Source organism: Camellia sinensis, chromosome 7 (assembly GCF_055761805.1).
Source record: "Camellia sinensis isolate YWXY chromosome 7, ASM5576180v1, whole genome shotgun sequence".
Lineage (NCBI taxonomy): Eukaryota > Viridiplantae > Streptophyta > Magnoliopsida > Ericales > Theaceae > Camellia > Camellia sinensis.
The window spans coordinates 169,150,761-169,259,003 of NC_138967.1; the positions used below are offsets into that span (position 1 = coordinate 169,150,761).

A 108,243-nucleotide genomic window follows, 5' to 3' on the forward strand; every position below is an offset into this window, starting at 1 on the left:
ATCTAAGGATGGCATGTGAAATGCAACAACTCAATACACGTATTCAACTTGGAATTTGAAATACTATGTACTTAGTATGATGCGCCGAGCCCGGTGCATGCAATACAAATGAATGATGCAAACATGCATAGCATAAGGATGCTAATTGAAACGTGCCCTAGAACTAACCATCATAAGCAGTTAAGTAAAAGGGAGAAAGAAATGGTGGTTGGAAGGCATACATCACACGCACGCACGCTTATTACACAATTGCCCTCTCTCGGACGGTACGAATGAATAATACAAATTAATTAACTAACAAGCTAATTAAATATTACAGACCCTTAATTAATTAAACGAATTAATTAAATTACTGAAAGCAGTAAAACAGCCTCGGGAAGAGGGATGAATGCAAGCACGCTCGGCCCCGCTCGGAAATCCACCGCCATGTCACATGTTGCCTCTGTTTACACTGCTTTGCACCTCTGAGGACTGCACAAGTCTCAAGGTTACTTCTGGACTACTCCCTGAGCACTGTGGGAAGTCACCGACCAAGGGGAAACACCACCGGCCATGGAGAACTGGTCATCGACCAAAAATTATGCCACCAGCTGGGTTTTGATAGTCGGCCAGCACTGAAAATTGCTGGCCGGCCATTTCTTCCTGCAGAAGATTGGTTTGCTGTAACAGAGGACAGACAAGACATGTCAATGCATTTTCAAAGCAATTTATGCACCACCACCCTCCTCAGCATGTTTGAGACTTAGAGGAGCATGGTTCTCGACCCTCGGGCCACCAATCGCGCATTTCAATGCAGCCAAATGAGTCAAGTATGCAACTTTAATATTAAATGCACAAAACACAAAACATACCAAGGGACCCCCAACCTCAATCATGGTTGATCAAGAAGCAAGGGATGCATGCTCAATGCTATGCAATCCTAAACATGCAATCACACTAGTGCAACATGGGCATGCCAACAAGCAATGCATAATAAACATGCCAAATGTAATGCAACCTAAACTAATATGCAAACATGCAAGGCATGTGACAATATTCATGGTTAGGCAAGCATGTAACAACATGTGAGGGACAAACTCATGAAAATATGCAAAGAAATTTAACACAAGATGCATGCCAAATGCAACACCACTTAAACATGCAACGACATGTCAATGGGCTAAGTATGCAACAACATACGAGGCAAGCATGCAACAACATGCGGGATCGGTCTTAAACCAATTTGGGTAGCTCTCAAATAAGCCCAAATCAGCAACCAAGATGCTATGGAGATGAGAACAAAAGTACATACAAACATGCATGCCAATTGGCCTAACACTTAAACATCGAAGGGGCAACTTTTAAGCACACTTAAAAGGGAAGATAAGCATGCAAATGTGACAACATTACATGCCCTGAAATGATACTAAAGGTGATGCCAAATCACATAAATAAGCCAAGCATGCATGATTAAGGCTTAAGGCTTAAAACTAGGCAAGGGACTTGGACCAAAGCTACACAAAACAAAGAGCATATGGCAAGTATGACCCAAAACAGTCCTAAATCATGGCAAAGTAAGCCTAAAACATGCAATGAACCAAGCCAAAACAAGCCAAAACAAAGAGGGCAAGGCATGAGGCATACAAGACCACAAAAGATGCATTACTCTACACCTAATACAACCAAACATGGCATGATTTAGGCGATCAAAAACAGAGGTATGACATGTCAAAAGGAGCCCAAAAACCCACTTAGATGGCATCCCAAATACCCAAGCATGTTGGCACACACAATGTCACATCCATGAGGCATACAACCCTAACTCTTTAAAGCATTAAAGGAGTTATAAATGCAAGCATGTGAGCATGAAACAAGGACTGAAATATCATAACTAATGGTGCCAAACCATTGAAATGATGCAAATAAAGCATGGTAGAGGAGCCAACACTCAAAGCATACAAGCTAGGTTGCATGGTAGCTATACAAAGCAAGTCATGGATGACCCAAGCAACCAAAATCAGACCTTAAGCATGTTAAAACAAGTCTAGAAGCTTCATGAGGCTAAGCCAAAATCATGTTAAAAAGGCATGTTACAACATGATGCATGTTAAGGGCAAAACATGGGATTATAAGACAAGTGTATGAAGCACACACGGCATGCCTAAACCAACTTAAAACAGAGGTATATCATGGCAAAACAACCACAAATACCAGCTAAGACATGGCCAACATGGACTTAAACAAGGTGCTCACACATGAGGCAAATATGACAAGTATTGAAGACAACAAGGAGAGAGGATGGCCCTCTCCTTCTTAGGACCTAAAAACACCATCCCCATCACTGAAATCCCTCTGGATTTTAGTGGTGAGAAGGCCAATACAAGGTGGTTTCGGAGCTCACAAAAAATGCACAAAAATGAGGCCAAACAAGGCTTAAGAGGGGGTAAACAACCCCAAACACCAAAGTGATCTTAAACAACTATTTTAAGTACTTAAAAACAGAACTTTTATCAGTTATAACTTAAGCTTAAAAACAGATGCAAGATAGATCAAAAGCTTGTGCAAAAATGGGGAATAAAAGTGTAAGTTTCTCACCCTTGTAGACTTTCTTCAAGAACACCACTCCAGCACTTTTTCTGAGTTTAAATCAACTCAAGAACCCCAAGATCAGCCTCAAGGGACCTCAGCTCCAAGGTATAGTGCAACACTAGGTGTCTTAGTGCAAAACTAAGAACAAAAACACCTTTAGGACACTATTACACACACACAAATGCAAAGAGAGAGAACTATAGAGATATATAGATACAAAGTCTCTAACCCTAATTCTCTGAACCTCTGGAACCCTTGAGAAGGGAGGAGAAGCTCCCTCTTTATAGAATTCCAATCTTGCAAAGCTTCTAAAACAAGCTAAGCAAGAGACAAATCCCTCCATACACGTATATGGAGGGGGTGAATTGTGCGTGCCAGCTGGCACTAAATATCTGCATAAAGCAGATGAATAGGGGTCGGCTGGAAAATATGGCCGATTGACCAACAAAAATAACCGGCCGACCAAAAATGCTGCCGACCGACCAAAATATTTGGCCAGTAACAAGAAAAATAGGCCGGTGACCTCAAGCCAAGGCCGGTGAGGTGTGGGGATGACCAACAAGCCATTCCCTGCCCTCAGAAGCAAAAACACAAGTGTTTGGTCCATGACCAAGCACAAAACAGCCAAGTTGAGAGATCTTGAGGCAAGGCGCGTAGCCGAGACATCTGAGAACTCAAAACGAACACGAACATGGATGATCACCGAGTGTTCAAACGGCGACATCCAAGTCTTGAGGACGGTCAAAAATGGGGTGTCTACACCTTACTGTTTTGGTGTCGACCTTTGCAGCCAGATTGCATTCTGAAATTTAGTGCCGACCCTTGTTGTCTTGGTGTCAACCATTGCAACTGGAACACTTAGGTATTGTGATCTTTATTCTGGTGTCGACCCATGCTATCTTGGTGTAGCTCGACTTTTTGTGCTCCTTTCGGAAGGCGAATAGCCTTACCGTTCAAACTCACATGGTTCAGAATCTGATTTCATGTGAACTAGTGAAAATACAAAAAGAGTCTAAATCCGGCAATTCTTTTCAGAGTCGCTACCTAAATGTTTTTGGAAAATTTAAGAAACCCAAGACTCGTGCCAAAGGCCATTAGTCCATCATCACCAAAGTGTCTCGGCTCAGGAACTTAGGTATGAGAAAGAAAGGTCATGAATTGAGCACCCTATTCGCCCGATCAAAGATCAGCCTCTACTAATCATGATGCGATTTTTATTTACATTATATGCTCTTGTTCCGATTATTAGCTATTTTTATTATGTGACGCACATAAGAATAGACTAATTTGTAAAAGTTGGAACACTTTGATTTTATATTTGTTTTGAAAATTGTTTTTAATACGCGTCACTTGAAAATATAAGTTTGTATGCACATTAATCAATTTGTCCTAATTTAAGCCTTCATCCACAACATTCAAACAGTTATATCATTTAAGCAATTAGCCTCATGGGAATATGCTTGGTATGTCAACACAAACATTCAATGCAAGATGCTAAAACTCAAAATTGCTCACCTAGTACTCCGAGCCAAAACAAAGCAAATTTATTAAGAAAAAAAAAACATGCATGTTCCTAATTAATGCAATATGGCTAATGCAACGCACACATTATGTATTTTATAGAATATGATTCCATTCAAGACATGCGAGAGAGCATATAGTTAAGTAATGAATTCAAACATTTGATATCGGATTAGCATGATGAGCCGAGTCTTGGATGCATGCAAGACAATGGATGTAAAGCATAAGAATACTAATTTGAAAAATGACGTTCTATACTAATCATTGTAAGCAAGTAAGTAAAAGGGAGAAATACGTGGGTTTGGAAGACATACAACTTATTACATAATTTGCCCTTGTGCAAGAGGGTACGAATCAAAATCCGAAAGTCTGAAAGTCCGAATTAAACTACTTATTACAAAACTGAATGAATAAATTAAAGAAGTAATTAGCTAACTATGTTATTACAACAAGGATAACCATGACAAGTAATCTAACTATTTAAGTTTAATTAACTATAACAATTACAAATAAACAATAATAAATTAATTAATTACAACACTACTAATTAACAATACTAATTGTAACAATAAAAATAAATAGATTAATTAACTACAACAATGATAATGATGCAAGCAAGGATTGCAAGAGTTGCATGCACATGTACAATGTCCAAGAACGACTCTGTTTACCCTGGCTTGCTCTGTTTCACCTTCAGCCACCTCTCTCTATTTTCTGTAAAAATACACTGCTAACCAAACATTGATGATTGGCCGGCCCTCAATGAAGCCTGGCCGGGCCTAAAGAAGGCCGGTCATGCCTCAATTTCATGTAAAATTCTATTTTGTGCTCTGAAGTAAAAACAGTGCAGACAGAGTGTTCTGAACTCTGTTTGTCCCTCTTACACTTCTCTATCATGGGAAAGTCTCAAGAGAATGTTAGAATTGTTTCCAAAACCATTAATGAGCAAATTGATTGCTTAATGATTTCGATACACAATTTGGACAAAAATCAATAAATGAAAGGAACCATAACCATCACTCCCTCCTATCATGGAGTGAACTCAAAAAGGAAGGTAGAGACGCTTCAAGATCCATCAAAACATCATGAATGAATGTAAGATAACTCTTGGCACAATGGATTTGGCATAACGTCCGGCTGAATCCCAAGTAATATAACTCATTTTCTTTATGTGAGTTGGTTCATTTTAAGCCAAATTCATTAGTCTTTGCCATCCTTTAATCCATTAAGCCCAAGATGATTGTTATGTCCATTAAAGATTACGTCCACTAAGTGAGAAATATGTCAAACGGGAGGTGATTCTCAACATGAAAAAGAGACTACACCGTTGGCAATGAACCTCCGTAGAGATTAAGCCATTAAGCGTAAATCGCTAGTTCACGTTTTGAATAATCGTCAACCGATTGAAACAACTCTCAAATGAAAGAGATGGATGTTAAGTTGATTATTAAATTGAGGTCTTTAAACATGGAAATGAATTGAAGAAGAGCCAAGAACAATGGACAACAAGCTATGGAGGCAAACTTATGAGACAACAACTAAACTAATCAAAGCATGAACTATTTAAATAACTTAGAACAACCCTAAAATAGCCCTCAAAAGATTAAAAAAAACAATGGCTAAAAATGCATGAAAAATGCCTAAAAAGCTAATCAACAAAGAGAGAAAACAAGACTAGTAAGCAAGAATAAGGGGAGATGGCTTACCCCTTCACTTTTGAAACCTCAAAGCATGATTTTTAGCCCTTTTTTTAACTCTGAAAATCAGTGTAGAAAACAAAAAAAAAAAGTGTAAAAGTAAGGGTTTGAGCTATAGGTAAAGGTGTAAAAAGAGAGTAAACTCTCTTTATCCTTTTGGTAGCTCTCCAAACCCAAACTTAAACACTTAGAATAGAATCAAAGCAACATGAAACTACAAGAACTATATAGCAAATGAAAGAAATGAAAGCAAGAGGGAAGATAGCAAACTTATACCTCTCAAAGAAGTTAGCTTTTGCTTGTGATTCAAACTAAGTCTCAGCATACCCTCAAGCTTGAATTATAGTGTTCAAGGCTCAACCAAGGTTCCTATGCTAAGGTGTGAAGGTTTATATGATGTATAGATATAGGTTCAAGGTGGTAGGTTAGCTTAAAGTGTTGCTTGTACAAGAAAAAAGAGAAGAGGGAGCTCTCAAGGTGGTATAGAGGCTTTCTTGAAATTCTTCAACCCTCAAAACAGAGATATATAATCGTTTTTATAGAATTTGAGCCAAAAATATCATAAATATCTTCAAAAATGGACAGCTGGTGGCCTCCCACCTAGAACAGTGTTTCTTGCTACCAAGGCACGGCCACCCCTCAATAGCCATGGCCAGCCCTTAATGAGGCACAACTGTGCCTCAATGTATTCCCCTGTTTTTCTGTTTCAGCCTCAGCATAGGGTGGCACAATGTGTAAAAATGGATTTCTTGGGTATAATCAATGGGAATATGCAAGGTTTGGTATTGTTTCGGAGCTTTAAACATGGCCCCTTCATTGAGACCTCGAACTACGCACAACATCACTTTCATCATTGAGTGTACTGGACAAAGCACTCGAGCCTTGCGGGCGGTCAAAAATGGGATGTCCACACTTGGTGTCAACCCTTGGACCTGTTTTAAGCATGGATAGAATTTTGCAACCAAGTGCTAATCTCATGTTTTTGAAGGGTCAAAAGACATTGAAAAACAACACTCTAGAATCATATAACTTCTAAAACCATTGAAGCACAATTTGTATACTATTATTTTGAAAACTTTGAATAACAAAATGAATTCATAATATTTGTTAATAATCAAAATCAATAAGAATTGAAATTTGAATAACCTTGGGGCTAACAACACCAATCACACTAAGATATGGTACTTCAAGACCAAAGAGTTCTTCATTATCTTCTCGAGGTCAAAAAAGATCATTTTTCACATCAAGAGATCGAACAACCATAGGAGTATTCAAAGAATTAGCTTTATACATATAAAAGTTCTTCAAGACTTTTTCTGTATATGTTGATTGATGTACAAAAATTCCATTTGGCAAATGTTCAATCTGCAAGCCGAGACAAAATTTTATTTTGCCAAGATCTTCATTTTAAATTCCTTCTTTAAATATTCTACAATATTTGTAAGCTCTTCTGAAATTTCTACAAGATTCAAATCATCAATATATACTGCAACAATTGCAAATTTAGATTGTGATTTCTTAATAAAAATTCATGGATAAATCGAATCATTTACATATCCCAAACTCCAAAACTATTTTCAAAATATACAACCAAACAATTTTTAAAATTTTCTATACTCTCTAGAAAATTATTTTTGAAATAATATCTCAAAAACACAAACCAAAGACGACATAATTTATTTTTATTTTTTTTAGGGCAAATTACGTACACCTCCCTTGAGATTTAGCTAAATTACAGATTTCTCCCAAGATTTCAGAAATTACATCCCACCCCCTGAGGTTTATATTCACATAACAATTTAACCCCTCCCGTTAACTAAACATTAAGAATAGTTAACTGATATCACCAAAATATAAATTGATGGGCGATATTGCCTCTGCTAGAATCCCTTTGATAAATCAATAAAATTTACAAAAGAATTACGTTAGATGAAAAAAAAAATTAAGTTTTTGGAACCATGTTTGATTTGTTGTTTAGAAAAAAAAAATTAGAATTTAAAAAATAAAAATAAAAAATAATTTAATAAAAATAAATATGAAAAAATATATTTAATTTGTAAAAATTATTTATGACCACTCAAAAGATAAAATTATATAAAAATAATAATAATTTTTTATTTTTTATTTCTTAACCAAATTAATTTTTAATTTTTTTTAAATTTAAAAATAAATTTCTAAAAATCAAACCAAACATATTCTAAGAATTTTTTGAAAGCCATTTATTGTGTTTTTAACTTATTTAATTATTTGTTAATTTTATGATATTTTTACCATCTGACACTACAATATATAAGAGTTTAGAGATCAATTTTTTTTATCTCTAAAAATAAAAATTTTGTTGTAAAAGACATATAGGAACTAATTTCTATCGTCGTGAGAATAGTCGTTAAAAGTTTGTCTTAAAAAGTCAATAATAAGGCTTTTAACGATAAAATTTCGAAAATGTCAATAATAAATAAACTTTTAGGAACACAATAATTTGATCTCAAAATGGTTTATTTTTTCAGACAAAAAATTTGATATCAAAAATATAATAATTAATCACTAATGTTCAATTTTCGTTGCTAAAAATATAATGACGACACTTTTCACAATAAAAATATTTGGTTCCCTAAAAGTAATTTTGGTCTCTAAAACCTTAATTTGTTGTGTGATAAGTGTTTTTGCATTTCATAACTTATTTAAAAATGATAATTTAGCTAAATCTCAAGGGGAATCTGTAATTTAGTTAAACCTTAAGGGGAATCTGTAATTTAGTTAAACCTCAAGGAAGTGTAGATAATTTGCCCTTATTTGTCAGAAGGGCATTTTAGTCAATTTATGATATCCGTTAACGGCGTTAATTGGGATAATTCTATTTCCACACGCTACTTCCTCTCTTTCCACACACTTAATGATTTATTTTAATTACATTTTTGTCTTAAAATAAAATTACCAAAGCATCCCTTTCTTAAAACTCTAACTCTAACTCTAACTCTTTCAAACCATCGGTTTCCACTATCACCCTCCATGGCCGTTGTCTCTCTTATCCACCACTTTTCCCGTCGCCTCTTCCTCACCACTGCGACCCTCATTTGCCTGAGAAAAAGATCGGCGCACTACTGTAATCTCCCTCCACCTTCATTGCCCACCACTGCGATCTTCCTTCGTCTTTGTCTCTCTCCACCACCAAGCAAATCACCGTCGCCTCCACTCTCTACCCCCTTCGCGACTGTGAGAAAGAAAAAGAGAGAGAGGGATTAATCTCAATGGGAGAGCGTTGAGGTTGCGATGGTGGCATCGGTAACAGCCCTACTTTGTGATTGAAAGAGAGAGAGAGAGAGATGGGGGAAATTAGTGATTGATTTCGGCAATGGAGGTCGCGGAAGTGGCGCCGGTGGGTGGAGAGAGATGTGGGGGTAACGATTGGAAGTGAAAGGGAGGGGAAGAGGTGCCGCTGGCGACGACAACAGCGGTGGTGGCTTGTTAGGGTTAGAGTTTGGAGGATGAAGATGGTGAGGGTATTTTTGATAAGGTAGGATGTGTATTGAGTGAAACTTGATAATTTAAATTTATTTAGTGTGTGTATTGAAAAAAGATGTGGAAAAAAATGAAGTGTGTGGAAGCAAATTTTTCCTTTTATTGCAATGGAACAAGATGTAATTTTTGAAACCTCAGAGGGAATCCTTAATAGGTAATTTTTTAAACCAAAGCATCCCTTTCTTAAAACTCTAACTCTAACTCTTTCAAACCATCAATTTCCACTATCACCCTCCATAGCCGTTGTCTCTCTCATCCACCACTTTTCCCGTCGCCTCTTCCTCACCACTGCGACCCCCATTTGCCTGAGAAAAAGATCGGCACACTACTGCAATCTCCCTCCGCCTTCATTGCCCACCACTGCGATCTTCCTTCGTCTTCGTCTCTTTTCACCGCCAAGCAAATCACCGTCGCCTCCACTCTCTACCCCATTCGCGACTGTGAGAAAGAAAAAGAGAGAGAGGGATTGATCTCAATGGGAGAGCCTTGAGGTTGCGATGGTAGCGTCGATAACAGCCCTACTTTGTGATTGAAAGAGACAGAGATGGGGAAATTGGTGATTGATTTCGGCAACGGAGGTCGCGAAAGTGGCGTCGGTGGGTGGAGAGAGATGTGGGGGTAACGATTGGAAGTGAAAGGGAAGGGAAGAGGTGCCGCCGGCGACGACAACAACAGTGGTGGCTTGTTAGGGTTAGAGTTTGGAGGATGAAGATGGTGAGGTATTTTTGATAAGGTAGGATGTGTATTGAGTGAAACTTGATAATTTAAATTTATTTAGTGTGTGTATTGAGAAAAGATGTGGAAAAAAATGAAGTGTGTGGAAATAAAATTTCCCCTTTTATTGCAATGGAACAAGATGTAATTTTTAAAACCTCAGAGGAAATCTTTAATAGGTATTCTCCCCCCTCCCCCCTCTTCTTTTTTTTTTTTTTTTTCTTTTTAAGGTTCTAAAATTGGGACTGGTGGGCGCAACGACGTCGTTTACCAACTTCCTATTTCTCAGTTTCCTCTATCGAACGTTTGAATCCTTGAACTGGAGAGAGATCGGTTGGAAAACTCGAAACCTACGAAGATCGAAAGTCCAAAAGCTAAGGTACTAATAATGAATCGTCGATCTCATACATTTTACTTTTATATGTATATGTTCTGATTCATTGTGTGTATATACGAATTCATGAATGTGCAGATGACAATTTGGTCCCTGAGATATGTAATTATTGTAACATTATCGATTTTGTGGAACATAGAAGGGACAATTGGGATTAGGTTTGTGATTGACAGAGAAGAGTGTTTCTCTCACCATGTTCAGTACGAGGGTGACAGTGCTCATGTTTCTTTCGTTGTCATTAAGACCGACACCGCGTGGCGTGAAGGCGACCAGGGTGTTGATCTAGTGGTAACAAATTTTAATTTTTTTTTTTTTTTTAACAGTTTCTCCTGATAGTTTTTTAAGAATTTATAGTGTTTATTTTTTGTTGTTAAATTACTATATTGATTTTTGAATTGTATGCTTTTCCATGTTGGGACATGGTTTTGTGAAGAATTTTAGTATTAATTCTCGGGCGAGAATTTCCCGCCTAATCCTGTGTTTGGTTGGGGATCTAAAGAGAGATTTGGAAAGAGAAAGGGAAGGGGAAAATGAAAAGGTGTTTGAAACTAGGTAAAATGTAAGTATATTTTATTTATATTTTGCTTACCTTTTCTCTTTTCCCTTTTCCTTTCCAAATTCCTCTTCAAATCCCCAACCAAACAGAACGTAAATGATATGATGAAGTCATGAAAAAGAGAAGGAGAATTGATATCTAGAATTGGTCTTAAACCGTTGCTAATTCTTTCGAGTAGATGGCATTCTCGAGATTGCGTTGGTTGTTGATGGAAAACTTTATGATAAAATTGTCAAATGCTTCCGCTAGTCTTATGCCTTACTATTAAAAAATACGCAGGGTTGAAGGACCGGTGGTGATAGCTTTTACTTTTGAATTGGATAGTGTTCATCGTTTTATAATTATACATTTTTTAGTATCCTTGCAAGATTGTAGGCAAGGAGGCTTTGAAAAAAAATGTGCTTTTAAAGATGATTTCCTATCACAATTTGTCTTCTTCTTCTTCTTCACCGGAAAGAATAAAACAGAAGAACAATTTATTGAGTTATATTGGGTTCCTCTGCAAAACACTATTGTAGTTGAATGGTGTATGGTGTGGAGGACATAAATTTGGAATTTAGAGAACATGTGAACTTGTGTGAATATAATAAATATATTAGTACAACATTTCCAATAGGTGGTTATATTATAGGGCATGCTATAATGTTTCTTATATATATATATATGTATATATTAACATAATCTCGATGTGCTATTCATCAACTTAAGTTCCAAGATTTTTATGATATGATCAATTGGGGTAGAACTTGTTCATGTTCTAAAGTTGTGTTTGGATTATGGATTTGGGTAGAGATTTGGAAGGGGCTCATCCTACTTCTAGGGTTGCCAGAGTTCATGTCTAAGTTGAGATATGTAACTTTATGCTTATACCTCTTGTGCTCGTGTTAAACTCTCGAATCACTTTCACATTGGAGTTTGTATTTAGACAACTTGCATTGTTTACACCTAGAACTTAGTGAAATTTGATAATAGTTATAAAAACACGTCTGGGCTTAGATTTCCTAGTTGATTCTCTACTTCTAATGCTTCTTCCTTTTCTGAATCATTTACCATTTATCCTACTACAATTGTCCTTTGAATTATCAGATTAAGGGGCCTCATGGTGAGCATATTCACGATTTCAGTGACAAGATCAGTGGGAAGTACGAGTTTTTGGTTCAAAAAAGGGGCCTCTACCGCTTCTGCTTTACAAACAAATCTCCTTATCATGAAACCATAGACTTCGACTTATATGTTGGCCATTTCGCATACTTTGATCAGCACGCAAAGGATGGTAAGCAATGAACTGGCTGTTTTTGTTTCGTGTTTTCTATCCTTCTTATTTTATTTTGTATAATGATAATTATCTATTTTGTTTTGTATTTATCTGTTGAATCAAAGCATGAACACAGATTTGTATGAATGTCTGCAGAGCATTTCAACCCCTTGTTGGAACAGATCTCAAAGTTAGAGGATGCTCTTTACAACATCCAGTTTGAACAGCATTGGTTAGAAGCTCAAACTGATCGGCAAGTAATAGGTACCCTACAAACTATGGCCACTTTCTTTTCTTTTATCCTTTTTGAAAAAATGACAAATAAGAAGGGGTAAAAAAGGAAAATGGTATTCATGTTTGAAGTGTAAGGAGGGGAGCTTCTACTTACACACCACACATTCTCTCAGTACACATCATTTTCTAATTTTTTTTTTTTAATTCATCTCTTAAACAAAATACTCTTTTGGACAAAACCCTGGAAGTGTTAATCTCTCAGTACATACCACTAGCCGCCACCTCCGCTAGAGTTGGAGCTAACGCAGCCCAACAACCTTCCCTTCTTCTTCTTCTTCTTGTTTTTCCTTGGTTTCAAGGTTTGCGGAGTTAGGAGGGGGGCTCTTCTTCTTCTTCTTCTTCTTCTAAGGGCCAAGTTGTGTTGCAGAGTTGGGCAGCGAAGTTAGGAGGGGGGCTGCGGGCATGGTGATGATGGGAGGGGAGGGGAGGGGAGGGGAGGGGAGGGGCAACAAGAGGGGAGGCTGTGACGAGGATGGGAAACAGCTGGGGGAGGGGGGTTGGCAGCCGATGGTGCTTAGGGTTAGGGTTTGAAAGTTGGAGAAGATGAAGGTTTTTTGGTATTATTTGAAATGTGGTGTGATTGAGAAAAACAAAAAATTCAAATTGAATGTGGTGCGAACTTAGTGTGCATTGAGACAATGTGTTGTGCATAAGCAAGGCACATGCTTGGCTGGACGTTGCTTTTTCCAATGAGGTTAGGGCAATCTTTTGAGATAATTTATTGCCTTTTTGCCATAGAATATCATATGGTTAAATTTTTTTGGTTGTTCATAGCAAAACAAGTACCTCTCTCTCTCTCTCTCTCTCTCTCTCTCTCTCTCTGTGTGTGTTTTCCTTCTTGTTGGCAATTGGCAAGATCTCATTTTAATTCGTAGTTGGACTTATTTTCTGAGAATGCTAAAGCTACCATGTTATATGAAATCCCTCTTTTTGGAGATAGGGTACCTAGAGTTACATGAATTCTTCAGGGTCCCGGAATTAGTCAATGTATGCGTAAAGTAGTCCGAATACCCAATTATCAAAAAAAAAAAAAAAAGTTACATGAATTCTTGGGTAGTGGCTCACCAAACTGACTATACCAGAATTACTTCTCTAATAACTGCCTAGTATGTATAGACATATCGATGGATATTTCAGTGAGAATTAGTGAACCCTTTGTGCAAGATAGATCATAGGACCCTTGTTGATCATACTGTTATCTTCCTTTCTCTGGTAGGTCATACAGAGCTTTAGTAGCATTTGGTGATGAAAATGCTATTCGTCTATGGAACTCTGTGCTTTCTCGATTTTATGTTTTTGAATGGGAAAAGGTTCATTCGTTAACCTTGGAATCTCTTCTTTTTTCCCACTGGAATGCAGTGAATGAAGGAATGAGTCGAAGGGCACTCCACAAGGCAATGATTGAATCAGTAGCACTGGTTGGGGCCAGTGTCCTCCAGGTATATCTCATGCAACGCTTGTTTGAACGAAAGCTTAGCACATCCAGAGTGTAAGACTTTCGGCTTCGTGGGGGGTATTTTTTGGTTTACAAACTGATTTCTAACCTCATGAATTTGTTTTCTTCCTTGACGGCTTTGTTGTTGCCCAGCATATGCTGAGTCCAATTTTGTTCACACGCCTAACAAGTTGCGTGAACAAAACACTTTGTGATTGGTTCTATTTTGAATGGGTCATTAAACTTTCAAATGGGGTTCACCACTCTTTTTGAACCAATCAAGTGTGTTTTGCTGTGTGTGAGTGTGAATAAAACAATTTTCAGCATATGCTTACAGATTTATATCATGTATGCAATCAAGCTGGGTGAAAGTTGTTAGTGCACGAAATTATTCTTTTTCTTTTTTTTTTTTAACATTTTCTTTCTCTCTTGAATGAAATTAGATTATTTTTTGAACCTCTCACTCTCTAGGGTAATTCAATTGATTGTTCTGCTTTTACTTGGTCTTTATAAAATATTTGGTTCCCTTACAATGGGCAGTCTTTGAGACACGAATGTAGCCAGCCGATCTCAGGTAGTATGGAAAGAAGAGATACGTACACACAGATAATATACATGCACACAGATAACATAACACAATAACCAAACAGATTTCATCAAAATGTGGAAGCCAAAAAAATCACAAACATAAGTTGCAGATTATATAATAAAAGAATGAACAAAGGAATGAAGCAGCCAAATGATTTTAACACAACACAATCATTTTAACATAACTTGCAGCTTATATAATAAAAGAATGAACTAGCCAAATGATGATTCTCAAAATCAAGCAAGAAAACAAAACGCTATCATTTTAACATAATAATTGTCTCAACTAAGCTCTCAATGGCATTGAGTTTAAATCGCATCAAAACATATTCCAGCATGACCCATCACAGCTTGACTACAGCTCCAGTCTACTGGAATATAGGGTGGGGTGGGGAGAGATGAATAATGCTTTTCTGTTAAAGCCCTCACTGGCTCAAGAAGACTCAAGATTCTGCATAGGCAGACTGCATGCAGCAAAACCATTTTTTCTGCAAAATGAATGCATTTGTAACATCAAAAGAGGGCAAATATATATCCATCAAAATCATTGAAATTTCAACATTGAGGAGTTCCCAATCAAACTTGAGGGAATTTGGGAATGACGAAATGTTTTAACATAAATGATGTCTAAAAATGAATGTAAAGGTGACAAAGGCTATTAGGATCCGTTTGAATAGATTTGGGTTTCAAATTTAATCATTCAAGGACAATAACTCAAATTTAGATATAATAATTTACTCGTGAGTTTTGAGATGGAGATGAATAACTTAATCATGATGGATTTGAAATAACTATATAAAACTAGTTATTTGAAATCATGCTAGGAATTCTCTTTTTACTAGCTACTAAAATGCTTATATCTTCTATCTCAACTTATCTTCTTGTTTGGCAACCTATTAGAATAGCATACTTATTGGCGGTGTTTGGGAAGATGAATTTTTTATTAAATTTTTTTTTTTTTGTTTTTTTCCACTAAAAGACAAATTGGTTACAAAACCAAAAAAAACAAATCCAAACAAAATATCACATCAAACCCCATAATCATTTCACTTTTTCTCTCACAAACATCACATCCAACCACAAAAAAACCCAACTATCTTCCCAAACACAAAAAAAAATTTCTCCAATAATATCCTACAACTAAAAAAACCTACAAAAAACCCACTTTCCAAACACCCACATTGTTTTTTATCTTAATTGGGTCACATCACCTCTTATTTAGGTCACATCACCTCTTTACCACATTGCACATCTTTTCATAAAACGCAAAAAATTACTAAAATAGTCTATTCCCAACCCCTTGATTTGAAAACTATCCAAATGAAACCTTAATGTTCAATAAAAAAGACGATGTGCTGTTGTTATAGAATTATTATGAATCTTGAAAGAATTTCACTAATAAGAGGACTATTCACTCTACGGATGATACTCATGGACAACCACAAACTAGAAATCCTATGAAGTCAATTTGGTGTTTTATATGCATAATGTGCCAATCGAAGGATCAGAGGTCAACTAGATGATAGTAACCATGATTGATATGTTCTCATATAACAGCACCATTAATCAGACTGAAATATGGAACTCAACTCCACAATATGTCATTCTAACTATCAGAGGTCAACTTTAGGAATTCCCTAAACCTTTCTTGAGGCATAAAGGCATGCAAACAGATGCTAAAAATAGGAAAACAAAACCAAAGTATGGATGACAAATCGAACCAAAGTGGAAAGTTGACTAAGAAAGAAGTAAAACCAGTTGCAACTTACAGACTGAGGTTTTCCAAGAGCTGCTCCATGCTTAAATGCAGATTCCTCCTTCGTTGGTGAGTCAGGCTTGCCTCCTGCCTTTTTCTCATTCCTAGCCTTGTTGAAAATTACTGTGAATCCCTCAGCTGATGCCGGGTCATTGACATCCCATTCACCAAACTTGGGCAATGGTCGACCTTTTTCCTGTGAAATTTGACATTTCATGATTTCTTGTAGTTTACATAGCGTCAAAATGCATAATCCCTTAACTAAGACAACAATGTAGAGCTTGTGTAGCATTTCTATATGCTTGTGAATGGAAAAGCACGTATTTCAGATCAAGAATTAACTTACATAAGGGTGTTAAATAACAAAAGAGAGGGGGCATCATGTCTAAGTTAATCGTGTTGAGACGTAGTAGCACTTCAAAAACGAAGATTAATACACCAACAACAAACTCACAGAAAAGTTGGTGTGACAAACATTATTTGTGGGTGAGCGGCTCATTGGCATGAACAGTACTCTACATACCAGGACCCCCAACTGTGGCAAAATAGTTCAAACAACCTTAAATTCAGACTGCAATGAAAATGTCAAAAACATGTTTATGCATGGTGAAACTGTGGGGAATGGTCCAAAGATAAAGTTGTTGCGGATCTTGGGCACACCAGAGGACACTCACAAGCAAAAAACACAAGACTTTTAACGTGGTTCGGCAAACCGGCCTACGTCCACGGGAGCGATGTTGTTATATATCAACAAATGGAGGAGATTACACACTCTCAACTCACTGTCTCTCTATATAACACACTCTCTCACACTCTCTGATACACAAACAGAATATAGCTCTCACTAGCTCTCTCGGATCTTGGGCACACCAGGGGACACTCACAAGCAAAAAACACAAGACTTTTAACGTGGTTCGGCAAACCGGCCTACGTCCACGGGAGCGATGTTGTTATATATCAACAAATGGAGGAGATTACACTCTCAACTCACTGTCTCTCTATATAACACACTCTCTCACACTCTCTGATACACAAACAGAATATAGCTCTCACTAGCTCTCTCTGTTTTGTGCCTCTCTCTCAGCAGTGTGTTTCTCTCTTGCTTGCTATGTTTGCCGTGTATTCAACTCACCATCACCATTCCATTTTATACACCAAAACAGAAGGTGGAGGAGGCCTCATGGGTGTGTTGGCTGCCAGCCCAATATTCTCCTTTGAGCTGCTGTCCAGTTGAAAGCTTTGTCCCACCATGTGAAGACTTCACATGGCCAACTCCATGCTTTCTCCTTTGTTGCTGGCGCATGGCAAGCCTCATGGCTGCCAACTCAAGCCTCATGACTTGCCAACTCATGCCAACCTCTTTTGCCTTCCTTTTACCATGTGGGTTGGCCACCCTTCCATGTGGCTGCCAACTCAATTTGGGTTGATCTCCTACAAATCACCCCCTCAACCCATATGAGGTGATCCATAATAGCACCCCCTGCCTGGAGTGCCCGGCACCCCCTCACTGGGGTGCCATGCAAAGCTTACTTTGCAACTCTTTGAGATGGCATCTCTCCCTTCCATCCAGTCTTGGAGAGATCCCAATATGTCTCTAATTCAGGAGCAAAAGAAACTTTCTTCCCTGGGACATGCTTTGCTGTCTTGGTCTCTTTGCTCTGAGCTGTCTTTAAAATTGGCCGCAATGGCTCCGTCTTGTGCACCTCCGAACTGCCTCCATGCGTTCTTGTACACTTTGGTTGCCATGTCTGTTGGGCCCTATGTCTCTTCTGTGCATGTCTTGTACGTCTTGCCCGGTAAGTGACAGTAGCTCCGTCTGTCACAACCTTCTCCACAAGCCTGTACAGATTCCCCTCCAGTCGTCCATGTAGCATCACCGTATCTCCATGGATGACTTTGAGATTTCCTTTGCTAGATGTGAAGCTATAACCCTTCATGTCTAGCATACTTAAGGAAATTAGATTCTTCTTCAGTCTTGGCACGTGTCGGACTCCATCCAACGTGAAAATTTTTCCATCTTCCATTCTCAGCCGTACTGTTCCCATGCCAACAATCTTACTCACAGTGTTGTTAGCCACTCGAACAATACCTCCATCCTTGGCTTGGTTGGTAGAAAAAAGTTTCTTATCCATGCATATATGATATGTGCTTGCGGAATCTAAGATCCAGTCAGGTTTCGTCATACTCGACGAAACTGTAAATGCATACTCATCCTTAGCATTTACTGCAGCAGCGACATTTGATGAGCTCGCATGTTCCTTGTGTGCCTTGTCCTCCTTGAGCTTTGCACAGTCTTTTATGAGGTGATCCTCCTGATCACAGTAATAACACTTTCTCCTGAAGCCTGACCTTGATTGCGAACGTCCTCTTGATTTGGATCTACCCCGTCTATCATTGGACCTACCTCTGCCTTGCTCATTTTCTGAGGCAACCATGGCATTTCCTTCTGGGTGTTTGCTACTGCTACCTTCCTGTTTCTTCATCGACTCATGAGAAATGAGCGTAGCAATCACCTCATCCAGTCCAAGAGCATCCTTCCCGTACAATAGAGTTGTCCTGAGATGCTCATATGATGCAGGTAGAGAGACCAGCAAGATCATAGCCCTATCTTCCTCCTGGGTCTTGTCTCCAATGGTGTCCAATTCCATTGTGATCCTATTGAACTCGTCCAGATGTTCTGTGAGGTTCGCACCTTCTGGCATTCTAAGTGTATATAGCTGCTTCTTCAGAGATAACCGGTTTGTCAAAGACTTTGACTTGTACCTCATCTCTAACTTTGCCCATAGCTCCGCCGGATCTACTTCACTGATGACTTCCCGGAGTGTGTTGTTCCCGAGATACAACTGAATTGTACTGTTTGCCAATTCCCTCAACTCCTCCCACTTGTCATCCTTCATGTCTTCCGGTTTGTTGGACTTTTTGAGAAGAGCTTTCATCAGACCTTCTCGTGTTAAAATGTTTTTCACCCTTTGCTGCCACAGGGTAAAGTCATTACTGCCATTAAAAGGCTCAATCATGAAACTTGCGCCTTTTCCTGCCATTGTAAATTTCTTCCCTTTTTAAAGAAATTCCAATTTAAGAATCTGACCGTACGGATGGGTCCGGAATATTCCAAATAGTTGGAACGCACTATTGGATCGCCAAAAAACGGACTCCGAATGGCCTAGATCTAGCCAAAAGAGTTTGAATGCCTCCGATTCAAAAACTAACCGTACAGATGTGTCCGGAATACTCCAAATAGTTGGAACTCACTATTGGATCGCCAAAAACGGACTCCGAATGGCCTAGATCTAGCCAAAACAGTTTCAACGGTTCAGATCTGCTGAATCTGGTGCGCCTGAGAAGCACCAGATAATTCCTCCGGATCGGCTGGTCAACGGCGCAGTCAGCGGCTCGGTCAACGGCGCAGGGGCGCGGTCAACGGCGGCTCAGCGGCGCGGCTTGGCTGGCGGCGCGGCTCCGGCGCGGCTCGGCCTGGTCAGCGGCACGGTCAACGGCTCGACGGCTGGGCTCGGCTCAGGATGACGTCAGCCTGACGTCAGCTTCACGCGCACCCCCACTCGTCTTCTTCCTTCGTCGGCGCGTGGGGCGCGTGGGTGCGAGTGGCCTTCACTCTCGATCTTCAGGTGGCGCGTGGCGGCGCGTTAGAGCTCCGATTGGCCTGTGGTTTGAAGTTTTGGACTCCTCTCCTCCTGACCTTCCTCCTGGTATGCTCAAAAGTGGATTTCGACCACTTCGAAATCTGGACACTTTCGGAAAAAACTCGATTTTTCTCCACCCGGGCTCTGATACCAATTGTTGCGGATCTTGAGGACACCAGGGGACACTCACAAGCAAAAAATACAAGACTTTTAACGTGGTTCGGCAAACCGGCCTACGTCCACGGGAGCGATGTTGTTATATATCAACAAATGGAGGAGATTACACTCTCAACTCACTGTCTCTCTATATAACACACTCTCTCACACTCTCTGATACACAAACAGAATATAGCTCTCACTAGCTCTCTCTGTTTTGTGCCTCTCTCTCAGCAGTGTGTTTCTCTCTTGCTTGCTATGTTTGCCGTGTATTCAACTCACCATCACCATTCCATTTTATACACCAACACAGAAGGTGGAGGAGGCCTCATGGGTGTGTTGGCTACCAGCCCAATATTCTCCTTTGAGCTGCTGTCCAGTTGAAAGCTTTGTCCCACCATGTGAAGACTTCACATGGCCAACTCCATGCTTTCTCCTTTGTTGCTGGCGCATGGCAAGCCTCATGGCTGCCAACTCAAGCCTCATGACTTGCCAACTCATGCCAACCTCTTTTACCTTCCTTTTACCATGTGGGTTGGCCACCCTTCCATGCAGCAGCAGTTGACAAAAAGCTCCAAACCAATTCCCACCCATTCATCACAAAGCATCCATTTAAGAGCAGCACCCAAGTATCATAGCATCCATTCAACACATTACATGTAGCTAAATTGCAGCAGCAGTTTATTTGAGGCCTTCACAACACTAGGCTCCAACCACCTCCTGTAGGAGATCAACCCAAATTGAGTTGGCAGCCACATGGAAGGGTGGCCAACCCACATGGTAAAAGGAAGGCAAAAGAGGTTGGCATGAGTTGGCAAGTCATGAGGCTTGAGTTGGCAGCCATGAGGCTTGCCATGCGCCAGCAACAAAGGAGAAAGCATGGAGTTGGCCATGTGAAGTCTTCACATGGTGGGACAAAGCTTTCAACTGGACAGCAGCTCAAAGGAGAATATTGGGCTGGCAGCCAACACACCCATGAGGCCTCCTCCACCTTCTGTTTTGGTGTATAAAATGGAATGGTGATGGTGAGTTGAATACACGGCAAACATAGCAAGCAAGAGAGAAACACACTGCTGAGAGAGAGGCACAAAACAGAGAGAGCTAGTAAGAGCTATATTCTGTTTGTGTATCAGAGAGTGTGAGAGAGTGTGTTATATAGAGAGACAGTGAGTTGAGAGTGTGTAATCTCCTCCATTTGTTGATATATAACATCGCTCCCGTGGACGTAGGCCGGTTTGCCGAACCACGTTAAAAGTCTTGTTTTTTTTTTGCTTGTGAGTGTCCCCTGGTGTGCCCAAGATCCGCAACAATTGGTATCAGAGCCCGGGTGGAGAAAAATCGAGTTTTTTCCGAAAGTGTCCAGATTTCGAAGTGGTCGAAATCCACTTTTGAGCATACCAGGAGGAAGGTCAGGAGGAGAGGAGTCCAAAACTTCAAACCACAGGCCAATCGGAGCTCTAACGCGCCGCCACGCGCCACCTGAAGATCGAGAGTGAAGGCCACTCGCACCCACGCGCCCCACGCGCCGACGAAGGAAGAAGACGAGTGGGGGCGCGCGTGAAGCTGACGTCAGGCTGGCGTCATCCTGAGCCGAGCCGTCGAGCCGCTGACCAGGCCGAGCCGCGCCGCCAGCCAAGTCGCGCAGCTGAGCCGCCGTTGACCGCGCCCCTGCGCCGTTGACCAGCCGATCCGGAGGAATTATCTGGTGCTTCTCAGGCGCACCAGATTCAGCAGATCTGAACCGTTGAAACTGTTTTGGCTAGATCTAGGCCATTCGGAGTCCGTTTTTTGGCGATCCAATAGTGCGTTCCAACTATTTGGAATATTCCGGACCCATCCGTACGGTCAGATTCTTAAATCGGAATTTCTTTAAAAAGGGAAGAAATTTACAATGGCAGGAAAAGGCGCAAGTTTCATGATTGAGCCTTTTAATGGCAGTAATGACTTTACCCTGTGGCAGCAAAGGGTGAAAAACATTTTAACACGAGAAGGTCTGGTGAAAGCTCTTCTCAAAAAGTCCAACAAACCTGAAGACATGAAGGATGACAAGTGGGAGGAGTTGAGGGAATTGGCAAACAGTACAATTCAGTTGTATCTCGGGAACCACACACTCCGGGAAGTCATCAGTGAAGTAGATCCGGCGGAGCTATGGGCAAAGTTAGAGATGAGGTACAAGTCAAAGTCTTTGATAAACCGGTTATCTCTGAAGAGGCAGCTATATACACTTAGAATGCCAGAAGGTGCGAACCTCACAGAACATCTGGACGAGTTCAATAGGATCACAATGGAATTGGACACCATTGGAGACAAGACCCAGGAGGAAGATAGGGCTATGATCTTGCTGGTCTCTCTACCTGCATCATATGAGCATCTCAGGACAACTCTATTGTACGGGAAGGATGCTCTTGGACTGGATGAGGTGATTGCTACGCTCATTTCTCATGAGTCGATGAAGAAACAGGAAGGTAGCAGTAGCAAACACCCAGAAGGAAATGCCATGGTTGCCTCAGAAAATGAGCAAGGCAGAGGTAGGTCCAATGATAGACGGGATAGATCCAAATCAAGAGGACGTTCGCAATCAAGGTCAGGCTTCAGGAGAAAGTGTTATTACTGTGATCAGGAGGATCACCTCATAAAAGACTGTGCAAAGCTCAAGGAGGACAAGGCACACAAGGAACAGGCGAGCTCATCAAATGTCGCTGCTGCAGTAAATGCTAAGGATGAGTATGCATTTACAGTTTCGTCGAGTATGACGAAACCTGACTAGATCTTAGATTCCGGAAGCACATATCATATATGCATGGATAAGAAACTTTTTTCTACCTACCAAGCCAAGGATGGAGGTATTGTTCGAGTGGCTAACAACACTGTGAGTAATATTGTTGGCATGGGAACAGTACGGTTGAGAATGGAAGATGGAAAAATTTTCACGTTGGATGGAGTCCGACACGTGCCAAGACTGAAGAAGAATCTAATTTCCTTAAGTATGCTAGACATGAAGGGTTATAGCTTCACATCTAGCAAAGGAAATCTCAAAGTCATCCATGGAGATACGGTGATGCTACATGGACGACTGGAGGGGAATCTGTACAGGCTTGTGGAGAAGGTTGTGACAGACGGAGCTACTGTCACTTACCGGGCAAGACGTACAAGACATGCACAGAAGAGACATAGGGCCCAGCAGACATGGCAACCAAAGTGTACAAGAACGCATGGAGGCAGTTCGGAGGTGCACAAGACGGAGCCATTGCGGCCAATTTTAAAGACAGCTCAGAGCAAAGAGACCAAGACAGCAAAGCATGTCCCAGGGAAGAAAGTTTCTTTTGCTCCTGAATTAGAGACATATTGGGATCTCTCCAAGACTGGATGGAAGGGAGAGATGCCATCTCAAAGAGTTGCAAAGTAAGCTTTGCATGGCACCCCAGTGAGGGGGTGCCGGGCACTCCAGGCAGGGGGTGCTATTATGGATCACCTCATATGGGTTGAGGGGGTGATTTGTAGGAGATCAACCCAAATTGAGTTGGCAGCCACATGGAAGGGTGGCCAACCCACATGGTAAAAGGAAGGCAAAAGAGGTTGGCATGAGTTGGCAAGTCATGAGGCTTGAGTTGGCAGCCATGAGGCTTGCCATGCGCCAGCAACAAAGGAGAAAGCATGGAGTTGGCCATGTGAAGTCTTCACATGGTGGGACAAAGCTTTCAACTGGACAGCAGCTCAAAGGAGAATATTGGGCTGGCAGCCAACACACCCATGAGGCCTCCTCCACCTTCTGTTTTGGTGTATAAAATGGAATGGTGATGGTGAGTTGAATACACGGCAAACATAGCAAGCAAGAGAGAAACACACTGCTGAGAGAGAGGCACAAAACAGAGAGAGCTAGTGAGAGCTATATTCTATTTGTGTATCAGAGAGTGTGAGAGAGTGTATTATATAGAGAGACAGTGAGTTGAGAGTGTGTAATTTCCTCTATTTGTTGATATATAACAACATCGCTCCCGTGGACGTAGGCCGGTTTGCCGAACCACGTTAAAAGTCTTGTTTTTTTTTTGCTTGTGAGTGCCCCCTGGTGTGCCCAAGATCCGCAACAAAGTCTAAACAAAATGTTAAGTGCACGAATTGAACTCAAAGAAAAGAGAGAGACGTTCATAACATCAATCAGAGTAAAGGCCGATGCAAATTGAAAAACTTGTATATACACATGCATGCATTCAAAAACCATATAGTTTACAATGTGCCATTTGTGATCCAATACATCCAAAATTCAAAGAGGATAAAATTTAAGGTTAAGGAGAAAGTGAGAAACCAAGTACTACTTATATTTAGTTATCAATTATTTCGACATCAACAGAATAGCAATAGCCCTGCCCAAAATCCGCAGAAAACTTGTTTGGCCACCCGTCTCAGAAACTGTTTTCTGGAAAATAATCTGAAAACACCCACTTTTAAAGAAATACCAAAAAATTGTTTTCAAATTTTTGATTTTGGCACAAAAATGAAAAGGACAAGAGTGTTTCAAACTTTTCATTATTTTTGTTTCAAAAAACACAAAGAAAAAAGAAAAAATTAATGAAAACACAACCAATGTCTGGTTTAGTTTTCAGAATCTGTTTCTGATTTCTTTTCAAAAACTAGTTCGATGAAAAAAAATGAAGAACTCGATAATTTCGTATTGTTTTCTCTGTTTTGGGGAAAAAGTAATCTAAAAATTTTCAAAAATAAATTTTTTGTATCTTCAATGAATATCAGCAGAAGCAGGAACCAAAAAAAGCATTCTAAGGAACACACGAAATGTACAACTAGTATTGGCAAATTGTATATAATACACGAAATAAGTTGCCTTTTTTTTATTTATTATGAAAAGATATATAAAAAAATAAAAATATTAATGTGACTCAAACAAGCCAAAAAAAAACTTATTTAAACCTAAGCAATCCCTCACTGAAATTGGTGCACTGGAATCAAAGTTGAACTAAAAATAAAAATTACAATGCAAATAGATGCTAAAAATTGATCATTCTATTTCATCTCACATTATAAGCTAAAACCAAACACAACCGAAGACCTCATTTGGCAAGGGAATTGGGTTTAAGTTGAAATAAAAAAACAGAAAAAGACAAAATAGATTAAATAATCATTTTATTTTTCCCAAAAAAGACAAAAAATTAATATTAAAATCCTCACAAAAATCAAAAAATTAAAATTAAAAATTCTTTCTAAACTAAAAAAAAAAAAGAAAAAAAAAAGAAAAGAAAAGAAAGAGCGAGAGTCAGGAAAATAGGTTAAAAACTTTTTTTTTTTTTGATTTCTTTTGAAAAAATTAAAAAAAGTAAAGGGATTATGCGATAAAAAACCCAAAAAGTCAGGTTTTTGACTTTTAATCCAATTGCTAAAATATGCCAAAGTTCTTCCCTAAACGAACCCTAAACATTACTGGCGAAAACTGATCGAATTGGAGATTATTTATCAAAAAAAAAAAAAAACTGATCGAATTGGAGAAATCAACAGTCTCAAAATCAAAGGATGAAGAAAAAGAAAAAAAGAAGAAGAAGAAGATATGAATAGAGATATATACATATACATATACATATACATATTCAACTAACAATATATGTATACATACATTTACAACTGGTTCTTGTGAGCGAGAGCGAGAGAGAGAGAGAGAGAGAGAGCTTTATACCGCCATGTTATCGCAGAGAGAGAAAGAAGTTAAACAACTAAAATTGCAGCCTCTTCTTTTGCTCCTCCCTCAACAGATTCCCCAGAGAGTTTTTCAAAACGAGGAAGGCTCTGTTTGGAAGGCCTATGTGATGAGTTAAAATAGCCTCCAACGCCTATAAATGGAAGCTTTTTTCAGTCCCTATTTTAGCTTGGTATAATAGGTTAAAATATTGGGGGAGTACATTTTTCAAAAACACTTTTCAAAAAATTTTATTCTCTTATTTTTTATATTTTTTTATTTTTACTGAATTTTTCTAATATTTTGAGCAATTTTTTTAATTTTTAGATATACTTAACATAAATATATTTAAAAACCAAAAAAAATTGAAAAAAAACTTTTTAAAAATTCACTAAATACCAAAAATACAAAAAAAAAGATAATTAAGTACATTTTTTATATTTTTATGTATTTATTAATTTTTAAAAATATTTTTTCACAAATTTTTTACTTTTTAGATACATCTAAATAAGGTGCATCTAAAAATGAAAAAAAAATGTTTAAGATTTTAAAATTTGTCACTAAAAACAAAAAAATACGAAAACCAAAAAACTTAGTTTTCAAAAAATTTAATTCAAAAAACTCAAACCAAACACACTGAGGGTTGGTTTGGAAAGTGGGTTGGCTTTTTGACTTTTTAGATTTTTTGGCTATTTTAGCTTGGGCTAAAAAGCTTAGTTTGGGAATGATTTTTTTAGCTTTTTTACTTTTTTGACTTTTTTTGTGAGAGAAAAAGTGTAATGATTATGAATTGGACGTGATGTTTTGTTTGTTGTGGGTAAAATAGCTTATTTTGTCTTTTGTGACTATTTTAGCCACAAACCATCTTGCCCAACGAATCCTGAATAAGTCTTAAAATATGATATTGTGAATTGTTTAGTCCTTCATTTTTTTTTCTTATGAATTCAAAGGTCTCATTAAAGTGGAAATAGCATAAAAAGGTAGTCACTTACATGTTTGGGTTTAATTTTTTAGGAATAAAAGTGAGTTTCTCAAAATGTAAAATTACATATTTAGACAATTTGCGTTGTAGAAGTTTTAGATTTTTTTCTTATTCTAGAATAAATCCCACATTACGAACAAAAATCTAACACTCTAATGTAACACTCCAATTAGGGGTATGCGCGGTGCGGTTCAGGCGGTTTGAGAGTAAATTTACAAATCGAATGGCGGGTTGGCGGATTAACAGATTGACAAATTGCGGTTTGGACGGTTTTTGACGGATTGGCGAATTGAAGAATATTCTAGCTAATTATCATACATTTGCATAATATATAACACTAATTTGTATAATACTTTTTAATTATATAACACAAAGTAATTTTACATAATATGTTTCATATATATAACCACTAATTTGTAATAAATTTCTTATCTTAAATCTCTCTCACATTCATTTTTACATTGATATTTCATTGGAGATTAAAAAATATATATGTATTAACTATAGTGGAGCGGAGCGGTTCGGTTGGCGGATTATAAATTTTAAAGTTTAAACCACGGTTAGCGGTTAAAGCGGTGCGGATAGATATGGATCGGTGCCGTTTTAGCGGATTGGGCGGTATTTTGCGCAGCCCTAACTCCAATAACGTAACACTTCAATGTAACACATTAAAAAACTTATTGGTGTACTTTTTCCAAACGTAACAATGTAATATTAAAATATATATATATATATATATATATCTTTTATGTACTTTTCCCAAACGGAATGCTCTAATGTAAAATAAAAATAAAAAATAAAAAATAAAACTTAGTGTATTTTTCGCAAATATAACACTCTAATCAATGTAATCCCAAACGTAACACTTCAATGTAACATACTCCAATATAATACACAAAAATACTAAAAAAAACTTATTAGTGTACTTTTTTCAAACATAACACTCATAGTTTGAAATTATACATTTGCCTAAAACTTACTAAGAAATATTTGTATTCATTTTAGAATGATTTGAAAAATCTCACATCCTTTCTTTTTTAATGTTACATTGGAATGTTATGTTTAGGAAAAGTACACTAAGATTTTTTTTTTTTGGGGGGGGGAGGTGTTTTACATTGGAGCGTTACGTTTGGGGAAAGTATACCAAAGTGTATTTTTGTGTGTGTTATATTAAAATGTTACATTAAGAAATTTTTTTGGAATGTTATATTGAAGTGTTATGTTTGAAAAAAGTACACTAAGAAGTTTTTTGTGTGTTACATTAGAATATTACACTAAGGAGTTTTTTTAGAATATTATATTAGAGTGTTACATTTAGAAAAATTACACTAAGGAGTTTTTTTGTGTGTTACATTAGAATGTTACACTAAGGAGGTTTTTTGAAATGTTATATTAGAGTATTACGTTTGGAAAAAGTACACTAAGGGTTGGTTTGGAAAGTGGGTTGACTTTTTGGCTTTTTTGACTATTTTAGGCTGGGCTAAAAGCTTAGTTTGGGAAGAGCTTTTGGCTTTTTAGCTTTTTTAAATTTTTTTGTAAGAGAAGAGTATAATGATTATGGGTTGGATATGATATTTTATTTTTTGTGGCTAAGATAGCCTATTTTGTCTTTTGTGGCTAAAACAGCCAAAAAAACCCTACTTTAGCTCTTCACAAACGGTGTGTAAGGAGTTTTTTTAGTGTGTTACACTAAGGAGTTCTTTGGAGTGCTATGCTAAGAAGTTTTTTTAGAATGTTATATTGGAGTACTACGTTTGAGAAACTTACAGTAATGAATTTTTTTATGTGTTACATTGGGTTATTGCACTAAGATATATTTTTTTTTTAGTGTTATATTGGAGTGTTACAATGAAATATTATACTTTTTAGTGGGTGAATACGCTTTGTGGAAATGTTAGCATTAACAAGTAGGTTACATCAATAATCCCCACAATCATTTCATGAAATCCCATAAAAAATGGAAATGTTAAACTATATCTTAGGCCAAATTTGGGAAGACTAAAGAAGTGTACTTTTTGACTTTTTATTAAATATAGATTGGATTTGGGTTGGGTTTAAAGTGATGGGTTAGAGAGGTGATGTGACTTAAATAAGATGATGTGACTTAAATAGGATAGTGACTTTTTGACTTTTTGAATTTTTTTGAGGATGCCAAACTTGGCCTTACTCACATACACCCAAATCCCAAAAAAACATCAAAATCAAATCTCAAAAAAAAAGCAAACAAGTAAACTATAATATTACTAAATCAAATCAATAATACATACTACAAATAAAAAGGATTAAATGGTTTATAAAAAAAATATGTAGGACTAAATGGACTAACATTTTTCCAAATAGGATTTATGAGTAATTTTTCTTAAAATATTTAAAAAGATAAAATATTATATTTAATTTATAATTATTATATATATTTTTTTATAATTATTAAATCAATTAAAAAATAAATCAGTGTATTTGGTTTTAATTTAAATTTGAATTTTTTAGTTTTCGTATTTTTTTATTTTTAGTGAATATTTTTAAAATTTTAAACATTTTTTTTTAAAAAAATTAAATGTATTTTATTTAAATTTATTTAAAAAGTAAAATATTTATAAAAAAGTTTTAAAAAATCAATAAATATATAAAAATATGAAAATGTTATGAATTTTCATTTTTTTTTGTATTTTTGATATTTAGTGAATTTTAAAAAAAATTACAAATATTATATTTTTAAGTGTATTTATGTTAAGTATATCTAAAAATTAAAAAATACTTAAAATATTAAAAAAATTCAGTAAAATAAAAAAATACGAAAAATAAATTAATTTTCTAAAAAATAAATCCTAAAAAGTTAAACAAATAAGTTGAATAAACTTTCCGAACACAATTTTTTTAATCAAATTAAAATAATTTTAAAAAATCAAAAAAACTAATTAAAATAATCAAGTCCCATACAAAGCCAGATGAGAGAGAGAGAGAGGGGACAGCTGGGTCGACTCGAGAGGTGGGCCGCAGAGGACAGCCAGGTAAGCCATGTGAGAGAGAGGTCTATGTGGGGTCCACAGTCCAACGGCGTTTAACGGCGTTACGTTATAGGGTTATTTTGGGAAGATGGTAAAAAGTGACTTTTTGACTTTTAACCAAGCTTTTGACTTTTTTAGACAAATGATTTTTTTAGACAAATGATTTGGGAAGTTGGTAAAAAGTGAGTTTTGACTTTTTTTATTAATGTTTGTTGATGATGTCAAATCATAATAAAATGACCAAACTACTCATATTTATTTAAAATATTTACAACTTCACCTATGTAACACATTTTGACCTATGAGGGTAAAATTGTAATTTCACCATTGGCTAAAAACCAACTTCCCAAATGAAAAAAAAAAAGACAAAAAAGCCAACTTTTGGCTTTTGCTACAAACCAAAAAAAGTGACTAAAATCCAACTTCCCTGAATTAAGTTTTTTGAAAACAGATTTTTTTATTGTTCGTATTTTTTTTGTTTTTAGTGAATATTTTTAAAATTTTAAACATTTTTTTTAGTTTTTTAGATGCACCTTACTTAGATGTATCTAAAAAGTAAAAAATTTGTGAAAAAATATTTTAAAAAATTAATAAATACATAAAAATACAAAAAATGTATTGAATTCTCTTTTTTTGTATTTTTGATATTTAGTGAATTTTTAAAATGTTTTTTTCACAAATTTTTTACTTTTTAAGTATATTTATGTTAGGTATATCTAAAAATTAAAAAAAATTGTTTAAAATATTAAAAAAATTCATTAAAAATAAAAAAATACGAAAAATAAGAAAGTAGAATTTTTTGAAAATAGTTTTTAGAAAAACGAAACCAAACAAGCTTAATTTATTCATTTTTTTAAAAAATGTTTTAAAAAAATAAAAAAGATGATAAAACTCAAATAAGTTGTAGTAATAAATTGACTTTTTTTCTTAATTATCAAAACGAAGTAGAGATCTCATGCACTCAGCAAGGGGGCCAAAGTTCACTAAAATAGCTTATGGGGCCAAATGATAATTATTTTGAGTTCTTAACTTGTATACAATTCTTTTCATTAAAATAAAGAAAAAAGATCAAATCAGTGTAATTTTTAAAAAATAATTACAAATAAATGATAAATTATATAAATATTAATAATTATAATTATAATTATAACTTTTTTTTATGAATGTGTAATTTTTTTTAAAAAAATTCCACTGGGGGTGCAATTACCTATAAAATAAATGTTTTTTAATTATTATAACTTTTTTCGAACATGTAATTTAAAAAAAAAAATTCCCCTGGGGGTGCAATTACCTATAACATAAATGTTTTGTAAGCACCAATTTCAAGAAATATTTTTTGAGAAGTTACTCTAAGAGATTCCTCTCAGCACAATTTCAATAAATAAATAAATAAGAACTTTATTTGGTTTTGAAATTTTCAAAATAATTTGTGAATTTTGAATTTGAATTTTTTTTTTAATGAAATTTTTAAATATTTTAGAGTTGCCCTAAAAGTAAGTTTTTTTTCATTACTGATATCCAAACCTCTTTTATTCACACTCTTTTTTTTATTTATTTTTATCTCTAAATTTGTCCTTATGTACTCTTTAAAAAATACCAAGACAATGTGTAGCCTTCGGGCTTCGTTTGAAAAGTGAGTTAACTTTACAATTTTTTAATTTTTTTGACTATTTTAGTTTGGATTAAAAAACTTAATTTAGAAAAGGTTTTTTAACTTTTTTTATTAAAAAAGAATATAATGATTATAAATTGAATGTAATGTTTTGTTTGTTGTGACTAAAATAACATATTTTGCCTTTTGTAGGTAAAATAACCAAAAAAGCCACAAACTCATCTTCCCAAACGGTGCCTCAATGTCTCTCACTCTCCTTCCAATTTAGTTTTGTAGACTTATGTTTATAAACCAAACTATCGAATTTGTTTGTATTTGTGTTATTTTAAATTGTGTTTTCATTTTATTATCACTTAAAAAAATTTCTTACCTTTACAATTTTCAATTAAGAAAAAATTTCATACATAGTTCTAAGCTTCTAGTAGATAAGATTTTTGTAAGTAATTTTTTTTCTCTCACTATATGGAGGGTACTAATTCCTCAACAAAAATATGAAGGGTACTATTATACATCATTACTACGTGATACCCTCTCGACACTCGATAATTATTCCATTCATCAAAGTAACATGTTCAAGTTAACTCAATCAAAGCAACATAAAGGTCAGTCAATTTTTTTTTTCTCACATATGATAAGAACTTCATGTGGGTTCGAATATTTATATGCAAAAATTCTATTTATATAACATTATCCTATCTTATTTTCATATATCTAATGATAAAATCCAATTGTAAAGCTAACACAGCACAGTTCATGCAATAGAGATCACAAATCTCATCTCTTCTATCAAGCAAACATAACATGGTAGATCAAGTCCCCAGAGGAGAAGAAGATTGAATCCACCCTTTTTTTCCTAAATAAAACAATACAATTCATTGATGCTCATATTGGAAATGATAAATGGAAAAGATTGAACATTGATCTTAACATGAGAAAGAGAGAGAGAGAGAGCAATGGAGGATTCATCTTTGCAAAGCTCCACACTCATAATTTGGCCTGGCAAGAAAAACAACAACTATCAGTTGCACTATAGTTAATTGATTCTATGATTTTCCAAGGAATGATTTCTTGCACCACAAACAGAGCCTAAGGATAAAAAAGAAGTGATGAGGATATATTAGTTGAATATGTTATTAATGAGACTTACCAAACACCATAAAAAAATTACACAAGTTCTACAACGAGGGCTGATGCACCTCCTCCACCATTGCAAACACCGCCAACTCCATATTTTCCTTTCTTCTGCTTCAATACCTAAAAATTACACTTCGAATTAACAACCATGTGAAACAATTAGAGAGATGAGATCAACAAAACAACTCTTAATGCAGCCCTAAGAAAACTAGAGAGAGAGAGAGAGAGAGAGAGATGCCTATCTAACCTCAGAACCAAGAATTGCTATGAAGTAAATATTGCATAATATAAAACAGCAGTTCAGTAGAAATATACCCCCAAAAGTGTGACCAAGATACGGGCTCCACTGCAACCGAGAGGATGGCCCAAAGATACAGCTCCACCATGCACATTAACTTTTCCCTACAAGCAAAGTTAGTAAGGTGATTAACAAGCAGGACAAGGCCAACCAGCAAACCAATGACATTCTAGAAGGCAAAGAGAAGCAATAATGAAATGAAGAGGCACATGGAACCCATTCTCAGAATTCGCACAAGATCATTGATCGAAGAATCCACAAGCACACACACATAATTGTGGTTTGGAAGAAGAACTCACTGGATTAAGTCCCAGCAATTTCATATTTGCAAGAGACACAACCTGCACAGATCACGTGACAACAAAAAAGATTCATAAAATGATACTTGGGTAATGAGTTGCTAGTTCCACAATACTAATTAGGCATGGAATCTTACTGCAAAGGCTTCATTTATTTCATAGTAATCAACCTGAGAAGCCTCCAAACCAGCATTTGAAATAGCTTTTGGTATTGCAAGGGCTGGAGCAGTCGTAAATAATTCTGGTGCCTGCACAGCATATCTCATTTCAGCCCAAGAACATGAAACCCAAACAATGATAGAAATTTAGAAGTGGAAATGAGCAATGTAAAAATAAATAATAAATAAAATTCTCTTGCTGATATTGATAGTAGCCTCCAGCATTTTATTCAGATTGCCATATATTTGTGAAGTACCTGTGCAGCATCAGCATATCCTGTGATCTTTGCAATCACTTGCAACCCAAGCTTAAGTGCCTTCTCTCCACTCACTAAGACTAATGCAGCAGCACCATCACTGTCAATGTAAACAATTTTACTGTTCAGTAAAATGTTGCAGATAATTTCTAACCTTACCACTTCAATGGAACCAAGAAACAGAACAACAATATCCATCCCAAAATATGCAATAATTTATATTCAGAATTTTAACTAATAATAGAGGAAAAACCAATAAGCATGTCTGAGCGAAAAAAATAGGTAATAAAATGATTGAGAGTACCCCATAATTCCGAATATGATAATGTACGAGAATTAAGTTCTTACATAAATCATAGCAATGTTTTGGAAAGAGAATTAAATTTGGATTTACCACAGTGACATTAAGCACTATTACTGACAAGAACCCCCTTGCTTACTCAAGTAAAACAATAACAAATATAATTAAATTTAAAGGATTAAAGGGAGAAAGAAAGAGAAGTAATAAACCTTATGCTAGAAGCATTGCCAGCAGTGACAGAACCTCCATTCTCCTTGAAACTCGGTCGGAGCTTCCTCAACTTAGCAGCGTCAAACTGGCAACACAAAAAAGGCAACAAATGTAAATATTATCAACCCACTGAGGCAGACGATGCAGACTGATACCACATATTATTCTTTTTCTTTCTCTCTATATATATAAATATTACATATACGATATATCTTCTATTTTTAGACATAATTGTAATATGAATCACCTTTCCTAGACCTTCATCCTTATCAACAATTGTTGATGGTTTTCCTCTTCCTCCAGAAACCTCAACCTGCACAGCATCAGGTTACGGTTTACATGGTGATTTACAAGAAATATCATGGGTTCCTCAAGTTACTATACACTAGTTATCTGACCGGAACTATTTCCCATGCAAAGGCACCACCATTTTGAGCCGCAATACCACGCTCAAAGCTCTGAACAGCATAATCATCCTGCAAAAATCACCCAGATATTATTAATAGAAATTCTATGTATGAAAAATGATGAAAACTATTTGTGCAACAATGCTTCATGTGAGGGGGAATCCAAAAGAATGAATAATTGTGAATGGAGAATTTCATAATCAGAAAAATAAGTGAGTATAAATTAGCATAATTGAACATAAAAATGAACGAAATGGCTACAAAAATAAGTGTTACACATTAGTATGTGAAAATAAAATAAAGAACGTCTGCCAGGTAAATTTTTCTAAAAATCAATAAGTGGGTTTATAACCAACCTGCTCTTCTCTTGTTACTGTATGTTGTTCTGCACATAATTCAGCACAAACCCCCATTCCATAATCATTATAAACATCCCACAATCCATCTTTGAGCATACCATCAACAACAGAATCGTGTCCAAGTCGGGATCCCTTCCTGCAATTAGGTTGTAAATTCAGCAGAGTTTGCAACACTAGGTTTTTTTAACAACATGCGCTAACGAGACTTTATGCCTTGTAGAAGCAACAACTGTAAGTAGCTTAAATGCTCATTCATCACTAGTTTTTGACATCTTCACTTTCTTCTTTTCCTTCACTTTCTTCTTTTCCTTCGAATAGAAGGAAGGTCCTCTGTGGAAGAACCACGTTGGAGTCTTCATCAGCAAGAGAACCATGCCAAAATGCTTTCTCATTTGTCAAGTAGCTTAAATGGAAAGACAAAAGAACTATTAATTTAACCATCTAGGTGACAATCAGACTTAAAAGTATTGCCAATTTAGCATTCATCTCTTTCCTTAAAATTTCTAAAACATTATAATGCATCCCATCATTAGTTTTGAAAATGAAAGAATTGACGAGTACAAAGTTCAACTTGAGTTTGATGAGAAGTAATGCAGTGAATGAGAGGGGAACGTTAACCTCACTTCAGCTAGGTATTTTGGGACATTAGACATGCTTTCCATGCCACCAGCCACAACAACATCATTGATGCCCAACTGGATACTCTGTGCTGCAAGCATAGTTGCTGCAATCACAAAAATAAAACATTGATATTACACTTTGATATAGCTCTACTGGAAAAGAAAATGCTGGTTCAAGATTCAGCGCACACCTTTCATCCCAGATGCACAAACTTTATTAACGGTGGTACAGATTACTGTATTAGGTATCCCTGCACCTAATGCTGCTTGCCTAGCAGGAGCCTGCCCCAAATTTGCACTGAGAACATTGCCAAAGAAAACTTCTTGTACAAGTGATGGATCAACATTAGCCCTTTTAAGAGCACCTACAAGTTGGTAAGAACAATTGAAATAACGAAAAAGAAAATATAAATTTTGAAATAACAGAGAACCATCTAGGAAGATAGAAGAAAAGGTTGTAATCTTACTTTCAATAGCTACAGATCCAAGCTTAGTGGCTGGTAAAGATGAAAGAGTGCCAAGAAATCCACCCATAGGGGTACGTGCAACACCAACAACACAAACATCTGCAATGCAAATATAATCCAGTTTTTATTTTTATTATTATTATTATTATTATTATTATTATTATTTATTTTAAAAACTAAACAGCAAGAAATTGTTCTACCAGATTGAAAACTTAAAACACTCAAATATCTCTTAATTGTAACATGTAAATGACAGGTAAACTTAATACCTCTTAAGCACATAACCAACCTAGCAACATGAAAATATATCATGACAGAGACAAGAACACTACTGAATTTCATTTTTTGAGTAATTTCAGTAGTCAACATAATATAAATACCAAAACATTGAATCACAACATCAAAGACTTCAAGTCCTAAGATATTTTCTTAAAAATATAAGTGTATGCGCATGTGCATGTGCATATGCATGCACACATAATGAAGTGAACCATCCTAGGTGAGCCCAAAAAGCATATCAAACTCCACTGTAGACTGATTTTAAGCAACATACATCTAAAGACTAACAAGCAGTTTCCAGTAGAACATCCTTTTGCAAACAATTTTCTTAACGAGTGCCCAGCTTGAAATAATTAAACATTCTCTGTGAAAGTGCACAATGTAAAGAATGTACACTGATATAATCATTTTAAGCTTTGTTAAACAATGACCTTAGAACACTCATTCACAAGACTCATTTTCAAAATAAATTACACCTCAAGCATAATTACAGTACAATGATGAACAATCATTAATGCTTCAAGCATAGTCAATTAGTGATGAACCAGTGAAAACAGAAAACTATGAATATTATATAAGAGAAGCACATATTAATACACCATCAACAGATTAGAGCTAACTAATGAATTTTTCAAATAATATCAATGGAGCTTATATGTCACCTCTAGGCTTTATTGAATCTGCTGCCGCTGCTGGAGCCATGATGATATATGTGAATCAATATCTGTATGAGTCAAATAAACACTCATATATCAGTTTTTGAAAAACAAGAGCACAAGATTGCTAACATCTGAGCTCAAACTTGTGTGACCCATGAAAATAGCGAGACTCGCAGCATTGCAAAAGCATGAGGTACTTTGACTTTAATAAAACAAAAAATGGCAAATTACACAGGTAGTCCCTACATTGCTTGTGTCATTTTGGTCCCTAGAGTTTCAATTGGCTCAATTTTAGGCTATGTTACGAGAAGCTCTCCAAACACATTTCCACCCCATGTTTTGAGTGTTTTGTTTGTTTAGAGTTTTCAAAAATTAATTCCACACCCATTTTTGAAAACTCTTTCCAAGACGGAAAAATTTGGGCTAACTGGATGTCCGTCCAGTTGACCGGAACCTTTTTTTTTTTTTTTTTTTATAGCAATTGGCACCTGTTGTTTTTTATATTTTAAATAAAAAAAAAATTCGGAATGTTTTTAAAAATTTTATGACTTTTGAATAGAATTTTGAGTTGTGTGTTTAGTTATGAGTTGTAAGTTTTGCATCAAATATCATATGTCACATCAAAAATTCCCCACTCAATTCAAAACTCATTCACCAAACAAATTTTCCACACTCAAATCATAATTCCAAAACTCATATACTCAAAATACAACTCTATTCTCAAATCATATTTAGAAAACTCTACCAAGCGCTGCCTTAGATTTTACCTCAATTTGGTCCAATCGATAATGTCATTTGGGTTTTTTGACGGAAAATAATCACCGAGTTAGTTGAGATTAAGTCACTTAATTGATCAAGTTTACAATTTTGCTCCCAAAGCATGATGCATGCTATTTATGTGCATAATTTCTATATATATATATATATATATAAATACTGACAATTAAAATCAATTGGACCAATTTAAGGCAAAATAAAAAGTTTAGATCAAAATTGAGCTCATTGAAATTACAGGACTACAATGACATAGGGTCAAAGTACAGGGACTAGTGGTATTCTTTGCCCCCATAAAACATAGCTAGCAAAAATCCTCTCACATGATTTCATTATTCTTGGTTTTAGAAAAATAAAATAAAAATTTGAGGAAAAAGAGGGGGAAAACCTTTCTATGCATTTTCTTCTCTTTTCTCTCTGATTTTTCCCAGAAACAAACAGAATATGAAGAAAATTTTATTATATATATATATATATATATATTAAAAACACCTACAAATTACAATATATAGTAAAAATAAGAATCAAATTTAGAGTGAGACAAAGGAATATATAGAGAGAATTAGATCTAAGTTGACCAAGTAATCAGGAAAACTGCAAATTCTAAAATTTCTGTATCGATGTTGATCAATAGGAAAGATCTAATTTAGTAACTGGAATAGAATATATATATATATATATATCGATCTCAAAGCAAATAAGTTAAGTACATGAACCAAAGCTTCGGTAAATTACTCAGACCGGTGAAAATGCCGAGAAACAGGAAGAAAATGAACGGATAGTGGGAAAATCGGAGAGAAAATTAAGCTTGAGATTCGCAATTTAGTTGAGTAATGTGGGTTTACCTCTCTAATTGGGGGTTCACCTCTCTGATTGCGATACGTCAGAATCAACAACAGTTAAGAGTGTACAGAGAGAGAGAGAGAGAGAGAGAGAGAGAGAGGGAGCTGGTCAGCAAGAAATCGAGCTGAGGTTCAATATATAGAGAGTTTTCGTGATTGAGAAGGCAAAACTGTAGCCGAGACTTTTTTAACATATAGGAACTATAGGCTAAGGCGCCGTTTGTTTCCAGAGATGGAATGGAGGGGATTGACAGTGAGGGGATTAATAGTGAGGGGATTGTTAGTGAGAGTCGTTTGTTTTCAGAGATAGAATGGAGGGGATTGATAGTGAGGGGATTAATAATGAGGGGATTAGTAGTGAGGGGATTGATAGTGAGGGGATTAGTAGTGAGGAATTGTTAAATTATTTTTATATAAAATAATAAAACAAATAAAAAAATATAAAAAATTAAAAATTATATTTAAAAAAAAAATTCCAATATATAAAAAATAAAAAAATTTCTAATCCCCTCACTATTTTTCTAATACCATCTCTACCTCCTCACTATGAATCCCCTCCCCAAGGGTATTAGTAATACCAAGGTATTAGTAATACCCTCCCTATCTCTCAAAACAAACAAGGTATTAGTAATACCAAGGTATTAGTTAGTCCCAAGGTATTAATAGTCCCAAGGCTATCTCTCAAAACAAACACCCCATATACTAATCCCAAGGTACTAGTAATCCTAATCCTCTTGCTATAACCCAAAACAAACGGGGCATAAGAGTGGATAAGAAGGTGACTTAACATATTTTACAAATATTTTGGGTTATTATGAATCATTTTATATAATTTATATTTTGTGATAGTATTAATATTTTAATTATATGGATTATTTTTTGAATTCTATTTATTTAAATTGAAATTCATAGATATGTTTGTTTAAATTTTTAAAAATATTTGATAATAATTTTATAAATATTTGTTTTGAATAAGTATCACCACAGAGTTCTCATGTTTTAGGGAATTTAAATAATTACTTGCCCTCTGAATTATCACTTTAGTGACCTTCTAACAGTCTCATGTCTTGGGGAACTTAAACAACCCTTGGTCCTCTAATTAGTCACTTCGTGACCATCTGATCGTCATGGATCCATTGACCCTCTGTTCTGTTCTATACCGTAGCTATAATTATTTTATTCATATGATTTTGTATTATATGTCTATTATTAAAAATAATTTATTCGAACCAAACTATTAATCGTTTAGCCTAAATAATTATCCATGGTGATTTTATACTCTCATGCTCTCAGTATAATATTTCTCACTCTGTCATGTGCTTATAGCTGTTAAAACCCCTTTCAGGTGAAGAAATTTAAAGAATGATGGTTTTACCCTGTGGATCAGAACCTCAAATTTGATATGAATATCATTTTTTTATTTTTTATTTTTTTTCTTGTAATCATTATCTGACTGATGTTGCATCGTTACATAAATAATAATTTCTATGTACGCTTTAGATATTTTTCTACATCTTTTATTTTAATCCGCTACATTATTTAATTTAATTTAATTACTTGGAATTAATGTAAGAAATTTAAAATTAGCTAGTTGCGAATCCAATCCTGGTTCCTGAGATGGGTCATGACAAAAGTGGTATCAAGGCAATGGTTAAAAAAAAATAAAAATCTTACCTTAGTCCTTATAGTAATAAGTCTTTTTCTATAGCTAAGTTGGATATCCTATGGTGCAAGCAATGTCGGAACTTAACTTTGGCAACTTATTTTGGTAGAGGCCTGATCCCCCGGACATTGAAGGAATTTTTGAAAATAACAATTACGTTCCAAACTTACTAAAGGAAATAGGTGATTCAGAAGCAATAGTTAGGCAGGCAGACCCGACCTTCAACCGACTTATGGGCCGACCAGTATACTTAAGGGCCGTCCCCACAGAAGTAGACACACAGTGGTGGAGGGTTGACGCTATGAGTACCTCAGACAGGTTTTTGGGACCTATACGGGTAGTAAGCATGGCCATGAGTCGGGGACATCCTTGTTATTTAGTGGCACCTTTACCTTTAAAGTTTATGGCTCGATAAGGAAATGTCTTCTTAAGTGATCACATTCAAGCAAGAGTCCCTCCTCCTCAAAACCTAATTGATACTTAGACAATTGACATTGGTGACATTATGACGTATGTAGAGGTACCTGTGCATATCACAGGACGACATTTGTGGGGTTACGAGGCAGGCATCCCCATATACCGAGTGGAGGTGGTATGGCGATGCTTTGGCATCAAGCAAAGTGATTGGGAGTTTGAGCATCACATGTAACTACAGTACCTATGGCTATTTTCAACCTAAGATCCTGATAACAAAATCCTTTCTTTTGTTGTTTTTGTGTTTTTCTTTTTCCTTGTGTTTGGTGTCCAAGTGAGCTGACCATGACCTAGTTCTAACCCATTTTGTCATGGAGGGTTAGGCACTAAATTGACATAACTACAAGTGATGTACCAACACCATTATACATGAATAAAATCGGTGTTTTGTGAATAATGTATACATTGTCTATGTTTTGTAGATTATGTGAATATGTTTTGATTTAGGTAATTAATAGAAATCATGCACCACATTTATTAAAATTGTTTTATAGCTATGGCTAACGATGGAAATGGTACCAAGTCATCATCCAATGGAGCTGATCTAATGGAAACGATTGTGGAAAGAGCTATTACCAGTTTCTTGCAAGCCTTGCAGAACAATGGGTTAACAGAACATCGAGAAGGGACAACTACGATTAAACTGTTCCAAGACCTAAACCCTTCACGTTCACAGGTGGTTCAAACCCGTTGATAGCTGAAGCTTAGGTTAAAAAAATGGAGAAAATTTTTCGTGCCCTATCCTACACAGAAGAACATAAAGTATCCTTCGCCACTTTCACCTTCAAGGAAGATGCGCAAGAATTGTGGCTTCTCACCTTAGAAAAAGAAAAGATCATGACTTGGGCGAGATTCTTAGAGGTGTTCTATGAAAAGTATTTTCCAGAATCACTACGGGAGTAGAAGGCCTCCGAGTTCCTACATTTGAGGTGTAACGCCCTCAAAATAAACCCATAAATCATATATTCGAGACATCGATAAACTTAAGAGAATAAAGCATAGTCCTATTTATCAGAGTGTTCAATACAACAGTGTTACATGTTGACAACAAAAGTAAGTGCCCTACGGGCTTACAACTTTCCAAGTCAACACTTGGGTTCAACAAAAGAGAGTTCTAACTCTAACATATTAAGCCCTTGGCTTGAATTACATGTAACATACAAAATAATAACAAAATAAGCCTTCAGCTTCTACAACCTCCCAAGCTACGTCCTTGGAGGCGGCATATCACCTGTACCTGAAAATGATGTCCCATATGGGGTGAGCCAACGCCCAGTAGAGATATGCTAAACATAATATGAGCAATGACTAAAACATTAGCATTTGATAAATGTTTAACCAAAATAAACCAACATACAACAGTACCCAATTTCATAACAGGAATGTCCATATTTCATTCCATTTTTCCTTTTACTTAACAATTTCAATTTATAAACCTGGCTCAGAACCTGGCCAAACAATTCCCATGAGACTACAGCTCATGTTAAAAACCTTTCCAATATCAACAATTTAAATGAGATTATAACTCATAATAAAAACACTTCCATAATTCACAATAGATACACATATTTGTTGTATCAATGTCATATCAAAACACTTCCATACTTCATGAATGATACACAGATTTGCTGTATCAATGGAGTCCATCCCCTATCTCCTCCCAAATAACATCTAGTTTAGAAGTCCATCCCTTATCTCCTCCCAAACCGTGGAGTACATCTCTTATCTCCTCCCACACAATACAATGTATATAAACAATTATCATATACATGATCAATCAGTACACATATTTGATGTATTATTCCAATCGCCATATTCAATGACATATTCAATCGATTAGTTTTAATTCACCTAATCATCATGCAGTATCTACAACAATCAAGACTATCCTCCATCGATAGCCCAAAGCAATTATTTCTAAACAGATAATAAATGCATCAATAGATAATTTATTAACAATTTTTAAAAGTGAGCGATTAATAAATCCGACTCCATCATTCCATCTCATATTAAGCTAATTTCATATTCCCATAACTTTCCCAAATTAATTATATAAATTAATTCATAACAAAAATTAGGGCTTTTTCTCCATCTTTTCTCAACATTAACCCAAAGGCTCAAATACCAACAATTAACAACAATAACCCCATTTGATACCCAAAATACACACGTATTGGCCCAAAAAACAAAACCCCTCTTTATACAATTTGAAACCCTAACACCCAAATTACCCAACTTCAACATTAAATCAAAATGACTAAAAGTTTATGTCAAAAATCATAGAAATGAGTAATTTTCCCTACCTCAAGAGATGAGACCAGGTGGAGAAGATGAAGAAATTCGAAATGCTCCAAACCCAAAGATTTTCAAATTGATAGGTAGCCCACACCAAGCTCTATACTTTTTACTAAGGGACAAGGGTGGAAGATCACTCAAACTAGATCAAACCTTAGAGAGAAGTTGTATTCTAGAGAGAGGAGCTCTTTAATGGAGGTTTTGAAAAGTTAGAGAGAGAAAGAATGTTGAAAAGTGATCCAAAAAGTGAAATCCCGAACTAATATAAAAGTCGCCCCGCTCGAGCGTCAGACACAGACTCACGCTCGAGCGTCAAAAGCGCTGCTCAAGCGTCGGATGCACACTTCCAGAATTTTTACAGACCATGGTCCCCGCTCGAGCGTCAGAATCCCGTTCGAGGGGAGGAACAAAATCAAAAGGGCCCGCTCGAGCGTCAAAATCCCCCCTCGAGCGTCCGATGACCTGCAGAGAAAAATACTGAGAGATGACAAATCACGCTCGAGCGTCAAAACGCCTGCTCGAGTGGAGAAGCAAAAATAAAGGGCCCACTTGAGCGTCAAAAGCCCCGCTCTAGCGTGAAGGCCAAAATCTGGGCAACAACCTTGGGTTTTTAAGCACAACCAACCTGTTTCAAACCAGCCCAACACAACCCAAGACTCAAATATAAAGAGTAAAGGATAGAAATGAGAATAAGATGACAACACATCCACGGAACCGAGTCCGGAATACAATACACAAAAGAAGGGAAAACCGAGATCGCTATATGAGGCAAGGAACAATGTCAGTGGCGGAATACGAAAGTAAGTTCATGCGACTAGCCCTATTTGCACCGTATGTTATTATGACAGATGCCCAAAAAGCAAGGAAATTCGAAACAAGATTAGATACGAAAATCAAAGATAGGCTTGAGGTTCTGAAACTACTAACCTATGCAGAGGTGGTGGATTGAGCATACATCGTCGAAAAAGGAATTAAAACCGCATGTTCAAGTGGAATGGGTCAAAAGAAGTGGTTTCAAGAACCAATCAGAGGATCAAAGGCAGCCCCACCAAAGAAAGTAAATCTCGGATCTACTAGCTCAACTGGTTCAGCCAACCAAAGTTTTATTATTCCCAAGGATAGCACCATTTCGAATTGTCCGAGTTGCGGAAAAGCTCATAGGGGACAGTGTTATCGGGCAATAGGAGCATGTTATAGATGTGGCCAAGTTGGCCATGTGATGAAAGACTGCCCAAAATTCACCAACTCTGTGATGGGTACCTTTAAACTAGCTCAGAAACCAGAAACTGCCACAGGAGGGAAGAAGGAACAGAGGTGCCAAGGGAGAGCTTTTGCGTTAGTACCTGGAAATTTCAATGCTACAGAGAACGTTGTGACAGGTACACTTTCTGTCTGTGGTCACTTAGCTCATGTTCTCTTTGACTCTGGTTCTATTCATTCGTTTGTTGCACCACACTTTGTTTCGAAGTTAACATTAACACCTGAACCATTGGGATATGCATTATATGTGGCTTTTCCATCTGGTGTCTCTACGCTTAAAACAAAGATATACAAGTCCTGTGTTATATCCCTAAAAGGTAAAACTTTGTATGTCGATCTAATTTCACTCCACATTAGTAGCTTCAATATAATCTTAGGAATGGATTAGCTTGCTGCTAACCATGCCTCTATTGATTATACAACCAAAAAGGTCTTTCTTCGATTACCCGACCAACGCGAGCTGGTCTTCGGAGGAACTAGAGTTTCTATCCCTCCGTATTTGATATCCTCCGTGATAGCCAGCGACTTTTGAGAAAAGCTTGTGGTGGTTGTATTTGTTATGTGGTCGATGCTCAACAAATAGACCTAACAATTGATTCAATACCGGTCGTTCGAGAATTTCCTGATGTTTTCCCTGAAGACTTACCAGGTACCTTAGTTGATTAAGAAATCGAATTCACCATCGACACTCAACCCAATACACAACCGATCTCCAAAACCCTTTACCGCATGTCGTTAGCGGAATTAAAGGAACTAAAAACCCAACTCCAGGAACTTTTGGACAAAGGTTTCATTTGACCAAGTACCTCACCATGGGGAGCTCCAGTACTATTCGTAAAGAAAAAGGATGGCACAATGAGGTTATGCATTGATTACCGGGAGCTGAACAAAATCACCATCAAGAATCGATACCCCTTGCCAAGAATCGACGATTTGTTTGATCAACTTCAAGGCGCCCAAGTATTCTCCAAAATCGACTTGCGTTTCAGCTATCATCAACTAAAAGTTAAAACGGAAAGCATTGAGAAGACGACCTTCAAAACACGTTACGGGCACTACGAGTTTCTTGTCATGCCATTTGGCATCACAAATGCTCCAGTGGCCTTCATGGACCTCATGAACCGAGTGTTCAAACCATATCCTGATGAGTTCGTCACCGTCTTTATTGACGATATTCTCGTATACTCCAAGTCACCAGAGGATCATGAGCGACACTTACGAACAGTGCTGCAAACATTACGTGATCACAAACTTTAAGCCAAGTTGAAGAAATGCGAATTTTGGATCACTAGTGCACACTTCCTTGGTCATGTCATCAACAAAGATGGCATCTCGGTTGACCCCCAAAAAGTTACAGCAATCGTGGATTGGCTATGACCTACTAACGTGTCCAAGATTTGAAGCTTCTTGGGTCTAGCCAGCTATTACCAACGCTTCGTTCAAGATTTCTCGAAGATAGCATCACCCTTGACCTAGTTAACTTAGAAGAACACACCCTTTGAATGGACTGACAAGTAGGAACGTTGGTTCCAGGAGTTGAAAAATAGGTTTGTGACAGCTCCTATATTGGCACTCCCCACAGGAGCTGATGGGCTTGTAATTTATAGCGATGTCTCATACAATGGTTTGGGTTGTGTTCTTATGCGGAATGGGAAAGTCATTGCATATGCCTCGCGACAACTAAAGACTCACGAGAAAAACTACCCAACTCACGATCTAGAATTGGCTGCAGTAATCTTCGCCCTCAAGATCTGGCGTCATCATCTCTACGGTGTAACCTGCGAGATTTACACAGATCACAAGAGTCTTAAATATCTGTTTATGCAGAAGGAACTGAATATACGGCAACGTCGATGGCTAGAATTTATGAAGGACTATGATATAGAGATTTATCACCATTCGGGCAAAGCTAACGTAGTAGCAAACACATTGGCTCGAAAGACTAACAGAAGTTTGGCATGTATCATCGTCCTCCGCAAGATCAAATGACTGCTCGCTAACGTAATCATGGAACCCACATTGATTGAAGAAATTAAAGCACGCCAATGTGAAGACAAACTTTTGAAGAAAAAGTACGAGGAGCAGAAAACTACTCCTAATCCTGACTTCACTATAAGCAATGGGATGCTAAAATTTTGAAATCAAATTTGCATACCTGACATACCAGAGCTTAAGAAGAAGATATTGGTGGAGCCTCATAGCTCAAAGTTTGCAGTCCACCCTGGCAACACCAAGATGTATCACAATCTGAGAGAACACTACTGGTGGACAAGAATGAAAAAAGACATAGCAAGCCACGTCTCCAAATGCTTACAATGTCAACGTGTTAAAGCAGAACATCAAAGACCTACAGGAATGCTACAACTACTCTCTATTCCTGAGTAGAAATTGGAGCACATTACTATGGACTTCGTAGTCGGGCTACCACGATCAGTTTCAAAGAATGATGCGATATGGGTTATAGTAGACCGATTAACGAAGTCGACATATTTCCTACCAATTAGAATCACATACTCCCTTACTAAGTTCGCCACTCTATACATTAAATAAATCATTCGATTGCATGGTACCCCAATTTCAATCGTATTTGACCGAGACCCCCGCATCGTATCTCACTTCTTGAACAAATTGCAAGAAGCTTTGGGAACAATACTGAAGTTTAACATTGCTTATCACCCGTAAATTAATGGGCAATCCGAAAGAACAATCCAGACTTTGGAAGACATGCTACGGATGTGCATATTGGACCTTAAGGGTAATTGGGATAAACATCTGTCTTTAGTGGAGTTTACCTATAATAACCTACCAAGCAAGCATTGGTATGGCACCATTCGAAGCATTGTATGGAAGGAGATGTCGGTCACCTCTATGTTGGGCAGAAGTCGGAGACAGGAAACTATTAGGCCCTGAAATCGTGCAAATAACGAGTGATAAGATTCAACTCATCTAACAGCGAATTCGCACAGCTCAAAGTCGCCAGAAAAGGTATGTGGATACACGGAGACGAGATTTGGAATTTCAGGTAGGAGAACACGTTTTCTTAAAGGTTTCAACAACAAGGGGAGTCATTTGATTTGGAAAACGAGAAAAGTTGAATTTGCGTTACATCGGACCATTTGAAATACTGGAGAGAATTGGCCCTGTTGCATACCGTCTTGCTTTTCCACCAGAACTGCCCAATGTTCACAAAGTGTTCCACGTTTCAATGCTTTGACGATATCTTTGAGATCCAAAACATATTGTCAATTATAAGAGCCTCGAAGTCCAAGAAAATCTCTCTTATAAAGAACAACCAATGCAGATTTTCGATTGTCGTGATCAAATTCTCCGAAACAAGACTATACCTCTTGTTAAGGTTTTATGGCAAAATCATCGTGTCAAAGAAGCTACATAGGAAACAGAAAGTCAAATGCAAACCAAATACCCACACCTTTTTGAAAACCAAGGTATGTCAAGTTTGATGACAAACTACTCTTAGGAGGGGAGAAATGTGACACCCTAAATAAATATCACACACACACACACACACACACACACATATATATATATATATATATTTGGAGTGTATATTGAATGGTTGATAAAGTGAAATGTTAATAATAAAAATTTAAATAAATAAATAAATAAAAATGGATATACACGGCCTGTCACCACCCTAACACCTCGGGTGGTGAATATATCTATTTAGATAAACACCTAGATAAGTCATAATTGGGAAGAAGCTGTTATCCCAGGTAGGCAACCCAAGAGGGGGCGAATTGAGTTATTAAAAATTTTACAATATTAAAATTAACACAATATTCAGAATTTTAATAAAAAAAAAATAATAATTATCAATATAAAAGTAAGAGAGATAGGGAGAGAAAATCAAACACTGAGATTTATAGTGATTCGGCACGCCAGGCCTACGTCCATTCCCCAAGGAACCTCCTTGAGAATTTCTTTACTATCAATTGAATAAATACACTACCAAACTTGTGGATTTGGCACAGGACTTACTCTTATCTATTGAGCCTCACTCAACAATAAATGCCCCACCCTTACAAAATCTCTCACAAAAATAATAAATAAAAATAAGTGGTACTTGAACCCTCTTTTACAATAATTCTCTCACAAAGAGTAAATATGAAAGTGTAAGATCAAAGGCTACACTTAGAACTGAAAGTGAAAGAACAGAATACAATATACTCAGAAATTTTGGAGCACACAGAAATTTTTCTCTTCAAGTTCTTGATTTTTCTCCACACACAACACTTCTATTTATACCAAAAAATATACCCGTTGGATGCTCCTTGCTGACGTCATGGTTTACATAAGCACGCTCCTTGATTTTAATTAGTCAGCAAATGTTAATAATGAAAAAGATGATAATAATTAGTAAGACTAACTTTTTCTTTTCCTTTTCCTTTTTTGTTTAGTCAAAACAGCAGCCTCCGCTTTGTAGAAAATTTTGATAAAAAACACAACTTTCAACCAAGCAAATAATTTGCTTCATCGTTTCTTCTTGTTTCATTAATATATATATATATATATATGTGTGTGTGTGTGTGTGTGTGTGTGTATGTGCGCATGAGCGCGCGCATGTGTATGTGTGACATAATACAAAATTCAAATATGAGCCACTGATTTGTAGGCAATTTGAAAAATATTATCACATCTTTGAATTCAAATAGGGAATTGATTTTGCTCCATCATTTATGGACTCCTTGAAGACAAAAACCACATGATTTTGTGTCTATTCTCTTTTGCAAGAAAATTCAAAGCAAAGATTGGTTTACAATGAAAAATTACATAAGTCTTCTCCTTTAATCATTACATTAGACATGGACACCTTTTCTTTTGTCAAATTATAAATTTTCTTTGTTCACTTTTTCTTTTTCAAACTTTACAGACAAATCACCAAGGTTTGAATATATAATCTAATCGACACTTTTGAATATAATATCATGGATATATATGCATATATATAAGATGCAATAATTTTGTCAAACTTTTTCACTAACCTTTTTCTATTTATTATAGTAATATATATGTCCATGATGCAAAACCCACCGTCAAATGATTTGATCATTTTTTTTCTTTTTACAATATAATATATATAAAGATATGATTTGTTTTCAAACATCGCTTGAGTAAGTTTCACTTTGCATGCAAAATATAAATTAAATAATTTTGCTATATACCATGCACCCCTTGTGAGCATATCAAAAGGAAACAAATTATCAATATCATTTTTGTCAAAATAGTACAACCAATCAGTCAATTTTGTCAAAATAATACAATTAATCGATTTTAAATTTTGTCAAAATATGAATAGTGATCAGTCTAATGTTTTCAAAAAGTGACTGGTAGTGTTTTCAAAAATATTTTTATTTAAATAATCTTTAACAAATATATATTTTAAACAGATAATATTTTGTGTCAAATAATATAAAATATGTATATTATTTACAAATTTTCAATTAATATTTTAGACATCATCAAAATTAAACAACATGATTAACAAAAGCAAATGGCAAGTGATTTGAGTGACACATGGTGGTAAATTTACCACATGACTGTGCACATTACCCTCTATAAATAGTGAGTCGCCGAGCTTCGGAAAGAAACAAGAAAGAGAAACATAGATTTAAAACAAGTACAGCATACTAGTAAGCAAATAGGGAACTAAAGGCTAAGGGTCGATAATAAGGTGAGTAATATTATACCTTGAGTTACCATAACATATTTTACGAACGTTTTGATTTACCATGAATCATTTTATATAATTTATATTTTAAGGTTATATTAATGTTTCAATTACGTGGATTATTTTCTGAACTCTATTTGCTTAAATTGAAACCCATGGATATGTTTGTTTAAATTTTATGACAATGATTTTATAAACATTTGTTTTGAATAAGTACCATCACGGATGTCCCATGCCTTAGAGGACTTAAATAATTACTTGTCCTTTGAATTGTCACTTTAGTGACCTTCTGACAGTCTCATGCCTTAGAGGATTTAAATAACCTTTGGCCCTTTGATTAGTCACTCTGTGACCCTCTGTCCGTCATGGATCCATTGACCCTCTATTCTATTCTATACCGTGATTATAATTATTTTATTCATATGATTTTGTGTTATATGTCTGTTATTAAAAATAATTTATTCGAACCAAAGTATTCATTGTTTAGCCTAAATAATTATCCATGGTGATTTTATACCCTCATGCTCTCAGTATAATATTTCTCACTCTGTCATGTGCTTATAGCTGTTAAAACCCCTTTCAGGTGAAAAAATTTAAAGAATGATGGTTTTACCCTGTGGATCAGAACCTCAAATTTGATACGAATATCATTTTTTTTTCTTGTAATCATTATTTGACTGATGTTACGTTGTTACATAAATAATAATTTCTATGTACGCTTTAGATATTTATCTACATCTTTTATTTTGATACATAAATAATAATTTTTATATATACTTTAGATATTTATCTACATCTTTTATTTTAATCCGCTGCATTATTTAATTTAATTACTTGGAATTAATCTAAGAAATTTTAGAATTAGCTAATTGCGAATCCAGCCCTGGTTCTTGGGATGGGTCGTGACAGATAGGACCTAAAAAGGGATAAACTAGCAATATTTATGAATAGAGTAGATAAGGAAGGTACTTGAGACTTGGAAGATGATGCTAACACTATGTGGAACTCGATGACCAATTGTATGAAGAGAATCTCAAGGGAAGTGCTTGGAGAGTCGAAAGGAATAGGACCTAGCTCTAGGGAAACTTGGTGGTGAAGAGAAGAGGTTCAAGCCGTAGTTAAGGCAAAAAAATAGTGCTTTAAAAAGTGATAGTAGGATATAACTGAAGAAAACCTTAAGAGCTATAGATTGGCTAATAAAGAGGTTAAGAAAGTTGTGAGAGAGACTAAGTTAAAAGTTTATGATGACCTATACACTAGACTAAATAGTAAGGAGAGAGAGAATAGGGTATACAAACTTGCTAAGATACGGGAGAGGAAAACAAGAGATTTTAATCAAGTTAAGTGCATTAAGAGTGAGGATTCTAAGGTATTGGTAAAGGATGAAGAGATTAAGGAAAGATAAAAGAACTATTTTAAGAAACTATTAAATGAGGAATATGGAGGTACGCCAATAGGGGAAGAAATAGCCAGTAATACAATAAACCAAGATTATAAGTTATATCGCAGGATTAGGAACTTTGGAGTAGAGATTGCATTTAAGAAGATGAAATCAAATAAGGACCCGATGATATCCCTATTGAAGCTTGGAAATGTTTGGGTAGAAAGGGGGTTTCTTGGTTGACTAGGTTGCTTAGTAAAATTTTGTTGACTAGGGACATGCCAGATGAGTAGAGGAAGAGTATTTTAGTGTCAATCTATAAGAATAAATGAGATATCCAAAATTGCAACAATTATAGAGAAATCAAGCTAATGTGACATATAATGAAAGTGTGGAAGAGGGTGATAGAACGCTGATTGTGAGATATAACAATGGTGTCAGAGAATCAATTTGGGTTTTTGTCTAATAGGTCAACAATGGAAGCAATCTATCTTTTGAGGAGAGTAATAGAAAAGTATAGAGAAAAGAAAAGAGACATTTATATGATGTTTATCGATCTTGAGAAAGCATATGATAGAGTGTTTCAGGATATAATATAGTGGGTATTAGAGAAGAAGAGGGTGACAAAAGGTTACATTGATGTGCTTAAGGACATGTTTAAAGGGGTGATGACTACTATTAGATCACCTGTTAGAGAGACAAATGAATTTTCTATCATTGTAGGGTTACACTAAGGATTTACCTTGAGTCCTTACCTTTTTGCTTTAGTTATGGACTAGTTGATAGGAAATATTCAAGATGACGTGCCATGGTGTATGCTTTTTGCAGACGATATCGTGCGAGTGGATGAGACTAAAGAAGGAGTTAACACAAAGTTAGAGATTTGGAAAAAAACACTCGAATCTAAATGATTCTGGATAAGCAGAACTAAGACAGAGTATATGGAGTGTAAATTTACTAACAATAACAATAAAAGCAAAGGAGAAGTGAAGATTGAGAACTAATAACTACCTAAAAGTGAACATTTTTGTAATTTAGGGTCGATTATCACAACAACGGGAGAGATTGATGCTGATGTAATCCATATGATTAAGGTTGGATGGTGTAAGTGGAGAAGTGCGTCTTGGGTAATATGCAATAAACGAATACCCATTAGACTAAAAGGTAAGTTCTATAGAATGACTATTAGGCCAGTGATGTTGTATGGGATGGAGTGTTGGGCAGCCAAGAAACAGTATGTAGATAAGATGAGTGTGGCTGAGATGAGGATGCTAAGGTGGATGTGTGGTAAGACTAGATAAGACAGAATTAGGAATGGGTGTATTCGAGAATGGGTAAGAGTAGCACCGATAGAAGATAAGTTGAGAGAGAATCAATTGAGATGGTTTGGTTATATTCAACAGAGACCAACAAAGGCAGTAGTAAAGAGATGCGAGGCAGTGACGGTAGATGGAAGTGTTAGGGGACCAAGTAGGCCTAGATTAACGTTGGCTAGCGTTGTAAATAGATATATGAATATACTTAATTTGACTAACGAAATGACCTTTAATAGAGCCGTGTAGAGAAAAAGGATTCATGTAGCCGACCCCATTTCATGGGACTTAAGGCTTGGTTTGGTTTGGTTTGGTTTGGTTTACTAAAGACATTGAGGTAACGTTTGGTTGAATTTTATAATTATAATTTGAGTATATATGATTTGAAAAGAAAAAATTTGTTTGGTTATGAGTTTTGAAAAGAATTTTCAAAAGAGTTTTGAAATAAGAAAAGTTGTTTAATTATGACTTTTGAAAAGTTTTGAAAAGAATTTTTAAAATTTAATTGAAAAACTTAGAACTTCTAACAAAATACACAATTTAAAACTCTATTAAAAATTCTATTTAAAACTCATAATCAAGCTCTTTTTAAAATTTAATTCAAAAAAATAATTATTGAAAAAAATAATTTTTTTAAATAATTAAAAAAATTCCAAAAATATTTATTTATTCAAAATATTAAAAAAATATTTAGCTAGTGTTTTAAAATTACTTTTGATTGTATATTTTGTTCAATTTTTTTAATTGTTTTCTTTGAAAATGATCTAAAAAAAATAATTTGTATATTTAAAAAAATATCATTAACAAATTGTTGTAATTTCCAAAAAAAAAAAAATACTATTCCGATCAACCAACCGGACAACCCAATACGCAAATTCAAAATTCAAAAAAGCATGCATTGGAATGTGTATTCAAATGTGACATTGGAATTGATTTTTGAAAACTAAAACCAAACATAGCATTCAAATATAAGGGTGGAAAATTGATTAGAAACTCACACCAAACACAGCCTAGATTTTTTTTAACGACTTTATTTAAAAAAAAAAAAAATTCATTGCTATGGAGCTCTTATTCACCACCTCCGCTTTAGACTTGGGACTTAGGAGTTTACTCTTTCTAAGTCTCAAGTTTGATTCTCCAATCAACATAAAACTCTTGAGGTCACGAACTGCACAGAAATTTGTTTTGAAATGTTTGTTAGAACTATAATGATTTTGTCTAATACGCGAAAGCTAATCCAAAATACTCTACATAATTCAAAATAAAAAAAAAAGCTCTCAATTCACCACTAAATTTTGGATAAATTATAAATACACTCCTGAGATTTGCTTAAAATATGAATTGCTCATGCGGTTTGAAAAATTACAAATACCTCCATGTCAGAATTTTTTATTTAACAAAATTAATTGAAAAAGTGAAATTTCTAACTGTTCATCTATAAAATAATAAAATTATCTGCTTTATTAATTGAAATAAAATTTTAACATTGTTAAAAACTGTTAATTAACTTGATAATTTATTAATAAAATAACCTATTTGTTATGAAATTAAAAATCTTACGGGCATCATGTAATTTCTAAAACTACAGGGATAATTTGTAATTTAATTAAATCTCAGGGGAGTGTTTGTAATTTATCCTTTTCTTTACACTTGTTTTTTGATGAACCTTGTAATATTGTATTATTTTTTTTTTTTTTTTGTTAGTTTCACTTAATCTATAAATTTGAAAAGTAAAATATTTACAAAGAAATCTTTATTTTTATTTTTTTTTACAATTTTTATTATTTTTGTAAATATTGTAATTTTTAAATGTATCTAAATTAAATGAATATAAAAACAAATAAATAATTGATTAGAATATTAAAACGTTTCACTTAAATCAAAAGAAGATGAATTCAAAAATTAAAAGTTTATTTTTAACAATTTAAAATCGAATAGAGTGTCTCACAGTTTAATTATAATTACAAGCATTCTTAAAATTTTAATTTACATAACACTTAAGTCATTTTTTATCTGTAATTTATTAGTCATATAAATAAATAAAAAAGATACTTTTATCTCTTTTACAGTAAAATATATTTTATATTATTTACCTTTGTTTATTTATACCATTTACATTAGTTTTAATCTCTTTAATCTTACTAAAAAAGAGTTAATATAATTATGTAAAACTATGAAATTTGCTGTATTATCTCCAAATCACAGAGAAAGTCAACATAATTCATCTACGAAAAAATTAATGAATACATTTAGAAACTTCTATTGTATACATCAACTTAAATTTAGGGGAAATTAGTCAAAGGTCCCTCTCCCATTTTTAGTAATGGAAAAGCACAATATCAATTTTTGATGTCTAAGGTCCCTAAACCCCATACCCATCTACCATAGAGAAATTTGATATATCTCACCCTTTCAATCTCTCTCTCCCGCAACCGAAATTATACACAAGTAACAGAACAAACAAAAACAATTTTAAAGCACTTAGAGAGAGAGAGAGAGAGTACAAGAAGAGAGATGAGATCAAAGACGGTGTCAAAATAGTCCGAAATTAAGGCATCGACAACAATCTTCATTCTATGACAAGCATTGACACGAAGCTGCTTCTCGACGGAGGCCACCGTAACATTAGCGCCGCCGCGCCACAGTATATTGATCATTATCACCGCTTCCATGCCGCCAGAAAACTCATCGGATCCGAATCCCGAACTCAGTTCAGAGCCATGCACTGATTTTCTCGACCGTGATAGCTTCTCGACAGAGATTATTGAGAGTATATCGCCGGAAAATCTTCAACCGACAGTGAAGATCTGCATCGATGGTCTCCGATTGCCGTCGACCGCTATAAAGAAATCGGCGGCGATGAAACTGAGACTCCTAGTGAAAAACCAGTTCGATGATAGAGCGTTAATCAGGGAGTCCACTTCGATTAGAATCTCACAATCAGAGACGAGCAAAGCTTCCTTCGCACGATGAACAAAGATGTGTTGTAGCAAATATGTATGAATATATATAAATATGTGTTGTATACATATATGGTGTGTGTTTTGAGTTGTAGGTTGCAAAAATTTGAACTTTTTAGTATTAGCAGTGTAAAATTGAGTTATCCCCATCGACAGATTAGTTGACATTTTCCACAAATTTTATGAAACAAAAGCTTATTTTTATATTTTCCATTCAGTATACCTGCTTAGATCTACAGATCCAATGATGCAAGAACACGCAGTGACGACCTTGTTGAATCTCTCATTTCTAGAAGAGAACAAGGCTTGAATCTCTTACTTTTTGGTCGTGTGTAATTTTCTCTGGTTTAATTTTTTCTACCTTGTTTAATTTTCTCCGTAATGTTCAATTTTCTCTAGATTTCTCTAGTTTGAACTTAGAGAAATTTCAATTTTCTTTGGGTTGGGAAGTCCAGAATTTCTCAATTTTCTCTGGTTTGAAACTACCACTCAGACCAATTTTCTCTGGTTTGAAGCCATCACTCAGACCACCACTGCATTCATCAAAGGCAGTGGTAGAGATATCAAAGATGAATTGTGGGAAAAGAGGAAGAGATTTGCAAACCAAAAAATTTGTGCAATCCAGAGAAATGGAAGATGTGAAGCTTGAAGCTATGATGATGATGAAGACTATCAAAAAATCAGTTGATTACTAATGCAAGCAGTAATCAACTGATTTTTCTCGAAATTTTTGGTTTTGTATTATAGTTTTGCTGCGTTCCATATTGTTGCTATTGAAGGAGTTTGAATTGAATTGTAATGGTTGTATTGAAATGGATTTAATGTGGGTTTTAAAGGGATTTTTTCTAGTTCGGTCAAAATTTTTGATCTAGAGAAAATTCTCTCAACCACATTAACAAATAACATTGAACCCAGTACTAAAACATCAGAGAAATTCTCTAGTGTTTCCAGAATTTCTTTGGATCAGAATTTTCTCTGGATGTGGAATTTGTGTGAATTTTCTCTGGATTCCTGATTTTGTATTACAGTTTTACTGTGTGCCATTGTTGATATTGAAGAAGCTTGAATTGCATTGTAGTGGTTGTATTGAAATGGATTTAATGTGGGTTTTAAAGGGCTTTCATGGTGCTGCTACAGCTAGTTATTTGATGTAGAAAGAAGATGATGATGATAATGAAGGCTATCAAAGAATCTCTTTGGAGAAAGAATTTCTCTGGAATGGTTTAAATTTTCTCTAGATCATGTAAGAACAAAGCAGAGAAATTTTTAATTTCTCTGAAGTGGTTTGAATTTTCTCTAGATCAAATAAGAACAAAGTAGAGAAATTTTGAAGCCTTGTGAATGCATTCTGCAATAAATTACAGATTTATAGTCCAGAGAAATTCTCAACAATTCAAATTTATAGTTCAGAGAAATTCTCAATATTAATGAAGCCTTGTGAATTAGAATTTTTCTGTGAAGTCCAAAGAAATTCTCTGTGAACAAGAATTTCTCTGTGAAATCTAGAGAAAATTCGATCCAGACTCTGAATCGAATTTTCTCTATATTGATGTTGAGGGATCTTAGACATTATAAAAATATTAAATGTCGTTTATGTTATAAAATCTTAATACCAGAAACTTTAAAAAAAAATCCCCTTAAATTTATCTTTACATTCACATGTACTTGAAATACTTTAAGAAAAAAATCTTATAAAGAGATATATTCAATAAAATTACGAATTCAAAATTCATACAATGAAATTTAGTCGTATTTAAAATTTTCAAGGAGATTCTTTAAACTCTCTCCACGCCCACTACATCCACCCTATCCATTATACTATTTACATATATATTTTTACAAATATCGTACAAAATGAAATAAAATTTACCGAGTGTATTTAGATAAACTCTTGAAGACAACTTAATTGACTAACATGTTCACTTTTAAACCTTTTCATAACATAATAAAATAAGTTCATGTTTGTTTGGGTGGACATGAGTTTGGGATTGGACTAATAGTCCAATAAAATTATTAATCCGATGTTTGGTTAAACAATTAAAGTACGGACTAATTATTTTAAACTTGACTATTAGTTAATATAGGATACATAATCCAACAAATTCGTAGTCCTAGGACTATTAGTCATGGGAATGGTAATCCAGTCCGCCCAAACAAACATGGCCTAAATTGTTAAAATAATGTACAACAGCTATAATTACTAACAGGGCAGAGTCAGGATTCCTCCGGTGAGAGTCAGATTGCCAAAGGGAAGTCGTGGGATAGATTTGCCGAGCTATTGATGGATCGACTTGAGTTTTATTTGATTAAATTATTATTAAATATTATTTAATAGAGACTAATTGGGCGATTAAAATTATAAAATCATAAGGGAATAATCTCAATTAAATATTATTTGTACAAGTTTTATAGTTAAAGAGGTCAAAATGTAGAGATTTGTAGATAAGCGGTAAGCATGTCAATATCTTTAAGTCTATAAAGTTTTATAAGTGATTCCAATAAATAAATTATAAGAACTCATAAGTAGAAAATATTCTTTCTAAAAAATTTATTGCTGTTAGTAATTTTTTTATATTTAATATGATTTCATACCAATTAAATAAATTATATTATTTGTTTATTACAAGATTTTTTAACATGAAATTACTAACAACTTTTTAACATAAGCCGGATTAAAATTTTCAATAATATTAGGATGATCATTTTTTTTGTTACAATTTGTTTATTACCTTAATCACTCACATTTGATAGTAATGTAATATTGACACATGATATATAGTAGGAAAATATAATTATCATAACATAATTATAAATGTTTATGGGAATATTATATGAGTCATTAAATTTTGAAATGCAACTCCATTATATTGTGAAATTTACAATTTTTTTGAGGGTGAAATTGAATTTGAGGGGGCCATTATTTATTTATTTATTTTGAATAGAATACAGGTAAACTTGGCAATTTTGAGAAAGTTGAAGGGGCATGACATACTAAAACATATAGGAAAAATATGAAAAAGGAAATGAAAAAACAAAGTATCAAGCTAGAATAAAGTTAAAAAAAAATATATTAATAATTATCAGAGAAAGGAAGTAAGAAAGGAATCTGATCTTGATCCGTTGTACCCATTGAATTAATACTGATTTAAGAGAAAGAGCCCTGGAAAATACCCCTAGTGAGGGTCGCACCCCCAGTGAGGTGACGCGCCCCCGCTGGTTGACAACCAAAAAAAAAATAATAATAATAATTTTTTTCATCCAATTACGAGCCTCCACCTCACTGGGAGCCGACCCCAGGGGGTATAAAGCATTTTTCTTAAGAGAAAATGCAAGGACATGCAAAATGGACACCACCGAAAATGACCATCAACTAAAGGCTAAATTCATTTAAAGACCTTTCCAAAAAAAAAAAAAGAAAAAAAAAGGGTCATTTAACAGATTTAGGTCTGTTTCGCAATTTATTATTTTAATTTATAAGTTAAAAAATTAATAAAAAAAATTATAAAGTCAAAAAATTATATCAAAAACTCAAAAAATTTCTTTTTTTTTTTTATTTTTTGCATATTTTTTCGTAAAAAATTAAATAGTCATTCTAAAGCTTCGTTTGACATTTGATTTTTGGTTAAAAAAAGCACAAAAAGACCTCCGTTTGGGAAGTGGGTTGGCTTTTTGACTTTTTTGACTATATGAGCCTGAGCTCAAAAGCTTAGTTTGGGAAGGGTTTTTGACTTTTTGGCTTTTTTGATTTTTTTGTGAGAGAAGAGTGTAATGATTATGTGGTTGGATGAGATGTTTTGTCTGTTGTGGCTCATGAGCATATTCTGTCTTTTATGGCTCATTGAGCCAAAAAAGCCCAATAAGCCCTTGCCAAACCAACCCAAAATTGGCTACATAAGCTAATAAAACAAAATATCGCATTCAAATCATAATTATTACACTTTTTCTCTCACAAAAGTAAAAAAAATCAAACCAAATGAATCTAAAAAAGTCCCAACACAAAAAACTAACTAAAAAAACCAATGTCAAACGAAGCCTAAGGGGTTGTTTGACAATGATTTTTTTAGTTGGTTTTTTAGCTTTTTTTGACTTTTTTACCCTGAGAATTTTTTGTTTGTTTGATTTTCTTACTTGATTTTTTCAACTTTTTGATTTTTTTGACTTTTTTTTTTGGTCATTCTGTGATTTTTAGCCCAAGAAGATAACCAAACCATGACTAAACATACTAAATTTTTTATCTCATATTTTAACTAAAAAATTAAAAAAATATTAAAATAACATATTCCCAAACAAAGTTAGTAAACATTTAATGCAAATGTAGCTTGTTCTACCCAAATCAAGTTATGAAGAAAAAAATGACTAGTAAAATGAAATTTTAATTAAAATTGACTGACATGTGAATTTTAGTTGTTTTTTTTTTATGATTTTTGTTTTTAGTTTTGAATTACTCTTCCTTTCGTTTATGATTAATAAGGCTAACAAAAATTAAAAAAATGAGGGGATTGAATTCAAATATGATTTTAGTAAAAGCATGATGTTATAATTTGACTTAAAAATAAGGAGTTGACTATTATAATTAAAAAATAAAGTAACTAAAATAAAATTTTAATTAAAGTATAAGGGTGTTAAAGTGTAATTAAAACTAAATTTGTCATGATTCATAAGTTCTTTAATCATATCTTAACTTATATTTAGTTGTGATATTTTTTAATTATGACTTAAAAAGTATAAAATTATACTATTTTATTTATTTTTTGAGTTATAAGGTACCGATGTCTTCCATATTGTTTCCCTAAGTTATTATATTTTCTCCTTATCTCTTTATAGAAAGTCACTAAGGCCGGACTTTAAAAAAAACCAAAAAATCAAAAAGTTACTCAAAAAGTTAAAAAGTTAATACTATTCACCAAAAGTCAACAATTACGGCTGCACAACTCCCAATTCAAATTTTTCCCTACAAATCAATTTTTACAATTTTTTATTACACATTTTTCAATAAAAAGTCAAAAAGTTAACTCAAACATCTATATTTTCAACCTCAATTTTTTAGTCCAAAAAGACAAAAAGTACACTTTTTTAGTCTTCCCAAACTTGGCCTAAATAAACAAATATCAAAGGACCATAATGGGCCTTGAATTGATTTCTTAGGTTGATAGAGAATATTTTTACGAAACTCGTGATTATTTGATCCATACACAAAGCAACAGATGCATTGTTTGGTTTGGTTGAGAACGATGCTATAACTGAGCTTACTGAGCTGAGCTAAATGCTTACTTGAGGTGAATGATCAAAGGCTTCCTATCAGTGGAGATGCTCTACAGATGTTTGACGAAATGCCCAAATGAAACAACCCAAAAGTTGTTATTAGAACAACCCATTGAGCAACTCAATTCATGTATATCTGGTATTCCTCTATTCTGTTCACTCCTAATGATTATCATGAATATACCATTTTTATTGGATTCTCAGTTTTGGGTTTTCACCCTTCAATTGGTGCATCCCATTGTGGGCGAAAAAGTTTTGGTTTGTGTGATCTCAATTTAGTTTCAAAAGTGAATTTTATGATTTGGGTGTTCACATACGAATGGCCAACCGGTTTGAAAAGTACTGAATTGTTACAACTGTAATAGAGCTATAGGTTAAATGATCTATTTAACTACTTAGTAGACAAAAGAAAAGAAAACAAAATTTGTAATCTAACAAAACAACCTTTCCAAATCCGTATAGTTGTAAAATTCCAAAATTTCTACCCTCTCTTGTTGTCCCATTGACAATCAAAAGGATATTGTTAATACTCTAAAAGTATTAGCTAAATTATTTGTTCTATTTTATGTTTCTGATGATTTCATAAGAGCAGCATTTGCTTCTTTTGTGTGTCTGTATGTGTTTGTGTGCGTGTTGGTGGTGTTGTGCCCAGGGGCAGAAATGCACACCATCAATCTCACACAATGGAGACACACAAGATTTACGTGATTTGACAATGCACCTACGTCCACGGAGCCGCAAGATTTCACCATATTTCAAGAGATTACAAAACAATACAAACAATGAAGAGATTGTGATCTAGAGGAGGAGGAGGCAACACTCTCTCTCAACTCAACTCTCAGCCTCACATCTCTCGCTCTCTCAACATCTTTGCTTTCTCTTCTTGCTCTTCTCTCTTTTCTGCATTCTGATGCTCTCCATTTATACACAAATGGTAGAGCCAACCCAGCAACAAGCCAGCAACAGAATTGATGGCAACCACTCTACGCAACCACCCTACAACAGGATAGCTCGGCTGAATCTTCAGCCCAAATCTGCAGCTCACTTCTTTTTCTTCACTTGGCAGCCATTTTTGACTTCTATGGAGAATACTGAGCCAACAATCAACAGGTGGTGGGGAGGGCGTGTTAGGACTTAGTAACACCTAACCAAGATGGGTGAAACACGAAACACAAAGGAATAAACACATAGGAAAGATAAATCACACGCACACAAAGAACACATGATTTATGTCTTTCATTCCAAGCTAGGGCTACGGTTTTCATTATGATCAGAAAAGTTATAAGAGCATATAGAGATAGCTGCCTCTCCTCAGCTATAAATACTTAGAAAATTAGGGCAACAGGTCACACGTGTGAATATACCAGAAATACCTTTATTCCCAAATCCGCGGTCAAGTGGTTATTGACTAGTACTTTTTCAGAATCCAATTGACCTCAACAGGTGGTGCTTAACAGTTTCAGAAGTTTTTCCGATCTTTATCAGTCATCTATTATCCATTTGATTAACATGAATTGAGAAATAGCATTAATGCTGAAAAGCTCACCTCTGTTCTGAGGACTACTGAAGTTGACCTCCTTAAACCTACATATCCATTCTATTGTTAGAATTGGCCCAATGCATTTATATCAATAGCAATGTAGTTCTTATACATGTTAATGAGCAGAATATCTCACCTTTGTTTAGCGAAGTGTTTCAAATACTCGACTATGTTCTGTTACTAATACATGATTGATTGTGGATATGTGCTGTACCTTTGCTTGAACCTCACTTGTATCACTTTCCAACCATTGTAGAAGTTCTTCCGGCATTTCCTCCAAGTGTAACTTTCGGAGGCTTCTAAGATGTTCAATGCCTTGTGGCAAAGACTTCAATTCCCAACAACGAATTAAACCCATCTCCTTGATGCTTGGCAATGCACCATCCTCTATTCTCACGCTATCTAAGCGCACTAGCTCTTCTAAATTCAGCTTGTTCAGTTTAGGAAACCATCCTGCTCTGAAGTATAGAAAACTCCCTCCATATGCTTTCTTGAGTTCAAGAAACACAAGAGTTGATAGTGTATGGAGACAAGAGATTACATCTTGTTCTAGCCGAGATGAATCCAAGCACAAATGAGTTAGGTTTGCTAGAGATCCAATCCAATGGGGTAAGTTTTTCAACTGCCCAACCAATGTCAGTTTCTGAAGAAAAAATGGGGGTAGACTTAAGGCTTCCAATTTGAGTTCTTCCTCAGCACTGGCCTTCACACCTAAACAACGGAGACTTGTCAACTTTTGAATGGAAGAGCAAAGCTTTGGCCCATGAACTCCTCGCAACTCTGTAATATCCAACCTCTTCAGCTCTAACAAATTCCCAACTTGTGTGATTAACTCTTCCTCTGCTTCAATACACGATAGAGTTTGTAAACTTCGTGCATTCCAAATTCCTGCAGGAGCTTTCATGCCATGAGGAAAGTTGGAATTTTCAGAATTTTGATCAGTTTTGTGGCCCAAAAAAAGGTGTCGTAGTTTTAGTAGCTTTGATATTCTGCTTGGTAGCCTCGTCACATTGGTATTCCTTACATCCAGTGTTTGTAGGTTATGTAGCCTTTCCATTGATTTTGGAAGTTCCCTAACCTTGGTGTCCCTTAAGTTCAAATGACTCAAATTGAATAGATTGATCAATGACCCGGGTATTATTTCAATAGAGACTCCTTCTACATCGAGGACCTTTAAGAACTTGAAATTTGATGATACTACATTCAAGGAGAATAAAGTGCATGTATCTGTCTCAAAGACAAAGAAAGATCGGAGATGACGCGACATGTTCTTGCTTAGTTGGATGTTTCCACCTCTGTTGTAGACTGATAGCCGCAAGAATTTTCCTTCTGCCCTTGATTCTTGGCCATTGTATGCTGTGCAGAAATTTTCTTCTTCCGATGTTGTCACTGCCAGTTCGCGCATAACATCGTGCACCTTACACGTCTTCACTCTCCCACAGTCATTAGTCTCAGTGACTTGAATCATGCTTCGTAAGATAAGTTCCGTAAGGTACTCTTCTGCTACCTCCTCAATTGTAAGCCCTTTTCTTTCTATGACAAATCCTTCTGCGACCCAAAGCCGAATCAGTTTCTTTCTCTTGATTGGGTACCCGTCACGAAAAACACAGCAATACAAGAAACAATGCTTTAGATAGAAAGGTAGATCATTGAAACTCAACAACAACATACCCTTAACCCGTCCAAGCACGGGATTATTGCTTAATTGCCAATTGAGACTATCATAGACTTTCTTCCATTCTACAACTGTCTTGTTTCTCGAACACATGAGCCCCCCAATTGCCACGATTGCGAGAGGTAGTCCTTCACATTTCTTCATAATGGTCTGAGCTGATTTCTCGAGCTCTTTGGGGCAGCTGTGATCCGGGTAATTCCAAAATACCTTATTACAGAAGAGAACCCAAGCATCGTTCTCTCTGAGAGGCTCGAGGCGATGGACACGACTTCCAGGACCCACAGAGGTTGCTACATTCTCATTTCTTGTTGTGAAAATAATTCTGCTGCCACAGTTATTATCAGGAAATGCACATCTTATTCTACTCCAAAGTTCTATGCCCCATACATCGTCTAAAACAACGACATACCTTTTATCGTGTAAAACATCAATGAGCATCTCTGCAAGCTGCCTATAGTTCATCGATCCGAAGTTTCTGGGACTTGTTGCTTGTGCTGTCTTGAGGAGTTCTCTGACCATGCTTCTTAGTAATTCTTCAACTCCATATGTTTGGGAGACTGATATCCATGCCCAACAATCGAAGTACCGCTTTATGATCTGGTCGTTGTAAACTTTTGTGACCAGAGTCGTCTTACCTAATCCGCCCATTCCCACAATTGAGATAATGGTCCGGCGAACCTCGTCTTCGGTTAACCATTCTAACAATTTTTCTTCACTTTCATCCATTCCTACTATCTCTTTTTCGTCAATAAAACTCGATGATTCTCCATGATGATGCCTCCAGTCAATCGACGTGTTTCTGCTTCGTCCCTCATTGATCCTATCAAAACAATAATCCTTGCTTCGCTCTGAGATCTTTTGAATCTTTATTTTGATCTCTTGTAGCTTCAAAGAGAGTTGGTAACTCGCAGTTACATTCCTCGGGAGGTTGACAACATCCTGGACAAAATTTTTGAATCCTTTTCCAGTTTGTTGGCCGGTGTCTTTGTAATGCATGTACTCATCCACAATATCCTCGATTTTATGTGAAATGTCTCGGACTTGTCTCACCCATGTTTTTACTGATAGATCTGTTTCCTTTCTTCGATCTGCGTCTCTTATGAAGGCGCTCATGCTTTCAAGCACAAGCTTTATTTCCTCGATTTCATTGTGAGCATCTGATAGTAATGATGCTTTTTGCAGTACTGTTTGCTGTAGGATGGTGGATAGCTTTCCAAGTAAGAAGTTGACAGCACCATCTGCCATTTTTGGTATCAAATTCCTCCCTCCTCACCCTTTTATTTTTATTTTTATTTTTTCTGTTTCTTTCTCTCTTTGAGGAAGGTGGAAGAGACAAAGCAGTTAATGTTTGTTCAACAATTTGAAAAAGCTAGAGAAGACTTAGAAGACTTTGATTTTCATTTCATTTTACCGAGAAAAAGCTAGAGAAGACTTTTTCATTTCATTTTACTGAGTTTGTGTATGTATGTGTATGTGTATGTGTTGTGTGATGGATGATGGTTTCTCAATCCCCTCTGCTCTAGGATTAGTGCATCTGGACCCTAATTAGACGGCAATCAATCCGTAACCTGATTGACACTAACATCATTTGAAAACCATTCATTCTATTAGTTTCGTTTTCAGAATTTGTTTTGTGAAATACACTAAAATTAACTTGGTGAAATAATAATAGAAAATTCAAAAACACTCATTATTTTCATTTTATTTATTTATTTATTTGTGTACAAAAATAGTTGCTAAAAATTCAAAAACATTATTTTAGTGTTTATTTTGGTCAAGCTAGTTCTTAATGTATTTTATGAAAATAGATTCTGAAAAACGAAACCAAATGGTTTGTACTTCTGTGTATGGAAAACTTTCATGGTCACAATTGTTGGAACTCAACTTTGCTTAAGGAATATATATATTTTTTTTGGTTTTTTAATTGCAATCTATTTGATTTTCATTAGTAGGTGTATTATATTATTTGGCTGATTAGGATGTGCTTACTTAGTCATTAGTTATGGTGATGGAGAATATTCTGAAGAGGCTTGCTATATATCATTAGATTGATTTATAGGGTGGGGGTTTTGTAGGCAGACACATAAGTTTATCGTGTTGATACATGTAGGTGGTGAAATTTTTTGTTTTTTTAAAAGATTATCAAATTCATCTGGGGTTTGTACCAACAACTTTCCAATCTTTAAGATCCTTTTCTTGTGCTTTTTGTGTATCATCTGCCCGATCACCATTTGACTTTAAATAATACCTTTAAATGGAATAACCAAACCAATGAAGCAACCTCTATTTGAAATGATCAACCATCTTCTGCTAAACAAAGTCAAAACTGGCTACTAGCAAGGAGACTTCCATGAATGTTCCCTAGTTCAATTATCTTAGATGTTCCTTTCTTCTTTTGTTGGCACCACTCTCACACTTTTGGGACATTTTTGAAGTGTTACAAGGGGCCTGTTTGGTGCAGCTTAAAAGTTGCTTATTTCAGTTTTTAGCTTAATTAAAGTTACAATTGGTGTATTTGGTAGAGCTTAAAATCACTTTTTGTAGCTTAAATTAAGCCAAAAAAGTAATTTTTGGCTGAATGGCTTCCGGGGTGCTTATTCATTTAGCTTAAGAGGGAAGCTAAACTTGAGGGGGCAAAATTACTTAAATGCCCTTTATTCATTTGAAGTATTACCAAATTACCATTATATAGCGTACAAAAATAATCATTGCTCATTCTCTGATTGAGAGAGAGAGAGGCGATTTCCGGCGAGCTCTGGTTCATGCACTGTTCATTCTCTCTTTCTCTTTCTCTCTCTGTTCGCTCTCTCTTCACCACCACCATCGCGTTGATGATCAAACCCTAGCTTCGCGATCGAAACCCTAATCGTCGACTGCGTGATGATTGCGATCTAAAACCCTAGAGTCACGATCAACTGCGTAACGATCGACGGTCCGTCGTCGTCCCCATCTCCCATCGCTGCTATGCCTTCGACGGTGACTATCAACGACCAACTCTCTCTCTCTCGCTCTTTCTCTCTCTCTCTGGCATTGGTTCGTCGGTGTTCTCTTTGACATTGGCCTGTTTGGTGCAGTTTTTTTTTTTTTTGTTGAGGTTTTTAGTGTTTTTTTTTTAAAATAATAATAATAATAATTAAGCATTTTATAATTTAGCCATCAATAATAATTTAGCCATTTTAGCAATTAATTAAGCATTGATACTAATTAATAATTTTAGGCCTCGTTTGGGAATCCTCCTTTTTCGCTAAAAAGTCAAAAAGTTACTAAATTAACTAAAAAACCAACAACCCATACCAAAAAGTCAAAGATTCTATTTTCTTTTTAATTTTTGCACATATTTTCATAAAAAACTAAAAAGTCATCCAAAACATACTAGTTTTTTTTAGCTCATATTTTAGTCAAATAGTCAAAAAGTTACTAAATTAGACTGTTTCCAAACGAGGCCATAGTATTAATTGATGCTACTTAAGCAATTAATTGACACTAATTAATTTATAATGAAAAAATGAAATAATTTTACTAAAAATGAAAAAATGAAATATCACTAAAAATAATTAAAATGAATAATAATAATAATATGAAAATAATAGTAATAATAATAACTGATGGACAAATTGATACTAATTTTAATAATTGATGAACAAATTAATAATAATAATAATAATAATAATAATAATAATAATAATAATTAATAATTGATATTAATTTTAATAATTGATGAGCAAATTGATAATCTTTATACTAAAATCACAATTAATAATAATAATAAAGAAAAGAAATACAGATATAAATAATTAAAATGAATATATAAAAAATAATATGTAATGAAATCACAACATTAATATAAATTAGAACATGTATTAATTTTAATGAATTCATAAATTAAACAAAATTAACAAAGAAAGGAGAAGAAAAAAAAAATTTAAAAAGAAAAGAAAATAAGGTGAAAAAGAAAAGGAAAGAAAAGAAAAGAAAATAAAAAATAAAAGGAAAAAATATATTATAAATGAAATCACAAATTTTATATCTTATAAGGGCAAAAATGACAATTATATAGCAAAAAGTTATTTTACAGCTTATTTACCAAATACTATTTTGCTGCTTAAATCCATAATCCCACAGCTGCACCAACAGATTATCAACTTATGTTCACAGCTGTAAGTTATAATTTATTAAGTTATAATGTATAATCACTTTTTCACAGCTCTATCAGACGGGCGAAGATGCATATATAGTGCATATATAATTGGGAAAGGTTGAAAGCTACATTATGAGGTTGAAGTTGGTGATTTGGGAATTGACTTTTTTTTTAATGATTTTTTTTTTTAGTCTTTTTATGAGATAAAATAATAATAATAATAATAATAATAATAATAATAATAATAATAATGTATTTGGAAATGACTTTTTTAGTTGTATAGAAAAATATGAAAGGTTGATATGATATTTTAGCCTTCTGCTTGAAATTTCCATTTTACCTTTGTGTATGGAAAAAAAAGTTAATGGGATAGTATGTTAGTCTATTTACACTAGCAAAAGCCAACTGTTTTAGATATATGCCAAATATGCTGATTTAAAACCACAGGTTTACTAAATCTGATAAAACCATAGGTTTATCGAAGTCATTTTTTGCCTAAACATCTTCAAGTTTGGGGTAAATTACAAACACCCCTCTCGAGGTTTGGTGAAAATACAGATTTTTTTCTGAGATTTGAAAAATTACATTCCGCCCCCCCCTAAGGTTTATATTTTTATAACAAATTACCCCCTGAGGTTTTTATTTTCATACAGATTCTCCCCTAATTTGTTATGCAAATTTGATTCTCAGGGAATAATTTGTAATTTCTCAAATCTCGGGAGAGAATCTGTATTTTTACCAAACTTCGAGGAGAGTGTTTATAATTTACCCTAAACTTTGTCTCCAATGGCGAGCTAAATGCCAAGTCAAAAAAATGAAAAAATAAAATCTTATACCAAATTTGATTTGAAGTTTGGCAAAGTCTCTTTTGCCACGTCAACAAAACTAAATCTTGATCCCAAGAGACTTTTTTAGGAGTAGATTTGCTAGTCAAAAATTGATATGGGAATTAGTAGTGAACAATTTACTAAATCTGATTACAAGAGGCTTTTTGAGGAGTAGATTCGATAGTTCAAAAATTGATATGGGAATTTGTTGTGTCAAAATAGTATGTGAACAATTGGAGGGGTATTGAAAAAAAAAAAAAAACAACAACAACAAAAACAACAACACCATAACAAGTAAAAAAAAATAACTTTACCAAAACTATTTTAGCTCTTATCATCAGAGTTACTCCTATGGTTCAAAATATTTATATCTATTGAATCATATTTTCAAATTATTGGATTGAGAGATTTTCAAATATCTAACAGTAGTGAGGCCTCGTTTGGCAAGAGGCTATTTTAGCCAATTAGTCAAAAAGTTACTAAATTAGCCAAAAAGCCAACAACCCAAACTAAAAAGTCAAAGATTCTCTTTTCTCTTTACTTTTTGCACATCTTTTCGTAATTGGCCAAAAAGTCATCCCAAACATATAAGTTTTTTTTACCTATCTTTTTAGCCAAATAGCCAAAAAGTTACTAAATTAGCCTGTTCCCAAACGAGGCCTCAGTGTTTTAGGACAATAGGCCGGAGAGATTTGGGAATAAAAAATCCTTGGCCGTTGTCTTCAGATTATTGCACTTCGAGATTTCAATATATCATAATCGATTTAATTTAATTTCATTCAATTATTAATAACTCACAAACAACTAAAAACAACCAATCAGGATTTCATCACATAATCACTTATTAATAGCTGAATTTCAATTCAATTTCGGCAAATAATAGCTCAATTTGAGCACAAATTTATCACCAAATGTAAAAAAATAAAAATAAAAAATCCAACAATTTGATATTAATTTCACTAAATACTTCAACTTCAAGTCCATTGTTACAGATTTACTGTGCAAATTGTCCTAGACTTGGAACTACCCTTCCTAGGGACCTATCCTAAATCAATCTACTACTCCCCAAGTCTCGGCTTGAAGTTAGAATACTTTGGTGGAAGTCTTCAAAATCATTAAAATTGTATTTTGTTTCTCTCTCTAAAAACAATACAATAAAATTCATGGAATTGCCAATCTTAAGGTGCTATCCCTAACAAGCTTTGCCTGATAAATTCAATATATTTGGCCCAAACAAATACATGTTATAATAAAACATAACAATGAGTTTTCAATAAGAAAAACAAAAAAATAAAAAATAAAAAAATGGGCCCCAAAACAACAATTTAAGATTTCATCTTAGAAGTCTAAAATAATAATACTAAAAAATAGAAATCAAATAAAGAATGAGACACACAAACTATATGAACGTATAAGATTTTATAAGATTTGTTTGTCAGGGCTACTATACAAAACTTATATCCATCTATCTGTTTTCTATATGTATTTAGTTTGGAAAATTTTATTTTCACCCACTTAATTATCTCAGTACACACACTTAATTAAATATTATTTTAATAGTAATTGTACCCTAAACTAAAATGATCATAATGGACATCTACTAACACCTATAATATTATATGAAAATATTCTTTGTACATATTTTAAAAACAAAAAAAATCTCAATGTATACCTTTTGAGTAAAAAAAATTAAATCTTAATTTTTTCATTGTTGTCACTTTGCTTGCTACATACTCTATACTCATCTATTGCTTACAAAGTAATACTCTCATAACAACTCGCATATTACTTTAATCTCTAGATTTATACTCTATTAGTGATGAAAATGTTAATTTTTTTTGCAATTTTTTTTTTCCTTTCGTTGTTTTCCGTCGGACAACCAATGCCGAATTATTTCATTATATTCGGACATCAACTGTCGAATTATTTCATTATATTCGAACATCAATTGTTGAATTTTTTTTTTTTTTGGAACAAATCTAATCACTTTTAAGATTGGCAAATCAGTGCCGAAATTCCCAAATCGAAAAACATAAAAAAAAATTAAAAAAATTAAAAATTAAAAAAACAAGGATTTTATGGCAACAGAGTGCACAAAGATTTGAAAATGGTAAATGCAATAACAAAATGGAAAGATGTCTCATCTTCAACAATATTTTAGAGTGTTTTTAATAGAGATTCAATGGAGGACTTTATCTTTACTTTACTTCATACTGTGATCTTGAATGATTTTTATATGAATCTACAATAGGTGTACAAAGTTGAAAGTAGAGTCACTCAACAAGCGTGTGAAAAAGAGGGAAATGGGCTTTTAATATAAAAACATTAAGGGCCTTTCAATGAGTCTGTAGCCATACAAAATATTATGGGCCCTCAAAAACAATAGACCTAAGGCACCTTGCCTAAGTGGCCTAGCTGTTGGACTAGCCAACATGTTTATGCCCAAGCAAAAGGTAAGGTTGCAAAAAAAAAAAATAAAAATAAAATAATAATAATAAATAAATAAATATTGAAAAAAAATTATTTTATGTGTAAAATTGAGAGAGGGTGAAAGAAGTGTAGAGAAAGAAAAACAACAATTTTATTTACTCAGAAAATTTACTGGGTAGATATCATTTTTGAAAGAAAATGATACTTGCCAAATTTATATCCAGAGAATACTTAGAATTTAAAATTTAGTGACAAGATTTATTTTGATTGTGATTTCAGAACAAAAAATTTAAATCTGTACTGTAAATTTTAAATTCGAGATAATTTTTGAGTTACTTTTTCTGATTGATAGAGTTTTTAGAATATATTTTTTAAAACTTTATCAATAATTAGTTTGGTGATTTTTTTTATAAAAAAAAGTCATTATTTTTTTTTTGACATTTTATTTGTAGTGCATATTTTGATAAATTAATTTAAAAAAAAAACTAAAAATAATTTCGAAAAACTCAAACTGAGTTTTTAAAATAATGATAGAGAAAGTGAAAAGGATGTGGAGAGAGAAATGACGGGTGAGTTGAGCTGTGAGAGAAAAGGTAGTTCTTCTTATCCCTTAATGGGAAAAATTATTTGGTATTCCTGGGACACCAGGTGTTTGTGTTCTTGGCCATTCATCATATGCCATGGCTTATGTTGTTTTTTAACCACCTAATACAAAATCGTAGGTCTCACTTTTTTCATCAACTAGAACACGCCTGGGGCACCATGTGATCATACCCCAAGACCACCAAATAACTACTCCATTTATTATTTATTGCATTTTGGCTTATCTCCATGAATTGGATAGTGCTGTTTGGGTTAATAAGATTTATCACGAGTCTTATTTTGATAATTTAAAGTCATTTTTATCCGTCCTTCATATATATTATTTATAAAAAAAATTAGGTCAATACAATCATCATAATCAATGATTTGTATTTTTTTAAACTTCAGTGTAATTTATCCAAATAATTCTTAGGAATATTTACATGGAGATCATTAAATTATTAAAAAAATATCATTTTACCATCTAAACTATAAAAGCATATAAATAGACTTTTTAACCATTAACGTATTTCATTTTGACCCCATCTAATTTGTACGTTTTTTTTCTATAATTTGAGGAGTAAAGTAATACTTCTCAATAGTTTATAAGATTTACAATTTAAGAGGTCAAATGACACTTTTCAATAGTTTTAAGCAATATTGGTACAAATAATCCTAAGTGTTATTCACAACAATATCATTATCACATTGCTGTTGTAATATTTTTTGTATAATTTTGGGAGAATTGCAAAAAAAATAGTATCAACACAAAATAATTGTAATGTCATGAAAGTACAGATAATTTATGCATTTTTTTTTTTTTTTTGGAACAAGTAAATGCTCTGGGGCTACAACGAAGAATCCACAAGCAACAAACTCAGTAATGTATCTGGAGGATTGCTAACCCAATCCAAAGGAAGACTTCCCTTGAGATGGCTAGAAGCGAGCCAATGTGCAACATGATTTGCCTCCCTCGGAAACCAAGCAAAGGAAAGGCTAGAAGAGGAGCACAGAGACTTAGGCCTCTTTTGAAAATACTAAAAAGAGTCAAAATAAATTTTTAACTTATTTTAAATAATATCATTCTCTCTATTTTTTTACACGTTTTAAAAAAAAAGCTAAAAAATTTTAAAAAATCAACTTCCCCAAATAACCCTTGATATCATGGATACAAGCACTGCAATTCCATGGAGGAACTAACTCCGAAACGCACAAACTCAATGGCAGTCCTACTGTTACTCTCTAACTGGACGTTAGATTGGCCAATGGCGTGAGCAAACCGACAAGCCAACCGCATGATAGAAGCTTTCCCTTGCTGGAAAGATGCTGCAAAAATGAAAGAAATAGTCCCATCCACAAGCTTTCCTTGGTCATCCCTCAGAATAACAGTTAAGACACCTCGCTTTTCCTTAACGGAGAAACTCGCATCGCAATTAATCTTTCACTGGGCGAGGGAATGGGAAGCTCTATGGATTAAATTGTGCAATTAAGTCTTGTAATTTCATCTTTTTATAATTATTTTCAACTTATATCATTTTATAGCAATTGTCCTTATAATTTTTGAATTTTTTTTTATATAAATATAATAGAAAAATGATCCGGACCCCTTTTTTCTCCACGCCTTTGACCCCTCTTTTTTTGATTGGCCAATTTTTCTTTTTTCTTTTTCTTTTTTTCTTTCTCCTCCAATCACCACCCGCCACATGTGTATGGGGTTGGAGGGTGGTGATTGGAGAGGGTCTCATTCACATTCCAAATACAATAATACAACAAACTTATCCTTATTAACCTAGAATTTATTTAAAAAAAGAAATTAATAATTTAAATTTATTTTCCTCATAAACCCCACATTTCATTAATTACGAGTCTCTAAAATTGGACTTGTAACATTTTTCATACGAATAACTGTGTTATTTCCTTAGAAGCCCATAGAAATTTCATGACCATTTTATAGAAATCACACATTTCTTGGAATTTGATCCAACCCATTTTCCCCTTCTCTTTCATTCACACTTTTTTTTTTTTTTTTTTTTTTTGACTCTTTCAGACACGCCGGCCACGAATGGTCAACAAAACAGTCATCAATACAATACTCAACAAAAATATATAGAAATAATTAAAAAAAAAAATTGTAACAAAATAAATTCTAAAATTTTCACTTTGTCAATTTAAATTTAAATTTTTTAATTTATTTTTAATATAAATTATTTGTCTATTTTTATTAAATAAAATCAACAAAAAAAGAGAGACTATTTTAGTCATTAAAATCGTTATATATGTATACATAAAATATCTAAAAAAATCATTTTCATTGAGTTTAATAATTAAAATATCAATTTATTTTATCGATTTTACTTAACAAAAATAGGCAAATTGTTTAGATTAAAAATAATTCAAAAATTTAGAATTTAAATTATTTTGTTACAAAACTCAAATCCGGAATTTTTTTGTTATTGTAATTTTATATAATATCAATATGCATGCACATTACTATACAATAGGTTGGTAAGAATTTTACAAGTTCCATCCAACAACAACATCAGATTAGTTCAAACAAAAAAAAAAAAAAAAACAAAAACAAACAAACAAACAAACAAAACCACCAACACCAACAAATTTCCATTCAAAGTCTTAAACCCCACCTGCTACGTTTTGATCCAATCTTCTTCTTTGACCCAATATGCATATATATATCTGGTTTTGAAAGAAAGGGTGAGAGGTATGTTGAGAGAAATATAGATGTTTTTTCATGCAACGGTTGATAATCAGACATCGCTACTACCCATTTGGTAATATTTTCTCCAACAAAGTCTTCATTGCAGCATCGACTTGTACAAGTTCCAACCTTGTTTCAATCAAACTTTGTCTTGGTAACTCCCTCTTCCATCTACTTCAACTCTGTTTGACTCATAAATTTGAATACGAAATTAAAAAAATAAAATAAAAATGTGAAGATGTATGTAAATATAAGTTTTTTCCCCCGTAAATTTCTAGGTAAATCCATATTCAAACACAATTTTAATTTTTAGTATTTTTCAAAACTTTTGGGTCATTTGTAGTTTGTTCCTATACAGCCTTGGTTTAATCACTAGTATTTTTTTTTTTTTTTGGAACCAAATCACTAATATTGATGTAACAAATTTTGTGTTAATATTTTAAAAACTCAATATGGCTATGTTTGAGATACTATTTTGGGTTAAAATAATTATATAGGACAAAATTGGATATTTTAGTCAAATAGGATAAAATGTCGCATCTAATCCATAATCATTTCATTTTTTCTCTTGCAAAAATAAAAAAAGTTAATAAGTTCATCCCAAACTAGACTTTTTAACCCTAGACTAAAAATAGCTAAAATGTCAACCTATATTCCAAATGAAGGCTATGTACCTGTTAAGCTTGTATTATACATAGAAAAAACAAAAATCAATTAGCCTCTGTTTTGGAAGTGTGTTGGTTTTTTGGCTTTTTGACTTTTTTGGCTATTTTAGCCTGGGCTAAAAAGTTCGGTTTGGGAAGGACTTTTTGATTTTTTTGACTTTTTTTGTGAGAGAAGAGTATAATGATTATGGGTTGGATGTGATGTTTTGTTTGTTGTGGCTAAAATAACTTGTTTTGTTTTTTGTGACTATTTTAGCCCCAAAACCACTTGCCATTATTTCATCATAATTAAGATTCATTTGGCAATGACTTTTTTCATTGATTTTTTGACTTTTTTAATCTTAGACTTTTTTGTTTGTTTGATTTTCTTATTTGGCTTTTTTGACTTTTTTACATTGGAATGACAAAATTGCCCTCCACTTGGAAATGATGCTTTTTTAAATTTTTGTTTGTATATGAGTCAATTTGGTAATTTTGCATCTCAACTCAAGTATTTTGACATTTTATAATTTTATAGTCTTTTTTGTCCGTAGATGATTATTTAACCCACAACAAAAACCAAACTGGGGCTTTTTATTTTTTGGTTTCATCATAATTATTCTTTATTTCATCATAATTATTGTTCATTCGTATGAACATAAATCATGAGTTATGATTACAAAATTAAAGAGATTTTTTTTTTTTTATTTTTATGAGTCATCTATGTGTAACGTGACATTAGAAAATGAACATCAAATCTTAAAAGTGTGCTCTATATTGGGTCTTGGGAATAAATACACCCAAGCAATAAAAGCAACAAAAATGAAAAATAAAAGACATAAAAATATATATGATTCAATAAAAATATCTATATCTATGATAAGCGAGAACAATTTGCTAGCAGTAAAAATTATAAATAATCTTACTTTTTTTGTTAGGATAAATTATACTTTGCCCCTTTTTATATTTGACTATTTTTTCATTTTAGCTCTTAAAATTTGTTCTTTTTTTTTTCTTCTCATTTTAGCCTTTCATATTTTAATTTTTTTACAATTTATTTCTAAAATTAATTTATGTTCAAAATTAAACAATGACATATTGACAGTTAAGTGGTACAAAAATATTTTATTATACATAATTCGCACCTCTAATATAAATTCAAACCCTAATATAATAATATATATTTTATGTTATGTGACAATTATCATGATATTTTCTGTTTAATTTTTTTAAAAAAATTAGCTTTATGAATAAATTGAGAAAAATTTAAAATATAAAAAGTCAAAATGGAAAAAAATAAATTTTAAAGATTAAAGTGAGAAATTAGACAAACATAAAGAAAGGAGTTAGGTTAGGGACTCTAAATATTCTACCAAATTTCTCACATGGATGTGAGACCTACACACATGTGGATTTGTGTAAGTCTCACCTCCATATAAGAGGTTTGATAAAATATTTGGTAGAATATTTGGAATACATAGCATTTCCCTAAAGGAAGTAAAGTGTAATTCATCCCTTTTTATTATTAGAGCATCCCCACCAGAACCTTTAAACCTCCTCTTTACCTATTTTAAGGGGTGAATGGCTCCCTATACACCTGCATCAGCTCCACTAAATAATCTCCTAAATTAGTTTTTATTATAGTGGCTCGCTATTTGTAGGGAGTCACTGTAGCTCCTTTTTTTTTTTTTTTGCTTTTTAGGGACTGTAATACACATTTATGATTTTTATTCTTTTTTAAATTTATAATTAAAAATTATATTTTAATAAAATAAAGAAAAAATAAAGAATTTGTTATTAAAATAGAGAAAGAATAGAAAGTCTGTTAGGAGAAATAAATGAAAAAGTAATTTCTAAAATAAGAAATGACTTTTTTAATAATATTTTAAGATAAAATTTTAAAAAACTGGTGGGATGCTCTTATCGCAGTTACTGAATGTTTGGGAAGGTGATTTGGGGTTAAAATAGCCACAAAAGACAAAATAAGCTATTTTAGCCACAACAAACAAAATATCATATCCAACCCATAATCATTACACTCTTTTCTCACAAAAAAAGTCAAAAAAGTCAAAAATTCAAAAATTCCTTCCCAAACCAAACTTTTTAGCTCAGACTAAAATAGCCAAAAAAAATTAAAAAGTCAAAAAATCAACCCACTTCCCAAACCAACCCTAAATATCTGTTACTTTTTTGAGAAAGGCCATAGCCATTGTTTTTTTTGCGCAAAAAAGTGGTAGCTTTATTGTCATATAACCATTAAAATAACTCTACTGTGAGAAGTGACTAATTATTTATTAAAATGTGAGTTTTTTTTAGTGTAATTTTTGTTGTATTTTTTTATTATTTGTAGGATTAAATTTATTTTATCCTTTGTCAGTTGAGGTCAAAACACTTTACTTTTTATCGTTCAAATATAATTAAAAAAATTTCATATGATTTTGAATTAAAATACAACAGTTTAACCATTAACTATAAATATAAGATGACTATAAACACTCATATCCTATATTTTTTTATTATTTTCTTTCTTTCTTCGCTCTAATACACATAATTTATAATGTTTAATATTAATTTAATTAAATCACATTTAATTATAAATTCTTGATTATTTATTATACTTTCTAACTTTTTATTCTAATTTTAATTTATTATATTTTATATCACAATTAATCCTAAATATTTAATTATTTATTATAATTACTAACTTTTTAATCTAATTTTAATTTAATATTTTAAATCACAATTAATCTTAAATTCTTATTATTTATTATAATTCCTAAAATATTAATCTCATTTTAATTGAATTATATTTTAGTTCAATTCTTAATTATTATTTATTTTATATTTTATTTAATTATATTTTATATTTTAGATCAATTCTTAATAATATTTTAATTAATTTAATTTTAATTAACATATTAATTTAATTTTAAGTTTGGAGAAAATAGGGGTAAATTTGTCTTTTTGTTGTATTAATTTTACTTTAATTTCTTAGAAAACCAAATCTACTCTAAAAAATTGTGTATGTAATACACATTGGGTGTGTTTGATTGGACGGACTGGAAAAGGAGGATTAGAATCCATCGGACTTGAGTCCTGGGACTGTGAATCCCCCAGACTATTTGGTCGGATTGGATATGTATCCTGTGTTTGTTTTTTCATGGGATTAGATGTCTGGATAGAACTATTTTCAGTGAATCCAACATTTGGTTGGACGGACTGGATAGGATAAATGAACAAAAGACTATTTTACCCTTTTTCAATTGGTTACTAAGTAATAGCAATATTAAATATATCTTTAATATTTTAATTATTTTTAGTAAACATTAAACATACTAATGGTTAAATTTTGTTTAAAGATATTTAAACATACTAATATTGATAAAAAATTGACTGGTATAGATTATTTTTATTTAAACAAATAAAAATTTATTGTTGAAATTAAACATACTAATGGTTAAATGTTTAAATTTTTATTTAAACAATTAACATTGAAATTATTTTGATGTACAGATTATGTTTAAACAATTAACAATTAACAATTAAATAAATGTTGATGTACAGATTATGTTTAAACAATTAACAAATGTAGATGTAATCAAATGTTGACGTATTAAAACATAATTTAATAGATGTTAAATAAATATACATGTTGATGTACAGATGTTGAAATAATTTAATAAACATGTTGATGTACAAATGTTTAAATGTTTAAATAAAACATAATTTAAATAAATGAAATTATTTATTGTTGAAATTAAACATTTAATTGTTTAAATAAAACATCTATTAAAACATCTATTAAATTTAAATAATTAAATTAAATAAAACATAAACAAAATTTTAAAATAAAACATCAATAAAATATCTATAAAAAATTATTTTAAAAAATTAAATAAATAAAACATTAATAAAAAGTTAAATAAAATTATTTTATTTTTAAATTGAGACATTTAAATTTTATTAAATATAATACATAATTAAATAGTAGAGGGTCAAAATTGTCATTTTCGCATCTAATCCAAACAGTGATTAGTCCCCCAAAACAATCCCAACCCCCCCAGGACAGGATAGTCCCCCATATGGGGGACATGGAGTCCGGCCGGACATGGAGTCTGCCGGACTAAAAAAAAATCAAACGACGGATAAGGAGGGAGGCCGGACATGGAGTCCAAATAGTGGATAGTCCCCCCCTTATCCCCTCAATCAAACACACCCATTCTGTTAATTTAGATAGAAAAACTAACACTAACGCTTTAGTCTAAAATTGTATAAGAATACCACAAGGGAATAAAATGAATTTAACCCTTATTTATATATACATATATATATATATATATATATACAAAAAGAGTTGCATCTCCTTCTATATATTTTTAGCTGTTAATAACTTTTTCCTAACCATTCTAGAGACAAGGAAATATTTTTACAATCTTGATCACCATTATTGTCATTGGCCAAATTTGACAAGATTCGTGCCATACATACACGACTCTCTCAATGCAGTCCTATACATGTCTCTCAAACTCCTGTAATTTGTTTCATTTTTACTGCTTTTCCACCTCATTTTTTTTTATTATATATTTTATTGGGTTGGGATGAACTCCCACTACACATCATCTCTTTATATTCTTTCATATATATATATATATTTTGAATTTCAATCCAGACTAATATTGATTATTTGAATCATTTATTTTGTGGGTTTTATAATAAATGTTATAAAAATAATACTCAAATAGTACGTATTAATGTGTATAGGAGATAAAATATTGGGTATATGCTTAGCATTTGACATAGTGTATAAAGTGGTTGTTTCGAGACTTGAATCTATAATCTCAAGATTATTAGGCCAAGATTTTAACATTAAACTAATGGTCACAACTTCCTAATAAATGTTATCCGTGCAAAAAATCAACTTCATCAAATAACTATAAATACAGTAACAAATTACATTTTATTTTATAAAATGAATGATTCAAGCTTGTTATTATATTTTCCATTCACTTCATAAAATAAAATGTGATTTATTCACGTGTTTATAGATGTCAGATGGAACTGACATGAATGACCATCATTGCGAGGCCTGTGAGATTAGGCGGTTTACATTATCGATGTGGGTCCAAGTTAAGACTCACAAAAAGAGTATAGAGAGTACGACTGCAAATGAGTCAAGTTGAGTTTTAATATATTTGAATTTGTTTATTAAGATTTTAATAAGTTCGAACTCGAGCTCGACCTCAAAATTTTTTTAATGAACCGAGCTTGAGTCGAATTGATTTAAATTTGACTCGAGCTCAAGCCTGTTTACGAGTTTTAACGAGTCAAAAAAATTATAACTTTATACTTGTATGTGCAATTAAAGTTACAATTAAAATTTTGATTATACAATTATATATAGAATATACATAAACATAATATCTATCACCACTATTATCTAAATGTATTATCTATAATTAGCTATTATTTACATACAAATAAATTTAGTTATTATTTACATTTACATTATTGAAATTTATAAATAATATATTTATACTATTGTTTATACATATTTTTACATTATTTAATATATAAATAGTATATTTACTCTATTATTTAAATAAAATATTAAACGAGCTCAATTAACGAGCCGAGCAAACATACCATGTTTTAGTATGTTTGGATTTGTTTTTCAAGATTTTAATGAGTTCGAAGTTGAACTCAAAGGCAATAAAAAATTGACGAACCAAGTAATTAAAATTAAAAACTTATAAAAAATACAATTTAATACCACATTATATCCACCTTAACTAGTGGCTAGGGACATTTGTTAGCATTAATCTATTTTATTTATCATTAATATTTCAACCGATATTAAGAACAAGGAATTAAAACGCAAAATGTTTGGTTCTAGAAAATTGAGTCAACTTTTAAATAAATTGAGTTTTTATCTCATTTTTATTTTTAGTGAATTTTTTAAAATGTTTTACTCAATATTTTTTTCTTAGATACACTAAATCTATATACGCTCAAAAGTATAATATTCATGATTTTTTTTAAAAAAAAGTTCACCAAATTCAAAAAATATAAAGATATAAAAATTCAATATATAAATTTCATATTTTGTTGTATTCAATGATTTTTTAAATGATTTTTGTACAATTTTTTTACTTCTCAAATGTATTAAAATTGAGTAAATCTAAAAATTAAAAAAAAAATGATTAAAATATTTTTAAAAATATTTAAAATACAAAAATACGAATTAAAAACTCAAAAAACTAATTTTGAAAACTGAAAACCAACCGGATGATAGATTGAGATTTATTATAAATATGTACTCTTTCATAACAGGGTTTAACTCTTTAACATTTTATTATATTTTTTGTAAATCATTTTGTGATCAATTTTGTAATTGTCACAATATTTCACTTGTCTTAAAAAGAGATGATGCATTTAATGCAAATGTGAACAGAAACCTAACCAACATCCATTTAGTTGTGATTTGGCAAAAATATTTTGGGAAAATCATATTAAACCCTCTCAAATTATGGATCATTTACACTTTATTCCGTTAATGTTTCAAATTCAATAATTATTCTTTCAAACTATTTGAATTTAAACATTAAATCCTTTCGTTAGTCATCTGTTAAATATTGGGATGAAAATTTGTCAAGTGCTGTGCACATGATAATTATATTAAATTTTTACAAAAGATAAAATAGGATAATTTAATCATAAAATTTCATATAATCATCATGTATACAGTACTTGATAATTTTTCATCAAAATATCTAACATATGACTAATAGAAGGACTCAATGTTCAAATTCAAATAGTTTGAAGGGGTAATTGTTGAGTTTAAAATATTAGAGGGTAAAGTGTAAATGGTCGATAGTTTGAGAAGGTTAAATATAATTTGCCTAAATTTTTTTAGTTAGCTTTTTGGAGTTGAGACTTTTTTAGCTTAGGACTAAAAAATTTGTTTGGGTTGGCTGTTTTAGTTTTTTTTTTTTTTTTTTTTTTTTTTTTTTTTTTATACTTTTGTAAAAAAAAATGAAATAATTATGGTTTGGATGTGACATTTTATCTTATTAATTTTTTAGTATATGTATGGCCCTTTGCTATTTAGAATGGGGTTGGAATTGGTATTTGGAATAATTATTCAGTAGTCTCAAAATATCATATAACATTACTTACATTGTATTCTAAATTAATCATGGAATGAAAAATTTTATAGGTAAGAAATATTGACTCACAATTTTTAGATAATTATATATAAAAAGTGACCAGTGTGACTTGCGATTTCTCATTAGTTTGGAATACTATGTAAATAATAAGGGGACTTACATGTAAATCCTAATATGTGAATTTATTGTCCAATAGGTCTTGTGATAATTACCGGCATTTTTCATTAAACACTATTAAAGATCGTTAGAAATTGTTTATTTTTAGCGACAGTTTAAAAATTGTCACAAAAAATGTCACTGATTAATAGTTTTAGCAACTGTTTAAAAAAGTTGTCACAAAAAATCACCAATTTTCACCTTTCAACAACAATTTAAAAAATTAGTCATGGAAAAATGTCAACAGTTATACGTTTTAGTGAAAATTTATAAAAATTGTGACAAAAAAAGTCATTAATTGTCAATTTTTAGCGACATATACAAAATACCGTCACAAAAAATTATTTTTAACAACAACTTACTAGAACTAATTTTCAATAAGATTTAATGAGAATTAAATTTAACTATTATGACCTATTGATAGTTTACCCTACATAATATTCTTGAAATATTTAATTATTTTTAGACATTTATCACCCTCCATCTATGCCAACTTGTTTTTTCTTCTTGTTTTTTTTGGAAAAACTAGCAATAATTTCTCATCCTTGCCAAAGAAGCTTTCAAGTTATGAGGTTTTAAAATTTTAAGATATTAGAACCTTATTCACACTTTCACGTTTTTCTATGACTGGTTTGTCCCCAGATCTTATTTTCTTTGTTTTATTTTCTTTATTATATATATATATATATATATATATATTAATAATGCAATCCATGTCACTTTTGATTGTCCAACTAGTTTTATATACAATATGTTGTTGGTGCCGACTTTATATATAATATGCATTATTTTTATGAAAAATCATATTCTTCTATAGTGTTCTAGTGGTATTATTTTTTAGATAATAAGCAAGTTTGAAGAGTTATTTGGTTTGAAATAATAAGAATTGTGAAATTCAATTTTTTTTTTTCTTCTAACTTTTCACATTCCATATGTAAATACTAAAAGATAACCACAAAAAAGAAGAGAAAAAAAAGAAGTGAGAAACTAATATATATTGTGCTAAGAACACAGAATAGAAAACACAAAATAAATTACAGAAAGTTCATTAACATGTTGAGATTAATTCATTACAAGTAGGTTTTAATCTTAGCTATCCATTGTATTTTTTGTGAACCATTCTATATTTTTAACTTTTGCTTTTCCATTGCTCAATGTCAAAAACCAAGATTTCTATCTAGCTTTTAAAAAAATAAAATAAAAACAATATATCATTACTTTAATTTGTTCCTTTCTTGTCTTTTTAACCTTGATAAATCTGTAGAATTTCCCTTTTTGTTTAATTAGTTTATTATTATTCCTTTCTTTGTCCTTGAGAAAGTAGGTTGATTTGTTATTTTACTGAGGCAAAATCTTTTGTATTTGAGTCATTGACTCATTATTGATGAATTTCATCTTCGTTTGTGAATCACCAGTATAGTAAAAATAAAAAGTAAAAAAATTGAAAAAAAAATTCATTAAAAATAATAAAAAAGTTATAGGGTAGGTTGGCTTACTTGTCAAAATCAAATATAAAATAAATATAATTTGCATAATGTGTTTGTATGTATATTTCACATGAACAACACCAACATTACAAATTCAATTTATTAATTTTTTTTTGTCAAAAACAAAAATCCATAGAATATCAACAAACCGTTTGCTTGATCTAAAAAAAAAAAAAAAAAAACCATTTGCTGTAGAAAATATTTTTTTATATAAAACATTTTTATATTTAGTTGTGCCAGAAAAAACGAAAAACATTTTTTAAAAAAAAGGTTTTTTTCTAAAACAAACTAAGCATGCATTCATTTTGGGTACAAGATTATCCGTTTTCTTTTTCCAAAATCCTTATAGTCATTGAATAATATATTGAGATTCGCATATTTTAAAATTCTTGTAAGATCCAATGAATGTTTTGGAAAGAACGAAAAGATTTGGTTTCATTCAAATAGAAGCAATACTATACATAATCAGATTCAAAAATGTTAGAGGCTCCAAAAATTCTACTAAAAGTTTTATTAAATGTCTCACATGGGTGGGGACCCATATGAGACCCATATTGTGTGAGTCTCACAGTCGTGTGAGACATTCGACTGTGAGACATTTGGTAAAATTTTTGATAGAATATTTGAGATCTCTAGCATTACTCAATCAGATTTCTCAGTTGTGTCTAGAAATAATGAAATTATTAATTAACATTTTTCTTCTTTATGGAACATTATTCTTCGAGTAATGCTAGAGATCCCAAATATTCTACTAAAAATTTTACCAAATGTCTCACATGGGTGTAGGACCTATACAATGTGGGTCCCACACCCATGTAAGACATTTGATAAAACTTTTGATAGAATTTTTGAAACCTCCAACATTTTTGATATTCTTCACCTAATAGTGTGGATCCCATCAAGTATAAATAACACTGCATTAATTGCGCATTACTGATTATACATATTTTATAATCGAAAGTAAATTATACAGAGATACAAAATCTCCAATTTCATTACTTTGTGGTGTGATAACATTTTATGATCTTCTTGTTTTTACAGATCTTAAGGTTGAAACAGTGATTCCATTCCCAATCAGATTCATGTCATCAGTTACAAGTGGTAGTAATAATGGTAGTTCATTACGGGTTGGGAAGAACAATAAGCAATTAGTGGTATCTGATGAAACTACAAGAGTTGAGCAGATTAAACTACTTGATGCCTCTGAAGATGCCTATGGAGGAGTCGTGGTGGACATGAAAGATCCTATGGATCCTGAGTCCTTTGCTTATTTGCTTAGAGCTTCAATATCCCAATGGAGGCTGCAAGTATGCTCTCTCTCTCTCTCTCTCCTTCGAGTGATATTGTTAGAGACTTGTATCAAATCCGCTCCATAAACCACTGAAGCTTAGGGTGGATGTCTCCAATAAATCTATCATGGTATGAGACTTAGGTCTTGAGTGACCTCGTGGGCTAAGTCTTTCTCCTAGATTTGCTTCTCTGATGTCTCATCTGTATATCACTTTCATACAAGGATAGATCTTGGGGGAGACTGTAGCCCCAAATTTTTTTTAAAAAAATCGTAATTGGTAAGAGATCCAAAATTATAAAACTTACAAATTAATGGCTCCGTTTGGCAAGAGCTAAACGGGGTTTTTTTGGTTATTTTAGTCACAAAAGACAAAATATGCTATTTTAGCCACAAAAAACAAAACATCATATCCAACCCATAATCATTACATTCTTCTCTCACAAAAAAAGTCAAAAAGCCAAAAAGTCCTTCCCAAACCAAACTTTTTAGCCCAGGTTAAAATAGCCAAAAAAGTCAAAAAAACCAAAAAGCCAACCCACTTCCCAAACGGAGGCAATATTGAAAAAAAATTTAAAAATAATTTTCTCATTCAGCTTTATCAAATATTCGCCTCACCTTTCTTATTTATTTTTGGATAAATTACACTGACCCTGAAGTTTGGTCCAATTACATTTCACCCTTTGACGTTCTGGAAATTACGTTTTCACCCTTATGGTTAATAGTCTCATTTCATAACCCCCTACTTATATAAAAGGCAACAACTCTTAGTAGAAAATAGAGAAAATTACATTGAAAAAAAAGTAAAGCAAAGGAAAATGGGAAAAAAAAACAGAAGAAGTAAAGTAAAGCATGAAAAGAGGGAGTACATGAGTTCAATGTTTTCATTCCGTCTAAATAATTACAATGACAGAAGAGTTAGTGTAATTTTTCAAACGTCAAGGGATAATATGTATCAAACTCAAATCTCAAGGGTGTAAGTGTAATTTACCCTTTATTTTTATCTTGAGATAAACCCTTTTTGTTTAATATGTGGGTTATCGTATATTATATAATAAGGTTTATTACATTTTTTACCTCTAAATTATCGCTAAATGGACTACTTAATTCTTAAACCATTGATTCAATCTATTTAGTCCCTAATGTATATAAATTAAAGTATCTTTAGTCCTTAAACTATCAATTGAATCTATTATGTCTTTAAAATATTTAATTTAAATCTATTTAGTTCCTAAAAGGATTACAAAAATAAAATATAAACCTATGAATATTACAAATTAGTAAAATACGCTATCTAGTTAAAATTTTATTTCAAAAACCTTAAATTTTTATACCGTTTAAAAAATTGGCATAAGTTCTTCTAGTGAATTTTCTTTATAAGGGTAAAAGAAATTATCTATAGTATTTTCTTACTTATCTTGTATAATGGCTATTTGTTTGCCTTTATCAAGTATTATATACATGATTTCGTTTATAATTTTTAATTGATTGTTTTTAAGTTTTTCGATAAATTTGTTCATAGCTTAATTAATGTATTATTTTATTCTATTATAATTTGTAACGAAGTGTTATTATTTAAATTATCTAATTTTACTTCTTTAGTATGTCAAATACTCGTACAATTTTATTAGTAAAACTGAGAAACTAGACTCTGATAATAATTTAAACATATAGTGAAATAAAACACTTTTTAAAGACAAAATAGAAAACTTAAAATTTTTCTGGAATAAAATCTTAATTTGATAGGACTTTTTTACTAATTTATAATACTTATGAGCATATATTTTATTTTTGTAATCATTTCAAGGGCTAAATAGGTTTAAATTAAATATTTTAGGGATTATTAATTGATAGTTTAGGGACGTTGACTCAATCGATAGTTCAAGGACTAAGTAGACAATTTGACGATAGTTTAGGGGCTGAAAGTGTATTAAACCATAATATATATTATCCTGTGAATCTTCTATTATTGTATTTAAAATTAAATTCAAAGATTTTATCGAAAGAGTCATTTTCACTTTGATTAGCTCATCAATTTCGCTGATCTTTTGTTAAATCCATTTAAAAATACTATAATTTTTTTAAACGAACATCTCATTAATCGAACAAAAAGACACTTTCATTGATAATCAAAATATTCCTATTAAGAACATCTCTAGTAGCAATTTGCCTTAAAACAACTCTCCAACAAAAGATCTTTATTTGAAGGGAATACAAATATTTTTCAAATTTTTGCATAAGAGATAGTCTAAAGATTTGAATTTTTATTGTCTTTGTTTTCTGCCACTCGTTCTTTGTTCTTCGTGTGTTGTAGCATTTATATATTTTTTAATCTATTGCAACAGTTAATTATTTTTTTTTAATTTACCGCAACCAATAAAATATACTCAATTGTATCTGTATGATCATATTTTTATACATGATGTTTAGTTAATAATAATAATAATATTATTTCCTGAAATTGGTATTGTATTTTAAAATTTTCAACAAAATTTTCGATTAGAAATCATATGCTTTGGCCCCCCAGAGTCCTAGATCTATCCTTGTGTCACGGATTGGGTACTTGTCATCTTCCCGAGAAGCCAGTTCCACGAGTGGTACTGCATGTTTCGTAAATTATGCCCAAGGACCAACCCAGGAGATGTGATGGGGGTCTACTCTGCTTGCATTGCAAGGTGCTTGGGCCCCGTTTGTTTCCAGAGATGGAATGGAGGGGATTGATAGTGAGGGGATTAATAGTGAGGGGATTGTTAGTGAGGGTCGTTTGTTTTCAGAGATAGAATGAAGGGGATTGATAGTGAGGGGATTAATAATGAGGGGATTGTTAGTGAGGGGATTGATAGTGAGGGGATTAGTAGTGAGGGGATTGATAGTGAGGGGATTAGTAGTGAGGAATTGTTAAATTATTTTTATATAAAATAATAAAACAAATAAAAAAATATAAAAAATTAAAAATTATATTTTAAAAAAAATTTCCAATATATAAAAAATAAAAAAAATAAAAAAATTTCTAATCCCCTCACTATTTTTCTAATACCATCTCTACCTCCTCACTATGAATCCCCTCCCCAAGGGTATTAGTAATACCAAGGTATTAGTAATACCCTCCCTATCTCTCAAAACAAACAAGGTATTAGTAATACCAAGGTATTAGTTAGTCCCAAGGTATTAATAGTCCCAAGGCTATCTCTCAAAACAAACACCCCATATACTAATCCCAAGGTACTAGTAATCCTAATCCCCTTGCTATAACCCAAAACAAACGGGGCCTTGGTGTAGAACTTGCATCCCGATGAGTTGGTACCTCACACCCTGACTCCACATGCGATTGAGCACTCTTGGGCAGCCAAAGGAATTTGTGAAAAACATGTAGTTTTTATTTTATTCACTTTTTTTTTTTTTAAGAACAACACCATTTGGAAGTCAGTACTGCATAGATTACTAATATTGTTTATTGCTATGTCAATGTTTTTCCTTCATAGAAATCACTTTTTATTTTTTTTTAACGGTATGCAAATATTTTATATGGAACAAGAATAGTAGATGATTCTCAACAAGTTCATTGTGCTGCTATGCTGCTGTAACATCAAAGAAAAGGAAATTTAAGAAAGAAATTATATCAAAATTCTGTTTTTATGTGTATTTTGCAGGGAAAGAAGGGTGTTTGGATTAAATTGCCTATTGAGCTTGTAAATCTTGTTGAGGCTACAGTCCAGGTAAGTAAAAAGAACTTTGCACCATAAATTTTTTTTTTAATTTTTTAAATAATAAATAAAAGTTAGGAGAATATCAAATAAATTAGAAACAAAATAATTATCAGCTAATCCAGTAGAGTGCAAATGACGGGCAATTATTCAGTAATTCTGGAATATGTATTCTATAGTATTATGATTGGTGGAGAAGGTGGATATGTGAGGTATTGTGCTGTGTGATTGAGGAATATGAGAGGACAAACTAAATGATGATTGGTTAGAAGTATGGATACTTGGTACACCAGGAATAGTCTATAATTTCCATCAAATGACAACTGTGTCTGGTACAACTAAATGCAAAATTTTCAACTAAGTTTCCATGACTAGTTATAAATATGGAATTAGAACCATTTAAATCTTTTTTTTAATGATTTTTTTTTTTTTGGTTGGCAGGAAGGATTTAGGTATCATCATGCAGAACCATCATATTTGATGCTAGTGAAATGGATTTCCAAAACAGAGGATACACTTCCAGCAAATGCTTCGCATCGCATTGGTATTGGCGCTTTCGTCATGAATGATATGGGGGAGGTATTTCTTCCAATTCACCTCTCATGCATTTTCATAGTTATATCACAAAAACATCAATCAAGTTATTGCTTGCACAAATCCTCTGTTCTTTGTATATGTGAAATCCTCTGTTCTATTGTAGATGTGAAATGCTCTGTTCTTTGTATGTATGAAATCCTCTGTTTTTTTTTTGTACATCTAAAATGTTCTGTTTTTTGGATGAAATAGCCAAAAAAAGTAGTTATTTCAACCAGAACCAAACAAGGTAGCCTACTTTCTCAAACTTTGTAAATTCATTTTTTAAGTACATGTTAAACAAAATTATTTCCTGGTGTTAAAACTGTGTGCCCTGTTTGCAATGATGGATCTAGGGGGGCTAAGGGGGGCCGCACTTCCAAAAATTTGAAAAATATCATATATTATATTAAAATTTTTAAAATAATTTAAAATTATAGGAGTTCGCACCCCTAAATTTTTTATAGATAACTTCAAAATTATATAGAGTAGCTCCCAATTTTTTAAACTATAGAGTAGCCCCCAAAGATATAATCGTGGATCCGTCCTGCCTGTTTGGTAGACTTCATTTTCCTTATTTACACATATTTTTCAAATTAAGTGACTTAGATGCATTGGTTTGGTAGTTTTGTCTTATGAATTTGCATCCTTTTTTGTTTTGTTAGGTTCTGGTAGTCCAGGAAAAAAATGGAAAATTCAAAGGCACTGGTGTGTGGAAGTTTCCTACTGGAGTCGTCGACCAGGTGAGAATTTCGTTGATTGCATTATTTGAAAAAAAATTAAAAATTGTTTGTATCATTTCCACCATGAATTGAGTGTTTTATTTATTTATTTATTTTTTCACAGGGTGAGGATATATGCATGGCTGCACTGAGAGAAGTGAAAGAAGAGGCAGGAGTAAGTGATTGATTAGCATCAAGTTTTAAATTTATAAAAATAGAGTGCTATTCAACACGATAATCTGGTGCAAACTAATTGATGTGTCGAGCACTGATTCAGATTGGTCTATACTAGATATGTTAATAGGTTTATAGTTGACTTTTGAAGCGACATTCGGGTTCCAATTGATTGATGTGTCAAGCACTGAATTAGATTGGTCAGTGCTCAACATGTTAGTATGTTTATAGTTGACTATCGACTTGTATATCGTTTTTTTCTATATAAATAGGATATAAGAAGATATACTTTCAAATTGACAATACGGTGGTTGACATGTCAAGCATTGGTTCAGATTGGCTAGTGCTCGACACGTTTATAGTTTATAGTCCACCATCAACTTGTGAATATCAATAAGATATACTTTCAAAACGATTATCGCGTTCAAATTAGCTAATGTGTCAAGCACTAATTCAAATTGGCAATGCTCTACACGATAACTTGCATATTTTTTTTTCATAAATAATTAGGATATAAAACATGCTTTTTCAAGATTTGAAAATCCACAGTAAATCTAAGATTGGTTGATTTTTGCTTCAGATTGAGACAGAATTCTTGGAAATTCTTGCATTCAGGTAAGAAATGAGCCCTAGAAATATTCATTTCTTATATTCTTATTAAAAATTCTTGAATTTTCTCAAACTTTCTCACTTGATTAATTGCAGGCAAAGCCACAAATCATTCTTTGGAAAGTCAGATTTGTTCTTTCTTTGCATGCTAAGGCCTCTGTCTTTTGACATTCAGAAACAGGACACAGAGATTGAAGAAGCAAAAGTAATTTCCTTGCCATCGATAAGATTGGTTGATTTTCAATTGCTTATTTCCATATATCTTCCATTTCAATCATAGTTTTAAATATCAGCCGATGCAATATTCTTCTGCCCAATACATATTGGTATACCGATGAAAATAAAAATTACATGTGTATCGGCCAATTCATAATATACTAATTAGTTCATAATTGACTCACAACCTGGTTCACAAACAATATGGCTACTCCAAAGTGGCCTTTTTTTTTTTTTTTTTTTTCAGTTTATAAATTTAACAAAATTCACAGCTACCTGATTTCAGTTACCGTTACACTGCTAGTGACACCAATTCATGTCCAATACTGCTTTTTGAAACCTTAATCCTGATATGGTGCGTCAACTCAACGTATCAGAGATGTGAATTTGGTTTTCAAACTCAAAATCTATTGTTGAATTTTTTGTCTTTAAAACTTTTTCATTTCAGTTATTTTTTTAGATGCATCATTGCATCTAAAAACTAAAATATATTTGTATAGAAATCTAGAAAAAAAGAAAATAAATTATTGAAGACAAAAATAGCACTCTTCTTGTTTTTTGATTTAGTTAATTTTTTTCAGATTAATTCACAAATATTTTACTTTTTAAGTATATTTAGATCAGTGGAGATCATGGATCCCCCCAACCAGCCCGTCCCGGCCGAACCGATCCAACCCGATTGATTTTGGGCGGATGTATGTCTTTTGGCAGATGGATACAGATGAAATCTTTCAAAATTCATGGATATAGTTCGGATGACGGATCAACCATACTCATGAACCCGATCCACTCGTAAATGAAGTCAAAAAAAAAAAAAAAAAAACTATTAACAAGTAACAACATAGAATAGAAATAATAAAATATATATTTTTATAAAAATGAAAAACAATACCTTAAAAATATGAATACATGGTGCCATCACCTAATATAGACAAATAATACATATTTTTTCAGGCTACTAGTTATTGGAGATTGAAAAAATATGAATTATCATTAAAAAAAATACCCAAAATTTGTAAAGTCTAAATTGCCAAACTGATCACATCCATCCGCTAATCTGCACGGCCCGCTCAATCTGCATTTGCCAAACTGGTGAACGAATGCGGATTGACTTTTTCTAATTTGTCTACTTTTAAACAAATGATGAATTAGATACCACCTGACTCAACCCAATCCGAGATCCCCCTAAATTAGATTAGGTGTATATAAGCCAAACAACTAGAGATCTCTAATAGTTGTTGAACAACTCTAATGAGGTAGCTCATTGTTTGATATTCTTGATTTTTCCTCAATGAATTTTCAGTGGATGCCCTTAGAAGAATATGCCGCCCAACCATTCAACCAGAAACGTGAGCAATTCAGTAAGATTGCCAACATATGTTTGGAGAAGAAGAAGAATAACTACACTGGCTTTTCAGCAGCTCCTTCAACTACTGCCTTTTCTTCTAAAAAAAACTACTTGTACTTCAACAACAATGGCAACAACAATCTCAAGCAGTAACTTCTGGTGGCAGAGTCAGGATTTTCATTCAGCAGAACAATATTGTAAAAATCTATCTTAATTCCAAAATTATATAATATAGCTATGCTCGAGTTGATAAATTATTATTTTTTTGTTGTTTTGTTATTAAACCAAACCAAACTAAATTAAGCCTTAAGTTCCATCAAATGGGATCGGCTATATGAATCATTTTTCTCTACGCAATCCTATCAAATGCCATTTCGTTTGTTGTTTTGTTATTATTAATTTATTTTGTTTCTGTCTTAATTTTTGAATGTAAGATGATTATTATAATTTAAAATGTAATTACATGTCTTTATAAAAGATGAGAATGAAATAATATCATAGGCATATGCACAAAAGAAAAATAGAGATTAGACAAAAACTATAAAAAAAAAAAAAAAAAAATGAAGAATTGGTGAGACAGTCGATAGATGACAATTGGTGGTTATACACTGGTAAGAGATTATTCGATGGGCAAATAACTATGAAGTGGGAATTAGAAAAATTAATTACCAAAAAATTATAAGTGACATGGATAGGCCCACAAGGCATACGGCCCACAGTAAACCACCCCAAACCCATCGCTTGGGACCAATGGCATAACCCGGTTGGCAAAGCCCAGGACAGCTGGAGGCCATCTAAACATGAAGGGCCAATGGCATTTGGGCACATGGTAGGTGGGACACGGGCCACATCAGCAGACAAAGATCTGCAGAGTTATTATCACAACACATCACCATTAATGCATCCCATCACAGCATTTATTATGACAGCACCCCCCGCCGGAACAAAGCCTCCATCACCCTGAACAAGGTAAGCTACGGCATAGGCTTTCGGCGAAGAAAAGCACGTCACAAGAGACAGGAAAAATGATAACTAAAGAATATAAGCAAGGATAGGAGGACAGGAATAAGGTTAAGCTATCTCTCTCTCTCAATCTCTCTCTACACAGTTTTTCTCATACTCTACTCTACTAATTCTCACACCGGAGGGTTCACTGGGGGACTACCCCGTTCCCCTCTGGGCTTGCATGCAGGTCGCCTGACGGGGTCATCACCCTGAGCCGGAGTCTGAAGAGCCTGGACCGGTCCGACCCATCCACCCGGGAACCAGAACCTTATCAGTTGGCGCCGTCTGTGGGAATTTACTGGTTTATTCGCGCGCTAGTTGTGTTCACTACCGCCGGAGCCCTCCCTTCTCACCATCACCTTTCCCTTTTGCCTGTCTAGGTGTATGGTCACGACTAGGTCCATGGCTTCTCACCACAACGCCGCCGATCACCAAACAGATCCCTCCCACCCAACCAACCCACCACAGTACATCATCGAGCTCACCAACAGCATTAACCGCATGGCCGAGCAAAACCAGGCCCTGATCAATGCGTTACTCCAAAGAAACCCCCCCGTTCCACCTCCAAACATTCCACCAAACCAAGGGACAACCCCAGGCCATACTGCTCCACAGCCCCCTCCGCCTAACCCAGAAGGTTCGCAGTTCCTTCCTCCCCAACATGAAAACCTACCACCTCCACCTCCACGCCCGCCAGTCGCAGCACTGACCCCTGAGGGGGAAGCTAGCAGTGTCCAGCCTCCATTGGCCGACCATGGCGACAACACTCCCCTCTGGGACGCTGAAATCCGAGCTATGAAACTCCAACTACAAGGGGTCATGCAGAACATTCAGCACAAGCCCTCAGCCACCACCAACTCACCTTTTGTTGCCTCCATCCGCGACAAACCATTGCCTGCCAAGTTCAAGATGCCTACCATTGACTCCTTCGATGGCACGACGGACCCAGTCGACCATCTGGAAACCTACCACACCCTCATGGTCCTCCATGCCTTCCCTGACGAGATCATGTGCCGAGCTTTTCCAGTGACACTAAAGGGATCAGCTCGGCTGTGGTTTAGCCAGCTACCGGCGGGCTCCGTCTCCACCTTTCAACACCTCAGTGACTCCTTTCTGAGCCATTTTATTGGAGCCCAGCGTCAGAGGCGCCCAGCCACCCAGCTCCTTAACATTTGTCAGACCGAGGGGGAGTCGCTCCGCAGCTTTGTCACCCGCTTCAACACCGAAGCCCTTCAAGTAGCGGAGAATGACGACAAGGTCATCCTCACCGCCTTTATGGCCGGCCTGCGGTCGTCTGATTTCCTTTTCTCCCTCTCCAAAAACCCTTCAACCACCATGGCAGCTCTACTGTCCAAAGCCCAGAAATACATGAATGCTGAAGATTCCCTGGCCGCTCGGCAAGAGCCGACTCCTAAAAATCCGACTCCCAGAGAAAAGAGGAAAGACTCCGAGCCCAGAACCGCCCAGTATAATAGCCAAACATCCCACTATAATGACCGCCCCCCCCGAACTGACCGGTCGACTCCGAGGGGTACACCCCTCTCAACTCCCCCATGGAGCACGTCCTCAATCAGATCCAGCGGGACTACCCCCTCAAATGGCCCCTACCGTCCCGAAACCCTTCCACCCGGAAAGATCAGTCCAAATACTGCCGCTTCCACCAAGACCATGGCCATACCACCGACGAGTGCATTAACCTCAAAGACCAGATCGAGACCTTCATTCGCCAGGGCCGCCTCAGCCGATTCACAGACCCCCGTCCCCCACAGAGACAAAGAACTGACCATCCCAGGAACAATCGCCGACGCACACCACCCCGCAATCAAGCCCCACCAAACGAAGGCCACGATCGCCCCCCACCACAGCCTCGGCCTCCGGGCAATCCCCCTCCACCAGTCGGAGAAATCAGAGTCATTTCGGGGGGCCTTGCTTGCGGGGGGCCATCCCGCTCGGCTCAGAAGGCAGAACTCAGAAAAATCAGGCAAGGCTCAGACAAAGCAGTGGCGACGGTGGACCGACCTCCCAAACAGTCAAAACAATGGATCGAACCCATCACCTTCACCGATACCGACTGTGCAGGAGTCCGTTACCCACATGATGACCCCCTTGTCATTTCCGCCATCCTCTCCAACTACAAAGTCAGACGAGTCCTCATAGACAACGGCAGCTCCTCAGACATCATCTTCCTCAATTGCTTCCGCCAACTCAAGATTGGGGAAGAGAGCTTGTCCCCTCTCCAAACCCCTCTGGTCGGCTTCATCGGCGACCGAGTGACCTCCATCGGCTCCATCGATCTGCCTATCACCATCGGCGAGCACCTACGGCAGACCACTAAGCTGCTCACCTTCCTTGTGGTCGACTGCCCCTCCGCTTACAACATTATCCTTGGCCGCACAGCCCTAAACGCCTTCCAAGCCATCACTTCCACATATCATCTGGCCATGAAATTTTCCACCGATCTCGGCATCGGAACTGTTAAAGGCGAACAAACCGTAGCCAGGGAGTGTTATGTCGCCTCGCTCAAAGAAGTCAAGCTAAAAGAGGCCATGATCATCGAAGGGCTTGACGTCCGAGACGAGGACGAGCTGGTCAGAGGTGAACCTGCAGAGGAACTTGTTGAAGTCAACATCGATCCCACCAACCCAATCAGAACCGCCAAGATCGGCAGTCAATTACCCGCTCAAGCCAAGGCCGACCTTACTGCTCTCTTAACCGAGCACAGAGATGTATTCGCCTGGACTCATTCTGACATGCCAGGCATCGACCCCTCCTTCATAACCCATCGCCTCAGCATCGAACCCCATTTTCGACCCCACCGTCAGAAGCAACGCATTTTCCATCCGGAGCGCAACACCCTTATAGCCGCCGAAGGTAACAAACTCCTCGAAGCCCAATTCATCAAAAATGTGGACTATCCTAGGTGGTTGTCCAATGTGGTCCTCGTCCGAAAACACAATGGCAAATGGCGGCTCTGTGTTGACTACTCTGACTTGAACCGAGCTTGTCCCAAAGACAGCTACCCCCTTCCTCGCATAGATCTGCTGGTCGACGCCACCGCCGGTCATCAAATGCTCAGCTTCATGGATACCTTCTCTGGGTACAACCAAATCCTAATGCACACATCTGACCAGGAGGACACATCATTTATTACCGACCGAGGTACCTACCACTACCGTGTAATGCCGTTCGGATTGAAGAATGCTGGGGCCACTTATCAGCGGCTGGTTAACACCGTTTTCCATCACCAAATAGGCCGGAATATGGAAGTCTACGTCGACGACATGCTAGTCAAAAGCAAATACTCCTCCGATCACCTTACTGATTTACGAGAAACCTTCGCCACCTTGCGCAAGTACCAGATGAAGCTCAACCCAGAGAAGTACGCCTTCGGCGTAGGATCTGGCAAATTTTTGGGCTTTATGGTCAGCCAACGCGGCATCGAAGCTAACCCTGAGAAGATCAAAGCCTTGGTTGAGATGCAGTCGCCTCGGACGGTCAAAGAAGTTCAGAGGCTCACCGGCCGAGTGGCGGCCCTTAACCGCTTCATCTCCCGCGCGACAGATAAGTGCTTGCCCTTCTTCAAAGTTCTTCGGCAGACGTTTGAATGGACAGCTGAATCCGAAGAGGCCTTCCAACAGTTAAAACAATGCATGGCCAACCCCCCCTTCTCTCCCAAGCAATCACGGGCGAGCCCCTCTTTCTTTACCTAGCAGTATCAGGAACCGCAGTCAGTGCAGCTCTCCTCCGAGAAGATGGCTTAGTCCAACGACCGGTCTATTACATTAGCCGAGCTCTCAGGGGCGCGGAGCAGAACTACCCCTTGCTGGAAAAACTATCTCTGGCCTTGGTCATTGCCTCTAGACGACTCCGCCCATACTTCCAAGCCCACTCCATAGTGGTCCTCACCGACCAGCCCCTGAAGAAGGTCATGCAGCAACCAGAACTCTCAGGTAGACTGATGCAGTGGTCAGTAGAACTCAGCCAGTTTGACATCTCTTATCGCCCTCGGACAGCAATCAAAGGGCAAGCTATAGCTGATTTCATCATGGAGTTCACTAAGCCGACCCCGACCACCACACCCCCGCCCTTACCAACTCCAACAGAGCCAGAAGATCCTCATTCTTGGACTCTCAATGTTGATGGGTCGTCCCGAAGAGAAGGAAGCGGTGCCGGCCTCATCCTCACCTCTCCTGAGGGCGGCCACTTCAAATGTGCCCTCCGTTTCCTGTTTGAAGCAAGCAACAATGAAGCCGAGTACGAGGCATTAATAGCAGGACTCCACCTCGCCAAGGACATAGGGGTCGGCCACCTCCGAGTTTTCAGCGACTCCCAACTCGTCGTCGGTCAAATGACGGGGGACTTTGACGCCAAGGACGATACGATGCGAGCTTACAGAGACCTGGCACTCCCCCTTGCTCGCCTCTTCAATACCTTCCACATCAGGCATATTCCTCGGGCAGAAAACTCCAAAGCAGACGAGATGGCTCAGTTGGCTTCCGCTGACCATCCTACTCTCAGCCATGATGTCCGCGTAGAATATCTACACCACCCGGCCGTTTCACCCAATCTACAAGCTATACAATACATTCACAATGAACCTATCCCATGGGCATCCGACATCCTCCTATTCTTGACCACAGGAGCACTCCCAGATGATCAGCAGCAGGCTTCCAAAGTCCGATCCCGAGCGTCCAATTACGTCATTGTCGACGATATATTGTACAAACGCGACTTCTCTCGGCCATACCTACGGTGCCTCAATCCAGCGCAAGCAACTTACGTAATGCAGGAGATCCATGAGGGGATTTGTGGCAATCACTCAGGAGGCAGGTCCCTTACCCAGAAGGTACTCCGTACTGGGTATTTTTGGCCAACACTCAGTCAGGATACGACTGACTTCGTGCTCAAATGCGACAAATGTCAACGCTTCGCCAACATCCCTCATGCTCCTCCTACAGAGTTAATCACACTCTGCAGTCCTTATCCGTTTGCCAAATGGGGGATTGACCTGGTCGGTCCGCTTCCCACCGGTCAAGGTCAGACCAAATTCGCGATCGTTGCCATTGATTACTTCACCAAGTGGGTCGAGGCTGAACCCCTTGCCACAATCACCAAGCGGAACACTACCAGGTTTATCTGGCAATCGATCATTTGCCGATTTGGCATCCCTCAAGCCATCATCTCTGACAATGGCAAACAATTCGATAACGCGAAGTACAGAAAATTTTGTGCAGATCTCCAGATCCAACCGTGCTTCTCCTCCCCCGGTCACCCCCAGGAAAACGGCCAAGTTGAGGTCACCAACCGTTCCCTTCTAAAAATCATCAAAACCAAGCTAAAAGCTGCTAAAGGCCTTTGGGCTGAGGAACTGCCAAATGTACTCTGGGCTTATCGAACCACTGCTCGCACTCCCACCGGCGAAACCCCTTTTCGCTTAACATATGGCGCTGAGGCGGTTATCCCGGTAGAGGTCGGCCTGCCCACTCCTAGGGTTTTACATCCGGATCTGGCCTCAGCCGAAGAGCTCCATCGAACAGACCTCGATCTAGTCGAAGAGCTCAGAGAAACCGCTGCTGTCAGATTGGCTTCTTACCAGCAGAAAATGAGAACACACTACAACCGCCGAGTCCGACCTCGAGAGTTCTCTGTGGGGGATCTTGTCTTACGAGAAGTGACTCTCGCCACAAAGAATCCAGCCGAGGGCAAACTGGCAGCCAAATGGGAGGGTCCCTACGTTGTCAAAGCCCGACCACGACCAGGCACTTACCGACTCCAAGACATGGAAGGCCGAGACCTGCCCCATCCCTGGAATGCAGAACATTTGAAGCGTTACTATCAATAAGTTCATACTTTTGTATTACCAATATTGTTGTATCCCCTTTTTTTTAATATATATAACGCAAATTCCGATTGCAGATCTACGCTTTCATAATTCAAATGTTTGTATGACGATCCCATAACATTGTCACCGACAGCAATTCAAAGCTTCAAAGCCTCAGCCAGACTGAGCACTTCAAAGCCTCGGCCAGACCGAGCACTTCAAAGCCTCAGCCAGACTGAGCACTCAAAGCCTCGGCCAGACCGAGCACTTCAAAGCCTCAGCCAGACTGAGCACTTCAAAGCCTCGGCCAGACCGAGCACTTCAAAGCCTCAGCCAGACTGAGCACTCAAAGCCTCGGCCAGACCGAGCACTTCAAAGCCTCGGCCAGACCGAGCACTCAAAGCCTCGGCCAGACCGAGCACTTCAAAGCCTCAGCCAGACTGAGCACTCAAAGCCTCGGCCAGACCGAGCACTTCAAAGCCTCAGCCAGACTGAGCACTTCAAAGCCTCAGCCAGACCGAGCACTCCAAAGCCAAACAAGACTACATTTTCCACACTTGGTCACATTTTGAAACTTCCTCATAACACTTACTCTCACTTTCATGTTTACACTTACTCTCATTCTTACATTTTGAAACCTCCTCATAACACTTAGTTACATTTTCACACTTACTTTCAAATTTACACTTAACTGTCTAGTTACAATTTGCAACCTACCCTTTATCCTCATTTGTGGACTCTTACTGCACAAAATTTTTACTGCACAATTTTTATCCCAACTGTTATAACAAGACTTCATTCATTTTGGCCAGTACAGGCCCACACAGTCAGCTGCCAACATACACAAAATAACATTTGTACACAAATTCATCATAACCAAACTCTTCATTCATTTATTCATTCACTCATAGATTTACAATGTATACAAAAAAAAAAAAAAAACCACAGAGCACGCCCAGCTCTTCTTCTCCTTGGCTACTCTTCCTCGCTGGATGCTAGATCCTCTTCTTCAACGCCTTCGTCCAGGGGGGTCTGGGCCACATCATCCTCGCCTATTGTCACACTACTCAGGTCCAAGTTTGGGAACAGCTCCTCAGCTCTACGCTTGAACATTTTCCAACCGCTGTCCCAGAACTCGGCCATTTCGTGCTTATAGAAGTCGGACTGCTGGAAGCTTTCAATCACCTCTGATTCCGTCCTACCTCTAGCAGTCTTCCTTGATGGGCCCACCCCCCCAGGCTCTTGACCAGCCAGACTCCTGGCGACGGCAGCATCCACCACCATCTGGAATTCGGGGGACCCTTTATATTGCTCCACTGCTGCGACGCATAGATCAGGGTAGGCCGCCTTTTCAGACGCCGCCTTCGCCCTCTCCTCGTCCAGCTCCCTTTGCAGGGCCACCCTTTCAGCAGCCGCCGTCGCCCTCTCCTCTTCCATCCCCTTCCTCAGACTCTCCAGCTCCGCCGTCACCTTCGCCTTCTCCATCTCCCATTCCCTCAGAAGCCTCCCCTTGTCCTCCTCTGCTCTAGCGCGCTCCTCCCCCAACTCCTTCAATAGGTCTCCAATTCTGGAGTCCGCTTCATCCTTCTGCCTGACCAGCTCTTCATTGCTGGTCATAGCCTCTTCGTGCCGCTCGACTGCCACGGCGCAGGCCCTCTCAGACTCTTCCAACTTTTTCTGTTCACCAGCCAGTTGGAACTCCAGCGACACAACCTTACGGCGTGTGTCCTCCAGTTCCAACTTGACCGCTGGCAGATCGGCATAGGCAGTCTCCCAGTCGGCACTGTCCTTCCTTAATTTGGCCAACTGGGCCCTGGCCTCCTCAGCCTTCAACTTGGCGGCCCCAGCTTTCCTGAGAAGAGCCCCCGCCAAGGTGGTTACCTCAATTTGGGCGGAGCATAACCCCCTCAGCAGGTCGGCCTCACTATACCCAGATGCCGCGCGCAGAGCTCCCTCATCCACAATCTTCACCAGGCGGTCGGCTCCCGCCCTGGCTAGGCCTTCTTCTCCCTCCAACCTTCCAGCTACCGCGCGCGCATGATAAATCGCCGTGGCCACACGAACCCCTCCTTCCTGGGGGTCGGGGCCTCCTCTGGACCTGTTCCCTCCCGCTCGGCGCCGCCTCACCCACCCCAGCCTCCACTTGTACTGGTGGAGCCATCTCCACAACCTCCACCGTTGGGATGATCTCCACCACCTCTGGGGCGTCCTTTGCCGCAGGGACCTCCGCATCCGTTGGGACCACCTTCGCCCTCTTAGCCTCAGACTCCTCTGCAGCCTCCTCTGGGGCTCCCCTCTTCTTCTTCTCCTTCTTTTTCTTCATAGCCGCCACTGCCTCTCTGGCCTTTTCTTTTACAGGGTCTACAGGCGGCGGCCGCGGCTCAAAGCTGCCTAAGTCTTTTTCCCCCAACGGCCTGGGGCGCGGTCGGATCCTCTCTCGCGAGATCGGTTCAGGCGGTCGGTCCCTCTGCGCCTCTATCAACTTCGCAGCCTTGGCCATAATGGCTCGATCCTCTACCTCCTGTGCTCTTCTCCTCTCCTCCAACTCTGCCCGGCCGAGTTCTCCACCTTTCGGCTGCGGTCCCAGCCCCGCCTCAAACAGTGCAGACGGCTGGACAAGATCGTCCCATCTGGCTTTCTCTCTCTCTTTCCACTCCTTCACTCTCTTCACCCTCTCTTCCGCCACCGCCCCCAGCCTAGACTCCATCGACCGAGTTGGCACCTTCCAGATGGTGCGCACCCCCATCCCCCCATTAACTGACATGAAGAACCACCGTGGCCGCCACCCCTTGATCGACGTAGGCAGCCCTGCCACCAACCCCCTGCCCATCACCGCCTGTAGGGTGACCCAAGTTTCTTGCTGCCCCGACGCTTTGTAACATGAGAAGAACTCGTCGATCGTCATGGCCTCCCCTCCATTCGCCTTAGGCCACGCACTCGCATAGGCCATCAGAATCTTCCACGCATTGGGCATCAACTGCCCCGGCGCTACCTCTAGGCGATTTAGCACATCAACCACCACTTGAGGCAATGGCAGCCTCAGCCCCCCTTTCAACGCCTCCTCGTACAGGGAAAACTCCCCTGGCTTCACCATAGACGGCCTTTCCTCTGGTGTTGGCAGCCGTAAATCTACCTCCGCCGGAATCTGGTACCGCTCCCTAATCGCCTCCAAATCCGCCACCGTGAGTGTGAATTTGTCGCCTTAGTGTGCCACTGCTCCGACTCCACCTGGTTTAGTGGCTTTGGGGCCAATATCAAGGCCGACGCCTCCGTCCTATACTGCGCTGCTAACTCCTCCCCATCATCATCCCCCAACGGGTCCACCCTCACATTAACTACTTCTTCTTGTGCCATTTCTAGGGCTTGCTCACAAAACACTTCTGACGCAGACGCAAGGAAGTTGAGAGAATGCTACACCGATATGTCGCACGCCGTGAAGGAGTTGACACTTGGATATTTTGAGTTTTTGTACAAAGGTAGGTGAAACGCATTATACCCAAAACCTACGGTTTTACCCGTATTCCACGGATCCACATTAATTTTCGCCCGTTTCAAAACCTTTCAAATCAACCGCCAAAACCGTCTTTTCAAAACCCCCCGTGACCTATCGTTTCATTTTCTGCTCCAACGCTTCATTTCCCCCTACGATACCGCCACGTGTGTGGCCACGATGCACTGTCCCCTCCCCTTCCCCTGTCCTTTCCATTTTCACATCAGCACATTTTTGAGCCCCGCGCCGTCCTGGTCGGCACGCCTCACGGTTGACCCCTCCCGCTCGGCCACCCTCGTGGTCGGCACGCCTCACGGTCGACCCCTCCTGCTCGGCCACCCTCGCGGTCGGCACGCCTCACGGACGACCCCTCCCGCTCGGCCACCCTCGCAGTCGACACGCCTCACGGTCGACCCCTTCTGCTCGGCCACCCTCGCGGTCGGCACGCCTCACGGACGACCCCTCCCGCTCGGCCACCCAAGCGGTCGGCACGCCTCACGGTCGACCCCTCATGCCCGACCACCCTCACGGTCAGTTCCTTCCGCCCAGTCACCCTTGCGGTCGGCACACCTTCCAGTCGGCCTCTCCACTCGTTTTACACTTCTCTTCCTTCTTATTATTCCCTTCGTTGGTCTAAAGCTGCACTCAGAAATGGGGGACTACTGACATGGATAGGCCCACAAGGCATACGGCCCACAGTAAACCACCCCAAACCCATCGCTTGGGACCAATGGCATAACCCGGTTGGCAAAGCCTAGGACAGCTGGAGGCCATCTAGACATTTGGGCACATGGCAGGTGGGACACGGGCCACATCAGCAGACAAAGATCTGCAGAGTTATTATCACAACACATCACCATTAATGCATCCCATCACAGCATTTATTACGACAGCACCCCCCGCCGGAATAGAGCCTCCATCACCCTGAACAAGATAAGCTACGGCACAGGCTTTCGGCGAAGAAAAGCACGTCACAAGAGATAGGAAAAATGATAACTAAAGAATATAAGCAAGGATAGGAGGACAAGAATAAGGTTAAGCTATCTCTCTCTCTCAATCTCTCTCTACACAGTTTTTCTCATACTCTACTCTACTAATTCTCACACCGGAGGGTTCACTGGGGGACTACCCCGTTCCCCTCTGGGCTTGCATGCAGGTCGCCTGACGGGGTCATCACCCTGAGCCGGAGTCTGAAGAGCCTGGACCGGTCCGACCCATCCACCCGGGAACCAGAACCTTATCAATAAGCATTATAAATATTAATAATTATAATAGTATTTCTTTTATTACTGTGTAATTATTTTTCTGTGACTCCACTGCATTGTGTTTTTTTGATTAAAAAAAACATGAAAACAAAAACAAAAACGAAAACGAGACCAAAGAAACAGTGATGGTGGATCCCAAAACGGAAATCATCCAAGGTGGAAGATTATTTTGGATAAGTTTTTAAGAGTCTTGGTAGTTAGGTATTTGGATCCCCTGTTCCAGTTGGGTGTCCCAACTCTCTATTCTTGTACTCTTGTAATACTTTCAGTACTAAAAAAAACCAATCAACTTGTTTGGTCAAAGTTTTTTGAATTTACTTTTCAAAAAATTAATTTTTTTTTATGTTTCATATTTTTTTGTTTTCACTGATTTTTTTTTTAATTTTTAAATACACCTAATATAAATACACTTAAAAAGTATAATATTTGTGAAAAAAATCTTTCAAAAATTCACTAAATACCAAAAATATAAAAATTCAATACATTTTTCGTATTTTTGTGTATTTATTAATTTTTTAACTCATTATAAATAGGTTTAATCTTAGCTATCCATTGTATTTTTTTTGAGCTGTTCTTTAAACCATTCTATGTTTTTAACTTTTGCTTTTCCATTGCGCAATGTCAAAAAAGTTCGTTTGGTTTGTATTTCTGAAAAAATTTTGAGAAATTTTCTCTACAAATAAGTTTTTAAAAGTAATCAAACCAAATAAATTTTCCCAAAAAAATTTCTCAAAACTTGTAAACCAAACAAGTTTTCCAAGCAAATCTCTCTCTCACACACATCAAATCAATCACTTTTTCCAAAACTCTCTCTCAAAATAATTTTCCAAAACATCTTTTGAAAAAAACCAAACCAAACAACTTTTCGTACTTTTTATCTCTAAAACACATCTCTCAAACACAAACCAAACATACCCCAAGATTTCTACCTTGGCGTTTAAAAAAATAAAATAAAAATAATAATATATCATTACTTTAATTTATTCCTTTTTATCTCTATAACCTTGATAAATCTATAGAATTTCCCTTTTTGTGTAATTAGTTTATTATTATTCTTTTTGATGATACTACTTGTTCCTGAGAAACGGGTCGGGCTAATCTACGCCTCTCACACCGTTGTCTAGTCGCTGGGCCCACTGAGAAACCTGCACAAGAGTCCAACAGGGAACGGGAGTCCCCTAGCGAACCCTCTGACGAGCAAGTTTTAAAAGAGAAACTAATGGAATGTAGAGATAGGGTGGTGATAAAGAACTTAACATTCTTTTTGTTTTAGAAGCCTGCTTATATCCTTTGATCATCATTTCCTTGTCTACTCCGACCTGTCATGTTGGTCGAAAGTCTATACTCTAACTTGCCTTGTTCATGGTGAGGCTGTTCTGTTCCGACGTGAAGGGGCTATCGCATTAAATGCTGCAAGGGACCTCATTAATGGCTAATGTGTGATGCAATAACTCTGCAGGATCTCTGTTTGCTTACGTGGCTGGTTCTTCTTTTGACAAGTGTTTAGATGTCATTGGTTCTTGGTGCAACGTTGGGTTCCAATAATGTTGGGCTTTAGTATTTGAATCGTGCATTGGGCTCTAAGTGGTGGGCCAAAAACCCCTATGGGCCCACCTGTGTCAACAGTCCTCCATTCCCAAGTACAGTTTCAGTCCAACAAAGGGAATTAGGAAGAAGACGAGGGTTGTGGGTGGTCGAGTGAGAGAAGACTGACTGGAAGGAGGGTCGACCGCGAAGGGTGACCGAGTGAGAAGGCCGACTGGGAGGTGGGCCGACCGCGAAGGATGACCGAGTAAGAAGGCTGACTGGGAGAAGGGCCGACCGCGAAGGATGACCAAGTGAGAGGCCGACTGCGAAGGGTGACCGAGTGAGAGGGCCAACCGCGAAGGGTGACGGAGTGAGAATGCCGACTGCGAGAAGTGACCGAGTGAGAGGGCCGATCGTGAGGGGTGATCGAGTGAAAGGGCTGACCACGAAGGGTGACTGAGTGAAAAGAGGAAATGGCGGTGCGTAGGGCTCGAGGAGTGGCGGGGCACGTGTGACGTGAAGTGGAATAGACAGGAAAAGGGAAGAGAGTAGTGGATCGTGGTCATACACGTGGCATAATCCCGTAATAAGGGAGGTGATGCGTTAGCAGGAAGCGAAGGGATAGACTAATATAGGGCGTTGAAAAGGCGGGGGCAGAAGTTTTCAAAAATTTTCAAGCTAGCGAAATTTAATCTCGATCCTCGGAATATAGGCAAACCGTGGGCATTTGGAGTTATTCGCTTTATTTACCTTTTCGCAAACAACCAACACATCCCAGAGGTGAACTCATTTGTTTCGCATGACACGCCGCTGCAACACTTTGCGAACTTTCTTGTGCCAGCGTCTGAAGCCATACGCAAACACGTAGGAAGAATGGTGCAAAATGAAGTGCCAGCCGTGAGGCTAGACTCATTGGGGGAAGACAACGCAGTGGAGTTGGCAGAATAGTAAAGAGAAAAGAGGAGGGAGGAGAGGGGAACTGGGCAAGGAGCGCGGGCTCATCCAGCGACGATGATCATAGCCGCTAGGCCAATTAACCAAGTGGAGCCGGTCCACTGGCACACCAAGGCAAACAAGTCTACGTTTATAGTGGAGAAGTTGGAGGAGGTACAAAGGAAGTACCAAATTCCGGCTGAGATAGAGCTGAGGCTACCCACAACTAAAGAGAGGAGTCGGATGCACGACCGATAGAATTCATGTTGTATGAGGAGGCACTGCGCGGGGGGGAGGGGGGCTAAGGCTACCACTCCCCCAAATAGTGGTGGACGTACTCAACAAGCTGGAGGTAGTGCCAGGGCAGCTGATGCCGAATGCTTGGAAAATACTAATGGCCTGCTCGATCGCATGGCCGCAGGAGACCGGAGGGGCGGCAATGACAGTGGAGGAATTTTTCTCTTGCTACAAGGCCTCCGGCCAACAAGAAACGTGGGTCACCTTACAGGCGCTGGCGGGCCGAGGTCTAGTGGCAGGCTTACCATCTTCGGTAAAGGGGTGGAGGCCGAGATGGTTCTATGTGTTGGCGAACGGTGGGAGGGGGGTTTGAACAACGTGGAAAGTCTCCACAAAGTCAGTGGAGCCAAGGCTAGGTGCGGAGGCTGAGAAAAGGGTGAAACGGGTGAAGGAGTGGAGGGAGAAGGAGGGTGCAAAGTGGGACGACCTGGTCCGACCTTCAACCCTGTTTGCGTTGAGCTTGGTGCCGTAGCCGACAGAGAAGGATCCTATGTAAGAGGAGTTGGAGGCAAGGAGGAAAGCGGAGGAGGCGGAGGAACGGTGGGCGTTCGCCAAGGCGAATAAGTATAATGAGACACAGTTGGGGCCCGTGCCTAAACTAGTGATGAGGGAGTGGGTCCGACCGCGGCCCAAACTGTTAGGAGACAAAGACCTAACAGACTTTGCCCCTCTGCCGCTACCAGTAGACCCGCTGAAGGAGAGGGGCAAACAGGAGGTGGAGGCGGTGCTAAAGAAAACAAAGAAGAAGAGGGCGGCGGTAGAGGGGAGTAAGGGCGCCCTATTGTAAAGAAGATGAAGGAAGGCGGGACAGAGGAGGCTCTAGAAAGGGAAAATGCCCAAGTGGTGAAAGAGGACAAGGGTTCAAGTGCCCAAATGGGGGTGGAAGAGAAGGGACCAAGTGCCAAGTGCTGAAAGAGGACAAGGGTTCAAGTGCCCAGACGGGGGTGGAAGAAAAGGGCCCAAGTGCCTAAGTGGTAATGATGGCGGGACCTGCACCAGAAGTGACCCCCAGTCCTGGTGAAGAAAAAACTAGGATCAGCAAGCCAGAGATGAGTGTCGCGCTGACGACTGCCCTGTACCACCCGTACGCGCTGGCAGGTTGCTCAGCAGAAGAAAGGGGGAAAACTAGGGTCGCAGCCGATCGCCTCGTTGGAGTGGTGAAGGACGCTATCGTGT

At 35.8% G+C, this 108,243-nt stretch overlaps 6 protein-coding genes and 1 long non-coding RNA gene across 11 annotated transcripts; 4 read left to right on the forward strand and 3 right to left on the reverse strand.

Annotated features, from left to right (window-relative positions):
* The first annotated feature begins 10,249 nt into the window (after positions 1 to 10,249).
* LOC114318930 (transmembrane emp24 domain-containing protein p24beta2) lies at positions 10,250 to 14,416 on the forward strand. Its single transcript, XM_028265903.2, has 5 exons — positions 10,250 to 10,398; positions 10,492 to 10,701; positions 12,056 to 12,242; positions 12,381 to 12,488; positions 13,878 to 14,416. The coding sequence occupies exons 2-5, from the start codon at positions 10,492 to 10,494 to the stop codon at positions 14,009 to 14,011; spliced, it is 639 nt and encodes a 212-aa protein (XP_028121704.2). The 5' UTR covers positions 10,250 to 10,398; the 3' UTR covers positions 14,012 to 14,416.
* Positions 14,417 to 14,680: 264 nt separating this feature from the next.
* On the reverse strand, positions 14,681 to 26,009 carry LOC114318932 (RPM1-interacting protein 4 (RIN4) family protein). 3 transcript variants are annotated; one of them, XM_028265905.2, is made up of 4 exons: positions 25,775 to 25,917; positions 16,752 to 16,832; positions 16,311 to 16,493; positions 14,681 to 15,029 (listed from the first exon to the last, which is right to left on the reverse strand). In XM_028265905.2, the coding sequence occupies exons 1-4, from the start codon at positions 25,778 to 25,780 to the stop codon at positions 14,985 to 14,987; spliced, it is 315 nt and encodes a 104-aa protein (XP_028121706.1). In that variant the 5' UTR covers positions 25,781 to 25,917; the 3' UTR covers positions 14,681 to 14,984. The 3 variants fall into 3 exon arrangements, with proteins under 3 accessions (XP_028121706.1, XP_082735886.1, XP_028121707.1); XM_082879760.1 differs by having other exon boundaries at positions 25,715 to 25,903; XM_028265906.2 differs by lacking the exon at positions 16,752 to 16,832 and having other exon boundaries at positions 25,775 to 26,009.
* A 6,040-nt stretch (positions 26,010 to 32,049) lies between these two features.
* LOC114318929 (acetyl-CoA acetyltransferase 2) lies at positions 32,050 to 38,645 on the reverse strand. 2 transcript variants are annotated; one of them, XR_003649167.2, is made up of 15 exons: positions 38,441 to 38,631; positions 36,825 to 36,886; positions 35,884 to 35,982; positions 35,608 to 35,781; positions 35,415 to 35,520; positions 34,794 to 34,932; positions 34,429 to 34,506; positions 34,278 to 34,343; positions 34,030 to 34,115; positions 33,520 to 33,619; positions 33,242 to 33,352; positions 33,105 to 33,146; positions 32,823 to 32,909; positions 32,521 to 32,639; positions 32,050 to 32,369 (listed from the first exon to the last, which is right to left on the reverse strand). XR_003649167.2 is itself a non-coding variant. In XM_028265902.2 (15 exons), exons 2-14 carry the CDS (start codon positions 36,862 to 36,864, stop codon positions 32,538 to 32,540), a joined length of 1,218 nt encoding a protein of 405 aa, XP_028121703.2. In that variant the 5' UTR covers positions 36,865 to 36,886; positions 38,441 to 38,645; the 3' UTR covers positions 32,050 to 32,369; positions 32,521 to 32,537. The 2 variants fall into 2 exon arrangements, 1 of the variants encoding a protein (XP_028121703.2); XM_028265902.2 differs by having other exon boundaries at positions 32,521 to 32,627; positions 38,441 to 38,645.
* Positions 38,646 to 43,863: 5,218 nt separating this feature from the next.
* On the forward strand, positions 43,864 to 44,517 carry LOC145796275 (uncharacterized). Its single transcript, XM_082881349.1, has one exon. It carries the CDS (start codon positions 43,864 to 43,866, stop codon positions 44,515 to 44,517), a length of 654 nt encoding a protein of 217 aa, XP_082737475.1.
* Positions 44,518 to 60,304: 15,787 nt separating this feature from the next.
* Positions 60,305 to 65,204, forward strand: LOC114318928 (uncharacterized). The gene is made up of 2 exons (XR_003649166.2): positions 60,305 to 60,873; positions 65,132 to 65,204. It is a non-coding gene; the product is annotated as an uncharacterized LOC114318928 (long non-coding RNA).
* On the reverse strand, positions 61,097 to 65,194 carry LOC114318927 (disease resistance protein RPM1). Of its 2 annotated transcripts, XM_028265901.2 has the most exons (3): positions 62,411 to 65,194; positions 62,281 to 62,318; positions 61,097 to 61,878 (listed from the first exon to the last, which is right to left on the reverse strand). In XM_028265901.2, exon 1 carries the CDS (start codon positions 65,192 to 65,194, stop codon positions 62,417 to 62,419), a length of 2,778 nt encoding a protein of 925 aa, XP_028121702.2. In that variant the 3' UTR covers positions 61,097 to 61,878; positions 62,281 to 62,318; positions 62,411 to 62,416. The 2 variants fall into 2 exon arrangements, with proteins under 2 accessions (XP_028121702.2, XP_028121701.2); XM_028265900.2 differs by having other exon boundaries at positions 61,097 to 62,318.
* A 9,385-nt stretch (positions 65,205 to 74,589) lies between the features above and the next one.
* On the forward strand, positions 74,590 to 93,086 carry LOC114318926 (nudix hydrolase 2). Its single transcript, XM_082879749.1, has 9 exons — positions 74,590 to 74,796; positions 85,137 to 85,402; positions 89,034 to 89,099; positions 89,529 to 89,666; positions 90,326 to 90,403; positions 90,507 to 90,557; positions 91,137 to 91,171; positions 91,262 to 91,370; positions 92,685 to 93,086. The coding sequence occupies exons 1-9, from the start codon at positions 74,676 to 74,678 to the stop codon at positions 92,880 to 92,882; spliced, it is 1,062 nt and encodes a 353-aa protein (XP_082735875.1). The 5' UTR covers positions 74,590 to 74,675; the 3' UTR covers positions 92,883 to 93,086.
* The last annotated feature ends 15,157 nt before the right edge of the window (positions 93,087 to 108,243 follow it).

Coding starts and splice junctions, on each gene's coding strand:
- LOC114318926 (XM_082879749.1), top strand. CDS start 74,676: ATGCAACGGTTGATAATCAGACATCGCTACTACCCATTTGGTAATATT. Junction 74,797..85,136: donor TTCAATCAAACTTTGTCTTG/GTAACTCCCTCT, acceptor TTGTTTTTACAG/ATCTTAAGGTTGAAACAGTG. Junction 91,172..91,261: donor TTGGAAATTCTTGCATTCAG/GTAAGAAATGAG, acceptor GATTAATTGCAG/GCAAAGCCACAAATCATTCT.
- LOC114318930 (XM_028265903.2), top strand. CDS start 10,492: ATGACAATTTGGTCCCTGAGATATGTAATTATTGTAACATTATCGATT. Junction 10,702..12,055: donor ACCAGGGTGTTGATCTAGTG/GTAACAAATTTT, acceptor TTGAATTATCAG/ATTAAGGGGCCTCATGGTGA. Junction 12,243..12,380: donor TGATCAGCACGCAAAGGATG/GTAAGCAATGAA, acceptor GAATGTCTGCAG/AGCATTTCAACCCCTTGTTG.
- LOC114318929 (XM_028265902.2), bottom strand. CDS start 36,864: ATGGCTCCAGCAGCGGCAGCAGATTCAATAAAGCCTAGAG. Junction 35,782..35,883: donor TGGATCTGTAGCTATTGAAA/GTAAGATTACAA, acceptor ACCAACTTGTAG/GTGCTCTTAAAAGGGCTAAT. Junction 33,620..34,029: donor GGCAATGCTTCTAGCATAAG/GTTTATTACTTC, acceptor TTACATTGACAG/TGATGGTGCTGCTGCATTAG.
- LOC145796275 (XM_082881349.1), top strand. CDS start 43,864: ATGGGTCAAAAGAAGTGGTTTCAAGAACCAATCAGAGGATCAAAGGCA.
- LOC114318927 (XM_028265901.2), bottom strand. CDS start 65,194: ATGGCAGATGGTGCTGTCAACTTCTTACTTGGAAAGCTATCCACCATC.
- LOC114318932 (XM_028265905.2), bottom strand. Junction 16,494..16,751: donor TTTGTCACACCAACTTTTCT/GTGAGTTTGTTG, acceptor CAAATTTCACAG/GAAAAAGGTCGACCATTGCC. Junction 15,030..16,310: donor CTCTTGGAAAACCTCAGTCT/GTAAGTTGCAAC, acceptor TTCATTTTGCAG/AAAAAATGGTTTTGCTGCAT.